General features: G+C 46.8%; 2 protein-coding genes across 3 annotated transcripts in view; one reads left to right on the plus strand and one right to left on the minus strand.

The window, feature by feature from the left end:
• Positions 1 to 10,919, plus strand: part of Cdh4 (cadherin 4) — a 470,314-nt gene extending 459,395 nt beyond the window's left edge. For both annotated transcript variants that reach the window (XM_036184660.1, XM_036184661.1), the window contains 4 exons: positions 708 to 941; positions 2,593 to 2,732; positions 3,468 to 3,632; positions 7,360 to 10,919. In XM_036184660.1, coding sequence (XP_036040553.1) covers positions 708 to 941; positions 2,593 to 2,732; positions 3,468 to 3,632; positions 7,360 to 7,566 — 746 coding nt within the window. In that variant the 3' untranslated portion in view covers positions 7,567 to 10,919. The remainder of the gene's footprint in view (positions 1 to 707; positions 942 to 2,592; positions 2,733 to 3,467; positions 3,633 to 7,359) is intronic.
• Positions 10,920 to 27,808: 16,889 nt separating this feature from the next.
• Taf4 (TATA-box binding protein associated factor 4) lies at positions 27,809 to 104,793 on the minus strand. The gene is made up of 15 exons (XM_036184423.1): positions 103,490 to 104,793; positions 59,190 to 59,350; positions 57,723 to 57,842; positions 54,872 to 54,991; positions 54,036 to 54,158; positions 52,010 to 52,099; positions 51,315 to 51,560; positions 49,328 to 49,475; positions 46,553 to 46,667; positions 44,760 to 44,929; positions 44,321 to 44,451; positions 43,383 to 43,508; positions 42,256 to 42,312; positions 41,701 to 41,820; positions 27,809 to 29,239 (listed from the first exon to the last, which is right to left on the minus strand). The coding sequence occupies exons 1-15, from the start codon at positions 104,721 to 104,723 to the stop codon at positions 29,072 to 29,074; spliced, it is 3,129 nt and encodes a 1,042-aa protein (XP_036040316.1). The 5' UTR covers positions 104,724 to 104,793; the 3' UTR covers positions 27,809 to 29,071.
• Between the last annotated feature and the right edge of the window lie 39,386 nt (positions 104,794 to 144,179).

Genomic DNA, 144,179 nt, shown 5'->3' on the forward strand with positions numbered 1-144,179 from the left:
TTCTTCATCCTACAGGTTGACTCTCTTTTTTTGATATGGTTGATGTTTTAGCTTTGTGTGTCAGTGTATTGTGCAGGTACACATATTGCTGACACATGTGTGTGCATGTACACAGGGGGTCATAGGCAGGCTCCACTATTGTTCTCGAGAGCTGTCCACCTTGCTTGTTCAGACAGAGCTTCTCTGGCTGACCAGCAAGCTGCAAAGATCTACCTGCTTCTGCCTCCCCAGTTCCAGGACTGTTAAGTATACAGTCCATGCCAGGCTTTTTACATGAATCCTGGGGGCTAAAACTCAGATAGATGCTCATGCTTGTGTGGCAAGAACTTCACCAATGGAACTATTTCCCCAACTCAGTGTCTTTAACTTAATGACATGGTGGTGGTGGTGGGTGTGTGTGTGTGTGTGTGCGTGCATGCATATGTGTACATATGTGTGCATAAAGTGTGTGCATACACATGTGTACTTCTGAGTATATGTATGTGCTGTGTCTGCATATATGTACATGTGTGTGCATGATGTATGTGCATGCACGTGTGTGTGTGTGTGTGTGTGTGTGTGTGAGTGTGAGAGAGAGAGAGAGAGAGAGAGAGAGAGAGAGAGAGAGAGAGAGAGTTTCATGCTACCAGACTCAGCAGCTACCTATGGAAGTCTTCCTTGGGAAGGAGAGCTGACCAATGACTCATTGTCACTGCTTGTCACTCCAGGTGACTATGCCCAGCTCAGTTTGCGCATTCTGTACCTGGAGGCCGGCGTGTATGATGTCCCCATCATTGTCACGGACTCTGGCAACCCTCCCCTGTTCAACACATCCATCATAAAAGTCAAGGTGTGCCCATGCGACGAGAATGGTGACTGCACCACCATCGGTGCAGTGGCTGCAGCCGGCCTGGGCACAGGCGCCATTGTGGCTATCCTCATCTGCATCGTGATCCTGCTAAGTGAGTATGGGCTTCATGGGTGCAGACGCTCTGTGTCCCACAGACAGCCAGGCCCGAATGAGATCCAAGCTGTGCCACAGCCACTTATTCAACAGATTCCTATCTCCTGGGGACCTCCCTGAAGTCCAACCAAACTAGTCTGTATGGGATAAAAAAGTAACATCTCCTCCCTTACCACTCTGATGGAGGGCCAACTCAACAGCTGCCCAAGTCTGGTCCATCACCGGACTCTGCCTTCCAAAGGCCCCTGAGACCCCAGGATGGCCCCTTCCTGGGCCTCCAATATCTGCAGGCCACTCTCAGGTGGACACTGAGGAAATGATAGTTCCCATCTGTTCACATCCCACCCAAGCCCTCAACACATGTCTCCTAATGGACCACTCAGATTATATATGTATCTTAGGAACAATCTCTAGCTGGAAATGGAGTGTGCTCATTGGCTCTGGTGGTGTCACATGCTCCAGTTGCTTCTTGCATTTCCCAGAGCCATGTGGATCCCTGAACAGGATTAAGGGCTATGGGAAATAAGAAGAATGCTTATTTTCTGATGTACCATCCTCTCACCTGGACAGTTGCCCTGGTCCACAGTAGCCCAGAACCGCAGTAGCAGTCATGGCAGAGTGTCAACAGCCCCTCTCCTAATGACACTGAGCTAAAGGGTCTCCACCATGTACAAGAAAAGACTAAAAATCAGGCATCAGGTCCCCACTTGGACCAGAATGAGCCACATCCAAGACCATTTCATCTCTCTTCTATTCCAGACCCAGGGTTCCCTCTAACTACATCTGGTTCCAAGGCCTTTGACCAGACAGTCAGGGTGGTGTCATCTTTATGTGGGATCAGAAACATCTGCACTGTAGGGGAGGTGACTCTGGAGCGGGGGTGGAGCCTGCATTCTCCTCTGAAGACACACAGGACAGGGATAGAGAATACAACAGTAGGCAGTACCCATGTGGAAGTGAGTGGACCTACCAGCCAGAGAGGGAGCCTGGGTCCCTCCCGCCTGCTGAGTGTACCAAGCTAGAGGCCCAAGTACAGACACCCCTGTGGCCCTATCAGAGAACAAGGCATACGGGGGCACATCCCTTCCCCCACAAACTCCTTCCACATGTCTCCTCAGGGAACGTATCAGAGACACCAGCTGCACAGCTGACTCTCTGGACACTTGATCTGGTGCAGAGTGGCTCAAGGTTTCTGGTTTCTGCTTAGCTGCTCACAGGTGGGAGCTCCCCCACTCTCTCTTCAGTTCCGTCTACAACATGGGCCACATCAAGAGGTCCCCTGGCCACCACCCTGTCCTATGTTTGAAAGAAATACTGTCACTTGCAGGGTTCTGGCCTCCAAGCTAGCTGCAATCTTTCTTATACCCATAACCCTACTGTAGGATGTAAGTATAGGGCATAACTGTGCACCTATAACCCCACTGTGAAGTGTAAGGACAGGGCATAGCTGTACACATATCTACCTGCCTATGTAGATGAACACAGAATAAACATGCATCCAACCATCACATGTTCATGATATGCCCGGGCATGCACATTTGTATACACAAAAAGTCATGCATGCACACAGATTTACACCTGCGCACATATATGCACAGACATGCCCACATATGCACACACTGCTCACAATGTGGCCCCTCCTCTCATAGCCATGGTCCTGTTGTTCGTTGTGTGGATGAAGCGGAGGGAAAAGGAACGACACACAAAGCAGCTGCTCATCGACCCTGAGGACGACGTGCGTGACAACATCCTAAAGTACGATGAAGAAGGTGGTGGCGAGGAGGACCAGGTGAGCCCCAGGTCCCAGCCTGCCTGCTACACCCCATGGGCTAGCAGGGCTCTGGGCCTTCAGCCTTGCATGTCCTATTTCCTATGGAAAGGTACTGTGTACTCCTTTCCAGAGGCACAGATCCAGGCACAGGCTGCAGTCTCTCCCCTGTGTGTGCTCAGACCTGGGCTGACTGTGCAGGCTCTGTCTGCATCCTCCCAGCAGACCTGTCCCTCTCCCATGCTCTTCTCTCTCCTGCCCCCACCCACCGCTGTCCTGTGTCCTAAAGGAAACAGACCAGAGTCTTCCGGGGACATCAACACCCACCTCCTGGACACTCCCAGTGGGGGGCTCTCTGATCAGGGTGGGTGGACTACACAGAGCTATCTGGTACAGCCAAGGAGGGCCCAGCCCTTTCCTATCAGCACTGAGAGTGCAAGGTGGCAGTCCAAGGCTGCTGATCTGCAGGCAGAAAGGTCACTTGCCAGGAGGGAGCTCCAGGCCTCTGCAAAGCAGCTGGCAGGCATAGACTCCATGGCTACCTGGAGGTCAGGCAGGACTTGGGCAAGCAGAGGTGGATAGTGTGGAAAGGCGGGCCATGGGGATGAAATGGGAGTTAAGTGTGCTTGGAGACTGGTACAGTGGCACCCTACGGGCAGGTGACAAAGCTGAACAAGGGTGTGATCAGGTTTTCCTGTTGCCCCACCTGTTGCCCTCCATTCCAGTTCCCCTGACTCACTTGGCCTCCATCCCCAGGACTATGACCTCAGCCAGCTACAGCAGCCGGAAGCCATGGAGCATGTGCTGAGCAAGGCCCCTGGTGTGCGGCGGGTAGATGAACGGCCAGTAGGTGCTGAGCCCCAGTACCCAGTCAGGCCTGTGGTACCCCACCCAGGCGATATTGGAGACTTCATCAATGAGGTATGAACCTTGGGAGGACCTGAGCAAGGAGTCTCTTTTAAAAGTAAAATCCTATCACACATACACACAAAGCTCTACAAGGTCTGAGGTGGTCAGACTGGGACTAGAGGCCAGGCCTGTTGTGTGGCCTTGAGCACATTAGCTGCTGACTTGGAACCTCTGAGGAGGTCTAAGGTTCTCCACTTTGAAGCTTAGCCCTCACCAGATGCTCAGTGGGAACTGGAGTCATTTGGGCCCCTGTGCCTGCACTAGGGTAGCAGGAGGAAGACCTGGTCTCAGGAGAAATGGCACAGGCATCAGTACAGCTCTTGGACACACTAAGCCAGTGCAGCTAGGAATGGCCTTCCCGCCCACACTGGAACCCTGGCACTCAAGCAAACTGACCTGCATGTCTCTACTCAGCCACCTCTAACCCCTGTCCCCATCACAACACAAAGGTGGTAACCCAAGCACCTCACAGAGCTGTTTCTTGGCCTTCAGCGTTTGGCTGTATTAAAGACCCAACAACAAGAGCTCCAAACCTAGAGAAGCTTGTTCTCTTACAGTTGAGCCGGGAAAGGCTGAGGCTGCATGGAACAGTACTCCCTGTCTCTTCAAAAGTCTTGGAAAGGAAACACAGGACAGCATGGCAGCATAGTTTCTATTTGGCAGTTGGGGGCAGGGCTCTGCAGAGGGAGGAAACTCGTCACCTGCCTCAGGCTGGAGTAGCTATAGGGCAGAAAGGAGGGTGAGGGGAAGAGAATGACAAGTTCCCTTTGGGGGCCTGTGGTTATCCATTGCTAAGAGTAACCAGGGAACAATGAGTTTTAAAATGTCAGGTGACCTCTCAAGGCCAGCCATCCTCAGGAGCAGTAACACTGGGAGTGAAGAATCTAGAAACACAAATTACTTTTGTGTCAGGAAATGTCATTGCTTAACCAAATGTGTGCCTGGCTAACACCTCTGTCCACCTTCTTCTGCAGTAAAGCAAACAGAAACAGTGAAAGTGGCTTCCTTGGGGTCCCATCTGGGACCCTACCTACCCACCAGCATGGAGGTGGGACGGGGTGGGTGTGGCTTTGAAATGGGGTCAGCAACACATAACCTCAGCCAGTGGCAGATTCTCTTACATGATAACCCAGGTTGCGAGTCAGCAAACATCCAGAAGTTTTCTCCAAGAACATTCACCAAGTTCCAAAGTTACCTGAAAGCCACTGTCTTAGGGATTTTATTGCTGTGAAGAGACACCATGACTACAGCAACTCTTATAAGAAAACATTTAATTGAGGTGGCTCACTTAAGTTTCAGAGATTCAGTTCATTATCATCATGGCAGGGAGGATGATGGCATGAAGGCAGACATGACACCAGAGTGGTAGCTGAGAGTCCTACATCATACAGGCAACAGGAAGTCAACTGAGACACATTGGGTGGTATTCTGAGCATCAGAAACCTCAAAGCCTGCCCCTCAGTGACACACTTCCTCTAACAAGGCCATTACTACTCCTAATAGTCCATTCCCTAGGAGATATATGGGTACCAATCACATTCAAACTACCACAGCCACTGATGCTCAGACAACATCATGAGTTTTTTAGCCCTGCAAAGCATGCCCTACCAACCCCCAACCTTCAGTCCACAGCCCATCTTTAAGTCACTCAGAAGAAATTACAGAGTAATGGCACAGATGATGAGAATATCATTCCCTTTCCAGGGCAGAGGTGGGCCGAAGCGGCACTCAGAACAGACAATGCATTTGGTACATGATGGAGAATTAGAAGGAATGAGTCCAAAAGAATGAAACCCCCAACTGGGGAATTAAAAATGAATAGTAAAATATCATGAAAAGAAAAAGAATGAAGAGTATTAAGGCTGAGGACCAGGCTCAGGAGTAGAATGCAGGCCTCAGAGCACAAGGGGCTAAGTTTGATTCCCCACTCTGCAGAGAATGGAACCATACAGTGAGATCAAGGCCTGGGCTCAATGAGACCATTTTTTAAAAATTGCAAGGAAGAAACTGAACACACAGTCCTGTCCCTTGTCCCACCTGACCCATATCCTCAACTCTGACCTAATGTTGCCCTATCCCTGACACTAACAAGCCCTAACCATAACCATAACCCTAGCCACATCTCAAGGCCTAATAGTGCCCCTAGCACAAATCATAATGCTAGCCATAACCCTAGCATATCCTTAGACCCAACCCTAACCCAACCCAACAGAAGCTTAGCCCTAAATATAGTCCCTGTGGAAACCCAGACTATTCCTAATCCTAGTTATGGTACAGACCATAACCACAATACCAGCTATAATATAATCGTGTCTATCACCCTAAAAACAAAATTAATCTTAAATATAGCCTAATAAAACACTAACTCTAACATAACCCTACCTAAAACCCAGACGTAATTGTAACCCTTATGCTACCCCTAACTCTAGTTTAGACACAGCCATAAACCTAAGATAAAAACTAACTCTAAACATGCCAAAAACCAAACTCAAACAGAGTGGTTCTCAAGCTTTGAGTCAAAACCCATTTTGGAGTCAGTCTTTTCACAGATGTTGCCTAAAACCATCAAAAAACGCAAGTATTTACCTTACAATTCATAACAGTAGGAAATGTACAGTTATGAAAAAGAAACAAATTAATATTATGATTGGGGGTCACCACAATATCTAACCCTAACCATAAATATAACCATACTCTAACCTATCCCTAACTATAACACTAACACTAGCCCTACCCTAACACTAAACCTAAACCTAACCATAATCTAGCATTAACTGTAATCCTAACCCTAACCTAGCCCTAACTGTACCACTAACCCTAACTATACCCTAACCATCCCCTAACCTAGCCCTAACTGTAACCCTAAACCTAACTATATCCTAACCTAGCCCTAACTATAACCATAACCCTAACACTAACCATAACCTTAACCTAGGCTTTCATTAAACCTACTCCTAATCTTAACCCCAACTCTAGCCCTAGCACCAGGCCAAACCATAGCTAATCTCATACTAACCATAGAATAGCTGTGACTCTAATCCAAAACCTATCTTTGTCTATCCTTAGCATCAACCTCTAAGCCTCACTTTGAGCCCTGACATTAATTCTAACCTGAACCCTAACCCTAATGCAAACCCTACCTTAACCCTAACAATAGTCCTAACCCTAAACTTAGTCTTAGCCCTAGTCCTGAGCTTAACCCTCCACCGAACCTTGTTCCAACCCTAACGCGTGGTGGGGCAGCACACTACACATGGCCCAGCCTCGAACCCAGCCCAGCCTCATTCCTGATGTAGCTGCCAGTGGCTTTGAGCTTCCTGCCCTACACTCCATGTCTTTTCTTTGGATTTACATATTTTATTTTATGTGTGTGAGTGCCTGCATATATGTCTGTGCACCAAGTGTGTACAGTGCTCACAGAGGTCAGAAGATGGGGTGAGCCCCTAGAACTGGAGTTACAGATGGCGGTGAGCTGCCATGTGATACACTGTAAGAGCAGCCAGTGCTCTTAACCACTGAGCCATCTCTCCAGCTCTTGTGTCTGCTCTTATAAACACACTTCCTTATTTGGTCCTTGGAAAACCTGCAAACAAACAAGCACATGCAGCAATTATTGAGTACCTACTGTATGCAGGATGCTGCCCTCCTTCCACCTGCTTGTGTGAGTCTCCTCTGTCTGTGGGATCATTGGGCTGACTGTACACACTCCACCCTAACTGTTCGTCTCTATGATCCCCAGGGACTCCGAGCTGCTGACAATGACCCCACGGCACCCCCTTATGACTCTCTGCTTGTCTTCGACTATGAAGGCAGTGGTTCTACCGCAGGCTCCGTCAGCTCCCTGAACTCCTCCAGCTCCGGGGACCAAGATTACGACTATTTGAATGACTGGGGGCCCCGGTTCAAGAAGCTGGCAGACATGTATGGGGGTGGCGAGGAGGACTAGCCAACCTCACCACTCCCACCAACATGAGAAGGGCAAGCAGCGGGACTGAGTGGAGGCGCCAGAGTTGTCCTGGTGTCAAAAGGTTCTTCCCCACTGCCATCCCCCCTCTGTGTGGAGCTGCGCAGTAAGGACATAAGCCGCCAAGCGCCCACCACCACTGCGGCATTTCAGTAGCCACGTACCGCGAAGGGAGAGCCAGAGGCACAGCCCTAACTTGAATTTCTTACAACAAAAGCACTGTTAAAACAAAAAAACAAAAGTGCCTTTTGGTACACATGACAGATTCTCTAACTCAGGAGTAACTGAAAGAAGAGACAGCCCAAGACCCCAGCTCTGCCCACCCTGCCCACAGCCCCTAATCCAATCTGGTCCCCTCTGAAGGCAACAGCAAGGAATGGGAGAGAATATGTCTTTTTTTTTTTTTTAAGTCTTTTATTAAGAAAAAGAAAGGGGATGACTTATTTGCAGAAATAGCATGGGGTCCAGCTCTCACAGCTTTTGTTGTGTGCAGTCCGTGTCTCCTGGGCTCTTTGGGCTCCCCAAGGCTGCTAAGTGTAGATCAGACTTTCTGGTGCCAAAAAGCACTGAGCTAGCCCAACGCATCAGCAGAGACACTTCTGTTTGGACTCGGCTTTCACCTGAACTTGTATCCTGCCCCTCAAGATACTGTAAATAGCTCGGGCAGATGTGATGCCGAGAGACCACCCCGGCGGTCCTCACCCCTGCACTTGGCCACTGCCATGTCCACCAGAAAGCCTCTCTGGACCAGCTGTCATCCCCAATACCACCGAGGTCCCCTTTTGTTTGGTCCAGGACAGCGTGTTGTCCAAGAAACCACAGGATCCTGCAGAACCCTGGCACCACCCTCCACTCTTCAGGATGAGACCCTGAGGGATCCTGTTGAAGGCACAGCAATCACAAGCACCCCTTAAAGGAACCCCAAATGCCCTCCATGTACTCCCCAGGCTGTGTAGATGGCAGAGATCAGCGCCTGGCCAGACTGAGGCAGCTGCTTGGCCTCCCTGGGCCCATCTAGCCCAAGCTGCTGCCTGGCCCCATGAACTGCTATGGATATCAGGACCTATTCCAAGTGGCCAGTGAGACGCTCTCACTGTGCCCATGTGGCCACAGATGCTCTGACTGGGACCCATGTTTCTGTTGTTCTCTGGATCTGGCATTGCACTTTCCATGGGTAGCTTGACAGAGGACAGACTGGGCAGGGTGACCACTTCTGTAGGACAGTGAATAGGCTATGTACAAGGACCTATGGGAGATGGCAATGCTGGCCTTTTCACTAGAGGGGAAAACAGGCCATCAGGGCCCAAAGGAGCACTGGGATGGGCAGGCACTGGAGGGGCACCCTGTGCCAAGTCAGATTCCTGGCTTACTCCAGGCAGTACGACAGGTTGAGAGTGCTGGTAGCTTGGTGTCTGAGTCTCCTTGGGGAGACAACAGAAGTCCCAGCATTGATGAAAAGTAAGTTCCTCCTAGATCCCCAGCCTATACCTGCTACTAGGGGCCAGGATGACTTTTAAAGGTCTGGGGGTACCCAGGAGATAGCATGCTCCCCAGCCAGAAGTCTCTAATTCAGGGCTCCTCGTGGTGTCAGGCTTTACACCATGGCTAGGTTCATCTCCTTTTCCAGACTGCTTTGGCCTCAAAGACGCACCTGAGTGAACTCATGGGCACCAAACTTATGGGTGTGACCCACTGGATGTCAGGGTTCCTTCCCAAACCAAACATGTCCCCACTCTAAACTCCTGGACTTGAGCTGAGCCATAAGTTCAGCTGTGTCCATTCTTATTCCTCATATGGCTGTCCTAGGAGGTAGGAGGGAGAGGGGCCTCTGTAGCTTCCTGGGAGTCCTCTTCCTTACAGCCAGCCAGGCCAACAGAGCTCACAGAAGGCCAGGGGTGGGAGTGGGGGCAGGGGGCAGGAGATAAGCTCTCCTATGCAAATTGCTCCCCAGGGGTCAGCAACCAATGAAGGTGGTACTGAGCTTGGCATGGCCACTGTTAGGATTGCTATGGATCAGGGCTGGGGGTATGAGAAGAATTTTCTGAGTTTGATTTTGGAAAACCCGAGAATCGTGAATGTTCTATTGGAAGTGTGCATATGATTGACACGGTAGTCATGGACTGTCTTCTGAAATCCCAAGGCTTTCTTGGAATCCTGGGATGGGAGGGACCAAATCTATCAGATATCTGGAGGAATGTCTCATCTGCCTCCACCTCCCCCAAACCTCCAACCAGGCCTCTGCCACTGCCAGGCCCCTGCAGGAACATCCATGGGGTTCCTAAAAGCTGAACAGCTTGCCCCTTTTACCCAACACCCCAATATGCCCCTGGAGCTAGAGAAAGATAGGGTTCCACGCATTCCCAGACTCATTTTGGAACTCTGTTCCAAGGCCAACAAGTTAGCATTAGCGGAGCATACAGTCAGTGTCAAATGTTTCTCTTCTGTAGCTTGTAGATACAATGCGTCTATGGTCAGGGCCCAGCCACACTAGGCTGGAGGCCAGTTCTGTGCAGTACGAGGATGTGGTTTAGTTCCTTTTGGAGAAACCTGCACTGCTTCGTAGCTTGGAAGAACACCTGGCCATAGTCAGCCTCAGTCACACTGACTCCCAGCCAGCAGCTTTTCTCTCTCTCTCTTTCAGCACATCCAAAGTGCTGGGCCTCCTACCACCAAAGTGTCGGGCCCTCAGAGATGCATCAGTTTTCCCAGAGTGAGTACTCAGTCCTTTGGGAATGACACCTGTGCTCTCGAAGGTGAACAGGAGAGGGAAAGTTTCTAGTTCCAAGCTAAAGGCAAAACCAAAACTCAAAGCAGAATCACCCTGCACAGAGTGCCAGGTGTGGCAGCTCACACCGCTTACTGATCAGGCTCTGCCACACCAGCCGGCCGGCAGAAACCACCTCCATATACACCTGGGACGCACCTTGCTTTCTCTTCCTCTCCTTTTTTTCATTATGATTTATTTTTTGCATGTTTATTTTTGAAAATGGACAAATGTGTAGCAGCCCGCATGACCGTGGTTGTTTTGGGAAAGATACTGGAGTATGATGTGTTCACACTGCAGCTCTGAGCATCCTGCGGTGAGACAGATGTTCCGACTTCTTTTGTAATCGTCAACAGCACAAATATTTTGTATTGTTGTTTGTATCATTTTGTACCGAAAAAAAAAAGGAAAAAAAAAAAAGGGAAAAGAGTCGATGTTTTCAACGTGTTTTTAGTGCCAGGAGGTCTTGGTTCCGAAGGGAACAGGAGCTTTGCAGAATTGTCGTGTCCTGGAGAGGAGTTGGGCGTTAGCACGCTGCTCCAAAGGAGTAAATAAAGTCCCCTTTTAAGTAGTCGGCCTCTGACGTGCTTGTGTTCATCCATGCCTTTCGGGATTCGACAGAATTCAGGGCCATGGGCAGGACCTGAGCACAGTCGGTGCCAGGTGTTGAGGCCTTGTCGCGCACAGTGGCTTGCTTGCTGGGTACCTGCTATGTTAAAACCTGGGCACGGTTCTAGGCTCCAGAAAAGAAGTAAAACCAGGCCCACCCCTTACACACCTGAGCCCATGTGTCCTATGTGTATTTTAAATTTTTTAGGTTATAAATAGAAGGCATAGTTCAAGTATGCTCATCAATAAGCACAAATTTATGATTCCACAGGCAGGCAGATTTAGATTGAGAGCGTTTTTGTTGTTGTTGTGTTTTTATGGGGCTGGGGATCAAATCCAGGACCTCTCATATGGTAGTTGAGGGCTCTGCCACTGCGTCATACCCCATGCTCTAAACTTAGAATTCTCACAGCCAATGTGTGGCACATAAGAGTGAACTGGGCTAGGCCTATGGCCTGCCCACCACTCTGCCTTCCTCCACTGGCTGATATGCAAGGAAGCTGGGGCCTGCACATGAATACACTAGTCTGCATGTGGCCCCTGTGCCCAAGTATTCCTGCCCCACAAACCCCTTGGAGTTTTGGACAGGTCCACTTTGTAAAAATAAAAATAAAAAAATTTTAAAGGAAGGATGTGGTGATATATCGTGTACCCTAATAAAGCTTTCCTAAAGATCAGAGGACAAAGCCAGTCACTAGATTAGACATAGAGGTCAGGCAGTGGTGGCACACACCCTTAATTCTCTCACTCAGGAGACAGAGATCCATCTGGATCTCTGTGAGTTCAAGGCTACACTGGGAACAGAGCCAGGCATGGTGACACACACCTTTAATCCCAGGAAGTGACGGCAGGGTATATAAGGTGTGAGGATACAGGAACTAAAGCAGTTCAGCTGAGACCCTTGCAGGTGAGGACTCAGAGGATTTCAGTCAGAGAATTCGTGGAGTTGTGAGGTAAGAGGTGTTGGCTGTGACTTGCTCTGCTTCTCTGATCTTTCAGCTTTTACCCCAATATCTGGTACCATGTTTTGTTTTTTTTTTTATTAAAAGACTATCTAAGATTCGAACAACAAAAGGAAAAGAACAAAGAAAGAAAACAAAGGTATCTTTAGGGGGAACTTGGGGACCAGGCTGAAAGTAATCTGTGATGTGAACACCAGGGTCCTGGAGCCCACAGAGAACTGAAGGATGACTGCATGGCCCCTTGGACCTGTGGATTCATTCCACTGTCATGGGGCACAGTCAAATCCGTTCTAGAGTCACACACACACACACACACACACACACACACACACACACACACGCCTCTATGCAAACACACACATGTGCATGCACACACCTGCTCACACGCACATGCAGTTGTGTACACACATGCACACAAATAGGCCCCAGCCACTGCATTTTCAGAGTGACCCATCCTAGCTACAACTGGCACCATCAGGAACCACAACCCAGAGCATCACTGGGAGCTGAATGCCTTGAGCGTCACCTTTGACCTCACCTGAGTCCTCTCTCCTCTGCCTTACTCCTCCAAGCCTGCTTCCAGGCCTCACTTCCTCTCAGCTGTGTTCACCACACTTTTCTCCCTCTACTCTTCCTGCGTTCCTTCTCACCCTTCTTCTGCCACCGCCTTGTCCCAGGCAGAACTCTGCCCACCTTTAGAGTTGCAGGCTTCCCTGTCCTGGGAACAGCAGGTGATGAGCACACATCATGCCAGTATCTCACTCTTATTACTGGAACCTTGGTGGCTGACATGCCCTGCTCTCTGTAGGCATGTGGTCAGCACCAGCCAGCTTCCTACCAGCTGAGGCTGTCACTCTTGGTCCCCGGAGGGCAACTTAGGGAGCCACATCCATGGCCTCATTCTCTGTAGCTTCCAGAGCTTTCCGGCATGATATTCTATGAATGGGGATGCTCTGACCATCTTGCCAGACTCCAGATCCATCCAAGGACTCCAGAGGCTGCCCTACTCCCGGGGGGTGTGGGCATGAGCAAGAACAGAGACAGGTCCACCCATATCAGGCTCCTCTGCTAGCCCCACAGAACCAGCCATGGAAGACTGGAGGCTGAAAGGGGAAGAGAAGCATGTGGTGGCCAGGCAAGGGTGGAGCCAGCAGAGGTTTCTGACAGCTTCTAGCTCTAAGTGACACACAAAGAGGTCTGTTCCCACACAGTACAGGGGCTTTTACCAAACATACTTCAGGCACTGGTCATCCACCTTCCACCGGGAAGACACAGTGTCACACCAGGAGACAAAGCAGGCACCAACATGAAAAGCACACAGTGACCCTGCCAGACACCAACCTGCCAGGTCTGCTCTTGGACCTGTCACCCGACAGAACTGTGAGAAGTTAGTTTCAAGCATTTGTTATAGCAACATAAAGACACCAGCACAGCACCGTGGACAGAACGCCATCTGCACTCACCAGCCTGCAGCCAGGGCACTATGTGGATGTCACACCCAGGAGACAAGCAAGTGTTCCAACAGCCAGTGTCCCTGTCTTGTCCAAGAACCAGATGCCTGGGCCATCATGGAGGACGCCTACACAAGTGTGCCTGCTGTTTGTTCCAGCCCTCGGCTAGCAGCCGTCTCAACACTCAGAGAGGTCTTTCTCCTCTCTTGTTCTTCTCTCTGTCTACCTTGTTTCTCTGCTAAGTGGTCAGCCTCTGTGTGTCCTTCGTTTGGTGTTTCTTTGTCCCCATAAGGGCCCCTGCTTACAGAAATATTCATGCCTAAGCCTGTCTCCTTGAAACAAGCAGTTATCCCTCCTTGGAACAAGCCAAGTGTCCCGGATCCCTGAAGACAAGATGCCCTCTTGGCTACCTAAGTGACATGTCTACATAGCTTTGCTCACCAGCTGCCCATGGGCCACCAGTAGCTACATCCAAAGGTGAAGGGCATTGTGGACTGGACCAGGGTTTCCCAGGAGAAATCTGCTTGGATGTGAACTCAACATTGTGGCCCAAGCTTCCTATGTGCATCAAACCTCAGAGTCTCCCTAACAATATCAGGAAAAGGCCGGTAGTCCTCGGCCTGGTCTTGGCTGTAAAGTGGGAAGGGCACAGGCCTCCACTCCAACTCTTCCTGGCTTGGTAAACCAGGGTTCAGCAATAGCAACCCCCACATGTAGCCAGGCCTTTTGCCAGCAGCTCAATAATGGTGAGACCTCGACCAGGACTTGTGTCACATGTTCCCACAGGAATTGCCTGATGCCCATAGGTGGCTCTCTTCTACCTCTGGCCCCTGACACCCCAGCCTTCCCAGCTAGAGTACCTTCTCAGCATCTTGCCATCTGGACCTCACTTTCCTGGGTAACATGGAACACTCCAAAGGCAGGGACAAGGTTCTCTCCTACCTGGCTCCCTGGAGCAGACTAAGCACCACTGAAGAAACACATGCAGCTTTCCCTAAGAGGCTCCTGGTAAGTACAAGCAAATTAAGACCAGCAGGTATTTGTTTCAGGGTGGTATCCTACAGCCTAGTTCCAAGAAGCACAGGTAGATCTGTAACTCAGGTTGTCCCAGAGCTCAGGCTCACCTGCTTCTCTCTTCCAGGCCATGTGGGTGTGCCTCTGATTCCCACAGTGGGAACCAGCACTGGCTTTGGGTTGCTCAAGCTTTCCAAGTGACCCAGTCATGTGCTCTCTCCCTGCTGGCCTAAGTCCCCACAGCAGCTCACACTTTCATAGCCTCCCAACTGTACCTTGCCACATGAACCCACAGAGGCTAGGCCCTGGCTGGGGAGAGAGCTCAGAGAGTCTGAGAAATCTGCCCCGCCAGGACCAGCTACTGGGTAATGACACCTCAAACTCAAGCCCCCAGGGTAAGTCTCTCCCTGAAAATACACCCTTCCTCGAAAAATGGCTCATTCTAGGTTCCTAGGGCAGAGAGCTCAGACCTGGACAGCCAACAGGCAACACCTTCCTCCACCTCAGGAAAAAGATCACTTCTGACCACACACAAATTTGCATTCACAATGACATGCATAACAACAACAAAACAAAAAATCACTCTTGCAGTTAATCACGGTGCAACTGATAATTGCAGGAACAATTAGCCATGCATTCATTTTGAGGGTGCTGAGCAGCTAATGACATTTACAGCTAGGCAACTGCTCTATCTGGGAAGGACGGGGCGCGGGGGGGGGGGGGGGGGGGAAGAGGCACACTACTACAACCAGCCTCCTGAGGTGCAGCCACAGCATGGAGATTGAGCTGGGGGGGGGGGGGTCTGCTGAGGATCCCCATCCCAGCTTCAAGGGAAAGAACATGTTGGCCTAGAGGCAGGGTCTGGCAAAATGACCTGTAAAGTCCAGCTTAGGCCTTTTTCTGGAAACCCAAAGGCTCTTAGATCTCTTCCTCAGACAGAAGTCTCTGTCCTCTTCTGCTACATATGTGGGAGACTCAGAGTCACCACTCCACAGGCCTGCCCTGGGCACAGGCCCCCTAACTGGTATTGACCTCAGAGACAGCCATGGACAGACTCAGCTGCAGTATGTGTGATGGAGGCCTGGTCCAGCCACCTCAGGGACTGCACACCCACTGATGTGCACACGTAAGCACACATATACACATGGAGGTCTGGTCCAGCCACCTCAGGGACTGCACACCCACTGATGTGCACACGTAAGCACACATATACACATGGAGGCCTGGTCCAGCCACCTCAGGGACTGCACACCCACTGACGTGCACATGTATACACACATATACACATGGAGGCCTGGTCCAGCCACCTCAGGGACTGCACACCCACTGATGTGCACACGTAAGCACACATATACACATGGAGGTCTGGTCCAGCCACCTCAGAGACTGCACACCCACTGACGTGCACATGTATACACACATATACACATGGAGGCCTGGTCCAGCCACCTCAGGGACTACACACCCACTGATGTGCACATGTACACACACATATACACATGGAGGCCTGGTCCAGCCACCTCAGGGACTGCATACCCACTGACGTGCACACATAAACACACATATACACATGGAGGCCTGGTCCAGCCACCTCAGAGACTGCACACCCACTGACATGCACATGTAAACACATATACACACACTCTGCTCTCCTCAACCTATCACAGGCCGTCAGGCACTATTTGAGATACTCTCATGGCTGAGAGGAACAGAGGGAGACACCAGGACCTCCATCTGAACAGCCGTTCTTTGCAGGGGCCCAGCTATGCCCAAGACATCTATGTGGGTCTGAGTCACACAGAGTCCTCTATGGGAAGACCCTCCATAGTCCTCGTTGAACAAAATTTCCACTATATTTTGAACATTACAAATTGAGATTTTTAAAGATCAATCTTTGAGGAGCTGAAGAGATGGCTCAGCAGTTAAGGGTACTTGTTGCTCTTGCACAGGACCAGGGTTCAATCCCCAGTATCCACAAGGTGGTGGCTCACAAACATCTGTAACTCTAGGTCCAAGCAATCTGACACCCCCTTCTGGTCTCCACAAGTACTGCACACATGTGGTACACAGACATACATGCAGAAAAAACACTCATGCACATTATTTCTGGGGAGGGTGGTTTCAAGACAGGGTTTCTTTGTGTAGCCCTGGCTGTCCTGGAACATACTCTGTAGGTCAGGCTGGTCTCAAACTCAGAGATCCATCTGCCTCTGCCTCCTGAATTCTGGAATTAAAGGTGTATGAAACCATCGCCTGGCTAAAATTTTTTAAAATATATTTTAAAAAAGAGATCAGTCCTTTAAACCTTATGATCCTTGTGTCTCAGTCCTCACATGTTTCTGGAAAAAAAAAAATCACAGAAATAGCTTTGAAGAAATGGCCTGTAGTAATTTGAATGTAATTGGCCCCCATAAGCTCATGGGGAGTGACACTATTAGGAGGTGTGGCTTTGCTGGAGTAGGTGTGGCCTTGTTGGAGAAAGCAAGTCATTATGGAGGGGAGGGCTTTGAGGTCTCATATGTACTCAAGCCACACCCAGTGTCTCAGTCCACTTCCTGTTGCCTGCCAAAATGTAGAACTCTCCCGCACGATGTCTGCCTGCATACCACTGTATCCCACCGTGATGATAATAGACTAAACCTCAGAACTGTAAGCCACCCCAATTAAATGTTTTCCTTTATAAGATTTGCTGTGGTTGTGACGTCTCTTCACGGCAATAGAAACTCTAAGACGTAGCCCCTTAAACCTGGCCGCTTTGGAGGTGTCTGGGGCCCAACTGCAAGAGTATGGCACTCACAGCATCTGGTCCTCACCCACCCCTCAGCATATGGTCACACCCACACTGCTGCAGCTGCACCTTGTCTTGCAGCCTTCCCCCTGCCCTAATGAGAGCAGAAGTGGACACTCAGAAAGATCTTCCATCCCATCGTGGCACAAGTGCATACCAGCTGGCTTGACTCAAAATGGCGTTAGCAGACTGGGCAGGGCTGAGGTGGTGTGGACACTCCTGGGTGGCCAAGGCCACTCTACACCCGCCTCTTGGTAACCACCCTGGAGCCCCATAGACAGCCGTGAAATACGATAAACACAGGGGGCATGGCCCCACACAGGCTGGTGATGTCCCTGCTGGTCACATGCCCATTCCTGGCTACACCTTGGCTGTTAGAGTCAAGAAGCCACTTGCAGTGCAGGGCAGAGACAACTACTTACTCAGTAGGAGACAACCCAGAGGAGGATGCTGACATCACCTTGCATGCACCTAAATGTCAGAGAAGAGGCCTTGACAGACCTGGGGGACAACTTGGAGTAATGTAAGGGCACAAAAATGGACACGTAGCCCCAGGGGCTGGGAACTACCCTGGCTTGTGCTCTTGCTTTTTAATTTTCTGGAACCGTTGCCATGGAAACTGAGAGGCCAGGAATCCAGAGCAGCTGAGGAGAAGGTGATGTAGGCACTGGCCAACATGGGCCTGGAAGTCTATCTGTGATCCTTCTTCCACTGTCCCAGTCCCTGTGACCATGACCAGCAACACAAAGGTCTCCTTGGTGACCCAAGGCCAGGAGAAAGCGACTGCCACCTTGTCTGAGCCACAGATACGGAAACACTTGCTAAGGATGAACACCAGCACCACCCCATTTGTGTGCTGTGGGGTTGCAGTGACCAAGCGCCATCACTGAGGCCAGCATCTGACCCAGGCCCTCCAGGGCCCTGCTCCGCTCTATACTGGCATACACCTCTGCTTCTGTCTTGTGAGTTACCTTTACAGTCTCCGCTCCTTCAGCTTCCTTCTCTCATGAGAACACTTGTCCATGGCCAGTCCAGAACACCCTTATTGAATTCCCCTCAGGGGCCTGCCCTGAGGAGATTTCTCCCAGAGTCCTGGGGAGGACACTAGGAAAGGCAGGGATAGTCCGAGGGAATGAATCTACGTCCACCAAGCTCTTCGGTCCATTTACTTTATTCCTCTGAGACAAAATTCTGTCTACACAGCTTCGGTTCTGTCCTCACACTCAGCTGCTCTCTGTCCCTCTCCTGTCCTCTCGTGGTTCTGAGTTCTGTCCATCTTGCCCTCATCTCGGTCTTCATTCCTCTCCACCTCTGCTCCTCCCTTCCCCTTCCCGTGACCTGTCTCAATACATACACAAACAGCAATACTCTCTGGTGTAGACGAATTTCTAAATGGGCTTAGTAAATAAACACAGAGCCAAATACAGAGGTGATAGCCAAAGAAATCAGAGCAATAGCCACAACTAGCTTTAGCTTACCATCAGCAGTAGCTTCCACAGAAAGAGAGCTTCTTCCCATCTAACCCATGTTTTTATTGCCTTCCTGTTCTGCCTTCTCATTGGCTCTTAGCCCAGCCACATGACTTCCTCGTCACTGCCTGTCTATATAGACCTCCAGGTCTCTATGGTTGGTACTGGGATTAAAGGTTCGTGTCACCACACTTGGCTGTGTCCTTGACCACACAGAGTCTCTGCCTGCCATGTGATCAGATTAAGGGCGTGTGCTACCATTGCCTGACTTCTGTTAATGGCTATTTGACCTCTGATCTCCAGGCAACTTTATTTATTAACATACAAATAAAATATCACCACACTCTGGCCCTGCCACTTTCTGGTCGGGTGGGATACATCTGCTCAGTGACTAGGAAACTTGCCTCATAGGTTGAATGCACCTGGTATCAAAAAGTCCTTTTGCCGTGAGTTAATTGTTGGAGGGGAAATCTAGGGGTGCCACTAAGGCCGTTTAAGAAAGGGGGATCTGATGATATCATCCCTGTGCTAATTTCCTGCGAGATTCCACCCTCCTGAATGCTGAAGGGAAGCTCCTTGTCTGTGTATCCAGCTTATTGGGCATTAACAGCTTAAAATGCAAGATTGTAAAACATCAGAAGCGGGGTTGGGGATTTAGCTCAGTGGTAGAGCACTGGCCTAGCAAGCACAAGGCTCGGGGTTTGATCCTCAGCTCCACAAAAAAAAAAAAAAAAATCAGAAGCGAACTTCTGCCCACCGGGGTTCTCCCATTGTGCTGTAAGCCTGTATTTAAGACCTCCCTCCTTCAATAAACGGCATTCGGCATTCAAAAAAGAAGGAGGAGGAGGAGGAGGAGGAGAAGGAGGAGGAGGAGGAGGAGGAGGGGAAGGGGGTCAAGATCATGATGGGGAAACCCACAGAGACAGCTGACCAGTACTAGTTGGAGCTCACTGACTCTGGACTGACAGCCCGGGAACATGCATGGGACCCAACTAGACTGGCTGAATGTGGGTGACAGTTGTGTGGCTTGATCTGTTTGTGGGGTCCCTGGCAGCAGGACCAGGACTTATCCCAGGTGCATGAACTGGCTTATTGGAGCCCATTCCCCGTGGTGGGATACCTTACTCAGCCTTGATACAATGGGGAGGGGCTAGGCTCTCCTTCAACTTGGTATACCAGACTTTGTTGACTACCATGGGAGGCCTTACCCATTCAGAGGAGTGGATGGAGGTAGAGTGGGGGGAGGTGAGGAGGCGGGAGAAGGGGAGGGAGGGGGAACTGGGGTTGGTATGTAAAATGGAAAAAAAATTTAATAAATAAATATATCTTTAAAAAAAGAAAGAAAGAAAGGGGGGTCTGAGCTTAATTTGCACAAGAACAATGCCATGTACCTAACGTCAGCCAGGCCTAGGCAGTGTCTCCCTATGGAATTTACCTTAATTCAGGAGACTAGCAGGTGGTGGTCTGGAATGCTATTTATGTCTGTCCTTGGGCCTTGGATGCTTTTGTCCAGAGCTGGCCCTGGCTTTGTATGTTTGCTAAAGGACATAAATACAGAAGGCAGACATCTGAATTCTAATGCTAAAAAGAAGCAGAAAGCCTGGAAGCAGGAAGCCTTGCCTGCCTGACTGTATCCAAACACCTTAGTTGTATATGCCCAAGGAATGATCAATCCACACTGTTAGAAGTTTTTAGGAGGGCTGGAGAGATGGCTCAGAAGTTAAGAGCACAGACTGCTCTTCCAGAGGTCCTGAGTTCAATTCCCAGCACCCACATAGTGGCTCACAACCATCTGTAATGAAATCTGATGCCCTCTTCTGTATATATAATAAACAAACAAATAAATAAATAAGTTCTTAGGAAAGAATCAATTGGGAAAGCAGCCATAGTGCACAAGAAAATCATTGCAGAAACTGGCTAATATATAATATATATATTAGCATCACCAAGATCACCAAGACTCCTTTAGGCTTGGCTTTTCCTCTGGAAGAGCCCTGCTTCTTCCAGGTATTAGCTTTTGTTATAGACTGAATTCCTGTTTCATATTCCTGTGGCCTGCAACATGCTCTCACTGAGCTCCTTCACCTGATTCCATCTGCAAAGTTCTTGTCTCTGAACAAGATCCAATTCACAGGCTTGGGGACCAGGACTTGACATCTTTAGGGATCATTTTTCAGCCAGCTGAAATCATCAACATTTTAAAAGTAATTAATTAATTAAAAACCATGGCCATCAAGATGACTAAGCAGGTAAAAATCTTGCTGTTCAAGCCTGAGTTTGGTCCCTAGAAGCCACATAGTAGAAGGAGAGAATGAATTCCACAGAGGTGTCCTCTGACCTCCACATGGGTGTCATGATACACACACACACACACAAATAACTAAAATATTAAGCAAGGTATTTTTAAATCCCGGGGCTGGGGAGATGGCTGGGTTGGTTAAGTACCTCTCCATACTGGGTTTACAAAGTATATGCCGCCACCTGGAGGTGGTGGCACATGCCTTTAATCCCAGCACCCAGGAGGCAGAGGCAGGCGGATCTCTGTGAGTTTGAGGCCAGCCTGGTCTACAGAGTGAGTTCCAGGATAGCTACACAGAGAAACCCTGTCTTGGAAAACCAAAGAACGTGTACACCATCATGATCTTTTCACATAGGTGCTCAGGATCAAAGCCAGGTCCTTGTGCTCACACAAGCACTTTATTTACCAACTGAGCCATCTCCTGAGCCTTCGGGCTTTTTTTTAAATTAATTTGTTGATATGGTTTACGCAAATCATGAAATAGACAAAATGATCAAAAACGTAAGAACTCAGGACTCCCATGTTGACATTAAACTGAAATAACAGGCATCTGGGCCTCCTGCCTCTCTTCTCTGCTGCCCGAGCTAAGGGCTCAGGACTGTGCTGTCCTGGGAAGGACCTGACTGGCTCTGGGTTGACTGCCTCAGTGGCATGAAGTGCTTGGATCACTTGGTTGGAAGCGGTAGGAGGTAAGTCCTTTTCCCCATTCTCTCTCTGGTCTGGCAGGCAGGAACCCAGCCTCCAGTTTCTCCTAAGATGACCCAGACACAAAAATGACAGCCTCAACCCTGTCCCACAGTATGTCTAGCTCAGGGACTTCGTGCTCACAGATAGAAGTCACCAAGCTGCCTCCAAGTCAAGGGTAAGGACTGGATCCCTCCCTTGGTAGGGAGCCTCAGAGTCATAAGACACTGGGTAGGCAGCAATACCAAGGACCCTAGTCTGCCCTTCCGGAGCCACAGGCCCACTCTTGGTTTCTCAAATTCAAACCTATGGCCAGGTGGTCCAGTGTCAACTCCCATGTACCAGGCTTCCCTAGCAGTCAGTGTCCCATGGGGTGAGACCTATCCATCATCTGCAGCCCTTTCCTTGCCATAGGTAGCCCTGAACTCTGGCCTTCTATCTGAGCCCATGGTTAATGAGGCATGCAGGGTCATGACACACACAGAAACAGTAGGCTGTAACCTCAATAAACCAGTGACTCACTTGGGCCAGTCATTCCAAAATGAAACTGTCAGATGGGGAGGCTTGTATCATACACATCCCAAGACCTCATAGCCACACTGGCTTCATTTACCACTTCAGCCTTCCAGGTCCATAGAAGCCATAGCCTCCAACTGACTGCAGGTGCTAGCCTTAGCCCCTAGCCTGCTGTGAGCCTGGGAAGGTTCAGGGCCTGGGGCTCTTGAAGGGCCTTGTGAGTCAGGGATGATTAGAGGCTCTGTCCAGGTAACAGGACAAGAGGTCTCTCAGGGTGTCCCCAGCATATACACCTGGCTGTTCTATAAACAGGTCAACTTGGTACACATTGTCTTGTCCAGAGAGCTACTTGTAACTGTTACTCACTGAATCACCTACTGCTACCTCTGAGACCCTCTCCACAGCCAAGGGCCTGTCCCTGCTCCCCATTTCCTACCACAGACAGCATAGATATGTGTGATGATCAAGATAGGTTCAAGACTCAAGGCTAACCTCACAGCACGGGGAGGGGAGGGGCACTACCCCTCACAGGGGACAGCTCATGACAATGACTTTTCAACCAAATGGGACTGTGTCCCTAAAGCTGCTCTGTGGCTTGCCCTGATCCAGCAATCACTGTAGTGACTTTTTCTCAAGACTGGCTCCCTCTTTTTTTATATTATTATTTTTATTTTACTTTATGTGTATAGGAGTTTGCCTGCATGTATGTCAGTGTACCACATGCTTGCCTGGTGCCCAGGGAGGCCAGAATAAGCCCCTGGAACTGGATTTACAGATGGTTGTGAGCTGGCTGGTGAGTGCTGGGAATTGAACCCAGGTCTTCTGAAAGAGCAGCCAATATTCTTAACTTTGGAGTCACCTCTCCATCCCCAAGACTGGCTCATCTTTGCTTTGCACTTTTCCAGTCAGCTGTATCTGAGATAGAATGTGCCTATAACAAAATTCACCAATTGTATTTTATTTACTGGATTTTTTTAGATTCTTTTATTTTATATGGATTAGTGTTTGTCTATATGTAAGTATATGTACTATGTGGTGCCTGGTGCCCATGGAGGTCAGTAGCAGGGCATCAGATTCCCTAGAACTAGATATGCTTGAATTTTATTGAGTTTAGGTTTCATCAAACTTGAAAAACAAAACAAAACCTCTTGGAGCTGGAGAGATGGCTCAATAGTTCAGAGTCTCATTCCCAGCCCTCAGGTCAGGACTGCTAGCATTAGGGAAATCAAACACCTCTGGCCTCCTCAGGCAGCTGCACTCACGTGCCCACACCAACACCAACACCCACACACACAGACACACACACCTACATACAGAAATACACACACAGACACACACATACACACACACACACACACACACACACACACACACACAGAGACACACACATACACACACACACACACACACACACACACACACACACCACACCACACCACGTAATTTCTAAAAAGGCATCCTCCACTGTAATCCATATTTCTGCTCCCCTCTTCTGGGAACTTCCAACCTCCACCTGGAGTTGTCTCCACATAGCCTGCTTTAGTCCAGCAAGGTGTTGTGTGTCATGTGATGTTTGTGGCTTTGTCTGCTCCCACCTGTCTTCCACAGCATCACATGTGAGGCAACTCCTTCCAGCCACTTCAGTTCTCAGCTGGGAAGGCTCTGTAGAAACACTTGCCTGTCTCTACCTACCTGTACCCAGCCTTCTCTCCACTTCTCTGACACTGAACAGTCTCAATGGCTGGATTTCTTCATGCACCACTATACCTGTCCCATTTCTAGGTCTGTTTCAACTAGCTGATTTTCTCTCCTCACTGCTGCTGTTTCTGTGTCTTTGAGTACCTGGGAATTTGGGCTGGTGATCAGACATTGTGACTTCTACCTTTTTAGGTATTAGATATCTCTGTGTCCCTGTACATGTTCTTTGGTGTTACTAAAGGACACTTCAGTTACCTGAACATCTTGATCCCTTTGGGAGCCTCTGAGCTTTATCAAGTACAAAAGGTTCCAATAGCTTCTGAGCTCTGAGCTCTTGTCTCCTCAATGGGGTTGGGGGTGGAAATAATGGCTAATCTTGCCAACTTTACAGGATGATCTAGGCAAACCTAGAAAACGAGCCTTTGGGCATGTCTGTGGACGGGGTTTCTAGGTCAGGTTAAAGTACCCAGATCTGCTCTAAATGCGGGTAGCACACCATCCATTCCATGTGCTGAACTGAACAAAAAGGAGAGAAGAAGCTGAGCCCTAGCATTTATGTCTGTTTCCTCACTGGATCCGGTGTGAACAGCTCTCTCTCTCTCTCTCTCTCTCTCTCTCTCTCTCTCTCTCTCTCTCTCTCTCTGTGTGTGTGTGTGTGTGTGTGTGTGTGTGTGTGTGTGCGCGCGCGCGCATGCTAAAAACGTGTGTAGAGGTCAGAGGCCAACTGTGAATCAGTTCTCTCATATTCCTCCAGGTGGATCCCAGGGATGGGACTCAGGACAGCAAGCATAGTGGCAAACACGTTTACCCACCAAGCCATCTTGTCTTCCCCAAGCTGCAGGATCTTACTCTTTTGTCAGGCACACATTTCTCCAAATCTGTAGTTTGCCTTATTTTCATGAGGATACCCTTTAAAAACACATTCTTAAAAGGAATTGTGTACCACTTTATTTTTAACCTGTCTCAATGATACAGCAATCTCAAGACATGAAGTAACATCTCACTTTTCAGAAATAATGGCACCGCTGTCTCCTCTGTTTTCACTGTTCGAATAGTTCATTACGGATCAGTAGGCGCCACAGATGGGCCAGACTAAGAAAGTCCGCGTACTCTTCCCTTCAAGAGAGCAACATGCATCTAATTAGCAAATGTCCTGTAGGCCACATAACCTGCAGTGGGCAGAGGTCTAGTGACCACAATCTGAGGGTCTGCTGCTGACCACCCCATCCCTATCATTGAACACACTACCCTAGCACCACAAGGTTTTCCCGATGCAGCAGGAGAGCAGGTCTTCTCGGCTATTCTAAACTCTCATCTCCATGTGAATTTCTGAATCCAGACTGCAGTTCTGTAAAAACCCACAGCACTGCTCCACCCAGGGCAGAGGTTCCCAGCCTTCCCAATGCTGTGACCCTTTAATACAGTTCCTCATGCTGTGGTGAGCCCAGACCATAAAATCATCTTGTTGCTACCTCATGAACTGTTATTTTGTTAGCTATGAATCATAATGTTAATATCCAATATGCAGTCCCCTGTAGGGTATCATGACTCACATATTAAGAACCACTGACCTAGGAGTGTAGTGGTATTGTGTTCCCCAAAATGTTGTGCATCCTAATAAACTTACCTGGGGTCAGAGACAGAACAGCCACAATATTAAACATAGAGGTTAAGCAGTGGTAGCACACGCCCTTAATCCTAGCATTCCAGAGGCAGAGATCTACCTGGATCTCTGTGTGTTCAAGGATACAGCCAAGCATGGTGACTCACACCTTTAATCCCAGGGAGTGATGGCAGAAAGATTTATAAGGCATGATGACCAAAAACTAGAAGCATTTTGGCTGGTTAAGCTTGTAAGCTTTTAGCACAGTTCAGCTGAGAGGCATCCAGTCTGAGGAAACAGGATCAGCTGAGGAATTGTCAAGGTGAGGTAGCTGTGGCTTATTCTGCTTCTCTGATTTTCCAGCATTCACCCCAATAACTGGCCTCAGGTTTGATTTTATTAATAAGACCATTTAAGATTGCTGCTATATAGGGGTTTGGATAGATCTCAAATCTGGCCTGAAGATCTTGTGATAGTGTTATCAACCTGACAACTCGATAATTACCTGGGAGACAGGTCCTAGGCATGCCTGTGGGTGACCACCTTGATTTCATTGGGACCCTACAGTGGGTGGCATCCATTCCATGTATTCCATAGGTGGATCCACAGTCTATTCTGGACTGTTAAGTGGAGAAGGGGAGCCAAGCAGTAGCAGGCATCCACTCTGTGCTGTGGAAGCTCATGACCATCTCGACTTCACACTGTGCCACCTTGGGTTCCTGCCGTGACGGGCTATACCTCTGAAGTGAGCCAGGATAAACCCTTTCTCCCTCATCTATCAGAGGCCCTGTCAGGGACAGGAAACTAATCTAATCTTACGTGGCCTTTATTAAATGCATTCTAGACATACTCTGCTTAGGTGCCACAGTTAACAGCATGTTCCCAAGTATTTGAACCATTTGTCTGTTTTCCCCTGGTGTGCAGAATTACAACCTGGCTGCAGGCCTCGAGCGTGACACTGAGTTCACAAACTGCCCCAGTCACACATCCATCCCTAAGATGCTTGCCTTTTCCCTGCCCCCAACCATGCCACCTTCAACTCTTACTTTGGACCTTCTCCCTCTCCAAATTTGGTCTACACTTTCTTGTCTCGTGCCCCACGTGTGGGAGTGGAGAACAGAAGTTGCTGTGTCCCCAACTTAACAAGGGACACGTATCACATTGCTTTCTAATCCTTGGCAAGGAAATAAATGGGACCTGGGACGACTCCTCTCATGCTGCTGGGGTAACAAGTGTGCTCATGAACCCAACTGTGGAAAAGCCTGGTGGCAATACCACCACTGCAGGATCATCACACCTGGGCACAGACCTAAGTATTCATTGTGGCTGTCCTGGAGGACCGGACACAGGAGGAAAAGCAAGAAAGTGAAAACAAAGTCAACTCCACTCACAGAAAGTCAGCATCCTTTACGTAGTCAAATGCTGGCCAGGAAGCCAAGAAACAAGAGTAGCGAGGCCACGGGAACCTTCCCACATGATTTCCCTGCCCTCATAGTATCATGCCTATGCCCTCAAGCTTCAGGTTCCAGTTTCACACTGTTTGACATTGTAGGCTCTGTGTGTTGCCTGTGTCTCCTCTCAAAGGTTATGGGGGCGTTCCAACCCCAGGACCTCAGATGTGCCTGCATTTGGAGATATCTTTGCTAAGGCAATCAAGCTAACTACACTGGTGTGCTGACAGAAAGCACAACAGACCCATGCTAGGAGCTGCTCAAAAGGGAAGGCAGAGAGAGGTGCTGCTGTTGCATGCCCAGGGCTACCACAGAAAACCTGGAAGCCGATCCCTTACCACCTGGACCTCAGGCCTCCAGATCCAACCAGGACCTGAGAATATTTGTCCACACCCCGGTCTGTGTCCATCATTACAGCTGCAGGAGATCAGGGCATCAATGATGTCAATGAATGTGGAGTGTTCAGGTAAATCTACCTACCTACCTGCCTGGGGGTGGGGTGGGGTGTGGTGGGGTGAATGTGACTTAACACCAGGAGGCTCACCCTGGGACCAGCTCAGTTACACCGACTCGACTTGGGTGGCTGAGAGGCGTGGCTCACTATGACCACCCCAAACAAACAGCAGTGACAGAGACTCCCCCCTCTCCACTGTTTACACCAGGTGAGACCACCTGGCCACCTGTAGCCAGGCTTGCTAGGCATACACCCCTGACCCCCACCCCAGATGCTCTACAGGGTAAGGCCTGGAATGTAAAAGGCACAGCTCTTCTGGTATCCTCTGGTGGACTGGACAGAGGACTGGCCCTACCTCCAGAAGGGACTGTCCTCACAGTTAAGCCCTGGTACAGTAGGACCAGAAAGGAGTCTTGGTAGCATTATCAGAGACTCAGAAATTGGAAAAACAAGCCCAACAAATACAGATAAATTTGTTTTTAATAAAGGAGTTAATTTTCTTTCAATCCTATATAAAACAATAGCAATTAAAAACTTCATTTTTGAAAGTAAAATATTTACATATGAACAAGTAACTGTGCAAAATTTACATGAAAAAATGGAAAGACAGGGATTTCCTAAAAGATAAAATGAAAGGTGTAACAGTTCTCAGGTGTTGGTAAAAAATACTGATCAGCGTTCAGTTCACACGTGCGAATTAAAGTCTAACATTGAGAATCCACACGGAGAAAGCCAAAGTATTTACAGTCATAAAAGTACTATCAATAGACAATTTAATACAATAACCTCTGAAAATATAAAGAACCAATTAGTATATTTGTAATAAAAAAATAGGTACAAAGAAGGGGCTTTGCTCTGGACGCCTGTAAGGTTGGCCACAGCTTGCATACAGTCTCTTAGCAAAATAATTATAGTTTACATAGCCATTTTATGTTATGTGCCAAAAATTATGTACAATTACTGACAAAATACACCAGCCATTTCCAACACTTGATCCACATGAGAAACAGTCTGTTGTTGATTTTTCTCAACTCTGATTATTTCATCTAAGTTTCACTCTGAGCTAAAACACAGTGCAAGTAAAATATATTTACGCTGGAAGTTCCATTTCCTTCCACTTTACAGCTTCCACACTGCAGCAGATAAAATGTACTTGTACAGGTGCTGCGCCCCGCCTCCACTAGCAGAAATGTGACCCTGCTTGGAGGTCGTCTTCCTGGGGAGTTTCATGTAGAAGGGAGGTAAGGGACAGGGTGGGCGTGGGGTGATAAATAGTCTAAAAATCAGTTTGCTTCGCCAACTGACTGCTACAACAACAGTAAAGTCAGTGAAATGAGGTCATCGGCTGTAGACGTACACCTAGTGGGTGAGTCAGAGTGAACTGAACCAAAACGCACACAGGATGAGCAACTGCTAATTATTTGCTAAGCGCTTCCTTCCGTCAGTCTTTAAATATGGCTTGTTTGGCAAGAAGGCCACTCAGTCGAGGATGAGCTCGGGTCAGCTGTCCTGTAAGAGCATCCACAGGCCTTTGTATTCTCTCTGCTGCAGACATGGTTTCTGCCGCACTGAAGAGCTGATTTAGAAACAGGAGTATAAAACTGCTCCATTGTAAAGAGGTGGCTGTTTTTAAACAATATCCCGTTTGCTTGTTACAAAAAGGCGTAATCTGCAAATATATAAAAAAGTCCGCAGGCATCCCATCAGAAACACCGGCTCATCCTGTTACTTAAGGAATGCTTTGTAGAGCAACAGTGAATGGCTTGTCTCACGCTCATTTTCTAAACAAAATATGAGGTCCCTGAGGTTGACCCGCGTGATTCTTTGCCGTGTGAACTGTCTGGGGGTTCCCACGCCGGAGCCGCCTGGGATCGCTGCGCCTGGGCCTGAGCCCTGGTGATTAGAAAGAAGAGACAGGTGCATTAGTGGCTGGAGAACATCTGGGGGGAGAGGGGCAAGATTCAAGTATTGCCTCAGTATCCCAAAGACCCTGGTTCTGAAGGAAACAGGCACAGCAGAGCCCCTCCCATGGTCCTAGGGCTAGAGCTGAGCTGCTGTTTCAGACCCAGCTAGGGCAGAGGCCCCATTCCCACTCTGTAACACACTCAGGATACCGCCCTCCAACGCCCCCAGAGCACTGGCCCTGGGTGGGAGGGAAGACAAAAGCAGTAGCTCTCCCATCCAGGGGCTCTGAGGCCCAAAAGGCTCAGGTGAGGGACCAAAAGCTCACACCTGATGCCACACCCGGGACCATGCCATCCCTGCTTGGCTGACAGAGGCACTAGGCCTGAATTCTTGAGCTGGGCGAGTCAACTGGAGAGGCCAACTGCTCAGTGGTCATGTCAGTGATCCACGGCCAAGGGAAGGGGGTCCCTGCTCCCCTGGCTGGGCCCTGTTGCAGACAGCCCCTGGGCCACCAGCTATCCAGCGAGCCGACCCCAGTTCCTTCCTGTTCAGAAATATGGGTGCACTATGGCTGGCTTTTGGCCACTAAGCAGAGGCATCCAGCAGTTTATCACATCAGTTTATCACTGCCTCCACCTGACCCCTGCTGGGCTCAAACCACAAGATCTCAATGGGCAGCTCTCCTCTTCTGCTCAGCAGAGAACCAGGTTTGTGTCCTGCTGGTTAAACTGCTCATGCATATTCAAGTATACATGCTGCAGTGGCGTCCTTACTGTACTTCCATGGTTGAAGCTTAAGAAACTGAAGTATCACATTCTACCCATGTAGCCACAGAGGCCCAGATGCCAGTACGTGGCAGTCACAGGAAGCTGGCAGGCAAGTTAGGTGAAAGTGTGCCTGTATGCTCTGGCCACAGTTTCTTCATGCACATGACAGTCCAACAAAAGATAGTGTACTTTTCCTCAGAAGCCAGGAAGCCACCACTGTCCATCTTTGGCCCCAGCCTCCACCATCATCTTGGTATCCACATCCTTTTGGGTGACAGTCTCCTTGGATTTTGTTGCCAGTGACAGCCCCCAAATAGTGTTTCATCATGAGACCAGTGGGGCCTCTTAAAGAGCCACAGCAAAAATGAGCAGTCAGTAGGAATGAAGAAAACAATCCATCTCCCCAAAGCTACCCGTGCCGCAGTTTGGGCCAGCAGGCACATGAGCTTCCTTCAAGGGGGTCTTGGTGATCTGGACAGGAGCTACATGCCAGTTTCTGGGAAGAAAGCCCATGAAGAAGGGTCTGCAACAGGAGCAGTAAAAGAAGGGGCCACATACAGAGATCGGCAGAGTCCACAGTCCTGGAGCGTGGTAGTATGTTGAAATCCAAAATGCTTCCCCGTTTCCGGATGTGAGTTCCATTCTTGTTGCATTCTCTATACCTGATCCAAATCTCCCTACTACAGACCCAAGAGAGAAACTCAGGCACTGATGGTGTTGTATCCAGGCCCACAGAGACCCTGCCTGGGCAGCAGGATGTATCAGTGGCCAGTGTCCAAGCTGTCCTTCACACCTCTACTTTCAGGTTCAAAACCAACACCAGGGCTGGGATGAGGAGAGCACTCATCTCAGGTACACTATTTAAGAAGTGCTAAAAGTTAGAAATGGAGACAAACAGGATCAAATTGGAGCCCCAAGCTTGCTGACGACCAAGTGTTGACACCGATGAGGCGCACACAGCTTCATGTAGTCACATTCAACATGGGCCTTCAGCCTGGTAGTACATCTGTCACTGCTGGACCCAATCAACCTGAGGAGTCGGCAGTCAGGTGACAATACAACACAAACTCTCATTTGTGTTCTAGAAGCCTTACAAGCAACAGGTGGGACTTGTGATATAAAACCACAAATGTGAGCTAGGGCACAGCACACTGAATGCTACACCCATTTCAGAGCAAGTACAGGGTTGGTCACAGCAAAGAAGAGCCAAACCTTCGGCCCCAGGACTGTGACCAGCTGGGCCTGAGAGAGAAGACTATGTGGCTATGGGAGTGCACACAGTCACCCAGCTGCGGAGTCTCAGAGGCCCTTGGGGAGGCTTAGTTGGGTGTCCAGGGAGGGTCATGGATGGAATGAATGTATTCCTGGCCACTGGGATTGAAGCTTCTGCTCAAAGCCCTATATAGGGACCCAGAGGAACAAAGCATGTTCCAGCACCACATAAAACCTGAAACCTTAACATGGTTAACTACAATTCAGAGAACTCTTTGAGTTTCAAGGGTGAGACTAGAGAGACAGACAGACAAACAGACACACACACACACACACAGACACACACACACACACACACACACACACACACGTTGGGCCTCCTGGCCTGTACTACTGTGACTGCCCATCTAGCCCCACCAAAGGCTGCTGAAAGGACTAAATAAGAGAGTGTATAACTTTGGCTAATGTGCTCTGTTAAGGCCAGCCTGTGAGTCTAACCTTGCTATCTAACTTGCTATATTAAGGCCAGCCTGCTATACACAGGGCCTGTGCAGCAAAAAGTAGTTCTGTGTCCCAAGGGAAGTGCTGGGCTCCCCAAGGTTGCAGGGTACAATGCTGCAATCTGATTCTTTTCTTCACCAGAGTCCCACTCCAGCAACATACTGGAGTTCTATACCCCAGAACAGTATGAGGGTTCCTGGAAGACCCTAAGACCACTGTCTCCTGGCCAGCTAGATGATGGCAAACAATTAGGTCAGAGGAGCATTTAGAAGAGCAGCCTACACCGTTCTACCTATCAATGGCCCAGTTCTGCTCTATCTTACAGATAGTGTCTCTGCCCTCACTTCTATGAACTGTCCCACATGAACCCTGCTCACCTGCAAAACATCTAACAACAGTAATAAACACCTGTGGTGATATTTTGAATAAATAAAATTTGCCTGAAGATCAGAAGACAGAACAAGCCATTGGATTAAACATAGAAGTTGGGCAGTGGTGGCACACACCTTTAATCCCAGTACTAGAAAGGTTGAGACAGGAAGTGACGGCTGGGCAGAGAAAGGAATATAAGGTGGGAGAAGACATGCTCTTTCAGGCTGAGGAGTTGGTGAGGTAAGAGGTGGTGGCTATGACTTGCTCTGCTTCTCTGATCTTCCAGCTTTCACCCTTGTATCTGGCTCTGGGTTTTTATTAAGACCAATTAGGATTCATGCATGCAAGAACTCCCTAAGAAATGACATCAATTCTCAGAGGCTCAGCACCAGGGCAGCCTGGCCACTTCCCCAGCACAAAGCTCTAATGAAACCCCTCAGAGAAACTGCCCCACACAAAGCCAGAGGTGTTAGAAGAGAGGATCCCACCTGTGGTGATATACTGTATATACCCTACTAAATTTGCCTGAAGATCAGAGAATAGAACAAACCCTAGATTAAACATAGAAGTCAGACAGTGGTGGTATACACCTTTAATCCCAGCACTAGGGAGGCAGAGATCCATTTGGATCTCTGTGAGTTCAAGGCTACCCTTGATTACATAAGACTGACTCAGTCTAGGAGAGAAAAAGAGCAAGGCAGTGGTGGCACACACCTTTAATCCCAGTACCTGAGATCTCACACCTTTGATTCCAGTATTTGGGAAGCACACACATCATTAATTCCAGCACTAGGAAGGAAGTGATGGCTGGGCAGAGAAAGATCTATAAGGTGGGAGGAGACAGGTTGACTTTTTCAGGTTGACTAGTACTAGAGGTAAGACATGGCTGTGGCTTGTTCCTTTGTGTCTCTGATCTTTCAGCATTTACTCCAATATCTGGTACTGGGTTTTTTATTATAAGACCTTTAGAAATTCGAATAATACCCACTCCTAGGACATGACCATACTCCCAACAAGGTTGCTCATGACAGGTAGAGACACACAGGAGACTGAGAACAGGAAGGAATCTAGGACATGTGCCCAAGTGGTCCAGACACAGGCCGTGAGAAGGATCCCTGTAAGATGCTTGTGTCCTCAGATGGCAAAACAGAACCTTCCACACATGAAGGGGAGGGGGAGGTGTGAGGTCTGCAAAATAAGCGTCCTCAGAGTCAATCGACACTGACAGGTCCTGAGCCATCACAAGACGTGATACAAGCTAGAGAGAGTTCCCAATACTGCCGGGAGAGGGTGCCATCACCCCACATTTGGGATGTAGAGCACAGCCACAGATTAATTCCTGGTCAAGCAGAGGGGATCAAGGGCAGCACTGTGCCTCTGAGCAATGAGCAACAGGCCCCAGAGGCTCAAAAATCAGAAGCAGTGATGTCACAGACAGCAGAGAGACAAAAGTCACCTCAGGAAGAAGAGGCCAACACGAACACACAATAAGGAGTGCTAAGCAAGTCCAAGAAAAGGAGAAAGAAAATCAGAACAGAAAGGGGAAATGGAGCAACAAGGGTCAGAAAAGGCAGTCATGAGAAGAAAGCTCTGGAACTACATAAACAGAAAGACCAAGGCTTGCAGCATAGCCAGCGCCCAGGGCACCATGGCAGTGACAACCAGTTCCCTTAAGTTATTTACCAAGGCAAGAGAGAGCATGGCACCTATGCCTTTAATCAAGGTACAACTCAGGGCAATGTGATCAGCCACCACTGGATGCCAGCAGTGAGAAGCATGGCTGAGTTGCTGGGGCTTACTTCTCTCTCTCTCTCTCTCTCTCTCTCTCTCTCTCTCTCTCTCTCTCTCTCTCTCATTCATACACACACACACACACACACACACACACACACACACAAACCTATGCAAGACACAGGTTCCGTGAACCTCTAGTGAACAGGGAACAGCCACCAGGAGGCCGACCTCACAGTGCAGGGGGGAAAGACAGGCAGAAAGTGTGACAAGACATCATTACATCAAAGAAACAATTACGAGACTACAGACATTTAAAACTGTTTAAGGACGAAAATAACCACAAGAACACAAACATAAACCTGCCTGAGCATCAACAACCTTCACAAAGAAGTCAGGTGTGGTAGTGAACACTTGTTATCCCAGCACTTGGGTGGTGAAATTTAAGATCAGCCCTGGCTATAGCCAAGTCACTGAACCCAAAAAACTGTAAAGGAACTGGGAATAGTGGTGCATGCCTTCAATCCCAGAACTTAGGAGGCAGAGGCAGGCAAGCTGTATGAGTTTGAGGCCAGCCTGGTCTACACAGTGATTTCTAGGACAGCCAGAGCTACACAGTGAGACCCTCTCTCAAAAAAACAAACAAACAAACAAAACAAAAAAACCACCACAATAATAATAATAAATAAAGGTAAAAGAAAAAAATTTTAAGAATGTATGTGTGGTGGTCTGAATGAAAACGGCCCCATAGGCCCGTAGGGAATGGCACCATTAGGAAGCGTGGCCCTGTTGGTAGGTGTGGCCTTATGGGAGAAAATGTATCACTGGGGGTGGACTTGGAGGTTTCAGATGCTCAAGCCAGATGTAGGACCCTTAGCTACTGGAGCGCCATGTCTGCCTGCATTCTGCGATGCTCCCAACCATGTTGAGAATGGACTAAACCTCTGAACTATATAAGGCTCAATTAGATGTTCTCCTTTATAAGAGTTGCCGTGGTCATGGTCTCTCTGCAGAGCAATAGAAACCCTGACTAAGACAGCATGTTAGGGAGCAATGGCTCAGTGGGTAAGATCACTTGCTGTGTAAGAATAATGATCAGGGGGGCTGGAGAGATGGCTCAGAAGTTAAGAGCATTGCTTGCTCTTCCAGAGGTCCTGAGTTCAATTCCCGGCAACCACATGGTGGCTCACAACCATCTATAATGAGATTCGGTGCCCTCTTCTGGCCTGCAGTCATACATGCTGTATACAAAATAAATAAATAAATCTTTAAAAAAATAAAATAAAAAGATCAGAGTTCAAGCTCTCAGAACCCATTTAAAAAGCCTCAGAGTGTGGAGCTAGGCACTAGTTAACCGCAGAGGCCAAGCAGTGGTGGCACACACCTTCAATCCCAGCACTTGGGAGGAAGCAGGAAGATCAGGAGTTCAAGGCCACCCTGGACTACACAAGATCCAGTCTAAAAGAGAAACAGAACCAGGCGGTGGAGGTTCATGCCTTTAATCCCAGCACTAGGGAGGTGGAGAGAGTAATATAAGGTGGGAGGAGACAGGTAATCACCCCTCCTTTTCGGTCTGAGGATTTGGTAGAAGTAAGAAGTCTCTAGTGGCTGGCTCCTTTACTTCTCTGACCAATTAGAATTGGTGTTGCACATGGCTGCAATTGGAGCACCAGAAACAGGTAGGCAGGTCGCAGGAAATTTCTGGACACTCAGCCAGCCCCACCAAAATAGCAAGTCTGGTTCCATCTCTGACCTCTACATACATGAAGTCATGTATACCAACACACTGATGTTCAAGGACCACACAGACACATGACACACACCAAAAACCAAAGCAACACAAAACAAAAATCCAAATCATAAAAGAACACAGCAATAAAAAGTGCACATAATTATATACAGGATTATGCGTAGAAACTAAACCTTCACTTGACTGTCAGGAAATGTTCCGTTTGAGTCAGGCAGTACACACCTGTAACCCAGCTCTAGGGAGGTGGAGCAGGACTGACCAGAGCTCTAGGCCAGCTCCAACTGCACACAAGCTTCATGACCAGCCTGGGTTACATGAGATGCTCTGTCAGTCCCTAACCCCACCCCAATTTATTTATCTGATATAAAGCCCAACAGCATGATACAGCCACACCCAAATCACAACACATCAGGAGGGCTCAAAGCAATAAGGACAGGACACCCAGGCTGATTAAAAGACTGCAGCAGGGAAAATTGTCCAGCCCAATGCAGCCCACTGACCTAAGCAGGAGTTTCCAATGCTTAGCTGCAACCTATATCATAGGTGTCACTGACAGCCACCTGCCTCCAATATGACACCCAAGCACTTCTACACCACAGCATATCTGTCACTGTGCACACTGCACTGCACAGTGCACACCAGAGAGACCTGTAACGAATTCCACACAGCTGACATAAAGACCAAGGGGACCTAATAGCCAGCACCAGGCCATGTTGCCAAGGGGCAAGGGTACCAGTGTCATGGTCCCCTTCCCAGAGGGAAGGAAAGATGATAAATGGGGGATGGACACAGGAAGGAACACAGAAGAGGCAGGCACTTCTTTGCATGCATATTCCTTTAAAAAGTTCTGACTCTTATGTTGGCAATGTTGTACCCAAAATAATGAGACTCAGCCAACATAGGCAATCTGACACAGGCGGAACCAGAGCACACATATTCTACTGAGCCACTGTGAGCTGTGCAGTGAGGGTGGCCCAGTGAAGCAGCAGAAAGGAGCCCCTGACAACTCAGAGAACTCAGATGCCACATGGACTTGCAAGGCTAAGCACACAGCACCTGTATGGATGTAGTTTTCTTCTTGCTCACAGGTATGCATGTTTCTCACAAGGCACAGCTACCCTGAAACTTTACTGCCATACCAGGACTAAGCAAACCAGCAGCTCAACTGGGACAATAAGTGTGATGGTATTGTGTTCCCCGAAATATTGTGCACCCTAATAAACTTATCTGGGGTCAGAGACAGGACAGCCACAATATTAAACATAGAGGATAGGCAGTGGTAGCACATGCCTTTAATCCTAGCATTCCAGAGACAGAGATCCCTCTGTTCAAGGATACAGCCAGGCATGGTGACACACGCCTTTAATTCCAAGAAGTGAGCCCTTAATCCCAGGGAGTGATGGTAGTAAGTATAAAGGTATATAAGGCGTGAAGACCAGAAACTAGAAGCATTTGGCTGGTTAAGCTTTTAGGCCTTTGAGCAACAACAGTTCAGCTGAGAGCCATTGGGATGAGGACACAGAAGCTTCCAGTCTGAGGAAACAGGATCAGCTGAGGAACTGGCGAGGTGAGGAAGCTGTGGCTTGTTCTGCTTCTCTGATCTTCCAGCATTAAGACTGTGCTACAGATAAGAATTGGGTCCCCAGAGGAAAAGGGAAGGTGGGAAGACAGGGTGGTAAGGATCCTGTGGCCTAGAGACAGATCCATGTCCTCAGCAGAATACAGAATGTTCTAGTGAGGGTGTGAGGTGAGAAGGGCTGGCAGCACCTACCCTGTGCCAAGCTCCTTCTAAACACTACCTCCAGCAAAAGAGCTGTGGTCCCTGAAAAGGGCCTGGTCATGCAGCTTACACCACTTTATGGTGTTTGAAGGCAAAGAATCTTGGGAAATGACAGGCCACCATAAAATGATCCAGAACCAGCCCAAGGAGCTCAAAATCATCAAAGCTGGATAAACAAGAAAAAACAAGTGACAGTGAGAAAGTACAACATGCAGAACAAAACGAGACCCACAGACACAGTAGCCAAGCCACGCAGCAACGAGGCATGAGAAGGAAGGTCAAGCTCTCATCAGCGATGTACTTGATAAAAAGTCAGACAGACAGACGAGGGACCACACTCAGGCCAGCAGCACACTGCAACAGATGCAGGTGAGAACAATGGGAAAACGTGGTGAGAACAGGAGCTCCAACAGGTACCAATGGTGACCTCACTGTGTCAAGCCTTGCAGACCCTTCAGTGAAGGCTCAGAATGTCAGCAGTAATGGGGCAGGGACAGACATAGGGACATAGGACTTTGTGACACTTCAGCCTGAGTGACAGAACCCAGCACCTGGTTATGAAAGAATGTATATGAACCCAAATCAGAACACTGTAATAAGAACTAACCAGCTCTGCGCAAGGCCCTTAGTTAAATGAGCCTTCATACTACAAACATCAGCATGGTAACAGTTAAAACAAGTTAAGATACTAAGGAAAACAAGCATGAACAAAATGAATCAGAATGAGCAAAACACAGAAACAAAATTTAGAAATAAAAGAAAGTTTCATTTGAAAATCAAAGACTAACCAGGCATGGTGGTGCACCCCTCTGATCCCAGCACTCGGCAGGCAGGAGCAAGCAGATCACTGTGAGTTAAGAGGCCAGCCTGGTCTACAGACAGAGTTCCAGAATGGCCAGGGCTACACAGAGAAACCTTGCCTTGAAAAACAAAACAAAACAAAACAAAAACAAAAATAAAAAATGAAGACTAAAAAAAACCCAAGGTGGGTTGTGGTGGCATATGCCTGTAATTTCCCAAACCTGATGGGAGTTGGGAGGACACGCATGAGTTTAGGGTCACAAAGCAAGTTCAAGTCCAGTCTAGGCTGTAAGAGCCGCTGTCTCAGACAAAATAAACAAATTCACAAGCACAGTTAAAGCAACAGAAGATGCCAAGGAGACATGTATGTATGTATGTATGTATGTATGTATGTATGTATGTATGTATGTATGTATGTGCGTGCACAGGCACATGTGTACAAGTCCTGTGCACACATGTATGCATTCAAGGCCAGAAGTTGATGGCTACCTTATTTGAGACAAGGTCTCTCTAACTAAGACACTGCTAAAAAGACAGACCTGAAACTGCCCACAGAAAGAACACCCACTCAGGAAAACCATCTAAGATGACAGTTTCTGTGGAGGAACATGCGAAGGACATGAAGGGAGATTACCATTCTGAGAGAACTCTGTACCTCTGTACCAGGGAAACCCAGCAGCAGGGCACTGAAGGCTGCTGCTCCTGGTAAGGCTGGGGAGCACTGCTCTGGGAACTACCACAAAGCCTCACTCAGACAGGTAAGGCAGGAGGACGGTGAGGAGGGTCACAGCACAGCACCATGTGTTGACAAGGTGAGGATAGCACACTGAAAACAGGCAAAGACAGGGACATCCACAGAAATACCTCCTGCCATCCACAGCCACGGCAACTGTTGGGGCAACATCATTCAGTTCTCTGGTAACTTTGGACAGTGAGAAAACACACACACACACACACACACACACACACACACACACACACACACACACACACACACGATACTGCAAACCTAGAAACACTTAAAGAGGCATGGGAGGCCACAAGAGGCAAGGGAGGCCACAGGTCTTGGCTGCACAGTGAAGGGAGCATCACAGACTTGAATTTCTTCAAGTTATGACTATCAGGATTCATCACTTCTGGAGCAGTCAGGGATTAGGAAGTTGAAGGAGGGGCCAGACACACAGGGGCTTCTCAAGCAATTGACAACATCCTAGTACCTCAACCTGGTGGTGGGTTACAGTGATTTACACCTTAGGATAATTCATCAGACCACAAAACACCCAGCAGAAAAAAAATTCATTAGCGTCTTTTAACTTCCCTAACAGCCTTCTGGAAGAATGCTGTTGCTAACCAAGTAAACTCGCTTTTTGGCCTCATTTCTGGTGTGGGTTTTGCAGGCTTGCACACTTGAACACCATACCCAGCTCCTTCAGGCTTGCCTGAGAAGTTGTGCACAGCATAACCCCCTGGGCTCCTACAGACAACCACTTCAGTCTTTATACCAGTCGGCATTCCGACTGAGGGCCAGGCATTATGTTTTCTTCTTATGAATCAGTCTGATTACACAGGTAGCTCAGACAACAGCTACCGAAGACCCCAGCCTAGATCTTCTTCCTACCTCACACCCAGAATTCTTACCTACCCTCAACTGAGAAGGATGTCTCTGAACCTCTAGGGTACTCCTCGCTCAAGCACAGTCTCCATATCAAAAGAACACTGCTCAGAGAGAATTACTGCTGGCATTATGGCTGCAGATAGTCAATAGTTCTTAGCAGAGACAGCATTGTCCTGCTCAAGTCACTACAGTGAGCTGTTCCAGAATCTGTCTGCACACCTCCACAAGGGGCACGATTGTCCAAGCACAGCAGACAGCAGCTGTGATGGGGATAAGGCAAATTGGGGAAAGAGGTCAGGTGGCACCACAAGGGTTCAGCTGAGTGTTAGACAAGACCCTCCGCAGAATTAAGGGTCACAGTTCATTAAGACTCATCCTAAAATAGCCAAAAGCCACACACAGACAGGGGTGTTGCTTTGTGTTGTGTTAGATTGGAAAACTGCCCCACTTTTCCATAGAGCCTTACTAACAGAGTAAACAGCAAATGAGCCACTGACTGAACTGGCTGCTAAAACAAGAGTCCAGCCCACATTCATCAAAGAAAAACCACCCAGAGACTCCTCATATCTGACCAGGATGCCCAGCACTCAGGTGATAGTCCCTAAATATGCAGTGAAACAGGAAAGTGGTCCATGACTGAGAGAGCAGTGAGGAGAAACTGAGGCTAGGAGGCAAGCTTCGATAGGAACGTTCAAAGACTTAGGAGGGGACTTCTGTGTCTTTCACTCACTAGACAGACACTTTCAAAGAGCCTACAGACCAATGGTTCTCAACTTTCCTAATACTGCAACCCTTCAATACAGTTCTTGATGTTATGGTGACCCTACCAACCACGAAATTATTTTATTGCTACTTCATAACTGTAATTGTGCCCACTGTTATGAATCATAAGTATCTGTGTGAGAACTGCACTAGACACTCTGAACTGCAACCCACATTAGTAAATGTGAACTGCACTGGAGCGTAAAACCAGAGGGGCTGGCACAATTCCCATCAGGCCAAGGAACATGAATGACCCAAACTGAAAGGCTGAGAGGAAAGCTACTGATGCCAGTGAACACAGGCCATCATAACACCGTCTAGTGCACATATAACTGGAGACAGGAACAGAAACACACCTAAAGAAACAACAGCCAAGGTGTTCCAAATGTACTCTTAAAGCACAGACCCACATGTGGATCTAAGCAGCTCAGCAAATGGAGCAGCCTGAACATCCAGAGACTTAACCTAACACAAAGAAAACTTCATAGAGAAAGGCCCAAAGAGTCACAGCAGTCACACAAGACAGATTACATACAGAGGCAAGGGGAGGGATTACAACAGGTCTACAGATAAAAGTGACAAAATACCCACAAACACCCTAGACTTTATTACCAGTGAACAAAGCTCACAGAGGAAGAGGAAGCAAACAGCAGCAGAGAGATGGACCAGAAACAAACACCAGCCCAGCAGCCTCGAAGCCACTGGGACCAGTGATGCACAGACCCTGGACCCTCTGTAGGAGAAAGGGCAGCAGTGATGACAACTGAGTATAGCTACAGAGAGCTGCTACTACTCTTCCTAAAATTCAAATGACAATTAATAGTTTAGAGGAAAAGTAACCATTAGGGTAAAAGATAGATACGCACACTTTGGGGTCTGGGAAACAGGTGGCAACTTCTCTAAGTCACACATCCTGCAGGTCGCCTCACACTGTTCTGAGTTCTGCCCCATGCTTTTCAAAAGTTGGTCTTAACCTCATCAGAGCCAACCAGGTGAGCACGCGTTTTAAGCTCATGTGATATGCATAAATAAGGTGACTTGAACATCAACTTTCAAATGCAAAACACACACCAGGAGCTTCTGCTGGCTATTGAAGAAGGGACTCTAAAGTACTCTCCCATGCCTTCCAGACCTCAGCCCCGTGTGCTGCTGCTGTACCTCTGCTCCCGATCCCGGCCCGGCACAGTCCACTTTCCTCTTTTTCCTGGGCCCGATCGCCGCCAATGCTGTGAGGTTGGCATCTCGCTGTCGCATCTGTGCCAGCTCCTGCTGCTGCATCTTCATGTCGGGAAGGAAACAAGAGCTAATGTTGCTTGAGAGCTCTCACTGCAAGTGCAGCAACAGCTATCAAGAGCTTTCTGAAGTTTCCTAAGTCACAGCTTCTCTAAAGTTGACTTTTTAAAACTAAGAACATGTCCATAACCAAAATTATTAAGACTTTCTTAAAAACAGAAGCTTACTTTAACATGCTCAAAGAATGAGAAGTGCAAGTTTAAGGGGCCTAACCCTCACAAAAGTTACCATGAAATCTCCTGGCAATGCCAGCTGCACAGAAAAGCCTGTGGTGGCACTGATCACCTGAGAGCTCTCAGGAGCAACAAACGCCCACATTCGGAACTCCAGGTTTTCTTAACTATTTATTCTCTTTTCTGCTGGGCGTCGAGCATGAACATGAGGTGCAAGTACACTGACGATAGAGACTGGGAAGCTCACCTCTTTTGCCTTCTGCTTCAACCTTAATTGCTCTGGGTCTTCTTGTCTGGACCGAGACTATTTTAGAAAGAGGGAAAAAAGGAAGAGTCATGCCTTGCAAGAGCATCACTGCTACCGTCTTCACCCTACAACAGCATCTAGCTAGATAAAGAATTCCTGCTAATTTTATAAATGTTTATATCCAAAAGATGAAAATTCAGCTTACACACCATGAAAAATGTCATCACTACCATCCAGATGTAATAATACAGAATCTTGGGCATATAGCTACCGTTTGTCATATGCCTCTGACTCAGTATAGTTGGAGAAAAGAGAGCCAACTCAGGACTTCCTGAGACCCTGGGCTCAGGGGCTAGCAAGGACTAGCATTCAGCTGCCATCCCTCTCACTGCACAAAAAGCTTGACACTGGAATTAATATCTCTAGATGATTCTAATAATGAATAAACAAGGTTCCTACATTGAGCTCTGAACGCTCCAGACTGAAGGGCAATGTGATCCCACAGCCACAGTCTGCAATGTTGAGAAGATAGGTGTCAGAGACCTCTTAAGAAAGCCTACACCATCAGGCATGGTGGTGCACACTTTTTTTGTTTGTTTGTTTGTTTGTTTTGTTTTTCGAGACAGGGTTTCTCTATGTAGCTTTGAGCCTTTCCTGGAACTCACTTGGTAGCCCAGGCTGGCCTCGAACTCACAGAGATCCGCCTGGCTCTGCCTCCTGAGTGCTGGGATTAAAGGCATGCACCACCACCACCCAGCAATGGTGTACACTTTTAATGCCAGCACTCGGGAGGCAGAGGCAGGGGGATCTCTGAGTTTGAGGCCAGCCTGGTCTACATAATGAGTTCCAGGTCAGCCAGGGCTACATGGTGAGAAAAAAGAAGTCAGTCAGTCAGTCAGTCCATATCTGTCATATCAAATTCCCAACCTCAAGTGCAGCCTCTAGCAGCTGAAGTACACCAGGGGAGCCAGGCTTCCCCCAACCGACACAGTCACAACACTCGTTCTTCCACACCAGCCAGAAAGAAACATGGTTTGAGCTCCAGGAACCCAATGTGCCTGGTGAGAGTCTCAGGAGAGGAGCGCTGCAAGCCTGAGCCCCAGGCCTGGGAGGAGTGTTTAACTTGCCTTTGCTGCACGCATCAAGATCTCCCTCTCCTGCTCATCTTTCCTCTGCTTTTCAATCTGATCAAGCTGTTCAAAGAATTTGAGCTGAGCCCGGACATCACTCGCTTGCTCATATCTGTCGTCATCCTACAAAAAATTAGCAGAAGCACTGTCCACATGAATCTGGAACCGCAATAAGCATGAACATGCCTTGCACAGCTGGACAGTCTGCACACAGCTCCCATGGGTGGTGGTGGCTGCTCACATCTCACTGCTTCAGGTCATACTCTCTCACAAGGAGGGGGAGGTCTCATTGAGTTACCAGGAGTCCCACAGGTTTCCAGTTTATACACGTTGATAATTTTTAAGGGACATTAAGTCCTTCTATGTAGAAGTGTTATTTTTGTTTGTGTTTTGGTGTTTTGGTTTTTCGAGACACGGTTTCTCTGTGTAGCCTTGGCTGTCCTGGACTTGCTTTGTAGACCAGGCTAGCCTCAAACTCACAGAGATCCACCAGCCTCTGCCTCTTGAGAACTGGGATTAAAGGCAAGTGCAACCACACCCAGCTTGTAGAAGTGTTTTTAAAGCTCACCATAAGCTACCCTCAAGACACAAACAGTGACTCCAGATGACATCTGTGTAGCTGCTCAAGACATACTTTGCCTGCAAATTCACTTCATAAACACCAGGCCACAGTTGGCTGAGAGCCTGCAGGTCTAGCTCATGTCTCAAGAAGGGCCAGCAGCAAGTGCTGGGCAATTTGGCTGGAATAAGAGTGGAAGTCTCCATCATTTTCTAAGCTGACAGGCTCACTTCCAAAGCAGGACCCCTGCAGTGACCGTGAGTGTGGCTGAGAGAGTGAGCACAGGGGCAACCAGGGCTCCCAGGCTTCCAGACAGCCCTAGATCAGGAGCTGAGAACAGGGACATTCTTCTCCCCAAGGAAAACAGCCCCATTACCTTATAAGAGAAGTTTTTCTGCTGAGCTGTTTCAGATATTTTTTCTACAAGATTCTGCAGCCTTTGCTGTGTGGCATGAGACACGTAACTCACTACATCTGGATGCAGTTCCGTGATGCCGTGCTTTTTACCTGCAGGCCATGCAGAAAAAGAGCACTTTATGGTACTTACCACACTGGCTTTTCTCACCCACTAGTTATTGCTTTGTACAATCAAGGGCAACCTAAGCAGTCATTGCCCACCCTTCCACTACCTGCCAACCACCAGTGGAGCTACCATGGATGAGTCCAAACCAAGGCAGAGGGCACGCTCACCTACAGCCCCCACACCCAGTGGAGCTACTGCAGAAGGACTGTGCTGAGTCTCATCAGGGTCACGGAGCACATCAGACATAGATGTGGACACTGAATCCTAGTGGCATCCTCAGGTACAAACATACCTATTTCCAGTATCCTCCTCTGCAAAGGTGCGGGGAGGAGGAAGGTGTCGTCTTTACAGGATCGAGTCAGTGTCCCCACCAACTCAGAGTTTGTGGCCAATATTCTTGCACTTTCTTCAGACAGGTTCACTCCAGCCATTGACGCAACATCATTGATGTCATCGTCATCCCTGGAGAGGAGAGGAACAGATTATTCTGTCGTACTAGGAAATCACAGCTCACTAAGGTGGTTCCAACTCAGTGGTGGCAAGCAAGTGGCAGGGAACTGCAGGAGGCACTGGGATCTCCCAGGTCTTGCACCCTCCTATTGTCTGATGGTGTGAGGTCAGGGCTAGACTGAGTCCACTGAGAGCTGTGTGCCTACAGTCCACACCATGTCCAGAGAAAACAAAATCCAAAACACCAGCTGTTGCTTTGAAGTCTCTATGTCACCTGAAAACCTCTTAGGAAAAAACAAGTCAGCCAGCATTAATTTCTTCTACCAGTCACAAGCTCTCGAAGGAGGTGGAGGAAGAACAAAACTCATGCTGAGCCAGCACAGGACACTTCCAGACAGGCACTTGCTTATGCTTCCTGTGAAGAGCCTCTGGATAGAAGACCTTCACAGAGCATAAGGACCTGTCAACATGTAACCACTGTCCCAGGACCATCCTCTTCAGTGGGGATATCTACATTCAGCAACAAGGCACCTCCAGTGTCCCTCACTGAACACCCCTCAGCCTGTCTTTGACACATGCCCTTGGCATGAAGTCGATCATAGGATGACAACAGAACCTTTGACTGGTATTCTGGAGGCATCCTGAAGCTGTGACCACATTCCACCTCCCTACTGCATACAAGTTAACCAGTAGTCCACTGCTGCTCAGGCTTGTGGTCCTGCCCTACTTGATGTTGTCCATCCACATGTCATATTTCAGCCTGGGCTATAGGAAGGAGCCCAACCCAACTCTCATGTCCTGACGTGATGAGACAGCCACAGCTCACCCTGTCTTCGCTTGTTCCTGCTCTACAGTCTGCTCTTCTCTGAAGAGCCCCACTGGCCTTAAACTGGAAAAAGGCTTCTAGAAGACAAGATATAAGTGGTGGGAATGAGTGTACCTAGGCTCTTCCAGCAGACCGACTAGGAGCCCTAGCCTCCACTGCAGTTCCTGGGCATGCCGCTCACGCCCAGCTGAGACCCAAGGCTGTCGCTAACTCTAGCTGACTCTGGCTGTCCTATCTCCAGCTCCCTTCCTCAACTATTAGCCACAGCACCTAGAGGTGTGTGGTACAGGCTTTTTTAATATATACACCTCACCTCTCCCCCCATCCACTCAAGTCACCTGTCCTGCTCTGCCTGGCTGCTCTTTAACCCACAGAGCTACTGTAGCTTCCAACTCCATCCAGCCCCATTTGATAACTTTGGGGACGAATAGTCTCCCTGAAATTCAAATACTCCCTATTGTTAAGTCACAGTGAAGGTCGTGCTATGGCCTCTGGTGCATCCACACAAGAATGTCAGGACATAACAATGTCCATGCAGGCTGTTCTATCCATCAAGAGTCAAAGTGAGCAGATAGGGTAGTGAGGGCATCTGTGTTACAAATGGTATTGACTTTGGTGTACTGTGTGGGTACCAGTCAGTCGACCTGATCTCCATTCCTGCGGAGGGCATGAAGCCTCCACTGCTGCGATGTGCAGTCAGAACCAAGTGGAAGCAACAGTCCTAAGGCTACCAGTGCCAAGGACCAGTAAGGAAGACCCAACCGTGAAGTGGACAGACAGAGCTCCCTCCCGTGCTCTCCCGTCCTTACCGAAAGGAGCCTCCCCCTGGCTCCTTGAGCTTGTTTTTCTGTGCAGCGGCTGCTTGTGCAGATACAGTAGAAAGGGCTTTGGTTCCAGGTAACACGGTGGGTTTCACCACAGGGACTGCAAAGCCAAAGACACAGTGGAGACCAGAGGCTGTTACCAGAGGTCTGACTCTGCTAGCTTTGTAGGAAACTCTCATCTCCTTACTTCTCATAATAACATTCTCAAAACCCTGAACCAATAGCTCGAAACTGCTATACACGTTTAAGTCTCAGGGTTGGAATGCTCACTGGTTACACACTTGTACTGCTCTTCAGAGGACCCAAGCTCAGCTCCCAGTACCCATATCAGACAGTTCACAACACCTGTGACTACCACTCTAGAATATCCAATGCCCTCTTCTTAGCTCTGTGGGTACACACACATGCATACAGTTTTAAAATAATAAAAATAAATCTTAAAAAAAAAGGTTTAAGTCAGGGCTGGTGAGATGATGGCTCAGTAGTTAAGAGCATTGACTGCTCTTCCAGAAGTCCTGAGTTCAATTCCCAGCACCCACATGGTGGCTCACAACCACCTATAATGAGATCTGATACCCTCTTCTGGCCTGTAAGGATACATGCAGGCAAACACTGTATACATAATAAATAAATAAATCTTAAAAAAAAAAAAAAAGTTTAAGTCACAATTGTTCTAAGTGCAGAGAATAAGAGACTATAGCATCTATCCTCTCCCCTCAAGGTTCGGGGATCATCCCAGAAGAAGGGGGGTGGAAGATTGCAAGAGTGAGAGATTGTGGAAGATTACTGGGAAAGTGTTTTCTAGACATGACAAGCCCCTTGCACATATAAACTCAGAGCAGCTGTAGCTGCATATACAACACCTGCTAAGATCAAGCCCATTAAAATTCCAGCATGGAAGGAGGGAGAGATGGCTCAGTAGTTAAGAGCACTTCCTCTTCCAGAGGACCCAGGTTCGATTCCTAGCACCCACTCAGTGGCTGACACCAGTTCCAGGGAACCCAACACCCTCTTCTGGCCTTTAAGGACACTAGGCATGCACATGGTACAGAGACACACATGAAGGCAAAACAACCATACACACGAAACAATAATAATAAAGCTTTTTTTTTTTTTTTTAAATTTTAATTCTAACATGGACTGGGAGGGGCTCCTAGCTGAGGAACTACTGGGACTTGATGGTGATTAGGGAGGAGGGCTCAGTTTTCTCCAAGGATGAGGCCCTGGGTAGATCACCCATGCCCCAATGGGTAGTCCTATATCCATGCACAGCACCAATATGACTCAGAGGTTTTAAAAAAAAACGTACATAAAAGTTGGGAGGAAGATGGGGGGGGGGGGTCTGGGAGGAACTGGGGGAGCTGGGGGAGCAAAAAGGTAAATTCTATCAAAACATGCTACATACATGTGTGAAACCTCAAATAAAAAGATAAGGAAGAATACATGCTTAAGCATGAGGGGAAAATAAGTATATCCAAAACACTGATCACTGTAGACCATCCACATCTGCCCTATCTGCAGCTCCTTTCCTCAACAGCATTAACTCCAGAGAAGGATGCACCTGTGAAATTCTCAAAGGATATAATTGACAACAAGGTTGAAGACAAAGGTTTTAAATGTAAATAACATTTAAACCCTAAGTTTAAAAGAAAAGGCTTAGTTGCACATTTCAAGCGTCTACTCTCCTGTATTTTCTCAAACTCTTTTTTGGGGAGAAGTAGAAAATAGGGTTTCTCTGTATAGCCCTGGCTGTCCTGGAACTTACTCTGTAGACCAGGCTGGTCTCAAACTCAGAGATCCATCTGTCTCTGCCTCCTGAATGCTGAGACTAGAGACATATAGCATCACCACTAAGCTCCTTCCAACTCTTAAGTACAGGAATGATTTCTGACAAAGAGACTCATAATAAGCAGATACATGGTAAGTACCTATAGTTTCAGCTAGGAGACTGAAGCAGGAGAATTACTGGGGCCCAGGAGTTTAGGGCCAGGGCAACACAGTGAGGCTGCCTTGGAAACAACGGGGAGGTTAGTACTTAATCTAAAGGCTAAGTTCAATGGAAAGGAACTGATACAGAATTACACTTCAGAATGAACTTTACTGGGAGGGGGCTGTGGCCAGGCCTTTAGAAAAGACAGAGCAATACACCATGGGCAGCAAAATGGGGTCTGGAAAAAGACCTTCCCTTCAAATCCGAAGGACAAAGTGGGTTTCTGGGGTTTTTATAGGTTTTTAGAGGGTGGGAACAGCGTTAATACCACACAACCTAGACTAGCCTATGTGCCTTGGGGAGATACTAGGGGTCCTGCAGCTTCAGACGGAGGCACTGCAAGGCCACTATTATACAGCATACTTCCTGTCAACTCTGGAAAAGAGGGGGTGGAGGTCAGAGAGGGAGGGAGACAGAGTGGGTAGTGAGAGCATACAGACCACTAGCACAAGGTGTGAGAGGGTGTGGCAGCTGCAGGAGGCATGGCCCGATTGCTAAAACGGGAGAAAGGCAGCTACAAGGTCTGTGACCTAATAGATACTATCAGTGGCAATTGTATATAATTCAGGCAATTTAAAAACCACGTTGACAAGGGCAATGGTTGCATGACCTTATAAATGAAGTTGCTGAGGGGTGTGAGTAAAATGATTTAATAGTGAGTTGTCTGTTACATGAACTGTATCACAATGATTAAATGAAATCAAGTACTACCCCACAAGTGGCCATTTCTAGGACTAGCCAGTCCTGGGTGGCAGCAGCCGGGGCCTCACCTGGCTGCAGCTGGTTCAGTTGGATCTGCTGTGGTGTGGTGAGCATGATCCGGTTGTGAGGCTGCCGCAATGCGACCATGGGTGTCTGCGTCAAGGTCACCTGCGGGGGCCGGATCAAGGCTCCAGGCTTCGGGGGCTGCTGGATCACCTGGGGCACAGCCAGCATAGTGCATGAGCGCACACACACGTGTGCGCGCACACACGCGCACACACACACACACACACACCCTAGGGACCACCACACTGACCCATGAAGCCAGCTAGTTGCTTCATCAGCCCTACCCCAACCTTGCCTTGCCAGAAGCTCCAGGAAAGTCAGATATTCACCTCATCCCAGGTCTAAAAGCCTGGCTCAACAAGCCTTACACAGCCTCAAAAGACTGAGACAAAGACACGATGGTGCCACACCAGGTCACAGCACAGCAGAGCAAGTACACGGAGCACGTGACACTTAGGACCTGACTGGATCCCAGGCACATCCTGGAGGGCTTCTGCCAAGCAAAACTGCTGAGCTCAGACCCCACAAGGAGCATGGGCCTCTCACAATCTGCCAGCAGAATCACACTGTGGTCACACTCAAATGATTTATTTCCATTTTAAATTTTCTATAGGATCAGGTGATTTTTCTATTGGACTGAAGGTGGATCTCCAAGTCCTGCCCTAAACTTGGTTCTCTGCCCAACACAGACTGTCCCTTCCATGGCTCCCTGAACCATGCTTAGATAAAGCACCCTTGGGCCAAGCCCCAAAACTTCAGAGCCTGCTCAGCTCTGCTGCCCGGCCTATTGCTCTGGGCTGTCAACAGGCTCCAAGAGTCCACATGGCCCTGGCTATGCTCTGGGCCTGCCTCAGGAAGCCCTTGACGGCCTGACCATAAATCCCCGGGCCAAGGATTTCTAGTAAGGTCTAGTTTTTGTAAAGGAGGCTTTTTGTGTAAGCAGTGTCTGCACAGGATCCTGAAGTCCTTCTAGCATCTGAACCCCAACTCTGCTTATTAAAAAAAAGTGGGGGGATGCTTTCAGTGGGTACCACAGGTCACAGGCCCTGATCCCCCACCTCCACGCCAAACTACTCGTGCCTGTGTGTATAGCTGAGGCAGATAGCTTTGTGTAAACCTGGGCCTGAGGCCAGAGGATCTCAGAACCCACTGAAGAAGGTGACTTTTCATGTGTTTGCATTTAGTAGTTTCTCAGTGGAAAGCCCAGCCTGAGCTGCTCATCCTGTTGTTTGAGCAACATGTTTTGCTGTAAAAACAGCTCTGGTGCAGGCCTCAACCTCAATCCCTTGCTCATTTTTAAGCTTCATTTAGAACAATTCTAACCCCCATGTCTTCCACTACCACCCAGAGCTGGGAATTATTAAACCTAAGACCTCATACATAAATGCCCTATAGCACTGTACTATACAGCCAGCTCCTTCTGAAGTTCGCCTCTCTAGGTGTGGTGAGCCTGTGCTGTTCGTGGCAGGTGGACACTCTGAATGCAATCACAGCAAGGAGCCATCCTGCCCCCATAAAAGAATCCAAACCAGACAAAGCCAGACCCACCTGACGACAGCCCTCAGCTCCCTGAGCATTAGCCAGACCGCACTACTCCTACCAGCTGGTTCTACCCCAAATGCAAAAGCCTACAGACCTCCTACCCTATCCCAATGGTTGGAACATTCAGGCACCACTCAAAGTCCAGAGACCATCCTCCTAAGAGGTTCACTAAACACAATGCGCTCCCCTACAGAAAACCCCAAAAACAAAGTAAGGGGTCTGCTAGTAAGCAAGCCACCAAGTTCACTTCATTCTCTGAAAAATATGATACAAAGTTGTGGGCTTCAACCTGCAGCTCACACTTTAATTACTTAAGAGAACAACCACACGCCTTTCTAGCAGGAGCTTTCTTGCCTGCTCTTTCCAGAAAGAGGCTCCGAGCCAGGCTGGTGAGTTAAGTGGCATGGCAGCTGGCAAGAGAACCATGCCAGGCTCGCGCCTTCATACCAGTGGTGTGGGCGGTGCCTGCTTGCCAACGCCAACCTGTGTGGGCTGCGTGAGGCTGATGACCGGGGGCTGGAGGGCGCTGGTCACCGAGGCAGCCGTTTTCCCAGCTGTGCGCTGCACCGAGCTGCTGAGCACCACAGCCGTGAGTGCAGTGGTGGCCTGCGAGGCAGGCGGCTGTTGCTGCTGGCTCTGCTGGATAAAGGCCGCGGAGTCTGGGGTCAGCTGTCTCAAGGCAGGTAAGCTCCTCTGGGGACAGACAGACATGTGCGATTAGGCACAGCTGGGGTACAAGCGCTTTACTGCCTTAAAAGTTCTGAAGCATAAACCTTCAAACAAGTCTTACACTAATACTTCTATAAGCATCTACAGCATCAAATACTAATGTCACCCAACTCCAACCACACTCACTAAACAGGACTTCCTTAGCAAAAACTGGCTAAAATGCATTTCAAAAACAAAATGCATCTCCAAGAGGCGCCAATACTGTCAGGGTCCCCAAGCTTATTCTGTAAGCAAACCCTTCCCCGCAGGGAGCACTGGTCCTACTTGTGAGTATGCCAGAGCTGCAACTGGGGGCTCAGCTATAAGAAAGCCTGTTCTGAACAGAAAACCTGGCACGCTATGCCTGCCAACTCAGGTGGCTGTGACATCCCACCTGACTGGACCACACTGCTGCAGCACAACCTGTCAATTACCTTCAGGAAAGGCACAAGGTAAGGTTGAGGTGAAGAGTTCAGTTCTCGATATAACCTGCTAGTGAAATCTTCTGCTTCAATTTTCCCATCCTGAAAAATAAACCACATTGGCACTGCTGTGACACATCTTCACACGACTTCATGGCACATGCTCAACCACAGCATCACACTGGACTGGCCCCTCTGACCGCAGAATGTGTCTAAACATGCTGCTCAATGTAACAGGTGCAGATCCCCAGGTGCACGAGTGTCTGGCATCCCCATGGACTCTGAGCATCAGCTGGTGAACAGGTCTCTAGCTGGCCAGTTACTGGCCACATTTCCACCCTCCCACAGGTTTCTCACTCAACGTGTTTTCACTCAGGACCCACCAGGCACCTACCCAGTGCCAGGCATTTTGCTAGGAAACAAACAAGCTGTGGTACAGAGTGCCAAGGGAAACACTTTGGCCCAGCCCAGTCAAGGAGTAGGGCACCTGTCAGGAGAGACTAGCACCCATACTTGGGCCTACATAGAACCAAAGGGGAAACCTTAGAGTCCACAAGCAAGGCACACATGGTTGTGTTAGACATTTGAGGACTTGATATGAAGGCTGGACAACCCTGTAAAATGGATGAGAACTAGAATAGTTTTCTGCATGGACTAGACACCTGATGTGGAACAGAGGACTAGCCATGCTATCATGAAGAGGGGCACTACAGACTACTGTAACATCCGTCCAGGGCTTACAAAACCTGGGGAAGACAGCAGCAGGCAGAGCAATGGTAGACTGTTGAGAACAGGGTTGTGGCAGCAATCTGTGTCCTGAGAGTAACAGAGGCATGTGAGTAACACAAGCTGGACTTCAAGCTGGCAGGGGAGGAGGGATGCCATCAGTGCTGCCGGAACACAGAGCATCAGCAGCCGGCCAGGCCGTGAGGAGCAGTCGCCCTCACCAGGCTCTAAGGAGGGCAGAAGTGGCCAAGGTGAAATACGAAGGCTGGTGACATTCTGAACCTGGGAATGGCATACACTACAGGCAGATGAACCCCAGTCTGACTGAGGTAAAGGCCAGAAGGGGAACTGTGAAACCCAAGGCCACAAAGAGTTGTGTAAGAATAAGCTAGGAGGCCCCAGAACCTGGTGAAAGAGTAGCGTCTTGTGGGCAGCTGGACACAGTTAAGGAGTAAATAGGACCAGCAGGTGGGGAAGGCAGCACTGGACAAGGATGGGCCTCACAGGCATCAGAGCAGTGTGAGCCACCCTGCCTGGCCTGCAAACGCCTGGGAGAGAAAAAGGATTAGGAGTGCAGGGCTCAACCAACGAACGCCAGCAGCAGAAAGCACAACGCTCTCAAAGATGCCTGTTCCCTAATCAAAGAAACTGAAAAGAAAGAAAACAGAGCAAGGACATAGGTGCTTTAGGTTAGGAGGAACAAAGTTCACTGCAGTGCAAGACAAGGAACCCAGTTCACATCCTGACTCCAGCAAGTTGCTAAAATAAAATATCCATGGGACAGAAAGACAGGAGAACCAGCCAGTGGCAGAGGCTAGTCCTGCACATCAGCAGCATAGGCCCCTTTTACGGACCAGCACCAAAATGCTCGAGGTGTAGCTGGGGCAGAGACTACCTGCCCACAAACTGAAGCTAAGGACCCTCCCTGTTTCCTTTAGTTTTAAGAGGAAGGAGAAGAGAAAGTGGGGTGCCACCTTAAGCAGCACTGGCTGTCACTGGCCATCACTGGCTATCAGGCACATGTTCTGTGACTCTCAAGCAAGGCAACTGCTGTTAAGGGGGTCCTGGAAGCCACTCTTAGTGTTGGCAGATGAGGTGACTCATCTAATTATAGTACGAAGGTTGGGGTACCAGCCCAGTCCTGAGAACACTCAAGCAAGCAAGCCACCTGCCCTGACAGTGCTCACACCTCTGTTCTCCAGGACCTTCCACAAGCTCTCATCTGCCCACCCAGGTCACCCTGGTAGCCTCAGCATGGGCTGCAGGTCACACACCATGCTCTGAGGCAGAGAGTTTCAACTGAGCTTCTTACCAGCAAGTTTTGTACTAATTCTTTCACATTAGCTGCTGTCTCTGTAGACTGTTTACCAGAGGAAGCCAGTTTTATTAATGTAGACAGAAAACTTTTACATTTCTTCACATTTTCCATAGTTTCCTGTATTAAAATAAAAAAAGGTATAGGTTATAGGAGATTTCATCACAGCATCTCACTGCAGTGAAATGTGTAGAGGTCTGAAAAACATGTAAACATAGCGTTTAAACTTCTTCCAAGAAACATGTTTCTTGCACAAGCCAGAAGCCTCTCAGAAGGGCAATCAGCCACACTGAGGGCCACCAAGCCTGCAACTCTCAACCTAGCAACCTCCTTCTAGGAAAGGATGTATCAACCAAGACAAAGCCCTAATTTCAGGAGCAAAGGCTGCTGCCTTAAATGTGCACAACAGACTAAGTCCCAAGTAGCTCCTGAAAATGGTTAAAAGTATTTGTCAAAGAACACACACACAAAAAAAGAAGTTGCAAAGTATGATATGGCCCCGGCTTGTCCAAAGCTCCAGGTTCATAAAGGAAAAGCAGTGGCGTGAAAGTGAAAGCAGACAGACACACTGATGCCCAGACCACAGGTGCTCAGCAGCCACATGTGCGTGGTTTCCACAGTTATCTGCGGGGTTCCAGATCCCAAGCAGGATACTCAGGGCCCCTCAGGTCACCCCATAAAGAGACTTGCATGGGTCCCCTCTATGCTGCCAGTGGTCCTGGTTGACTTGTGGGCGCTGAGACATTATCAAACCCCTTTGTACAGCAGTTCCATTTCCCCACTAGTACCAATGGGTTGGTTTTGTCCCTAAGGGTCCTGAAGGGAGTTCTTACCGTGGCAGCTGTGGAGGTGGTGCTGGCCCCGGGGACTGTTCGTTGAGGTGTCCCTGTCTGAACAGCTGTGGCAGTTCCGAGTGAGGCTGTCTGTGCAGAACCACCCAGAACCAGCTGAGGCTAGAAGAGTTCAAAACACAAGGTAAATGCATCTCTCAACAGCAGCAGAAGCCAGCAAAGTAAAACTGGGGAAGTAGGGCCCAAATGGCTGAGTGGCCGGCCACACTTCCTGCAGCACCTGAGGTGGCCAAGGGCACCCATGGCAGACCCACACTGAGGACTAGAGTGATGACAGGAGATGTATTTGCATCTCTAATAAAACCTTACAGACTTGAACCCATCACTTCACTGAGAATCTGTGTCAGTCTGACAGCATTACAGAGATAAGCACAGAAGATCAGATAAACCAATGACCTCCTGTCTCAGAAGCTACTCCTGATAGCACTGGCTAAAGAGTAGCTGTGACCAAGCATACAGCACCTCCTACAGGACCCACAACTCCCTGCACTAATGTCCTCTGCTTTCCAAATGTGAGCCTTGTCAAGAAGCCACAACAAGCTGAGGTACAGAGCTGGGTTGCTAGCACTACCACATCGACTGTGGAAAGGTGCTACTTGGCAAAACATAAGAACACTTGTGAAGCAAATGGGCACCTAGACTTCAAATGACTCAGACACTCCAAACCACTGGTCCTTAGTCCCACCCCACTCCTAAGATTTCTGCTTTTCTTGAATAATCATGACGAAATATTTACTGGTTTTTAAATCAGTGCCTTTCCAATTTATAAATCTAGCTGCCTACATTTCTCACTCTAGGTTTTTAAACACTGCCCCACCCCCCCACATCTGAAGGCAGAGAACAGTGTGACATCCCACACCCACCCCAAGGATAGATAGCTCTGGAGCAGCATGAGGCAAGTCTTCAGCTCCCTTAGAGCAAAGTCCTTGGAGTACTCCAACCACAGGTGCTTATGAGGATGCTGCACCAGCACTGACTCGCCTCTGGGTCTCTTCCCTGCCCCCCAAATTACCCTATAGCTGGAGATGGAGTCAGGGGTGATAAGTGTCTCCATGTCATATGCATGCTTTGTCCTTGTGACTGGAAACTACCAAATAAAGCATCATGTGAAGATAATGTGCAGGAACAAACCCAGAGGCTGACTCAACAAGCTAGGGGCAGACTCAGAACACAGGGACCCTTCTCACCAACTTTCTTTCACTTTTAAGATTTACTTCCCACCTGACTGCTATGGACCTCGGAATACAGCCCTCACCCTGACTAGAGACCCTATCTACCGACTTCAATGCATTTGTTCTCACTAAACATGACACACAGCTTACCATGAGCTTCACTACCTTCTAGAGCCCCTCCTCATCAGAAAAGCGGATACTTTAATCAGATGCAGAGAGCACTAGGAGTTCCTCTAAGGAAACCCCAGGTCTCCTAGACCCCAGCTCCTGAAACACACAGACGTCTCTGCTGGCTCACCACAACCTGGGACAGAACTACGCTGCAAGCTGTTCTTACTCCCCACAGCCACCAAAGAAAATGGAGCTGAGCTCCAAGAGAAAATATTTAGAAAGGTCCGTGTGTGGGGCTGCCCTGCAGCCCATCACCCAGCTCAGTCAGACTCCCACTGCGATGGAAGTGCAGCTTATGCAGGAACACAGCAATTTAAATCACATATAAGCGGGCACACCACCTAGGCACAGTGTGGCAAGCACTTCATAGAAGAACCCAGAGCCCTGCACAGTATGTCTGCTCACAAACGCAACATCAGGAGCCGTTGAGGCACTTTGCCCAAAGAGAGGGTTTCCCTAATCAAGTTGGCTTCCCCAGCCAAGGACATCTTCCATGGCCAAGTGTCTCTCTAACCAGATGTGTCTTCTGACTAGGAATGTCTTCCAATATAGCCAGCTCCATCTCTCCAATCATGTTATGTCTTCTCTAATCAGGTGTTACCTCCCTGACCAGCCCCTTCCTTAACTCATACCATCTACTTTGCCCTATGCAACAGAGGAGCCCCTGGATTGTAAGCTCCTCCCCTTGGCTAGAAGCTGCACATCAGGAGCATCAACCTGTATCGGTACAACCAGTATCTACAGGACACTCTCCCCCCACTACCCAGGCACTCAGGAGGCAGAGGCAAGAAGAGTATTCCAAGTGAGCCAGTGTGGTCCACACAGCAAATCCCAAACCAAATAGGGTTACCTCCTGAGACCTTAGCTCAAAAGACGAGAAGGAAGAGGAGGAGATAGAAGAAGGGAGAGAAGGAGAGAAAGAGAAAATGAAGGAAAAGAAAGATGATCATTTCTAGGGCTATGCTGTCATCACAGCAACGGGCCACAGGGGGGCAGTGTGGTCTGGAAGCCATGTGAAACTGGTATGGTCGGTCCCCTGCGAGGAAAGCAACATGGGGAGAACAGCCCACCCCACCCCACTCCAGCTCACCTACAAATATGCCCCAGGAAGGTAAGAGGACACCCTGCACACACAGCACCAGCACTGTCCATGAGCATGGAATGGGGCCACACAGCACAGACACAAACTCCTCACCACAGACTTTACTTCCTCAAAGATGCCCTGAGTCAAATATTAATGAGGTGACACTCCTAATTACACTTTATAATGAGCTTCTTGAATGCTGATAATGCTAATTTTTTTTTCTCTAAGGAAAAGTATGTAGGGTGCGTTCAGACACAGAAAAATCATTTTCTTCATTGAGCACGTGCATCCTCAAATTCAACCTGGTACCCATCAGAAAAAGTCCTAAAGCCCAATCTTTGCATGAAAGCAAAGGCATGCTTTGCCAGCGGGTAGCCTATTGATGCACCAAGCTGCATCCTCTTACCTGTACCCCAGGAGACCGCTGAAGGGTTGTAGTGGGCTGTACCGTCGTCTGGGCCTGAGACACCTGCTTAATTATAGTAGTTGGGGTCACCTGCCGTGCAATAATAGGTGTTCCTGGAGCCTGAAAAATAAGTTAGGAGTCATCTAAAATGAGCTACAGTAGGTCTCTGTCTGTCTGTCTGTCTGTCTGTCCGTCTGTCTCTCTCCTCTCTCTCTCTCACACACGCACGCACGCATGCACGCACGCACGCACACTCCTGAAGACATACTAGTGCACTCAAGGAACCCACAGCTTACTATAAAGAAATCATCCTAAGCCCAAAACTTTCTATTTCTAGCCAGAGAAAATAATGTACGATCAGAAACTTCACAGAAAATCCTAGAAGCAGACTTTATTAGTGAAGGCTACAAAACGCCATCTTTTAAAGCAGACACTGGAAACCCAGGGGTGGCACTGCTCTTAGAATAACACTGGCCTGCACAGAAAGTGAGGACACGCCAAGTCCTCCAAGCCACAGGCTGTACAAGGGCAAGGCAGGTGTCAACTAGGATGGAGACACCTCAAGTCCTGAGGTGGCTACAGAAGTTGTGTGAGAGGAGATGCAAAGATCTGATGGGGAAGTGCAGCGCACCACCACAGAGAACCTTCAACACAGTCCACATGCTTCCAACTCAGGAAACAACTGTACTGCAGGCCTCAAAAGAGGTGCTCTATGTTATTCCTATGGGGACCCTCTGCCTACCTTCAGTAAATACCACCCATCCACAGGACAGGGCACAACTCCAGAGGGAGTTCAGAGTTATCAGGATTACTCCCATCATCTCTTTAACTGCCAGGTATCTAGGGAAGGCACCGGAAAAAGGCAAGGCCACACAAAGCATACAACAGGGGTTACTGTGCTGGGGAAGTGGGGGCACTGCACACTGGGACAACACAGCTTGGCATCAAGCTCTGTGACTTCAAGGCTTGGGAGGTCTTCATTCTGCTCCACTACATACCCTTGGTACATCAAGCATCCTGTCTTCAAGACAGTCCCAGGACCTGTGCAGGACTACATCTACAGATTCTACATTACAGAAAAGACACTGGGACACACAGAACGGTGAACCCACTGGTAACAAGAGAAAGGCCAGGGCTCAGACAAGGGAGCTGACCCCAAACAGCATTTTATTTATACAGAGCGATATCCACAGCAGTCTACTGTAACCCAACTCAGTCAACAAGCTGAGCACTGGCCACAAGAGCTGGCTCCTCCAAGAGCAAATGGTCTCAGCTAGAAGAGAGCTATACCCGTCCTATACCCTACCTGATGGTTGGGTTTGAAAACACGTGCATGCCTCAGTGTCCACTCACACAGGACACACCTTCACTCGCACAATATCCCCAGTGTGCAAGGTGGGGAATGGGTGAGAGCCAGGCTGAGCTGCGGCTACCTCACACTAACCTACTCACCATGCATGCACTCACCTGCACGGTGGAGATCTGGACAGGTGGAGCACCTGTGGGGGTTGCAGGTCGGGGTGCCATGGTGCTCTGAGGCTGGGCCTGGGCATGGGCCTGCATCTGGGCCAGGGCTTGCTGAGGGATCATTAACAACTGCCCATTCTCACTCCGCACGAGGACCATTCCTGGGGGACAAATGATACTTGGCATCAGGAAGCACTCCCTACTCCAGCACAAGAAAGACACTGGCCAGGGGACTAATTACTACTGGAGGAATATATGAGCAGCTGCTGAGCAGCTGGCTCCTCAAGGGAGACAGAACTCAGGATGGTGGAGGACTGTCCAAACACACGAGAACCACAGTACATCTCCTTTCACAAGGAACCTAAGTGGTAAAGCCAAGTTCAATGGCCACAGCTTCAGTCCAGATGTGTGCCCTGCAGCCTCTTTAGATGTAGGTACCTAAGTACAATGCCTTGCCACTGCTTCTGCCTTGTCTACACTCACAAAGTGGCAGGTATCCCTCAGTGCAGGCTTCCAACACCCATGAGCCCATGTCCTGGGTGGCTACTCTGCACTTTCTCCACATTTCTCTGTCCAACACACTAAAGTGTGCTCACAGTGCTGGGGTCCTGGCTCTGAGTGCAGGACACCATCACCTCTACAGTCCACAGGCCAAGTCTCTCCAGCCTGATGCCTCAGAATGTCCAAACCAAACCAAAATGTGTAGTCCTCTATTCTTCATAGGAATACTGTGATCAGACATAGGGGCTGTGCTTTCCCCCAGGTAACCAGGATGCACAGAGGCACTGTCCACAGCAACAGGTCTCTCATCCATCCAAATTCTTGAAACTCTAGGAAAGCAAATTCTACCAGTCAAGTTTGACTAATTTTGGCTTCAAACCAGCAACCAATTGTATCCTAAGTTCTAGAAGCAACAGTAGCACTCTTGCCTTAAATGTAATGCCCACAATGGAGTTACAGCCACCCTCAGCCCAGCACAACAGGACAACAGTTCCAAAGTAACACACCACTGAGGAAAGGGATAAAGGGGAGGCGGGTATTGAGACTAAAATCTCCTATAAGCTATACACCCAGCAAACCCTGGGCTTTCCCTCTGTGAGGAATAAGTCAGAGCAATCACACAGGAAGAGTCTTTAATGCTGTCAAACTGAGTATATCCAAAACAGCAGCAAGGTCTTTTTGAACTCTGTAAAAATTGTTTGTTTGTTGTTGTTTGAGATAGGGTTTCTCTGTGTAGCTCTGGCTGTTCTGGAACTTGCTTTATAGACCAGGCTATCCTCAAACTCAGAGAGATCTGCCTGTCTCTGCCTCCCAAGTGCATGCTCCAACCACCACCTGGTGAACTCAGTAAATTCTTAATCCAGAAAACCCTGTTGTTGGTTAAAGAAATGAATGTCCCTCCAGAACTACCTCACACAAACACATCAGCACACTGGTGGTCAGTGTTTCTCTGTGGACCTAACAAGGTACAAGCAACATGTCTTGGAGGTTCTGTCTGACTACCCTTGTGGCCACTGTCACATATACCCAGTCACTGCAGAGTATGGTCCAGCCCAGCTGATGGAGCACAGGCCCCTTGTAGCATTCCTCAAGAGGCACTTTTTCCTTACTGATGCAGAACAGACTGAAGGAACTCTGTTTCCTTGGCTGACAGGGGATCTTCTGGTAAAGAGGATTTCAATGCCAACCTACCCTCATGCTTTCAAGCTCCTTTGACTGCTGGGTGTGAAGACCCAATATAGGCACTGTGGAGCCCAGTAGGCAAGGCCCCAGCCAGCCCACAGTGCTCACAGGCCCTGCCTCAGTTCCATCCCTGACCTCTGAGTAAATTCTTCATTAAAGCTAACATTACCCAGTTCCTCCAGCTGATCTGAGTGAGGAGGTTTTCAGTGTCACCAAGCAAATAACAGGTGACTGTCAAGGATCCTAGACACCTGGGACAGACCTAAACAGATAAATGTAGAAGTCCCACCCCCTCTTCAGAAAACATCTGCTTAACAATGTTACCAGAACATCCGATACCCACTGGATGGCCAGAAGACACTGAAGAAAGGAAAAGTAGAGACTTGGTAGGAAGGTGTGATCAAGTTGAGGGAGTCATTTCAGAAGCTCCAAGTGAAAGTAATCACTTAAGATAGCATGTCATGGATGGGGTCCCCTGGCACTAGCAGCAGATCTCTGCGATGTCAATAAAGAAGTGAGATGGTGTCCTTCAGACTACACAGGACTCCAACACCACTGATCACTTCAGGGAAGGAAGCCCAGAACTCACATTAAGCTGGCACAACTAGGAGCGCTACAGCAGACAACAGACCCAATGGGCCTGCCACCTGCAGCCACCTGGAAGGCAATACCCCAGCCACATCATTGCAACAGGAAGGAAAGCATTTCAGATGCTCTGTCTCAAACATGTATGCTCTCAAGAAATGCAATGACACCAGGACATGAACATGGGTTTGTACCCAAGGGAGATCTACAAAATGCCTCAGAAATCTCCAGAGACCACACTTCATCAGAGCATCAACACAACAGCCCAGAGTGCAGAGACAGGCCCATACAGATGGTCAGGAATCTGAATGAGCAAGGACAATGGGACAGGTACAGGCAAAAAACTTGGATCTACTGTCTACACACAAGACCAGCACTCCAGGAGAGAAGAGGACAACACCACTATTCTAGAAGTCATTCCAGAAGCATGGTCCCTAAAGGAACATGTGGGCAACTCACAAACCCGAACCTCCAGGTGCCTCTCTTCTACAGCTTAGAGGAAATGCTGGGCACCAACCAAGGGAACACAGACAGAGGGCTGGAGTACAAACACACACAGACTTACTGCCACATCTCAGCAAGAAAATTACAAGTAGGCAACAGATCCGAGCAGACAATTCCCAGAGATGAAAGACATAACCCATAGCAATAAATAAGCTCAGTGTCACAGGCCAACATGGGAAGTGCAAATTAAACCCACTACTACAGCTCAAGTGAAACCAAACATAACTGGTGATATGGGCAGAGAACTCCAGCAGCATGAGGTGGACCCCCTAAACGCCAAGCTACAATATTAGGAAATGACACACCATAATAGTGTACAGCCCTCTACTCCAGTCTACCTCAGAGACACTTGGACCTGAGCTAATTGAAGCAGTCTTATTTCTGACAGCCCAAAACTGGGATCAACAAAACACATCAACAGAGAGACAACATCTAAGATATCTACATAAAGGGAAAGTATTCAGAGATAAAGAAATGAGCTATGGGGGGTTGGGGATTTAGCTCAGTGGTAGAGTGGTTGCCTAGCAAGCGCAAGGCCCTGGGTTCGGTCCTCAGCTCCAGGGGGGAAAAAAGAAATGAGCTATGGAAACAATACAGGTGACCCTCAAATGATACACTCAATCAACGTAGCCAGGAAAAGGTCCACACTATATACACTTCTATGTTTCAGGACCCAACTCCATGTGACAGAAAGCTGACAAATGTGTAAAGGCTTGAGAATGAGGGAACAGCAGACATGTTCAGGTGATAGGAGGTTCACTATATCCTGACTGGTGGTAACTTCAGGGATGTGTGTGTCAGTCTAGCAAACTGCACTGAAAACATGATATTGTTGTATGTCAACAGCACCTCCATAAAGATCTAGGCACACACAAGCAAGCACACATTCGTGGGGCACGCACACACACCAAGAACCAGCAAAGGTCTAAAGATAAGGCGCAGTCTTGATTAGCATGTTCAGTCACTGCTGTGGAACAATCTTTTTTGTACACTATGAATATGTATTACTCTCACTGACTAACAAAGAGCTCACTGGCCTATAGCTGGGCAAGAGGAGGTTAGGCGGGAAAACCAGGCTAAGAGGATGCTGGATGAAGAAGGGCTGAGTCTGGAGTCACCAGCAGATGCAGGGAGAAGCAAGGTGAGCATGCCTTACTAAGAAAAGGTATTAAGCCACATGGCAGAGCATAGATAAGAAATATGGGTTAATTTAGATGTAAGAGTTAGCTAGTAACAAGCCTGAGCTACTGGTTGAGCAATTACAATTAATATTAAGATTCTGAATGGTTATTTGGGAAGCGGCTGCCAGGACAGGAAAATGTCCACCAACAAATGATGCCCAACATGGAGCATACATCCACATAAGACCTAACAAAGCTTATAAAAGGTTAGAAGCACACAAAAATGAAGCCAAACTCAGCTTCCTAGTCTCATGTCTCTCATATATAGGCCACACTATAGACATCTCCTAGTAGCTGCCAGCAGGTCATGATCTAAGGAGCTAAGCCACATGGCGAGTTCCCACAGTCTCTCACACGGGTGTTAGTACAGAGGCATCTCTCAGACCCTGCTATTGGGCTTAAGCTGCCAGTGTAAGCTCTGCCAGCACACTGCATGGCGGGTTTACAGTTGCTCGTGCAGATAGAAAAGGATTATAGATACACAGTAGAGACAGATTCAAATGAAAAAAACCTCTGAACAGGTCACAGTGTGTTTTAAAATGTACAAAGGCTTAGGAGAGAGAAGAGAAAGAGTATATACAGACTTAGATTTTAAATATAGTTTTAAAATAGCAAAGTTCTTAAAAAGGGAGTAAAGTGTAGTAGGTAGCTGTTCCAGCTTTGACTTGGAAGTACTACCTCCAGTGAGGCTTCTGGTAACTGCCACACCTACCTATGACCTGCCCCTGAGGCAGGGCCCAGAGGGGAGCCCTTAAGACCTGAGATCCAGATGTGCAGGCACTCTTGGTTCTTGGTGATCCTGGACGCTGAATGGCAGACCAAGTGGAGTTCTCCAGAGAACCCAGCTGGACTGCACCTCACCTCTCCCAGATCCTGTAACCAACCCTTTACTAAATGTTACCCCCCAAAATAAATCTCCCTTTTTAACTACATGGAGTTGCCTTAATAAATCCTCCAAGAAGAAAGTAATATATTAAAAAAAAAAAAAAAAAAAAAGCACGTAAAGATGGAAAATACATAGAGTCTGGATACTCTATGTTATTGTGTTGTCTTTGAAATTTTTAACTGCCGAGGAAGGAGCAATGGCTGCTAAGAGACACTGAATTAAAGCTGCTAGATTAAACCAACCTATATATTTTTAAAATATCTTTATTTCAAAATGTAAATCAAAATGTATGTTGCTTTGGAGAAGAGGTTAAGCTTTTGTTTCTACAGGAAATGAGAGGCTGGGGAATCCATCCCAGGTTAAAAAAGATCAGATTTGATTGAGGAAGATCCCTGAAATCCTGGCTACACACATAAAGAAGTAAACCTAAAAAAAAAAAACTACAAGACACATGGTGTATATTTTACCTGCTCAAACATAAAGCCAAAAAAAAAAAAAAAAAATCATCTTTGGCTGACTTATGTACAAGGCAGTCTATACTTGCATGAACATAGATACATATGTTACCTTTAAAAGTTTATGTATTTTCAGAGCAAGGGAATCAGACACCAATAAAAACGGATGGCTCAGGTGATCCAGCATCCAAAACAGCTTCAAGGTTACTGGCTGAGATGGTCCAGCCTCACAGACTACTCCAGCTGGGACTTCATTATTATCTAATTTTCTCAAGGTTCCCCCAAAGATAACAGTGCCCACAAACAACAGGAAGTAGTCAACAGAACCACGCCCAAATTCCCAAAATATTGGTTATAGATGTTTGTTATCATTTAAGGGGAGTGGTTACAAGTTGCTATTGGTCATTTTTTTTAAAAAAACTGAACAAATGAGGTATATAGATCTCTTTCTAAAGGAAAAAAAAGGGATATGATATAGAAATGACATCCTATGATATAGGACAAAAGGGTAGCTTATTGAATCTACTTTAATCCAAAAAACAACTATTAATCTCAAAATCTTTTATATTGGTATGGATTTTGGTATATATACAAATTTAAAGTTAATTTTGTTATATGTATGTTTCTACTCTTGTTTAGGATATTGTTTATGCAGCTCACTTAAAATGCATTATATAAATATAATGAAATACAGATTAATAGTCATCTATAATAGTCAAAATTAGTCATGTTAGGTATGTTTTCAAGCTATAAACAAATATATTTAGGTAGATGGTCTTCAAACACTTCAAAGACCTACAAGATATAGCATTTAAAATGTTTTTTTTAATTTATTTATTTATTATATATCCCTGCAGGCCAGAAGGAGGCACCAGATCTCATTACAAGTGGCTGTGAGCCACCATGTGGTTGCTGGGAATTGAACTCAGGACCTCTGGAAGAGCAGTTGGTGCTCTTTACCACAGAGCCATCTCTCCAGCCCTTAAAATGTTTTAATAACAAAAAACTTTTCATGACAGTGAGTCATGTCTGCTCCTGGCAGCACCAATTTACTTCAAAGGAAGATAATGGGCATTGAAGAAACTCCATATGAAATTTGCTTTCCTTATGGCAAAAGCTAGCCATTTGGGCAAAAAAACTTTCTGACAGTATACTGTACAAACTGGACCAGCAGGGTGCAAAAGAACGTATCTGCCAAACTTTGCCAAGACAAGGTAGGTCAGTTCTTCAAAATTCAATGCTTCTCAAAAATGTCTGTCAGATAAACTAGGTCTGTAGGCCAAAGTTGGATGCCCCAATGTTACAGAAGAACCTAGAGTGACTGTCCAGGCAGCCAGATGTCCTTGTTGTTAGATAACATTTCACCCTTCTGGGGTCTTTGACAGAATTGAAGACTAGAGAGTCATAGTTACAGTTTTCCTTATTTATAACATAAGGTAAATTAAGCATAAAACTTTAGACTCACAAAGATAAAATAAATAGTAAAATATTTTCTCTAATTTTGCCAAATACAAATAGATTATAGTTATTGTAACTGCAATTCTTACTTGATAACTTTTTGTTGTATATAGTTTTATTATGTTAAAGTTAAAACCTTCCTTTTTAATTAGACAAAAAGAGAGAAATGCTGTGGAACAATCTTTTTGTACACTATGAATATGTATTACTCTCATTGGCTAATAAAGAGCTCACTGGCCTATAGCTGGGCAGGAGGAGGTTAGGCGGGAAAACCAGACTAAGAGGATTCTGGGATGAAGAAGAGCAGAGTCTGGAGTCACCAGCAGATGCAAGGAGAAGCAAGATGAGCATGCCTTACTGAGAAAAGGGACAAGCCACGTGGCAGAGCATAAATAAGAAATATGGGTTAATATAAATGTAAGAGCTAACTAGTAACAAGCCTGAGCTACTGGCCGAGCATTCACAATTGTTATTAAAGAGTAATTATTTGGGAAGCAGCTGCCAGGACAGGAAAACTTCCGCTTACAAGTCACCATAACACACACACACACACACACACACACACACACACACACACACCCAAAAAAAAAACAAGCCATGAGTGTTACCTCATGCTTCCTTCACACATGGTAACTGGAAGCTTAGCCTGCTGCTGGCAGTATAAGGGACTACACTTTCCAGGCTCCTTTAAATAGCACCTCTTGTAGTACAGCTCAGACAGTAAGCAGTCCTGGGAGGATGCTCAGAACCTCAGCATCAGACTGTAAGTCAAAATGCAAAATAGCACTAGAGTGCTTTGATGGACAGAGACCCCAGAAATGTCACAGGAGGAAGTGTGGTCAAGCCTAAGAGTATGCCATATAGGACACAACCTTAGAGGGCCCTGCTTCAACTCCCAGCAAGCACAGAGCTCACAAGAAATCTCTGTGTCCTGCATATGCCTCTTCCCTTCAGAGAGCTGTTAACTAGAGCCCAGGAAGGCCTTTGTGTCTTTCCAGCCTGCACTCTCCCCAGGCATTGGTTCTGGGACCACCTGAGAACTGACAAGCAGTTATAGGCAGTCTGCTCACTCAGGATTCCCTATCAAACCCCATTCCACAGATGTGCCAGGACCACCATAGAGTGAGTAACTGAATAGCAACCAGTGGGGGTTTACTGATGCTTTTTTATTCATCAGTTTGTGTACAAGACAGCACAGAAAAAACACCACAACAAGGAAAAACAATGCACATAAACACAAGCTAAAGCTCACAGGTCCTCTTTCCCCTCTCAGGGAAAAGAGTCTGGTGGTCAGTGTAGATAGATTCCACTGTCCCGTGTACAAACCTGGAAGTGGGGTGGAGAGGAATCCAGCTTTGTGCTTCACAAGTATGTGACAGAACCCCACAAGAAAACACTGCAGCTAAACAAGCCCCTCACTGTCACTGCCTCAGCTTTCAAACTCATCCCAAAATATACTCTGCCACAGATCTTCCTGTCACTGGGGACGTACTGTCCGGGCTCTTCCTACCTCTCTTGCAGCTCTTCTATTACTCTACAGGCTGCTTTCCTGGTCACTCATCCTGAACCCCAAGTCTAGGTCCTGAACACCACTTCCACTCTGCTCATGAGAATTCTCCCCAGCCCTCACTTCCCACTGAAACCACCCACCTCATCCCCAGCTTACCCACTTCAGAGCTGCTCCAAGTTCCTTTGCCCCTCCTTTCCATACCCCACCATCACACAACCTGCCAGTTTCCACTCCAGCTTCCTCACCTGCCTGAGCTGTAACTGCCTGTCACCTAAGTCGGGAGCAAGTCTCCAATACCTCCCTCCCACTGCAGGACTGAGCTCCAGTTGCTGAGAGCTGAGATGAACTTATGACTCCTTTCCCACTGGCAGCCTCCAAGCATCGGGAGCAGCCTCTACACACTCACTCATAGAACCTCTCAAGTCCCTTCTAGCTGCCGAGCAGAGAGGTTTTCCTACACAGCAGCAGCAGGCTCTGCTGCAGACAGTTCCTCACAGACACTAGCTAATGCCTGCCCTCCTCCAAATCAGCTCCCTGGGGACAGGAGTTAGAATCTACAGAAGCTTTGCGCACTTCTGTTCATCTACATTTCTCCTCCTTCCAGCACAAATCCTAACCATGGGAAATGTCTCGTTTATCTCTTTTCAGAGCAGAATAAATATAGTTAACAATAAATGGTTTCTTGCATTGCCTACCCTCCCATCTCTTTCCCCCCCCCCCCCCCCAAAAAAAAAAAAAACACCAATACCATCTTTACAAAAATCTAAATTCCTGAGCTGGGCTGCAGGTAAGAATGTACCTAGCATGTATGAAACCCTGGGTTTCATTCCCCAGCACCACATAACCTGTAATCCCAGCACACAGGAGGTGGGCAGGAGATTAGAAGTGTAAGTTATCTTCAGCTACATAGCTAGTTAGAGGCCGGTCCCAGATTTATGAGACCCTGATTCAAAAAAGGGGAAAGGGGGAGAGGATGATGACACTGAGCTGCTGTGTGTAAGTGAGTGAGTGTGTGTGTGTGTGTGTGTGTGTGTGTGTGTGTGTGTTAGGGAAAGGGCAGCACTTCTACACACCTAGTTGGGAGTGGCCCTCCTGGAAGTGCCCATGTACTATGTCCTGCATCTTCTAAGCCACAAAATTGGCCAGGGGTTGGTGGGTAGGTCACTGTCACTTCTCCCCAGCATACCCATGACTAAAGCTGAAGTGCCCTCGGATCTGGGGTAGGCACCCATAGCTCCAGACAAGGGACTGCTCCACAAGAGGAGCTAGCTAAATAAGATCACTCCCTCCCACTGCAGGACTGAGCTCCAGTTGCTGAGAGCTGAGATGAACTTATGACTCCTTTCCCACTGGCAGCCTCCAAGCATCGGGCCCACAGCACTGTGGCCCAGTCTCCATACTAGGGTTCCCTAAACCTAAATGTACCCTTCAAAACATTAGCCCCTAAATTCTCTTTAACTTTAAATAGCTAACAGACATTGATGAGATGACTTTCAGAAGTTAATATGTGTATTTTCACAAGCAGGAATGTGCATGTAAGTAGTATGCAGGGCTTGACTACAAACTGTAACCTAATGTCCTTCAGAGTCTGGTTCCCACCAACACCTGCCCAGTTCAAAGTGGCATCCTCTGTGCCAGCTTACCCTAGCACATCTTGCAGGCCTCTATATGTACATTATGGTTGTGAGGCTTGGTGTTCTTGTGGGACTCCTAACAGTTGACACTTTTGCCTGCTTTTCCCTCCTACTGGGTTGTCTAGTCCAGCCTTAATGAGGGGAGGTGCCTAGTCTTATTGCAACTTGATAGGCCATGTTTGGTCGATATCCCCAAGAGGCCTGCCCTTTTCTGAAGGGAATAGGAAGAGGAATGGGTGGGGGGAGGGGGAGACTAGGATGAGATTTGGGAGAGGAACCAAGGTTGGGATGTAATATATGAGAAAATTAAAAAGGAAAAAAAAACAAAAACAAAAACAAGTAACATCTTCCCCCTACAGACAGCTGCATATTCAGGACTAAGGCATTAAGTATTTCACCTGATCTTGAACAATATTTAACAAAAGCACAGGCTTGTATTCTCAAATGCCAAGCCCATCAGCTACAGATCAACAGTGGCTCACTGTCCTGTTAAGAGCTGTTGGGTCTAGGGAAAGAACGGTCGTTCTTCCTTTCTACGTAAAATAAAGATTTCGAAGCAAACACTGCCTTGCTTTGTAGAGACAAACCAGGCTGAAATGAGCTAGTTTGGAGCACTAGGGAACAAGAGAGCAGCAGAACAGCAGAAGCCTGACTGGTAATCCCTGACTGACCCAGGCCCCACTAGGAAGGCTGGCTATCTGAGAATCCCTCAACCTCAGGTGCACTTCCCGCAGGCTCTCACCTAATTCCCATCCCCATCCACACTCTGCCTTCCTCTGCCCCTTCCACACATTGTGGGAGAGGTGAGCAAGAAGACTCAGGCACAACTCTGGGCCTCAAAGAGCTGACAGTTTCAATAGATGAGTGAGAGAGAAGGGCCAGCCTGGAGCCCAGACAAGAAGCTCAGAGCCATGGAGAATGGGCACCTAAAGCAGCCCAACATCAAGTGTCAGGAGCTGGCCAGTTAGAGGAAAGGACTGAACTAAGAAGACCGCAGACAGTTCAAGGAGCTACATGAGGGTCCAAGTGAGACCTCCACACATGAACAGGGTTGGGACATGATGGCAGCAGACATCTCAAGACCCAGCACTGGGAAGGCTGAGGCAGGAAAACATGATGAAGTTGAGGCCAGCCTAGAATGTGCAATAAGATGCTGTCTCACAACAAAACAGACACTGGTGACAGGGCACCAGCCCGACAGCTGCCAAATGGCATCTAGCCTCCCACATGTGCCAGTTAGGACAGGAAACACACCACTCTAAGTCAAACCCCACAGCCTGTTCACATCAGAGTCCATGCTAACTGAGACCTGCTTCAATGTGCAGACATAGAATTCAAAAGCCTTACAGCGGTAGGATGTACCCTTGTGGCTCAGTGGGGACAGGTTCTACACTTCCTAGACCTGGCAGCATCCATTCTGGCTTTTCCTTCACCTCTTCTCAGACAGTGCTCAACTAAACAGAGCAGAACTGTTTTTGTATTCAAGGAGTTGTTTCAAAACTCAGCCCTAGGCCAGCCTGCAAGCAGGAAGGTCAACCAGGAAAGGCAAAGGCTAGAAGAAGCCAAGTGGTCAAAGCCAGCCACCCTGGCTGACACAGTCCCATTCTGACAGTAGATGATAACACCAAAGACTTCTATTATCTGAAAGCTCAAGCCGCCCCTCCACCACATCTGCTGAAGTGCGCACATGCACGTACACGTACACACACACACACACACACACACACACACACACACACACACACACACCTGGGGCTCACTGGCCGGCCAGCCTAGCCAAATCTGTGAATTTTAAGTTCAGTGTGACCCTGTCTCAAAAAATAAAATGGAAAGCAACTGAGGAAGACACCCAACATTTACCTACAGGTGCACACACATCTGCACATGTGTTTGTACACACAAAATAGCCTACTTTGTGCCTGGTAGTGGTGATGCATGTTGTTAATCCCACTGCTGGGGAGGCAAAGGCAGGTAAATCTCTGTGAGTTCAAGGGCAGACTGGTCTACAAAGCAAGCTCCAGGACAGCCAGGTCTACACAGAGAAACTCTGTCTCAAATAAATGAATGAATGAATGAATGAATGAATGAAAGAAAGAAAGAAAGAAAGAAAGAATGAATGAATAATATAACCCACTTCCCTAAGCTAGCTGATAATCATAACTGTCAACTTTAAAAGCTGGCTAAAGAGTACTAGGTAACCTACAAAAGCAACACAAGGACAGTCAAGATGCTCTGTGCTACTAACAAGCAAGAAAAGCAAATTAAAATGAGATGGTGGCCAGGAGTGGTGGCGTACGCCTTTAGTCCCAGCACTCGGGAGGCAGAGGCAAGCAGATCTGAGTTCGAGGCCAGCCTGGTTTACAGAGTGAGTTCTAACCTACCATGCTAATAAAAACTTCATTTAATTTCTAGCATCCATTGCTGGCAATGAATGGGTACAGACCACACATAAAATAAAGTATAATAATGTTCATCTTCTAACCTAGTGACTTATGCTCACTTCTTTACAACAGAGACACCTACCCCATGCATAACACCAACAACTGTCTCCACTCATAACCATCTCATGGGAAAGAGTGACTATGTGCACACTGAATCTCATTTAAGACATGAGTAGAGTGACATTTAAACCGTCTCACATAGCAGGGCTTCCACTGACAGAATGATCACCTTTTGCAGTCATGGAATTCATACTTGGGCTTTATATGTTTGTGCAGTTTACATCTCCTTGAAACCACATAAAGGTCATCATTTATTTTTATTTATTTATTTTTTTTTTGAGACAAGGTCTCCCTGTGTATCCCTAGCTGGCCTGGAATTCACTGCATGTAGACCAGGCTGGCCTCAAACTCACAAAGATCTGCTTGCCTATGTGTACCAAGTGCTGGGATTACAGGTGTGTGTCACTGCATGGCTAGCTAGTATTTAAAGTGGACAATAAAGACAGGCACGGTGACACACACATTCCAAGCTCAAGGACAGCCAGGGCTACATAGTAAGGCCCTGTTCCAAAACAAAATGAAACAAATTTGTGCTAGAGGGGAGCTATGCACCCCACTCTTCTTCCTCTCAACCACACCGTGCCCCCTGCATAGCCTATGGCTGCCCTCTTCACTGCATACCATCAAGGAACCTGTGGTTTTCACTCCCACCTGGCTTCTCTTCCACTACATCGGCTACTTGACCTTGCAAGTGCCTGGAGAGAATGAAGAACCATCTATTTCAAGTGTCCAAGGGTGGCCATACCAGCAAAATGGGCCACATAGCCCTGCTCCAAGTGCCAAGAAATCTGCAGCTCTAAGTGTTTCCCGGACTGCACTGACTTTCTGGAAGCCACGGAAAGACATAACAGTGTCCATACCAGATGTAGAAAGACCCAGTAACCAAGAGCCAGGTTCTCCCTTCCCCTAGGGTCCCACACAGAACTCACTTGGGAGTGGCCTTGGCCAGGTACCTGATCTGGCCAAATTCTCAGACTTCATCACACTCTCTACTTCCTCGTGTGTAATTAATTCACTAGTCAGGCCTCATCTATACTTACTATTTACAACACAGGACCCTCATCCCAGGCACCACCACTACTTCTGGCCTGCAATCTGCACAAATAGGCTATGCTTGGCAGGCTGAGTCCACGGGACCACCTCTACAAGACTTTGCAAGAGTATTCCAGCTTATCCTGTATCCATGATGCTCAGGAAGGACTCTGTCTGCCAGGGTGCCCACACTGCTACAGAATCTATCTTAGCTCCTGTTCTTTCCTCTGAAGAGTCAGAACTCATCCAGTTGGCATTCTGGCTGTCCTTGATGGGCACTGACAGAAGCTAGAGATCATGAGGTAAGTAAGGCATTTCTTACTCCTTATTTTCCCTTTCCTCTGACTTTCTTATTAACTTTAACTTCTGGTATTGTATTTCTATTACTCATTTTGCATTCTGACTAAAGCAAGAAGTGTGTGAATAAAAATAAGAATTAAAGCCTCAAAGAACTCGGCCAGAATACTCAGGTGCACAGCACAGGAGCAGTGCCTCAGAGCCACCTCTGTTGGGGCTTAGAAACAGAAAAGGGGCAAAGTCCTAGCTGCTCCCCACGTCGGCAGAAAGAGAACACCTACATTAGTCTCCGCTGCATTCTTCTCTGTTCTTCTAGTAGCCACTGTATCACTTAGGATTTAACACATCTTGATATGCCTTACCTGCAATGTAAAGAAACCACTCAAACTGACACACTTTGGATGGCACTCACACACCAGTCAAAGGGCTTCTTATGGAAGGACTAATGAGTGACAGCCTCTTAGGTCCCTAGGCTACTTCAGCTCAGTAACTTCTGCCCTCTGACAGCTCAGATCATCTTCAGCTACAGCCTCCAGATAAAGAGGTACACGGGGCTAGGATGCATCTCAGTGGTAAAACACTTTCCTATCTCCAGCACTAGAGACAAAAAGGTCTTCTAAATGGAGAGGCATAGTATCTCTGCCCTTCTGCATGTTGAGCTTTTTAAAGGAGCGTCTACCCAAAGAGGCTAGAAAGGGGGAAAGCAATCTGAGTGTCAATGGCAAGGACGATAAAAACAAAGACAGTGCCATCTGCACAGGAATGGACTGGCACCAGGTAGTGCCAGGGCCTGGACCCATGTTCTGCTGGTGGAAAAAAAAAATGTCTTACACTAGTGCTATGTCCATGCCACTGACAAAGAAAGGAGGTCAGGTGTGAGTAAAATGCATTTGAAACCACATGCAGTCAAACTGCAACTCTCCAAACTTGACTACCTGGCAACCTCACTTAACAAAACATGATGGGAAGAAGACAGCCATGGGCTCTCCCATCATCTGACAGTCAGTACAAACATTGATGCATGCTGTGAGCTGCCTCACATACTCATTGGATAACTGCCAGGTACTACCTTACACACTTACAAAGTACTCACCATGTGCTACCACACACACATATCCACACCTGCTCTGTGCCACCCTGCACACTCAATGCCAGTCTCCATCAACCATCAGAAATTCACATGCGTGAGACAGACTCTTCTAAAGTTTCCACTGTACTCAACCAATGTGGCTGGCCAACCAGTGTCATGGATCACATCTCCTCTGTCTGTATCAAGGACAGCCACTCTGTAGACTAAGGAGCTGTTCAGACCTCTCATGAAGGCCCACAAGCTGATGGGTAGACTCAGCTATTAGGAGGGTGAGAAGCAACCAGACAAAGATGAAGCCAAGGGCTTACCAGAAGGGCAGCTTGGAAGTAACATGGGGACCAAAGAGGCACAAAATCCCCATCCCACCCCCACTAATCCAAGCCACAGCCTCAGCTCCAGTGGTCTCCTGAAGCAAAAAAAGAAACTGACCCACAGAGATGGGAATGTGGGGTAAGGCTAAAGGACAGCACACCAGAGGTGGGTAGAAGAACGTGGCACTCACAAGGGCACTATTAGACTGTAAAGAAACACAAAGGAACCCAATGAAACCCAATAACTACTCATGACAAACAAAAAAACATTCCCTTGTCCCCCCACACCAACCCACATCCCCAAAAGGCTCTAAAATATTAGCAATGATTCAGTAAAGTGTTTGCCACACAGGCATCTAGTTTAGGATTCCCAGCACCTATGTTAAATGACAGTGTCTTAGTTAGATGTCCATTGTGATAAAACGCCATGACCAAAAGCAACTTGGAGAGAAACTGGTTTACTTCAGCTTATAATATCACTGAGGGAAGTCAGGGCAAGAATTCAAGGCAGGAACTTGGAGGCAGGAACTGAAGAGGCCATGGAGGAGTGGCTTAGCCTACTTACTTACACAGCCCAGGACCAAATGCCTAGGGGTGGCAACACTCACAATGGGCTGGGTCCTCCTACATCCATCACTTATTGGGAAGGCTTGCCTCTAGACCAGTCTTGTGGGGGAATTTTCTCAATCAAGGTTCCCTCTTCCTAAATGACTTTTAACTTGTATTAAGTTGACAAAAAACTAAGCAGGACAGCAGTCGTGGCAGTATGCATCTGTAATCCCAGAGGAATTAGAGACCTGAAGCTTGCTAGCCAGTCTTTCTAGTTCAATCTGTGAGCTCCAGGGTTAGCCAGAGACCTTGTCTCAAAATCAAGTAAAATGCACAACAGAAGAACAACCATTATCAACCTCTGACTTCTTGCACACATGTGGCATGTGCATTTATACACACACATATCTCAAAAAAGAAAATCAGCAATGTGTAAACCCAGAACTCAGAGGCTGAAGCAAGAGGACTCCTAAGAGTTCAAGCTAGCATGGGCTGAATAAACAAAAGTTACAGAGCATCCTAGACTACACTACAGAGGAGGGCCTGTGTCAAACAAACCAACCAACCCACACACATCAGAAACAAGGATTGGTTATGTTTCTCAGCAGGGTAAGAGTTCTTGCCTAATATACACAAGCCCCTTCCCTGTCAGAAAGAAAAAAGTCTGAATTAGAGAATACAATTGCTATGGATATTGCTCTGTATAAATAAAATGCTGTTTGGCCAGTGGTCAGGCAGGAAGTATAGGAGGGACAAGAGAGAAGAGAATGCTGGGAGGTGAAAGGCTGGGGCAGAGAGACACCGCCAGCCACCACCATGACAAGGAAGATGTAAGGTAATGGTAAGCCACAAGCCACGTGGCAAAGTATAGATTAATAGAAATGGGTTAATTTCAGATAGAAGAAGTAGATAACTAGAAGCCTGCCAAAGCCATGCAGTTTCTAAATAATATAAGCGTCTGTGTGTTTATTTTATAAGTGGGTTGTTGGACTAACAGGGCTTGGCAGGGGCTGGAGAGAAGGTCTCCAACTACAAATGGCGCCCAACGTGTTGGCAAGAGTTTCCACCTAAAACCTGACAGAAAAGATTCTAAAACGGAGCTAAAAATAGCTTCCTAGTTGTCTCTCTCAAGTTAGTGGCAGTCTGCCGGTTTGAGCTACTATGGAGGGTTCCTGGCATGTGTGTCTGACCTGCAGTGTGGCTGGAATGAGGAGTCTACAAGTGACACTTTACTCTGATGCATGGTAGATTTAGCCTTTGCTGGTTTAAAAAAAAAAAAAAAAAAAGTGGTTCTGGGCTATGCACTGCTTTGATAGAACTGCTTCTGATAGTTGATGGTACACAATGCTCCAGACCCAGAGCTGGCAGTAAACTGTACCACCGCCACTTTGGAAAGCTGAGGTGGGCGGAGCCAGCAGCCACAGCGGTGTTTCAGTCTTACAAAGATGGATATTACACAGAGAATCTGGTTTATGTTGTCTTTGGGATTTTTAACTGCAGAAAAAGATTTGATTGTAAAAGCTGTTGAGTTAAACAAATATGTAAATTTTAAAGGTACCTTGACTTCAAAATTTGGATATAAGGATATGTTGCTTTGGAAAAGAGTCTCTGCTTTTGTTTCCATAGAAAGCCAGAAGCTATGGATTTGTTCCAGATTAAAATACATCAGGTTTGATCAGCCAAGACCACCTTAAGGTCTCCAATGACACCATGGCCCAGATATCCAACATCCAGAATGGTTTCCATAGAAAGCAAGAGGTTATGGATTTGTTCCAGATTAAGATACATCAGGTTTGACCAGCCAAGACCCCCTGAAAGGTCTCCGATCACACCATGCCCAGATGATCCAACATCCAAAATGGTGTCAAGGCAACTGGCTCAAAAGATTTACCCTCATGGACTACTCCATAATCCTAAAATTTTCTTTATGTCCCATAGGATGCAGCGCCCTCCTCCAGCAGGAAGTAGTAAGAAAAACTACGCCCAAATATACCAAGCTGGCTTTGGAGATGGAATTGGCTCACTCCTTCTCTAAACCCAGGCATATTGCTAAAAGAAAAGGTTAAGAGATTCTTGTGTCCCAAGTCAGAAGAGCCCTCTGGTGTGGAACAGAGAAAAATCAATATTTTTATTTAAATCGGGTTGATTATAAATGTGATCTCTTTCTAAAGAAGAAAAGGGGATATGATATAGATATAATAGGATAAAAGGGGAGATTAATGAACTTACTTTTAAAGAGCAACAACTTGTTTAAAATGTTTTACATTGGTATGGATTTTAGTCTATTGATACAAACTTAAAGTTAATTTTGTTATACTGTGTATATATTTCTACTCTTGTTTAAGGTATTATGTCTGTATAGCTTATTTAAATTTGTAATGGATAATTAAAAAGATTAATAATTAGTCATCTATGATAATCATACTTGTAGCCATGTTAGTTAAGTCTTCTAGGTATACATAGAGATATTTCAGATAGACAGGTAATCTTCAAATACTTCAAAGACCTACAGAATATGGCATTTAAAATATTTTAAAAATTTAGACTTTCTGGACAATGAGACATGTCTGCTCATGGCAGCACCAATTTACTTCAGAGAGGAGGATAGGCATCGAAGACACTTCATATGGAGTTTATCTTCACCTTGGCAAAAATAGCCATTTGGGCAAGAAACTGTTCTTGTCTGGACTGCTTGATCAACTGGACATGCAGGACCCATAGAAAGGTGACCACTGGACTTTGCTTGACAAAATGGTCCTTCAGGCTCCTGCTTCACAGAGGAAACTGCCAGACATTCTACAGGACACTGAGAGAAGTGACCGAGAGACTCTAGCCCTGTGGGCTGAAGACAAATGCCCCAACTTTACAAAGGAACATTAGGTGACTGTCCAGGCTGCCAGCTCTCTCTGTCTACCCTGCAAGACTCCCGAAAGTTGCTTGTATACTTCTCCTGTTTCTCAGGTAATATTATATCCTTCTGAGGTCTTTGATGTGGTTGAAGACTAGATAGTTATAATTTCCTCAGTTATGATAAAAGATAAGTTAGATATAAAACCTTAGACTCACAAATATAGGATAGATAGAATATTTTGTTTAATTTTGCCAAAACAAATAGACTAGATATTGTAACTATAATTCTTGCTTGATAATTGTTTTGTTATACGTAATTTTACTATGTAAAAGTTAAAACCTTCCTTTAAAAAAAAAAAAAAGAAAAGGGGAAGTGCTGTGGATATCACTCTGTATAAATAAAATGCTGTTTGGCCAGTGGCCAGGCAGAAAGTATAGGCAGGACAAGAGAGAGGAGAATTCTGGGAGATGGAAGGCTAGGGCAGAGAGATACTGCCAGCCACCGCCATGACAAGGAAGATATAAGGTAATGGTAAGCCACGAGCCACGTGGCAAAGTATAGATTAATAGAAATGGGTTAATTTAAGATAGAAGCAGATAACAAGAAGCCTGCCATGGCCATACAGTTTCTAAATAATATAAGCGTCTGTGTGTTCGTTTTATAAGTGGGTTGTTGGACTAACAGGGCTTGGCGGGGGCTGGAGAGAAGGCTCCAACTACATACAATTGAGGGTATGGAAAATACTATTAAAGGCTGAAGGGTATAGCTTGGTGGTAGAGCACTTGCCTGGCACACATGGGGCCCTGGATTCAATTCCCACCACTGGGGGGGGGGGGGTGTTAACACTAAGGAAGCCATAAACTTGACAGTGCTCCAGAATAAAACTTAGCAAAATATATGCAAGATTAATCTGGAAGTATAAAACTTATTTGGAAGACATTGCACGAGATCTATATTGAGTGACTGCCCATGCTTACTCACAGACAGGTTGGCAACATTGTTCAATGGGTGGTTTATTCCTCCAAACTGTCCAGTTCATACACAAAATTCCAACTGTTCAGTCCTTTAAGGAGTTATCTCTAAAGCCCAAGGGCAGGAGGAGCAAATAATGGACCTAACACCAACCTTAGGCAATATGCAGCCAATACAGAACTTTGCCCCTTAAGAACAAGCTGACAGTCAGGCAGTGGTGGCACATGCATTTAATCCCAGCACTCAGGAGTCAGAGGCAGGCGGACCTCTGTGAGTTCGAGGCCAGTCTGGTCTACAAAGCAAGTTCCAAGACAGCCAGGGCTATTACACAGAGAAACCCTGTCTGAAACAAAACAGAGAACAATCTGCCATGAGTGGACAGACAAGTAAAGGGAGCACTCAGAGCCAGATGCACCTCCACAACAAAGAGAAGAGCACAGGAGGAAGGCGGGTCAGGACAACACACTGCACCTCGAAGCATGCAACCTGAGACCCAACACAGAAAACACGACTCCAACTCCAGAAAGACTGAAGGCTTAAAAGTAGAAGCAAAAACTAAAATCTTGCCGGGCGGTGGTGGCACACACCTTTAATCCCAGCACTCGGGAGGCAGAGTCAGGCAGATGTCTGTGAGTTGGAGGCCAGCCTGGGCTACCAAGTGAGCTCCAGGAAAGGCTACACAAAGAAACCCTGTCTCAAAAAACAACACAAAAAAAAAAAAAAAAAACCTAAAATCTTGTAGAAAACACAGAAGATCCCCATGACCTTGGGCATTAGAAAGAACTTACAGATCTCTCCAAAAAGTGTTTACCACAGGGGAAAGATTGGTAAATTCAAAAACATTAAAATCAGGAATGCCTGTTCATCAGAAAAATATAACAAGAAATGTGAGGGAAATGACATGGTGGCATGCATCCTTAATCATTGCATGAGGGAGGTAGACAGGAAGATCAGAAAGTTCAAGGTCATGGTTAGCTCCATTATGAGTTCAAGACCATCAGGGCTAAGGAAGACCCAAGGAAAGATGGAAGAAAGGAATGGAAGGTGTGGAGGGGGTGGTGGTTTGAATGAATGAATGAATGAGTGGGTGGGTGGGTAAGTGGATCAGACATAAGCTGAAGACAGAATAACCAGGCAGAAATGAAGAAATTGTTTGAAAACCAAGCAGAAAGATACAAGCCACTTCCCAGAAGGACTCCCACAAGCAGCAGGAAATTGAAGAACTCCGAAGTCTGGCTATGCTCTAAGTGCTGAGAGGAGGGAGGCCACAGACTGAAACAACTGGCACCATTCACATGAACCGCAGGCAAAAACCCTGAGAGACAGAAAGAGACAAGCCAACAGCTCCTAGACTCACACACAAGAGGTCAGAAGTCATAGGTCAGTCACTTCATGACCAGGTGGGGTTTGAAACAGAGAGCACCATGGTTTAGTTTCAAATTTAAATGAACACAGCTCACCACAAAGCAGACGAAAAACGAAAAGTCATTCTGACAAACTCTACTTTACCCAGTTAAGGGAAGACCTGCCACTCGGCAAACAAATAGAAAACGACCACAGAGCCTGACTCTCAAGGTGACGTGTTAGAAGGTAACCAGGTCACAGGCTGGAGCCTCATGAATAAGATTCAAGTTCTTAAAAGAACCCCTGGTCCTCTTCTTCAAACCAAACCAGGAGACAGTGAAAAGGTCCTGTGCACCAGGCAGTGGGCCCTCAACACACACACCATCTGCTGGAACCCTGGTCTCAGAGTTCCAGAGCCCATGACGCAAAGGTAAGTCTGTTGCTGATAAGCCTCCCACCCTTGCCCGTGGTGTTTTTTATCACAGCAGACCAAATAGCCTACAAGTGGAATAGCTGAGGAATAATGAGAAAGGGGTGCCACAAGAGAATTAGAGCAAAGACTGGCCAGAAATGATGCTAAAGAGTCCTGTGACCAGTCCCTGCCATGCTGAAGGTGCTAGCCAGAGCAGCAAAGTGAAAACAGGAATGGATAGAATGGAGCCTCTATCACCACAATGTGCTGGTCTCTAAAGAAAAACTAAAACTCTACAAAGTAAAGATGTAAAAAATTAACAAACAGGCTGGGAAAAATGGCTGCAGAGCACCTGGGTTCTATTCCCAGAAGCCACATCAGACAGCTCACAGCTGTCTATAACTCCATTCCAAGTGATCCAATGCCCTCTTCTGGCTTCAGTGGGCACCAGCTACAAAGTGGTGCACAAACATGTATGCAGGCAAAACACTCATACATATAAAATAAAAATAACTTTAGAAAAAAATTAACAAATGATTTCTAAAAGGGCACAGTATAGAAGATGGTTTTAAAAGTGATGTTTCTAAGTATTAGAAACAAATAACTAGATATTGACATTTTTAAAAAGTACTGTGTATACTGCATAAAGTATGAATACATAAATAGATTAAACAAAATGTTAAGAAACACTGAAAACTACAGAAGAATGCTGAGAGAGATTTGTTTCATTTTCACTTGTGATACAGTCCAGGCTGACCTCAAACTTGTTATGTAACCCAGTAGAGCCACGCTTGGCCTTTGTAAGACCCAAATAGATGGAGATAAGTGTTCGTGAAGATCCATGCTCATGGATCAGAAGATTCAATATTAAGATACTAATTATCATCAAACTGATCTAAAGGTGCAACTGAGCCCTGAGCAATCTATCAGAAGACGAATTTGCAAAAACCAATTAGTTTTAAAACTTACATGGGGGCAAAGAACCAGAATAGCCCCACACAGTCTTAGAAAAGCAGAGCAATGAGGGCGCAGGGTCCTGGAAAGAAGTATCCCCCTCAGCTGGGCAGTAGTGGTGCACAGCTTTAATCCCAGCACTCAGGAGGCAGATGCAGGAAGATCTGAGTTCAAGGCCAGCCTGGTCTACAAAGTGAGTTCCAGGATAGCCATGACAGTTGCACAGAGAAACCCTGTCTCGAGAAAACAAAACAAAACTAAAAGTATCCCCCTCTGTAGGGGGCCATCAACTGGAGGAAGCCATTCTCCACACATCCGGCTGGAAGCAGACATACTATGCAGAAAGTGCAACCCAACCTTACAACTCTAACAAAATTCTTTCAAACCAGATCCTGGGAAAGCCAAAAGACATTATAAAAGAAAACTCAAAAGAAATCTGTACTTTGAATTAGGCACAAACTGCTAAGATATAACCAACTTGGAAAGAAGAAATCAGGAAACTGGATGGAAACATATACTCTGAGGCATATGTGAAGTACAGAGGAAATACAGGCTAAGAGGAAGTACTGCTTAAAAAATAAATAAATAAAAATAAAAAAATTTAAAAAAAAAAAAAACATTTTACCTGACAAGACTTGGTTTATAGTACATCTGAAAGACTCTTACTAAATCCAACAAGCACATTTTTAAAAACAGAGGCCAAAGCTTTGAACCAATATTCCACAAAAGATTTGTATGTGTCAAGCACATGAAAATATACCCCATGCCTCAGTCATTACATGCCCACTGGGGCCTGACATCAGAGGGCCTTTCCAATCTCTCACAAGGATGAGAAGGTCTAGCCACACCCAGCTGGGAGAGGTCCAGATCTCCTCCAACAACCGAGGCCTCTTAAATGGCTAAATATGCACTCCTTAACGCACTCCTGATTCTTCTCCAGGTGGCAGCCCAAGAAAAGGAGACCATGTCTACTAAAAGATCTACAGGGAATGTTCTTGAGAGAAGAAAGCTAGATATGATGGCCAATCTTGGTTGGAAACTTGACCACATCTGGAATCAACTAAAACCCAAGCAGCTGGGCAAACCTATGAGGGATTTCCTTGATTAGCTCATTTGAGGTGAGAAAACCCACTCCTTCTGGTGGCAGCCTACATAAAAGGGCATGGAAAAAGGAAGCTTTTGTGTTTGCCTGCTTGTACTCACCCTCACTGGCAAGTTCTTCTACCCTGTTGCTGAGGCACTCCTTCCCTGGTATTAGAACCTACTTCTTCAGGATTCCAACACCAAAGATCAGCAGCTCTCTAGGAATTACCTGGGACCCCAGCACCAGACTAGGACTGCTAAGACAGCCAGCATCATGGACTGAACAACACATGGGTTCTTGGCCTGTCCATCAGGAGACAGTCTATAAACCACTCATATATGTGTGTGTGTGTGTAAATATATATTACATAAATATATATATTACATTTCATATATATATATACATGTTTCATTTTATCAGTCCTGTTCCTCTAGGGAACCACGACCAACACACTAAAACTATATACACATTCACTGACTGACGGGCAGGTAAAGAGCTGTGGTCCCCAGGACACCAACATAAGGGATCAACTATTGGCACTCACACCAACTGGGAAAAACTCAAGGTCTTGTCAGAAGTGGAAGACAAATGCTGTATGTCCACTCCTATGTGGACCAGGAAGGCCAACACAGTCTCAAAGGCAGCCAGGGGAAGAAAAGCTGCTCACCGTAGCAGTAAGGTGACCTGAGGCCACAGTCACTTCCCTACCTGCAACTGAGTTCATTACAACTCAGAGAACCATACACTTAAAATAGTGTCCCTGAATATCATTATGCCTCAATTAAAAAAAAGAATGATTTGGGGCTGGAGAGATGGCTCAGCGATTAAGAATACTGGCTGTTCTTCCAGAGTTCCTGAGTTCAATTCCCAGCAATCACATGGTGGCTCACAGCCATCTGTAATGAGATCTGGCACCCTCTTCTGACCTGCAGGCACACATGCAGGCAAAACACTGTATACATAATGAAATAAATCTTTAAAAAAAAAAAAAAAAGAATGACTTTAAAACAATAAGAGGCTACTCCACTGTGGGAAGAGCTGAGGTAGAAAGCAGGTGAGGATGTGGAGTTATGGACTCAGATAGATACACAGATGTCCTAGGAATTACCAAGATGGATCAGAAACTCCATAAGACTTGCCAGTCTACTCCCAGTGTTACCTTAGAGGAAAGAATGGCTTTGAATACAAGCTTCAGACACAAATGTTTCTAGAAGTTTAGTTCATAACAGCCAAATGCTAGATAGAAGCAACTCCGAAGCCCTCCTCACTGTTGAATGGACAGACAGCACATATCTGCACATGGAAAGCTACTCAGTACACACAACAGCAAGCTACCAACAATACATAGAGTGAAGAGAGCAGACAAGGTCACTCGTTCTGTAGGATCGTCTGCCTGAGCTCAGCCTGAGAATGGCAAGCTGCTAAGGGTGGCAGCTGAGGTCCAGCATGAAGGATGGGCAGTGGAGGGGCTTGGACCATGAGAAACTTTGTGTCTTGACTGGTCAGTGGTTATACAGACACTTGTTTCTCAAAATAATCTGTATGTCTGAAATGAGGGCATGATGTGTGTAAAGTACGACCCTCAAAAAAATTTTATGTTTACATGCCTGTATTTAAAGGGGAACCTCAGCCTGGGGGACACAGCTCAATGGTAGAATACTTACCTATCACACACATGGCCTTAGGTTCCATCATCAGCATTAAAAAGAAAGCCAGGCTGGACCATGCCTTTTAATCCTGGCACTTAGAAGGAAGAGGCAGGTGCATGTCTGTGAGTTCAAGGCCAGCCTGGTCTACTACATATCAAGTTCTAGGGCAGCCAGAAATAACAAAGTAAGACTCTGTCTCAAAATAAAAGGCATCTAGCTGGTGCAGTAGCACATATCTACAGACCCAGCACTCAGGAAACTGAGACAGGAGAATTATGAGTTTTAAGGCCTGCCTGGGCTACAAAGCAAGACCTTACACACCCCTACCCCCTAAACTCCCAGGTACCATGTCACCTGCCCACAAGTACAGAGCGGCTGTCCTAGTTTGGCTTCTGTTGCTATGACAAAATATTGACAAAAACCAGCTAAAGAGAGAGAAGGATTTATGTGGCTTACATATACCAGGTCACACTCCATCACTGGGGGAAGTCAGAGCAAAAAACTCAAAGCAGGAATGAGACAGGATGTGAAGCAGAGACCATGGAAAAACAATGCTTACTAGCTTGTTCTCCATGGCCTAGTCAGTCTGCTTCTTAACATAAGCAAGGACTACCTACCCCAGGTAGCAATGCCCACAGTGGGCTGGGTTCTCCCATTATCAATCATTAATCAAAAAAAAAAAAAAAGTTCCACAAACTTGTCTATTAGCCAATCTGATTGCAGTAACTCTTCAAGTGAGGTCCCCTCTTCCCAGATGACTAGTTTTTGCTAAGTTGACAAAACTAACCAGCATGGTGACTGAACAGGAAGACAGAAAGGAGGGACCCACCACCACCCACACTTCTGCCAAAGAAAGACCACCACGCTGCCTGGAAGGACATCATGGCCACTCTCAGATTCACCCAGGCAGAACTAGCCGACTTACTACACACTTATTACAGAGGAAAATGTACTGTGTTTTTGAACTATTTCCTTCTGAAATTATGTCTTAAGTTTTAGTGCCTGAATTATACAGAAAGACATCACGACTGAAAGCAATTTTTTTCTAAGTGTATTAGATATAAATTTTTATAGTATCACGATTAAAAGAAAATGTCAGGGCTAGAGAAATGTCTCAACAGTTAAGAGTACTGGCTGCCCTTCCAGAGGACACTGGTTCTAGGATAACTCCAGTTCCAGAGAATCCAAGGCCCTCTTCTGGGCATCCCAGGGCACTGCATACATGTGGTGCACAGTCATACATGCAGACAAAATACTCATGTACAAAGAGCAAAAATAAGCAAATCTTAAGAAGAGCAAGAATGTTGACAAAAATGATCTCTAAACTGTAACTATTAAGAAAAACATCGAGGTACAAGTCAGTTTATTTGGTATCAGGAAGACAGAGAAAGAACACAAAACTAGGCACCATGGGGCACATCTGCAATTCCAGCAGAAGCAGAGAGTTCAAAGCCAGCCTGAGCTACAGAGCAAGATCCCTTCTCAAAAATAAAATTAAAGCAAACAAAAAAGAGTAAATGGTTGCACATTTGCACATGTTTGTGTGCATTGTGTATGCAGGCAGGTGCATATACACTTGCTTGTTTTTACAAAGAAACACTAAGGGGTGGCTTGGAAATTACCAAAAATACGCTGGGTGGTGGTGGCGGCAGCAGCGGCGCACGCCTTTAATCCCAGCACTCAGGAGGCAGGTGGATCTCTGTGAGTTCAAGGCCAACCTGGTATCCAAAGCAAGTTCCAGGAAAGGCGCAAAGCTACACAGAGAAACCCTGTCTCAAAAACCAAAAAAAAAAAAAAAAAAAAAAACCAAAAAACAAAAACAAAACAAAGAAAAGAAAAAGAAATTTTTATTTTACCAAAAATAAAAATAAATACTCATCCTGGGGAGCAAGAAAGAGATGAAGGGGCAGAGATCAAAGTGCGTCTCAGAAACTCCCTTCTGCCCCATGTGTTTTACAAATCTAGTACATAAAATGAGAACAAACAACGAATAAATTAAAATTGAAATCAAGCCAAACTAAATCAGACTAACATTGGTGCATCAGACTAGACACAGCATGCAGAAGACAGGGGGCCTCTGATACACATCCTCAAGACCTGCAAAGAAGCCTCACCTAGTCTGGCTCTGTCATAAGAACTTCAGAGCCTCACATGCGTGTGTCTAATAAGTTAAGTCAGATAAGTACATACATGGACCGCGTCAAATCCAGGGCTTCTTGTGTAAAAGAAGATGGGACAATTCAAAAGGACCTCTGGTAGAGGCTGCATGTCCAAAACCTAAATAGGCAATGCTGGACTGCATGCAACTGATCTGCATTTCCCTGCCACATCACCACTGTACATAGGTGCTACAGCCTCCTAGAGACCAACACCCCAGCCTCTAGACTCCTCTGCAGAGCGCGCACACACACACACACACACACACACACACACACACACACACACACACACTCTGCTTCCAAGTGTGAGCTATGTAGAAATCATATAATAGCCACTATTGGAACCAGGGAGGCCAAGGAGAAATCAAACCTGAGTGTGAAAGACAAACACTTCTGCTAGATGAAACAAAGATGGAAACCTGCTAATCCATGTAACTCCTCTCCACAACAAGACTCCTTCAACTCTTCAAAGCACACAACACTATCCTTGTAAAAACAAGGACAAAATCCACAGACAGCATCAGCCCAACAGCAATGGATGAGGCTATTTCAATTGAGCCCTAAGCTGCTGGCCCAACCTTAGCCCCGTGGCACCCTACTCTCACAGGCAGCAGGTTGCTGAGATTCTACCCAAATAGATGAGATCCCCAAACATGGTTCCAGATGCAAACACCTCTCCTGATCTTGCAATAGTACACAGCACCAAGGAGGAAAAGACAGCACCGTGAACTTTCCTGCAACTTCACTGAAATACAGCTCATAAAAATAAAACTCACCATCTTAAGGGTATAATCTAATGATGTAGGAAAGAATGTGCAGCAATGGACCATCAGATTGTAGACACTGCCATATACTACAAATGTTCCAGAGCCACATTGCAACCTCCCTGCTCTAAACAACCACTTCCACCACAGTTTATTTTAGATTTTGTTGTTTGAGGGACAGGGTTTACAGTGTTAAGAACTGAACCCAGAGCTGGCACATGCCAACCAAAAAGCTACCACTGAACTACACCAGTCCCCAGGTTCAGCTTTTTCTAGAATCCCATACAAACAGAATCCCATAATGCAATGTCTGGTTTATCTTACAGAGTACTTTTAGGCCACTCATGCAGCTGCATTTGTCAGAACATGGTCCCTGGTGCTGCTGGGTACAGGCCCACTCATTCTTACATGAGTGGCACAAGAAGTGAAGTATGGTGATAAGCACTAACCCCACTTATTTCCACAGGAATCACACATAGAGTAAACTGTTGGGTATGGTAAACAGGCACTCAGTCCTCACCTTTATTCTCCTGATCTCTAACACTGTGCAGGACCTGGGATCACCACTACACATGTGCTAGATAGGATGATGAAAATGTCTCTGCACTTACTTTTGCATAAGAGCCGCTTTTCACCATCACACTAAACCATAGGAGCCCTTTGTAAAGCGCTCTAACCTATGCACCCACCTTGCTTTCTTTTCATTTTGAAGTCAAACTTACTGATCTTTCCCATTTCTGATGTTACTTTGTCCTAAGGCCGTTCCTCAGCTCAGAAGACACAGCAGTACTTTCCTGCATATTCCTAAGAGTCTCCATGTGCCCCTGAGGTCCACACCACCCTCTGCACTGCATCCTTCCAAGTGCATCCTTCTAGAAACCTCTTCCTCTGGGAATATAACCAAGGTCTACCTCAAAGGCACTAGGAGGGGGGAGGCCAGCTAACCCTTGAGGGAGAAGGCTCACTGTACTTCCTCCTTCAGTCCAAATAGGAAGGTCACACTCAGGTGTCCTGCACTACAGGGCCAACTCTAGCAGAAAGGACACTTACCCAAGACAATGACAGGCAGGCCCTCTGTCCTCCAACAACTCACAGCTCCTGCCACAAACCAAAGGTGCTTCAGTCCACTTGTGAACAACCAGGCTCTGCCATGTTAAATAAAGGTCGTCCTGGTTTCCACATGTGCAGAACACCAAATTTCAGTTACACCAAAATGGCACAATCACAGAAGCCAACAACCGATTTTATAAGTACCTGAAATTCCTCTGAGAACAGAAAGACAGAGGGGGCTCCACTGGTGATTGTGCTCCAAGGGAGTCTCTCATCAAGGGCTGCTTCAGGCCCCCTTCCTCCCAGGTTCACTGCCCCCACCAACACACAAAGTGTCTGTGCTCACCAGGAGCTGTAACTTGAGAGGGTTTCATCCAACTGCAAATCGCCTCTGCTGGCCATCGGTGACCGAAGCACCCTGCAGTGCCCGGGTCCAGAGCACCTTCCTCAGCTGTGCTCCTTACCTGAGCAGCTCAGCACCTGCTTGCCTCAGCACCAACAGAAAGGTTCGGATGTGGCACAAAATTACTTTCAAACCCCTGGGCTCATGCACAGCTCCTCATGAACTTTAGATGTGCTTGCCAATGTCCTAGAAACCTTTCTCGTATGGCTAGGAGAGGGCTTGGACAGGACCCTGCCTATGAAACTGAGCCCCTGTGGCCCTGTAAGACAAACCCACTGAGGTGCCACCAACAGACCCCTCCAACATTAGCCCTGAACCCGACCACTCCCCCGACAAGACCCTGCTTCTCCCACAGAGGCCCATCCACTCTGGCGAGACCTGCTCTAGGATGTCATCTTCCAAGGTCTTTATTTGGAAGCCACATCCCATTTAAGGACACCTCTCTCCTGTATCACACAGTTTTCAGGCTTACTGTGGGACCACTCCTGGCTCCACACCCCCTCACCTAACAGTCAGCACCATCCAAAGACCCCCATTTTGTACTGTGGCATCTCCATACACAATGTCCTATACACCATCTTCCGTGACTGCCATCAACCACCTGAGAAATGAATCTGAACATCTATCTGCCTTGTGGGCAATAGTGGCTTCCTGGGCATTCTCTGCCCTCACCAGCAAGGCAAGACCACTAGAGCCTCCTCCTTTCTCCTCTGTGGCGTCAGAACTGTTCTACTGTACCTCCCGCACATGTCCAAGGATTTTAAATGCTCCTGCATGTACCCTCCTCAGTCTTTCACTGTGCCTGCACAATTTTTAACTACAGCCCAACATCACAACTTTCCCGTAAACCTATGTGGCTCCATTTGAGGGCTACAGCCATCGACCTCCACATCACCAAAAGTGGAATGTTGCTTAGTCAGCCACTTGCCCATCTGCCCACAGCCACCTCATGTGTTCTGTCCAGTCACCTGAGTACAACTTACCCACTGAGAAGACACAGCTGAGCCCTTATGTCACATGAAGACTGGGTTGCACCCTGAGTGTGGTCACAAACATAAAGTAACTTCAAAAGGAAACCACACACTCATTTGCTCATTTGGTGGCAGTGCGCAGCAGCAATCACAACGGACCTCTGTGAGCTGTCCGTGGTCCTCCTAGAGTCACCCATTCTCCCAGCTGTGTTCCCTTCCTGCCATATGCCATGTCATGTACTCCAGTGCCAGTGACCTAGACCTCACAGGTCCCACAGAGCCCTCTTACTGCTAACCTGAGCTTCTCAGTCCCGTCTTGGTCCTGCCTCTTGTCTTCCCAGCAGGCAATTCTGCAATCCTTCCCACTGTACCATGAAACCTTTCTAGTACAGGAAGGAGAACCCTGAAGGAAGGACCCAAGAGAGCAGGTTGGGAGGATCCAGATCCAGGAAGGAGTATCTAGGTGAAGAGAATCAAGCAGGGAAGACCCAGAGGAAGGATTCAGGTGGGGAGGATCTCAGCTAGATGACTCAGGCTGGGGGAGAAAACATCAGAACAAGTAACAGACATTTGAGAATAAGAGACTTCTCTGGAGCCAGGGAGAAGAGTCTCAAAAAAGAGGAACCGCCATGGAGACCATGCCAGAAATGAGCAAGCCAGAGCACTGGTACCCTCTCCACACACAGCCACATATCATCCTCACATCCTCCATGGGGGCCATGGAGAGTAGCTGGAGGAGGAAGCATGGTGGCTGACCTATTAAGAGGCCTTTCCTAGGCTCTTTAAGGGCCCTGGCTGTGTGTCCATGACAAGACAAGGTGGTCTGGCCCGTCCTTCCCACGACACCCCAGCTGGCATGTGTCCAGCTCAGCTAACCTGTGCCCTCCTTTCACACTTACAAAAGCTCCTGGTGGGTGAGAAACTGTCCAGCCTAAGGCTGATACTACAGGGTTCCTCTGTAGATGCCTGTCAGTCACTCTCAAGAATACTCCTGCTGTGCCAGGCAGTGGTGGCCTGTAATCCCAGCATTCGGGAGGCAAAGCCCGGTGGATCTCTGTGAGTTCAAGGCCAGCCTGATCTACAGAGTGAGATCCAAGACAGGTACCAAAGCTACACAGAGAAACCCTGTCTCAAAAAAACAAAAAACAAACAAACAAAGAATACTCCTGCTAAGAACTCTTGAACCTATTGGCCTGGAACCAAGACACAGACACTGGCCCCACAAAGCCACAGGATAGAGGCCCAAATCTTAGTAGTCAGGGGCCCCCCAGTGTTCAAGAAGTTCTTCTGTGCTGAAAAGCACATCTACAACGAGACAGTCCAAGCTGGACTACCTACCAAGCAACTTCCACCACTGTGCCAGTGACTATGCCGAACATCTGACTGCCCTGGCTCTATCACTATCTGGCTCAGTCTTCCTGTACACACACTTAGTGATCACTACAGCCACAAGAACAGTACTCACATGAGGAGTCTGGCTGGCTCTCCACTCCACACCCTCATACCTGATCACCTCAGATATCACACATTAGAAAGATGAGACCACTGGGCGGTGATGGCACACACCTTTAAACTCGGCACTTAGGAGGCAGAAGCAGGTGTATGTCTGTGAATTTGAGGCCAGCCTGGTCTACAAAGTGAGTTCTAGGACAGCCAGGGCAACACAGAGCAACTCTGTCTTAAAACCTCACCCCCCCCCCCCCCCCCCACCAAAAAAAAAAATCAGCATCTTTTGGAAAACCCTGCCCCTGCACTAATTCACCTGGTATCTGGATATTCAAAACCTGCACTCCCAGCAGTAAATAAACAGTCTGTTCTCAGCAGGGCCACCTTTGCTGCTGGACAGAAACAACTAGACACATAAAAGACAATTTGACAATACCCAAGCTACGAGGCTGCCACTCTGCCATACTTACCCATCACTCATCACACAGCAAAGCCCACAGACAAAAACACAAATGGCCATGACAGAAGAAACTGTGGTATCCACATACAGGAGACATCACACGGCCATGGAGACTATAGCCAGTGAGACATCAACAAAAGCAAAGCTCTGGCAATAAGCAGACCAGCCACAGGAGTCTCCCAAAGCCACTGGTAAGAGAGAACTCTACAATACCAACATAAGATGAAGTACCCATGACTAGGAATGTCCTGAAGGGCAGGCCAGGACAAGAAGTGCAATGCATGGTCACCTGGTGTGCTGGCTCAGGTGTGGCTTCCTACAGGATAGCAGGCAGGTTCTGATTCGAGTGTGAAATGACATCAATGAAAGCCAGCCAGGCAAATAACAGGAACTGTAAGCAACTCAGAGCTACACATTTGAGATCCAAAAGCACATACCTCATGCTCTATACCACATCGTAGAGACTGAATCCCACCTGGGACATCTCAGCCACATGGGACCTCACACCAGATGCTGAAGGTGTAAGAGCTCATGGGTACTCTTGCTCAGCAAGACCAGTACTGAGCCAACAGGATGCCCCAGTAGTGTGGGCTTGCTTGAGCAATGCACATGTGGGCATAGTACCCCACAGGGACTCTGCTCAGCTGGGCCTCGTAGCCCATAGTGATAAACAGACCCAGGGACAGTGAGGGAAGCGCAAAGCTCTGCCGTGGGAAAAGGTCTTGGCTGTCACCCACAAAGCTGACCTCAGGGTCAGGCTGCTCAGACAATCTAACTTTTACTCCAAAGGCAGCATAGAACTCTCAGAGCTTCCTCGTGGACCCGGCACCTGACAGAGAAAGAATACCTTATGCTCAAAGAGCATCTAAAGGGCTGTCCCAACAGTGGGGAGGGAGACACAAGGGGGAGACACTGATACCTGTAATCGCACACTGTCACCAGGCCTGGAACTGTACCTGCCAAGGCTGCTGCACAATCACCTACCAGTGCTGAGGCAGCTAGAACCAGGGCATCAACAAAGCAGGCCACCAAAGAGAAACTGTTAAAAGTCACAGCAAGAGCTCCAGGTCTCCTCAAGAAAACTAGAGGAAGATGACGGAGCAGTGTGAGTGACCTCATGCCCATCACCCTGGAAGTGCTGCCTGTGACAAGTCTGCACATCAGCAGGTACAACACTGTTCACAGAAACCACCACAACAAGTGGGACCACAGCCTGCCTATGCCAACACGAGGACACCTTTTTTGTCTTTTTCAGGCCCCTGCCAGGGAATGAAACCAGGGCCTTGCACACACAAGGCAGAGGCCCAAAAGCTGTGCCCTAGCCCTCTTTTTGCTTTGCATTTTCAGTCAGGGTCTCATCCTGAACCTCCTGCTACAGCTCAGACTGGCCTTGAACTTGTGATCCTTCCACATCAGCCTTCCAAGTAGTTGGGATTACAGACTGTGCCACCAAGCCTGCTCCAAGTGCATTTCTGTCACCTGAGAATAGTGTTCATACAAGTCCCAGTACTACACATGTCCCATGCACAACAGATGCACATCATGATCACAGGTAGACAAGAAAAGGTAGAACCCTTCTTTCTCAGGGTGGTCTTCCCAGCCCAGGAACCAGGTCTGGGGTGAGAAAGTCATAGGACAATGGTGCCAGGATTCTGGGGGAAATCATGCTGGAAGCTAGGGTTCTCAAAGCCACGATGCTGAGATAGCACGAACCCCAACCAAGCCTCAGGGACCCAACAGAGTTGAGTGTGGCCTACAACACATCCCCCAAATCAAAGAGATGGCCATCTCTCTCTTCAGCTCTAGGCGAAGACCCTCAAACGGCTCCCAGACAGTGATTTACAAACATTGTGGCAACAGAGCCATAGCACAGGATCCAGGAGGGAAAAGTTAAACTACTTCCTGTCCTAGAGCCAGTTTAGACTGGTAAGGCCACTGCACCAGGAGACAGAGGTCAGAGGTCAGAGGCCAGAGGCCAAGAGATGCAAGAAACCATATAGTATAATGAGCTCCTGGTGAGGAATTCCCTACTGCTCCTCACAGGACCAGAGCCTTACTAAAGGCTCACACACTAAAGCTTCACACACACCCTATGAACAAGTCCCTCAGTGCTAAATTCATCCTGAAGTGGCACCAAAGTGGTCCCACCCACTTGTCAGAAGCTGCAGAGAAACTCTGTGGAGTGTCCTGTATGGAATGCAGCTGACAAAGTGCCTCAGGGAGGAGAGGATAGAGTCTATTAGTAAACTGCTCTTCAGTCCTTAAGAGTTCTGCTCCTCACATGCAGCCCACACAGGACACCTGGGAAATGGAGTCCAAAATATCATGATGCTGTGGAGAAAGGCATCCTGGGAAATGAAGCCCATATCTACTGATGCTCTAGAGAAATGCATCCTGGGTAATAGCGTCCAAATGTAGTGACATTGTAGTTCCGCCTCCAACACAGCGAATCTGAAATTGTTGCTGAGCCTTACCACACCATTCCTCTTGCCTGCTTAGCCACATCCAAGGACCTGCTCCTTGTCCCTCAAACCTCCCTTTCCCTTCTCATTGCACAGGTTCAACTCCCCAACATTCTTTGCAGTTAGAAACAGCCAATTACCAAATTTTCCTAGCTAGAAGAATTAGGCAAAGAGAACTGTGTCACTTCTGGGACAAGACCTGTGGACAAAGGGAAGCCTCTGCCCACTGCCTGCTGCCCTTTCAGCTGGCAGGGCTACGATAACTTACAGCAAGCACAGGCATTGGCCAGGAGGCATCAGCTAAAGGTAGGAGCTCAAGTCAAAAGAACCTTGTGGAATTGAGCCCACCAGGGCCCTCACAGAATGGCACAAGTCAAAGCCACAGAACACACTCTCAGTCTGCACCAAACAGGCTCCCTAACCCCTTAGACACAGTGAGCACTTTCCCCAAGCAGACATTACCGTATGTTCCCTATAGAAGCCCACTTCTTGCACACACGTGTAAAACACACAAGCAGACTTCAAAGTAAGCCACACGCAGGCCCCCAAGAGCTGCCAACACATTGAAGTACCAAGTCTCCTTGAAGTGGCCATGGGTCCCTGGCAGACCATTTTCCTGCTTACTCACTACCTTCACAGTGGGAAGATTGCTATTATGGGACTTTCAAGGCTCAGTCAGGCCACAGACTCAAAGTCTACACAACAGCACACAGCATGGAGGCTGAGGCAACAGACACACCTGGCAGCGTGGCTGGGCCTGAGCCCCACGTACAGTATTGCAGAGCCCAGTCATGGGGACAAACACCAAGCACTGGTCCCCATACCAAACTAGGTCCCAGCAGGTGGCTACACTGTCTTCTTTCCTGAGAGTTGGTGGTTCTTCACTCCTGCCAGAAGGCCTTCCTCCAAGACACTGCCAGGCTTGAGGGACTCCACAGCCCATTCCAGGAGCAGGCCATTGCCTCCAAGTGGAGGGCATGCCTGGAAGGAGGAGCCCACAGCTCTTCCAGCCATGACCATAAGGACCATCAAATACTCTGATTTTCAAATCCTTACTTTATTATTAACTCTTGCTTTATTACTATCCAATGTTCCCACCCAGAAATAACGCATCAAACCCATACCCCAAGCCCTGCACAACTCCACTCAGAGGGCATACACCAGAGCATGACCACCATATCAGACTCACTGACAAGGCCTTCTAACTAATCCCCAGAGTTGAGGCCACGAGCAAGCCCCATTAATGTCCACATCATACCACACCTCTGCCCTGCCTCTGCCCCAGCCCCCAGCACCTTTGTATTCCACAGCTCATGGACACAAAAGTGACCACAAACTCAATTTTGATTCTGTCACTGCCCCGCATAAACCCTCAATGGCTGGCTCCCAGGTGAGAAAAACCTCAATCCCCAGACCAAACAAACACAGCCTTGCCTCCTACTACCCCTCTCGCCACACCCCTGCCCCTGCCCCTGCCCCACAGTCTTTCCCTGGACAGACTATGTATGGCTGGCCCTTCTCTTCACTCAGGCTTCCCAGGAAGGCCCTCCCTGCCTAACATCCCCCCCGCCCCTCAGCCATAGACACACATCACAGCCAGAAATATCTTCTGAAATCCCTGTCAACTACCTGGCCCCACACAGGAGCCATGCCAGAAGAGCAGGGATCTTTGGCTGTGAGACTCCAAGGTAGGCCCTTGGCATCCAGCTCAGCATACTCTCTGCTCCTCATGTATTTTTAAATGCAGTTCTGCAAAGTGAGCCATAAGTAAAATCACCCAGACTGCCCTGGCACCATCCACGCTAACAAGACCCATACCAGTTGAGTCAGAGACATACCATCAAAACACAACTATGTAAATCCTATATGATGTTACTGATTCCCAAGAAGTTATATTTTGACGATGATTATAAAAGTGTAAACTGCCCTGGCCCCCTGCAAAGCATTTTGTATCAAGACCTAGAAGATGTTCAACCCATGAGATGCTCAGGTGTATGTGAAGACCTCCAAGTAAGGGTGGGCAAGGGGACTTCAGCACAGGGTCTTCATAGACTGAGTGCAGGGCCAGGAGAACACAGAAAACAGGCAGGACAAGGCTACCCACACACTCAGCAGGGTCAGGGGGTAGCTCTAACTTTATGAAAATCAGAAATACCAAAAGAAAAGGCAGAAATGGTCAGCCCTGACAGCAAAGTCTGGGCAAGGGGCAATGGCAAGAGACTTCATTTTCTTCCCATTACTTTCAAAACTTCCTATAGTAAATACAAGCCTATAGTCTGAAAAAGCAGGCTGGAAAATACTAGTGACCCACAACATCACACTGGGGGTAAAACAAACAGCCCGATATGGTGATACACACCCATCACCACAGCACTTGGGAAGCTAAGGCAAGAAGACTGCAAGCTCCCAGACAGCCTGGGCTACATGGAAAGACCCTGTCAAAAAAAGTCAGCCAGGACGGCTTTTCTTTAAACACCTTTCAAATAACTCCCACAATGCTGAGGAGCCAGGACTCTTATCATTTCACAAGGTTCATCTGGGCACTAAGTGGGCTCACCCCGGGACTGCTGAACTTCCTCTCCAGAAGGCCGACGGGTGGATTATAGGAACAACCATGAAGTCAGGCCTTCCCTGCGGGCTGGAGCATAACTCAGTTGGTGAGTGTTTGCTGCACAAGGTGAGGATCTGAGTCACGCTCTAGCACCCACATAAAAGACAGCTGTGCATGCACTTGTAATCCTGGCACTAGATAGCAACAGCAGGAGTTCAGGGTTTTGCCGGCCAACCAATCCATCCTACTTGCTGAGTTCCAGTCAGCACTTGAGAAACGCCTCCCAAAATGACCTCTGGCCTCTACACCAAGGTATGAGAATGGAAGCGAGAGCACACACACACTCACAGAGTAGGGACGGGTTAATTTAAAAGCAAGGGGATGAGATGGTTCAGTCAGTAAAATGCTTGCTGTGTGAACACAGAGACCTGAGTTAAATCCAAAGCACTCCAGTACAAATCGGGCATGGCAGCTCCAGCTGCACCCAGAGCTGGTGAGAACCCCTGAGCTTTGTTGGTCTGCTAGTCTGGCCAAATTAGCAAGCTCTAGGTTCAGTGAGAAACTTCGCCATTTTTAGGGGGAGGGGACGTATAAACATGCAAACAAACAAATATACACAGAGGGGAAAAAAGACTCCTGAGTCATTGTCCGGATGTATTTTACCACAGAAAGCAAAAGAACTAGACTCTCTTTCCCTCCCTCCTTCAGTGTCTATGAAAGACCACCAACCAAAAACCCTTCACCCCTGCCAGCACCTTCTCCAAAATGTTCTGCCAGATCAAGAGATGCTCAACCTCTGCCTTCTAGCTGCTCTGGGCCACACACCCCAGCTTTAGCCCTGCAGGATGCTCTGGGCAGCAGCCCTCAAAAGGGAGGGCTCAGCTCTTCAGGCTGCTCATCCACTCAGCATCAACTTAGACCTCGGACCCTCAAACCCCTTCACAGCCACAGAGCAGACTCACTACTAAGATCTCTTTCTAAAGCCTGACACCCAGTCTATCACAAGAAGTCCCTCCAAAGCAGTGATTCCAGCTGGATGTTGTGGGTACACTACTCCCTTCAAAAGTCTGGTGGCCAGCACTTGGGAGTCAGACACAGGCAGATCTCTGTGAGTCCGAGGCAAACAAGTTCCAGGGCAGCCAGAGCTACACAGAGAAAGCTTGTCTCGAAAACAAACAAACAAAAGTCTAGGAACCAAAGAAACCAGGTAAGTATCATCCTCAGAGCCACCCTACCACACACAGAGAAAGAGACCGAACACACACACACACACACACACACACACACACACACACACAATGCATTCCCTCAAAAACCACAGGAAGGGGTTATAGAGATGGTTCAGCGAGTAAAAGCACTTGCTATGCTAAGCAAGCCCAGCACCCCAAGTTTGATCCCCCAATCGCACAGCAAAGTAGGAAGGGCAGATATGACTATACACTAGCATCTATTCTTCACATGTGTGCTGATATATTGTGGTGATATACTGTGTACCCTAATAAAATTTACCTGACGATCAGAAACCAGAACAAACTACTAGATGAAACATGGAGACCAGGCAGTGGTGGCACACACCTTTAATCATAGCACTTGGGAGGCAGAGATCTGTCTGGATTTCTGTGAGTCCCAAAGCCACCCTGGACTACATGAGATTGACTCAGTCTAGGAGAGAAACAGAGCCAGGCAGTGGTGGCGCACACCTTTAACCCCAGCACTGGGAAGTGATGGCTGGGCGGAGAAAGGTATATAAGGGGTGAGGAGACAAGAACTAAAGGTTTTTCGGCAGAGGCATCCCTTTCAGCTAGAGGCTTGTTCAGGCTGAAGAGTCCTAGAGGTAAGACGTGGTTTGTTCCTTTATCTCTCTGATCTTTCAGTATATACCCCAATATTTGGCTCCAGGGTTTGTTTTTTTTGTTTGTTTGTTTGTTTTTGTTTTTGTTTTTTAATTAAAAGACCATTTAGCAATTTGTGTTACAGTAGCACATGCACCCACACATACCATAGTACAAACACAATAATAACATTTTTAAAGCTTCAGGAAAGAAGTTCTTCCTAGCTTCACAGACTCTCAGAGTGGCAAAAGGGCCCAAGCTCCCAGCAGCTCCTCCTGTCCAAGGTTCCTACCAGACTTGAGCATGGAGCAAGCAGCAGGGCTGCATCTAGCTCTGTGGCCCCCATATAGCAACACCAAGGTGCTTGGGCCAGCAGAGTGACCAAAGAACAGGGCAGGGGTGGATCCTAATTGGGCAATCTTATTGCCTACAGATTAAGCTTTAAACCCTTGGTGCAAATAAATATTCAAAAGAATATAAAAACCAAAGCTTTCACAGCCCTACCATAAAATATAAAACTCCTAATTCTTAGACACAACCTTGCAGTGTCTGACCTGTCTTGCAGGAGGAGCAACATTACCAAGCAAGATGCTCTAAGAGAACTGGCCAAACTGTGTTCACACCAACACCTAGGTAACCCTGGCCCCAGCAGCAGGTACAAAGCTGCCAGCTCCATAGTACCCAGACCTCCTATGAAAAGGCCCACCCTTTTTCTGAACAAATTTGTAGTTGTACTGCCAGCAGAGGCCTGGTTAAAGGACTGTCAGTGAGAGTCCTAAACAGCAGCTGAATCCCAGGCCAGGCAAGCAGAGGTCCATGGAGGAGCTAAGTCGCTTCTTCAAGCTCCACAAACTGCCTCAGACTTCAGGAAGTTTCTACAGAGCTTTACATCTTTGCTTCAACATTGCAAAAACAACTATTACGATTTGATCAGCTCAGATATGACCTACTATTTATAAAAGCTGTTTCCAAATTTATAACATAAATGGAGGAAAGTGCACATTTAACACAGAGGCAGACTTTGAAAACATCCCCAGAGCACCCTGACTTCCATTTTTCACCTCAAAGGTGCTCAAGTCCCACTACCCACTAAGCCACTCCATTCAGGGCAGAGTAAGGTAAGGTGGGCATGCTTCTGATCCAATGGCATCTCTGGTGCAATTGTGAAGAGGTTTAAGAGGCAACTTCCTCCAGCATTCCCAGTGGCCTGGCTTCCTTCAGGATCATTCACATCTCTACCCAGGCCAGGAGTTCCTTTTCCTAGCAGCCCTAGAATACAGGGCTCTGCCTAAAAGTGGAAGGGCAAGTACCTGGAAAAGAATAAGCCAAGTATGGTGGCATACAGTAGTATTCAGGCAGCTGGGACAGAAGGACCTCAAGTTCAAGGCCAACATGCATTGTAGAATGAGTCCCAGACAATCTAGTAAGAAACCCTGCCTCATGAAGAGTTGGTAAGATGGTTATCCCCAAGCTCAGAGCCTTCTCCTAAATATAACATGAAGTTAGAGACCACCATCCTAAGTGTTCACAGGCTCCTGTAGATGCCCGTCATCCATCCCATTACCACAATGCCCAAAGATGATAATGACAGGCCAGTAGTGAATTGGACAGAGAAGGAAACACACACCCCTAGTCTTCCAAGGTGCAGAGGAGCTGCCTGAGTGCTTCTTGAAGCATAGCTGCTCCACACTATCCTTCATGGTTACCAAAATGTTCCTCTTCCTCCTCCTCCTCTTCCCCCAGATCCTCCAGCAAACTAGGTTTGGCCTAAAACAAGCCCCCTGGTGAGGTCCTCTCTACAGGTGGCATGTGGATAAGTGGGTGGTGGCCACCCCAGCATGGTCCACCAGTGATAATCACTGAGAGCAAGACAGCTCTGCCCCAAACTTCTTGTCCACCTGGATAAAAATTTTCACTTGAATAAAACTAACCTTAAAAAGACTTTGCACTTCTACAGCAACATCCTTGAAACAAGGAAAGGATCAGGGAACTAGATATAAAGAACAGCTGTGCCCATGTCTCATTCTCATAGAATTTCCTCTTCACAAAGCAGTCAAGTCACTTTAGTCAGACAAACTGAAGATCCATAAGACAAACAGCAACTGTGACCTCAAGTAAGAAAAGCTAAAACTCCAAGAATGTCCCTTTTGGTTGCTGTTGCCAAAGTTGGCATTCAGAACTCCAGTTCCATAACTCCATGGGCAGCTCTCCACCCTCTGTGAGAGCTTGAGAATCAGCCCATCAATTCAGGAAAGCTTAAGTGCAGGCAGCCAGCAGCAGGCTTCCCCTTCTCCACTAACCAACAACCCACCACGTGTGGGAACCAGCACCCGACACCTGCCCTTGCCAGAGCCACAGCATCCAGGCCAGTAGAAGGAATGTTCTCTCCTGGACCAAGAACCCACGCTTTAGCCAAGTTCCAGAGCAACCTCAGAGCAAATGCAATACAGAGGTACAATGAACAGACACACACAAGGAAAATGTTAATTTGCTATGTCAAAAAATAGCCTGCAGGACAGCATCCTCGACCCAGATCTTTCACAGACACCAAAGCACACACTAATTCTGAGGTCCTCTCACCTGCTCCTTCTCCAACTGTAACCACCGTGTGACTTGCCTCTATCCTGAGGTGTGCACCAGCCAACCAGCACTCTTGGGAGCTCTCTAAACCTCTCTCACTATGCATCAAGCTTAGACTCTGACACTGGCAAACCAGCAAATCACAGCCACAGTAACATTCCAGTCCCTTTAAAAACCCATTCTGACAAGGAAGATCGGGCCTCAGTGTGTTAAAAACAAGCTCAACATGCTTATTAGAAGTTCCTGCTGAAGCCAGGCATCTGGTGGCACACGCCTTTAATCCCAGCACTGAGGCAAAGGCAGGCAGATCTCTGTGAGTTCGAGGCCAGCCTGGTCTACAGAGCGAGATCCAGGACAGCCACCAAAACTACACAGAGAAACCCTGTCTCAAAAAACCAAAAAGAAAAGAAGAAGAAGGAGGAGGAGGAGGAGGAAGAGGTAGAAGAAGAAGAAGAAGAAGAAGAAGAAGAAGAAGAGGTAGAAAAAGAAGTAGTAGTAGTAGTAGTAGTAGTAGTAGTAGTAGTAGTAGTTGTTCCCGCTGAACTGTGAAGATGAAACTTGACCTCAAAGACCTCAGGTTGAAACCTGTGTCCCTCCCCTCTCCCAGCATGACCTCTATCAAGAGGGCACTGGGAGGGACTCAGCCCCTTTCACACTCCATTCAACTGCCAATGGCATGCTATTCCACTTGACACCTATGTGTAGCTTTGAAACCTGCCCTCCCATCTCTCCACTTCACCATGTAAGGCTGCTATTGACTAAACAGGAGCTTTATTATAACTTATTTTCACTTTTTAAAATTTATTTTATTATGAAAGATGTCAGAGCAGAAGGAACATCAGTTAGGAAAAGACTGATCACTCAGTTACAGGTCCAAACTAGAATGCTTGTGTCCTCTAACTGTGGCTCCCTGTCCTGTTTAGAGTGGACTTGGCTTCCTAGCACTGGTGGTAGTTTTAACCACCAAACATTAGTTTAGCTTTGGGTGTTTTTAAACTAAGGGTAATCAATCAGCATTCCTTATCAAAAGATCAACAGAAGCCAGAGGGTGCAGAAGATGGGTATGAGCCTTCTCTTTTCCGGAAAGCATGCAGCAGCTTTGAAGCAGAGCTCTGGGTGTTTGCCACCCAGGTGTCAACAGGCGCTCTCTACTCTCCAACACAAGCATGGAGACTGACGCAGAGAAGTGCAAATAATGGGCACCTTTACATTTTTTCCCCAAGGAGTTACCTTCTGCTCAAACACACCAACCCTGAACCTGACCTGGAAGAAACCAAGGTAGTTGTGATGGACACAGTAGCAAATGCCCTTTTCAAATAACATCTTCCTTCTCCCAGGGAGAAGGGCTTCACTTATACATCGCTCAAAAGCAAAGGAATCAGGGTAAGCCAAGATAGCTATGGAAGGATGCCATGGGCACCTGACCATGCCAGCTTTCCTGATAAAAGGGCAGCGTGGGGACATCCTTGTCATGGGGAAGGCACTGTTGAAGAACCCCTGAAAAGGACTCCTATACAAAGATACAAAGTACAAACAAAGTATGGCATTTCACATAATGGATTACAACCACAAACTGCCTCTTAAACTATAAACATCAGCCATATTTTCCACCCAAAGGTCAGAATGAACATTATGAACAAGACCTTCATTCACACACCTTGTAGCAAACCCCAAATCTGTGGCAAGGGACAATTGAAGCCCCAGGTCCTATGTCAGAGCTATTCCTCAAGAACATGGGAGCCCCTGCAACCTCAGAAACACTTCGAGGTCCCATATCTCTGCGGACCTGTGATAAGCCTTCCTGATCCTCACAGACTTCCACAACAAAACTCGATTCTGAAGACGCTGCACCTCTTTCAAAGTGACCCAAAGCACTTTTCACGAAACAGGAGAGGACACAGCAGCGGCAGCACGTTTTCTAATTCTCTACTACCTGCCACCGCGGCGGGCGGCGCTGCTACTACCGCTGCACATGTCACTGTGTAACACAGGAGGAGCGCTCAGGGCTCGCTTCGCTCCAGCCCAGGGTTCAGTGGGAACACTCCTGCAGAGGATTCCCAAACAAAAGCAGTCTGCAAGCTGGGCAGGGAGCCACTCATCGAACCCATGGGGCCCTGAGGAATCGGAAAGCCAGAGTGTATGGAACCTGCAAACGCTGAGACAGTTTCTGTGCCTGAGCACCCACATCACCATGATCGCCAGCATCTGCAGACCCCTGCGCACTGAGCGTCCTGCTGACCTCCAGGGATGGCAACAACAAAAGCACCCAGAGCCCGGTTATAACCACTAAACCACTCTCTGCTCCTAGCATGGAGTCCCCAGCCAGCCTCCCTGGCAGCAAAGGAAGCCCATGCCTTCCACCCAGACTTCATCAGCCTGCCCCGGAGGAGTTCACCCTCTCTTGACCTCACCTGAGGGAGGACAGAGAGAGGTCCCTCTGCCACACGGTAGTAGCCCACGGCACCCCCGAGGAAACAGGGCAGCAGAGTTCCCCGAGGGCTTTGGGCACTCCAGCACTGGGAAGCCCTCAAGACTGGCAGGTCACCTGGGCAGAGGCCGCCCCTCGGCCTCGCAAGCCAGCCGGCTAGGGCACGGCCCCAGGACGCAGCCCAGAACTTCCTGGAACGACTGGGCCGCCAGATACACCCGCCCTCGCCTCCCGCCGCGCGCTGCCACTCACCTGGGGGCAGCTGGAAGTTCTGGATGTTGGTCGGGTTCTGCGGCGGCTGCGGCAGGCGCGGGGCCAGTACGGTGGGCGTCAGCGTGGCCCGGATAGCGCCGGTGGTGGCCGCCGGCGTCCGAGGCAGGCTGGGGGTCGCCGCGGCCGCGCCCTTTGCCAGCCCCGCGGGGGTCCCGGGCGCAGGCACCGGCAGCGCGCCCGGCATGGCGGGCCCGAGCAGCACGCCACCCGCCGCGCCCCCGCCCGCGACCCCCGCCGCCGCCGCCGCCGCCGCCGCCGGCCCGGTCCCGGGCACGGGCACGGGCTTGGGCGCCTCGGCCTTGGCCCCCAGCGCGCCCGCGCCCGGCTGGCCCAGCCCCGCGGCGCCCCCGGAGGCCGTGGCGGGGGCAGGAGCGGCCCCGTTCTGCGCGGCGGCGGCGGCGGCGGCGGCGGCGGCGGGTGACACGGGGGGCGCGGGCGCGGCGGGGTGCCCAGGCGGCCGGGCTGGCGCGGCGGGCGCTGGGGGCGCGGGCGGCGGGGGCGCGGCGGGCGCGGGCGCGGCGGGAGGCGAGGGCGCGGCGGGCGCGGGCGCGGGGGCCGCCTGGATGACAGAGCCGGCGGCGGGCGGCGGCGCGGGCCCGTTGTTGACCGGGCTGACAGCAGGTGCGGCGTGCGGCGCGGTGGGCGGCGCGGCGCTCCCATTCAAAGTTTGCGCGGCGCCGGGGCCGGGCGGGCCAGGCGGGCCGGGTTTGGAGGCGCCGGGGCCGGCGGGCGAGGCGGCGGTGGCGGGATCGGGCCCCGCGGCGGCGGCGGCGGCGGCGGCGGCGGTGGCGGCGGCGGCCGGGCAGGGCCCCGCGCTGGCCTCGGGCGGCGGCCTCAGCTTGGCGGGCGCCGGCGCGGGCCCTGCGGGGACAAGCAAGCGGCGCGGTGAGCTGGAGCCCGGGTGCCGCGGGCCCCCACCCGCCGGCCGCGCTCTACCTGCGGGGGGCGGCTCCGGCGCCGCTGCGGGCGCGCCCTCGGCGGAGGCGGCCGGCCCTGCGCCCGCGGCTCCGGCCGGGCTGCCGCTCACAACATGGTTCCCGAGCGCGCCGGCGGCCGCGGCCCGCAGCTCGGGCGTGCGCGGCGCGAGGTGGTGGTGGTGGGCCGCGCTGGCCGCCAGCTGCGACTCGAGCGAGCCCACCAGATCGCTCACCACTTTCTCGTCCACCTCGCTGTTGAAGAAGACCTCGTCCAGCAGATCCGAGCCCGCCGCCATCTTTCCTCCTCGCCGCCGCCGCCGCCGCCGCTCGGCCGAGCGCGCCTGGGCAGGAGGAGGTTCCAGCGGGGCGCGGGGCGGGCGGGGGGCGGGGCGCGGGGCGGGCGGGGGCGCGGCGCGCGGGGCGGGGGAGGGGCGGTGTACTGCGCAGGCGCCCTGGCACGCACCGCCCCCGCCCGCGCCCCTGTGGCCTCTGATTGGCTACGGCCGGCTCTTAAAAGACGCGGCCAATGGCTGCGAGCGCCAGAGGCCGGGGAGCAGGCGAGCGGCTGGGTGTCGGTCGACTTCTCCAGCGCGGGTGGGAATGGCTGTGAGTCCCGGAGAGCAGGCAGCGGCGAAGTCCCTGGGTGGGTCGCGGCGGGCGGCTGCGGGGCTCGCCCTTTGTCTGCGCCGCTCCAAAATGGCTGCGGCCAGGGCGAGCGGGCGGCGGCAGCAGCGCGGTGCTCCCGAGGCCCGGGCGAGCGGTCAGCGAGGAGCAGGAGTCCTGGCACGAAGGCGCTTTCGGGGCGGCTAGAGGTGTGCGGAGGACGCCGCGGGCGCGAGGGTCTGCTCCTGTGACTTATGGCTGTGGGTACGAGGACGGTGAGCACCCCGGGCGAAGCTGGACATCCGGAAGCAGATTTGTTATGTATTTACTTTTTTGGAGGGGGAGGGGGTAATAAATCCTCTCAACTGATTTTGCGAGCACTTTGTGGGAGGTCGTGTTATGAGAGTTTCCAGAGGGTTTCTTCTGTTCCTTTTCTTTGAAAAGGCCGAGAAACAAATTTCAGATGGCAAAGCTCCTTGTTGGAACCTCACTGAAAGCTCTCAGGGTCATCGCCACTTCTGAGGAGACTTGCGGCACAGATCCAGCACTGTGGATGAGGGGCTTGACGTGGCGAATGATTTTTTTTTTCTTTCCCGACTTAAAAGACTCTTCCACCAGTATGCACCTGTAATCCCAGCTCTTGGAAGATGAAGGACAAGAAATTCAACCTGTGTTAGATGTTTATTTGGAGGCCAGCCTGGGGCCTCATGAGGCCCTATTTCTGAAAGATGGGATGAGGACTCTTCTCTGAAAAACAGAACATGGCTGAGCCCGTGTGCTGACCCTGTCCTAACCTCTTAAACTAAATGGCTTATTGATAACTATAGTACAGACCCCTCCCCTCCTCACCCCACCCCACCTCTTGTCCAAGCATCAGTGTAACTAAGGAACTGTGCACACTGAACCCCAAGAATGGGGCACCCACTTGCAAAAAGTGTGTTGGGGGATCCTAGCAGAACTTCTGTTCTAAACATTAGCCCCCAAGTTGGGAAAGCCGTAAAAAGAAGCAAACAATGAGGAGCAGGTTGGGTGCTACAAGCAAATGTGGGCTTGTGTGCCCTCTCCAAGGAGTACCTGAGCTTGGCTTTGGCTTGGCACCAGAGCAGAAGTTTAAAGTTGTAAATAAAACCTAAGAGTCTTCTTGTGGCACAGGAGAGCATACTCAGGGCCAATAGCATGCACGGGGAGTGCAGTACCACTGAGCGGCATGCTCCCAGCCCCAAATCGGAACTTTTAAATGTTGATGACTGGTTAGAAGATTTTAAAGTAGATGAAACCATCAGCAGGTTCTTTCTAGTCCCACTGATATGCTGGTTAATAAGAACTACCAGCCAGGTGTACAGCAATCTGCACCCCAAAACCCTTAGAGGGGAGCAAAACAATGGATGCCTATAAAAAAGTCTGGAGCTCCCATCAAGGGCCTGTGTGACTGGCGCTTCCGCTGCCACACCCCTACACTGCATGCCCATTACTGCCATAGTTCTAAGCTCTTTCATGAGGGTAAGCACAGTCAGCCTCCTACTGCGCCTAAGCATCTGCTGACAGCACAGCCGCTGGGCTGCACCTAAGTTGCAGGTATAGGGTTAAGGTGCCCACAACACCTTAATTCTTTGCTGAAGGGTCCAATGCTAGAACCACAGCTCAGGCAGCTGTTTTCCAGAGCACTGCCCCTAAGACTGACGTGAATGGAGGTGAAAACCATGTGTCTCCTCCTCGCCTCCAAATGTCAACCTCTTAACCTTTGTCACTCTGGAGACTAAAGGACAACCATTCTTTCATTGTCTCCATTGGCACATTGCCCAAGGCCATTACAACTTCTGCAGTTTGAAGCTAACAATCCCAGAGCTAGCCTTAAAAGAGAAATGGAAGATTCATTAAGACAAATAAAGTTATAAAACACATTGAGTTGGAGGTGTGGGGTTCAGTCTGTAGAGTGCATGAGTGGCATGCCCAGGCCCTGGGTTTCATCCAGTTTATGGCACTTCATAAACTAGGTGTGGTAGTACATACTTGTAATCTCAGCACTTGAGCGGTGGAAACAGAATCACAAATTCAAGGTCAGGCTCTGCCGTTCAGAAAGCTCTGGCCAGCCTTGGCTACCAGAGACCTTGTTTTTTAGCTTTGTTTTGTTTTTCAAGACAGGGTTTATCTTTATCACCCTAGCTGTTGTGGAACTCACAGACATCTGCCTGCCTCTGCCTCCCAAGTGCTGGAATTAAAGGTGAATGCAACCACCACTCAGTGAGACCTTGTTTTTAAAAAAATAAAAAGAAACCACCGTGCTTAAATACGGAAGAATGTGACCAGTGAGTGACAGAATCGGAATCAGCACACCATGATGCTAATGAACAGGGATGCAGGCATAAAAAAGGCAGATTCCCAAGCCAGTAGCTTTTTAAACTTTTAAATATATTTCCAACCAAAGTAGAGACATTCAGTTAAATATGAGACTAAATAACCAAAAGCTACAACGTCTGTGCTGTTCCAGCTGTGAACGACACAGCACTGTGTCACCCATGCTTGTACTGTCTGCCTGAAATCATTGCCATAAAATACGCGTGCTTGAGTGCGTGTGTGCATGTGTGACTGCAGGGACATGCATGTAGAGGCAGAGGACAACTTTCGGGAGTCAGGGTCTCTCCAACATAGGTCCCAGATATCAAATTCATATAAGGCTAATATGGCAAGTACTTTTACCTGCTTAGCCATCTCACTAGCCCCATAAGATGTTAAAAAAAAAAAAAAATAGGCACAGTGCTGGGCTAAGGAGATGGCTCATTTGGTAAAGTTATAAGGATATGAGTTAGATCCCAGCATCCACATGAAAAGGCTGAGTGTATCAGCATGCTTCTGTAATCCTAGCTATGGGGAGGTAGAGACAACAATATTCCTGGGTCTCACTGGCCCAGATAGTGTAGTAAAATACCCTGTCTCAAAAAATAATGATTGAAGCCAGGCGGTGGTGGTACATGTCTTTAATCCTAGCACTTCGGAGGCAGAGGCAGGTGGATCTCTGTGAGTTCGAGGCCAGCCTGGTCTACAGAATGAGTTCCAGGACAGGCTCCAAAGCTACACAGAGAAACCCTGTCTTGAAAAAAATAATAATAATAATGATTGAGGAATATATACCTGCATACCTGACGTTGACCTCTAACCTCCATGAATGCACACAAACACACACACACACACACACACACACACACACACACACACACACACGCCTAGATGGCAGCTGGAGGCCTCTAGCTGGTCCCTCTTTCTGGGTGACTGTCAAGCCAACCTATCCTTGGTTGTGCAGACTCAAAGGGATGTGCCCCTCAAATAGAACCACAGCCAGGGAACTGGATCCTGACCACAAACAGCTGTGTAGATACAGGTGCATGTATTTCTCAGTGTATGTCTGAACAACAGATATATTAGCCTATGGTTCTAAAGACAAAGGCTGAAATTTGGCATGGGTAGGGTTGTATTCCTGGGGCCTACAAAAGATGGGCCTTCCTTGCTACCTCCAGCTACTGCTGGCTCTGAGGCATCCTTGCCTTGTGGTAGCATCAGTCATCTCTGGCCTCACCCAGCTGTGGTCTCTCTATTTTTTTAGTTTTAAGACAGTGTCCTGTATTGCCCTGCTAGCCTTGTGCCTGGGCTCATTCGATCCTTATCAGCCTTTCACATAGCTGGCACTTCTCATCATAGAATGACACCAGTCCCAGGACTTGGACCTGCCTAAATCCAAGAAGATTTTGAGAGGTCTTTAACCCATTACATCTGCAAAGGTTTCTCCTCCAGTACATTCACTTGTGTTCTGGGTGGATGTGAACTGGAGGAAGGGTCATTATTTAGCCCCCTATACCAGTGTGTCCGTATAAGGAGATAAAGCCTTGAAAAAGCCAGATGCACTTATTGGCCTGTCCATCTCTCATGCCTTGACAGAACCTGAGGCATCTGGAATAGGACACAGCATTGTGGCTTGAAGAGTCTGAAACAGTTCTCTCCCTGCCCTGCAAGACTCCTTTGTGTAGGACCAGGCTTTGGTGGCCAGCAGTCTCAGGAGTGTTCTCTATGAGGCAGGGAAGGAGCTGAAGTTAGAAGCTTAGTCCGTGGCCTGGGTCTCACTCTTGGTAAGGTCAGAGAGCCAAGTGCTGGACCCTGAGGTTGCTGGGCACTGGCAGCACTCTGTTCTCCTGCTGAGGTCAGCCATCCTTCTGTCCACATGTCATACACAGATGGATGGACATCATGGGTCTGATGCCTGGCTCTGCCCTCCCCCTTTGAAACAGACCCAGGTCTCCAGAGCCAGCTGTCTGCAGAACTCTAGAATGACTCATGGACAGCAGTCTCTTGGCTGACTCCCACAAAAGACTAACTATAGCTGTGTGACCGGGTTTATAGTTCAGCTCAGAGGAGCTCACTCAGAGTGCGTGAGGGAGCCCATCCTGGCAGCATGCCTGCAACAGCCTTCCTCAGAGTCTCCACCTCCCTTGAGTGACACAGCATCAGAATTACTTCCCAGGGAACAGCCAGCAATATCTCCTCATCCTGGAAGACACAGTGTTGCTCTGATCCATCATGTGGCTCCTTAGGGTTTCTCATACGGGTTAATTCCTGATACAGCTTCCCCGTCATTCAGCTCACATGTCCAGTTTATAAAATCCAGACTCAATGTGGAACAGGGTATAGTGGTATACACATGTGATCCCAGCACTTCAGAGGTGAGGGTAGAGATTGACAACCAAACCTCAACTCAGGTCCCTGAAATATGCCATTACATATTGAATAATAACATATTAAAGGCTTAATGGCCTACATGGCAATACTGAGGAGTGCCAAGAACTATTGAGATGCTTAGGTCACTAGGGATGCACCCTAAAAAGAGGGTGGGCCCTGGCACTGTGTTCTTGTTAGCTGCTTTCTCTCCTTACTGATGGAAACGCCTAAGTGAGGAAACACTGATTCTGGCTCACAGTTTTCGGGGATACGGTCCAGCACGGGAGAGAAGGCATGGCAGAAGAGAAGCAGATGGCTTTCAGTAGCAGGAGCCTGAGACTATTTGTTCACATCTGGGAGCATCAGGAAACCCACAAGACAGGAAGCAGGGCCTGACTGCCATACTTCAAGGCCCATCTTCTGAGCATGCCACCTCATAGAGCTAAATTCCACCTCCTAAAGGTGCCACAACTTCCCAAAACAGCACCAGCTGGGGACCAAGTATTCAAATGGTTGACCACTTAGAATATGAAATGCAAGCTGGGCAGAGGTGGCACATGCCTTTAATCCCAGCACTCAGGAGGCAGAGGCATGTTTAGTTCAAGGCCAGCCTGGTCTACACAGTGAGTTCCAGGACAGCCAGAGCTACACAGAGAAACCCTGTCTTGGAAAAAAAAAAAAAGAATGTGAAATTCCCCCACGACATGGGCTACATAAGACTATTTCAAAAACAAAAACACTTTAAAAATATTTTTGCTGTGCCTGTGTGTATATGACATAAGTAAGGAATACATGCCTGCCATAGCATGTGTGCCAACAAGGGGACATGTGGAGTCGGCTCTCCTTTCACCTTCATGTGGGTCCTGAGGATTGAATTGAACTCAGTTCCCCATGCTTACATGGAAAGCCCCTTTACCCACTGAGCCATTTCACAAAGGTTGACACAGGAAGATGGTGAGTTTGAAGCTAGCCTGGGCTATTAGAAAAATAAAATAACACCATTTATATAAGAGTAACAAAAACAGATGCCTCAGGGCTGGAGGGACGCCTCAGTGGTTGAGAGCACTGGCTGCTCTTGCAGAGGACCTGGGTTCCATGCTCAGCACCCAACTGATGTCTCACAACCACCTGTAACTCCTGATCCAAAGGATTCAACATGCTTCTAGCCTCTGTGGGCACCAGGCATGGACATGGTACAGAGACATACATGTTGTAGTGTGTTACTTTAGTTGCATTTGTTTAACTCTGTGAAGCTGTGTTACTGTGCCTGTCCAAAACACCCGATGGTCTAATAAAGAACTGAACGGCCAGTAGCAAGGGGGAGAGAGATAGACATGGCTGGCAGGCAGAGAGGATAAATGGAAGGAGAAATATAAATAGAGGAGAGATAAAGAAGCAGCCAGAGAAGGAGGAGGACTTCAGGGCCAGTCACCCAGCTACACAGCAAGTCACGGAGTAAGAGTAAGATTTACAGAAGTAAGAGAACCGTAAAAGCCCAGAGGCAAAAAACTAAGCCAAGCTAAGGCCGGGCATTCATAATTAAGAATTAGCCTCTGTGTGTGATTTATTTGGGAACTAGGTAGCAGGCCCCCCAAAAGAGTAAAAAAAAAAAAAACAAAAACAAAAAACACATACATACAGAGAGTCACACATAAAATAAAAACAAATACCTCAATATGAAACTAATGAAAACACAAGACCCGTAATCAGATAACTGTGACACAGAAGTGAGACAAGTTGAGGAAGAGTCGGGAGATGGCATGGTGAATAAAAAGTGCTACTGTGCAGGCTTGTGAACTAGAATTCAGGTCTCCAGAGCCTGTGTAAAAGCCAGGCAGGTGTGGCAACCACCTGTAATCCCAGCACTCAGGAGGTTAACCAGACCAGCTGGAGTGGTTGAGCTCTGGGTTCCTCAAGACACACTGCCTCAGTGAGTAAAGTGGGAAGCAGCAGAGGGAAACATGAGACATCAACTTCAGGCCTGCACACACATGCAAACATTTGCACTGCACACAGAAGAGATACCTAGAGGAACATACCAAATTACAGAGCGAGAAGTCTTGACTTGGTAAAAATCTCATTTCTCCTCAGTATCAGCTACAGACTTGGTATAAAATTAAGTTTAAACCCCAAGTGTTTTTTTTTTTCTTTTTCAATCATTGATCACAAAAGTTGACAAGTTGGCTTGTGTTTCTCATATGGCAAAACTAATTCTTCCTCGGGTCACACCTCAAACTGGGCAAAATGATAGAGCAACATTTGCCTGGTGCTCCAGAGCATGACCTCAGGTGTGGGTTCTGGAAAGGAGCCAACACAGGAAGGAGGAAAGGTGCCAAGTGAGTCCCTAAGGTCAAAGCATGGTCCAGGCAGTGTGGGCAGAAAAAACTCTAAAAGGACCTGAAGTCTTCCTGGCCAAAGAGCTGGATGTCAGGAAGGTTCAGGGCATCCTAGAAAAGAAAAGCTTGGGAAGTGGGGATCAGAACTGGGCTCCAGAGTGCTGCCTCCGTACCCAGTTCAACTGGGCAGGTTCCAAACAGCGTCGCTAAGAATGAGACAACTGGAGGGAGACATGAACAGCTGTCCAAGCGACAGATGGGCAGTTAGGTCCCAGTCCCCCAAGTCAGTCATCTACTAACAAAACTCAACACTGTTAACAGAAGAGAATCCCAAGTAGTACAAATTGTCACAATGTCCAGGATAGAACTCCAAAAGAACAGCATCAAAATAATATTATCCTAAGGCCAAACAGTGGTGGCACACTCCTTTAATCCCAGCACTCAGAAGGCAGAGACTAGTGGATCTCTGAGCTCAAGGCCAGTCTAATCTACAGAGAGTCCAGGACAGCCAGGACTATGTAGAGAAACCCTGTCTCAGATACATAGATAGATGGATGGATAGATGGATGGATGGATGGATGGATGGATGGATGGATGGATGGATGGATGGATGGATGGATGGATGAATGAATGAATAAAAAGTATCCATTCTCAAGAAAAGCAAGGTGGAGGCTTACAAAACAGCTGCAGGCCATGGAATTGGCTCAAGCAGTAAAATGTTTGACTTGCATGAGGGCAAGATTTGACCCCAGCAACCATGTTCAAAAAGATTAAAGTTTAAAAACCCGTAAGCGCTGGAGAGATGGCTCAGAGGTTAAGAGCACTGGCTGCTTTTCCAGAGGTCCTGAGTTCAATTCCCAGCACATGGTGGCTCACAACCATCTCTAGTGGGATCTGATGCCCTCTTCTGGCACAAAGTTGTCCATGCAGATAGAGCACTCATATACATAAATAAATAAATCTTTAAAAAAAAAGAAAAAGAAAAAGAAAAATTACTAAAGGAAAAAAAAAAACACAAAAACAAGCTAGACATAGTGGTATACACCTTTCATCCCAGCACCCAGAGACAAAAGTAGATGTATCACTATGAGTTTGAGGCCAGCCTGGTCTACATAGTTAAATTTTATCTCAAATAATTTTTCAATTACTAAAAAAAAAAAAAAAAGAAAAAGAAAAAAAGAAAAAACAATTTGTAATCCAGTGCTGGGGAATTGGAGAAAGACAGACCCTTGGTACTCACAGACCAGTCAGCCTAGCTTAATGTTTTCTAGATGAGCAAAAAGACTCTGCCTTAGAAAAAGAAAAAGTCAGAAAGAGCTCAGTAGGTGAAAGTGCAAGCTGAAGAGTCTGGGTTCGCATCCTAGCACCCATGTGGAAAGCCAGGCACTGCCCCATGCACACCTGTAGCTTCAGAGCTGTGAGGGACGTGGATGAAGAGATAATGAGGGCTTGATGCTGTCAGACTAGCTCCAGATTTAGTGACAGATCCCATTCCAAACAGGAAGTCCTCCTCTGGCCTCTGCACACCTGCACATACAAATGTGCACATCACATTCAAACATGCATGCACACAAAAGCAAAGAAATTGTCCTGAAAAATGCCCGGAAGTTGTTCTCTGGCCTGCATATGTATACACACACACATATATGAACATGCACCCCTACACACACATACATACTATTAAAAAATATATATTTTTAAAAGGTAGACAGTACCTGAGGAACACCTGAGGTTGTCCCCTGGCCATCACACACCCCTGCACATATATGAACGCAGGTGCATGCACAAAGAATATTGAATTATAAAGCAACTGCTAGGCCAGTTAATATCTGGCATAAAGGAAAATATGCTTTCAACCTGTGAGTGGATTTTAAATTCACAACATAACTAGAAACTATAAGTGTATATTCTGGAACTGAGACAGAAAAAACTCAGTGAATGGGCCAATTAGTGAACTCATCTAATCTGAAAAGAAGAGCTGAGGAAGAGCAGGGTAATGTGACAATGTCTGTGTACATTGCTGGAATTACAAAGAGAGAAGGAGGACTAGGAAAAAGCCCTGGAAGGAATAGTGGCCGGAATTCTTCTTAGTGAGAGACACTTATATTTTTACAGAATTCTCTGAACTCTCACAAAAATAAACTCAAGGAAACTGGAGTTAGGTGCACCTGGTCCTGGCAAGTGCCAGGGCAGCCAGGGCAGCGCAGTGAGGCCTGCCTCAAAAGAACAAAAACAGAATATCGGAAAGATGCCTGTCAACCAATTTTAGTGTATCAGACCTTTTTTTTTTTTTTTAAGATTTATTTATTTATTCTGTATACAGTATTCTGCCTGCATGTATCCCTGCTGACCAGAGGAAAGCACCAGATCTCATTTCAGGTGGTTGTCAGCTACCATGTGGTTGCTGGGAATTGAACTCAGGACCTTTGGAAGGTCAGACGGTGCTTTTAACCGCTGAGCCATCTCTCCAGCCCATATCAGACCCTTTTAAGAATGAGAGTAAGGCTGGTGAGATAGCTCAAAGGTTAAGAGCACTGACTGCTCTTCCAGAGGTCCTGAGTTCAATTCCCAGCAACCACATGATGGCTCACAACCATCTGTAATGAGATCTGTTGCCCTCTTCTGGCCTACAATCATACTTGCTGTGTACATAATAAATAAATCTTTAAAAAAAAAAAAGAAATAAAGAAAAGAATGGGTGTAGTCAGGTAGCCAGGCAGTGGCGATGCACACACCTTTAATCCTAGCACTCAGGAGGTGGAGGCAGGTAGATCTCTGAGTTAGAGGCCAGCCTGGTCTACAGAGTGAGTTCCAGGACAGCCAGGGCTACACAGAGAAACCTTGTCAATAATAATAATAATAATAATAATAATAATAATAATAGTAATAGTAATAGTAATAGTAATAGTAAAGCTGGACCTGCTGGCACAGACCTGTAATCCCAGCTACTAGGCAGGCTCAGGCAGGGAGGCCATAAATTCAAGCCAGAGCAACTTAGTAAGACTGTCTCAAAATAAAAGGCAAGAATGGGGCTGTGAATATAGCTTAGAAGCATGGCACTCTATGGTGCTAATCAAGTGTGTGTGAAGCCCATCCCCAATACTGAAAAAAGGAACGAGGGTAAGTCAAAACATTTCTTGTAAAATTAAGAGAATTCACCACCAGCAGACCCCAAAATACTATAGGAAACTGTTCAGACTGAAAGAGGATTCCAGTTACAAATTTGATAACCAGGGGAAAAAAATTAAAAGCCTCAGAAATGCTAAATATCAGAATAAGCAAAAAAAAATATGCTTTTACTCTTCATTTCTTTGAAATATGTAGGCCTTTTTAAAGCAAAATGGCAGCAGTGAAAAGTGGCAATTTTAGTGTAATGATACAATATAATAAAAGGTGGTCCTATAATACTGCAATGCTCAGGCCTGTGACGAGCAGCCACAGATGGCAATGGGCATCAGTTCACATGTCAGCAGCATTTTGGGGAGACAGCCCACACACTGGTCAGCAGCCTTAGGAACATCCCCTTGAGTAAAGCTAGATTCTCGACTGCCTGTGCAGAAAAGAATTTCAGGACCAGACGGAGTAAAACAAAGTTTATTTATATATATATATAATCAGTTAGGGTTATTATTGCTGTGATAAAACACCATGACCAAAAGCAACTTGGGGAGAAAAGGGTTTATTTCACTCACAGTTCCATAGAACTGTTCACCATCAAAAGCAGTGAGGGCAGGAACTCACACAGGGCAGGATCCCGGAGGCAGGAGCTGATGCAGAGACCATGGAGGGGCGCTGCTTACTGCTTTGATCCCCATGAATTGCTCGGCCTGCTTTCTTTTTTCTTTTTTTTAAATATATGTAAGATCTTTATTGACAGATAATTCGCATAGTATACACTTTTCCTGTTTGCACAATTTGATAGACTTTAGTCCATCATCTTCATAGGCCCATGACACCATCACCACTTCCTGTTTTAGAACATCGCTGTCTTCAATTTCTTTCTTTCCTTTTTTTTTTCTTTTTTAATGCCGTGTGCCATTTATTGAAGGAGGGAAGAGGTCTTAAATACAGGCTTACAGGACAATGGGAGAGCCCTGGAGGGCAGAAGTTTGCTTCCGATGTTTTATAATCTTGCATCTAAGCTGTTAATGCCCAATATGCAGGATACACAGACAAGGAGCTTCCCTTAAGCATTCAGGAGGGTGGAATCTCACAGGGAATTAGCATAGGAGGATATCAAGGTCAAAGTTAGCAAGCAAGGCAACAGTTACCCAAAACAGGGGCCAGGACCCTACAGGTCCCCACCTTTTACTAAAATGAATTTCTGACTTAAGTTGCGTGGGACATCAGCAGGTCACCTTACCCATCATGGAGACACCTGTCCAGGCCACACAGGTGCTCTGTCTTAGGCTGGTGAGAGCCCCCCAGGCATTACCTGTCTCAGCCTGCTTTCTTATAGAACTCAGGACCAACAGCCCAGGTATGGCACCACCCACCATGAGCTGGACCCTCCCCCATTGATGACTAATGGAGAAAATGCCTTACAGCTGGATCTCAAGGAGGCATTTCTTCAACTGAGGCTCCTTCCTCTCTGATGACTCCAGCTTGTGTCAAGTTGGCACACACAACCAGCCAGTACTATATATGCAGGCATGTGTGCATGCATGCTACCTTGGGCAATGGATTTAATTTACAACAAAGTTAAAAGGTCAATCAAAGTTTAAAACTTTAGTAAAATTTATCTGGGTGGTGGTGGTGCATGTCTTTAATCCCAGCATCAGAAAGCAGAGGCAGATCTCTGTGAGTTCAAGGCCAGCCTCCTCCACAAAGTGAGTTCCAGGGCAGCCAGGACAGTTACACAGAGAAACCCTGCCTTCAAGAAAAAACAAACAAACAAACAAACCTTTAGTAAAACTTAAAAATGGAGGCAGTCTGAGGAATTATCTCAACAGTTAAGAGCACTGGCTACTCTTGCAGAGGACTCAGATTCAATTCTCAGCATCCATGTGGTAATTTACAACTATCTTTAACTCCAGTCCTAGGGCATCTAATGCCCTCTTCTGACTTTCTTGGGCACCAGTCACACATGTTGTACACGTACAAACAAAACACTCATACACATAAAATAATAAAATAAATAAATCTAAATTTTTAAATGAATGAGCTGGTTTGCTTATAATCTCTTAAAGAATGGAGGGGGGGCTGTCAAGAACATCAGTGAGTAAAGCTGCCCACCACAGAGGTGGATGACTGGAGTTCCATCCTGGGAACCCACAAGGTGGAAAAGATCCCACAAGATGTCCTGGGACCTTCACATGTGCACACACACACACAACACACATACTCAGAGGGGTGGGTAATAAAGGTTTTTAAGTTTGTTTTGGGAACTGAAGAGAGACAGCTCAGCAGTAAAAAGCACAGTCTGCTCTTGCAGAGAAGCAGAATTCAGTTTCCAGCACCCAAGTTGGGTGAGTAGCTCACAAATCCTATAACTCCAGCTCAGAGGCTTTAACACCCTCTTCTGGGTAACTGCTCACACATGCACATGCACAAATAGAAATAAAATAGAATGTTTAAAATATTTTTGTAAGGTGGTTTTATGAGGCATGTTGCTTAAATTTAGGGACTAGGGAGATTTAGCAGTTAACCTGAAGGACACACACGTTATGACCCCATGCAAACAGTTTGTTCTGGACATCTTTGAGATGTCTCTAGGACAAGCACTATGTCTGCAATCAATTTTGAGAGTACCAGCTATGTTGAAATTGCTTGGCTCTCAGACAGCAGGAAATGGGAGCTGGGTCACAGGGTAAGGGGGCTTCTTTCAGTTTTCACATTGACTTTATATTTTGGTCTTTCTATGCTGTCTCACATCCACCTTCAAACTGTGTGGCAGTCTTTTTTAATCTGTGTTTGTGTGTGCTTGCATGCATGTGTGCACTTATTTCATGGCATCTGTGTGGAAGTTGGGACAATCTCAGGGTCTGTCTTCCCCTTCCACCTTCTTTGTTTGTTTGCTGCTGTGTGTGAGGGTCTCTTCTCTTACCTCTGGAGCACTGGGGTTGCAGATACATACATTACCAAATCTGACCTTACATGGGTTGTGGAGATCCAAACTTAGGTCCTCATGCTTACATGTTTTAGATACTTAGCCATTTTGCAGACCCTTTTATGCTTGTCAGGTTCTAATAAAGCCATTTAATTGTTCATATGTAGTCCAGCAATTCTACCCTACCTATGCCCAAGAGACTTGCATTTTTCACATCCCAGACTCACAGTGCTATTCCTGATAGCCACACACTGGGAACAGCACTGATGTCTGCCAGCAGTAAAGCCTGTGAGGAGACAGTCTGCTCACCCTGTGACGAGTGGTATCCTTCTTGTGAATGCAGTTTCCAGTGTGGCTATAGTGTGTTAAATGAAAGTCAGTGTTGGTTGCAGCTCTTGTGTGCATATAGACTTTCTGAGTTGGGAAGCCAAGAATAAACTCATTTTGTAGAAATCAGAAACCTGAGCCTAGAGATGAAATTGGCCTTTGCCCTCTAGAAAATGGAAGACTATGAGCCAAACCAAAATTTCTGAACTCTCAGCCCAGAAGCTGCTCTCCTTAGAGGTGTATGTGTGTCAGTGGGCAAAGTGCCTACTTGCACAACTACAAGGTCCTGAGTTTGAATCCTCAGCACCTACATAAAAGCCAGTGCTGCACCCTGCCCCCACACCCATTTGCCCGAGACCCCAGCCACTTCCTGTGATTCAGAGACCAGCCCCTAGCTCCCATCCACCCCAGAACTCCCATCTGGACCAGAGGTGAGTGCCTGGGGTTATAGTTAGAGAGGCAACCGCCCTTGGGTCCCACCCCTGGGCACAGCAGGGCCAATCAGCAGGCCCTGTGGGAAGGTTCCCCTTTTCCAAGACCGTGGGCAGACCCTGGAGTCTCCACACCCTGCCCCCACACCCATTTGCACGAGACCCCAGCCACTTCCTGAGACTCAGAGACCAGCCCCCAGCTCCCATCCGCCCCAGAACTCCCATCTGAACCAGAGAGACCCTCTGGTGGACACTACAACCTCAACGCCTTGCCTCCACACACATCTGCTGGAGACCCCAGCCACTTCCAGAGACTTAGAGACCAGTATCCAGCATTCCATCCTACCCCAGAACTCCAATCTGGAACAGAGAGTCCCCAGCTACCATCTGCCCTGGAACTCCCATCTGGACAAGAGGAGCTCCCATCTGGATAAGATAAGGAGACCCCAGGGACTTCCTGAGACTCAGAGTCCAGCCCTCCCCTACCCCTCCTATCCGGCCAGCACTCTCATCTGGACCAGAGCTCCCATCTGTCCCAGAGCTTCCATCTGGACCAGAGAGAGGCTCCCTAAATCTGTCAGCTCTGTCTGGACCAAGTACACTGATAAGACTAAGAAAGAACCCACGAGGAGATGGGCAGATGCCAAGGCAGAAGTACATACAACAAAATAAAGAGAAATACAGCATCACCAGAACCTAGCCCTTCTCCAACAGCTAGACCTGAACATCACGGAATGGAAGAAGAAGAAAACAACCTTATAAGTAACATCATGAAGAGGCTAGAACCTTATATAGAAGAAATGAAAAATAAAGTGGAGGAACAGACAAACAAAAAATGGGAAGAACGCTATAAAAAAAACTAGAGGAAAGGACAATTAAAGCAGAAGAAAACAATAAGTCCTTGAAAGAAAATCATGAAAAAGCAAGGGAGACACTCCAAGACCTGAAGAGGGAAATCGAAAAAATGAAGAAGACACTAGCAGAAGGAATGCTAGAAACAGAAAATCTGAGTAAACAAACAGGAACTTCAGATGCAAGTATAACCAACAGAATGCAAGAGATGGAAGAAAGGGTCTCTGGTGTTGAAGATATGGTAGAAGAAATAGATTCATCAGTCAAAGAAAACACTAAAACCAACAAAGTCATGACCCAAAATGTCCGAGAAATTTGGGACACCATGAAAAGACCAAACCTACAAATAATAGGGATAGAGGAAGGAGAAGAATACCAACTCAAAGGCACAGAAAATATATTTAACAAGATAATAGAAGAAAACTTTCCCAACTTAAAGAACAAAATGCCTATGAAGATTCAAGAAGCCTAGAGAACACCAAACAGAAGTCCCCTCACCACATAATAATTAAACAACTAAACGTACAGAAAAAAGAAAGAATATTAAGGGCAGCAAAGGAAAAAGGCCAAGTGACTTATAAAGGCAAACCCATCAGAATAACACCCGATTTCTCAATGGAGACTTTGAAAGCCAGAAGGACCTGGACAGATATAATGCAGACACTAAGAGACTATGGATGCCAGCCTAGACTAATATACCCAGCAAAACTTTCAATCATCATAGATGGAGTGAACAAGACCTTCCAAGACAAAACCAGATTTAAACAATACTTATCCACAAACCCAGCCCTACAGAAAGCACTAGAAGGAAAATTCCAACCTAAGGAAGGCAGATAAACCCATGAAAACACAGGCAATAGATAACACCACAGCAGTAAACCCCAAAGAAGAGAAGTACACACACACTACCACCAAAAAATAAAAATAATAACAGGAACGAACAATCACTGGTTGTAGTTGGAGAGTTTCTCTCCAGGTGCCACTAAGCCCTGTTAGTCCAACAACCCACTTGTAAAATAAATACACAGACATTTATATTATTTAAACTGTTTGGCCATTAGCTCAGGCCTACCATTATCTAGCTCTTACTCTTATATTTAGCCCATTTCTATTAATCTATACTTTGCCACGTGGCTCGTGGCTTACCGATACCTTATTTCTTTCTTGTCATGGCGGAGGCTGGCAGTATCTCCCTCTCCACCTTCCACTTCCCAGAATTTTCTTCTCTGCTTGTCCCACCTATACTTCCTGCCTGGCTACTGGCCAATCAGCATTTTATTTATACAGAGTGATATCCACAGCAACTGGTCATTAATATCCCTTAATATCAATGGACTTAATTCACCTATAAAAAGACACAGACTAACAGAATGGATACGAAAACAGGACCCATCTTTCTGCTGCATATAAGAAACACACCTCAAATTCAAAGACAGAGACCTCCTAAGAATAAAAGGCTGGGAAATGACTTTCCAATCAAATGGTCTTAAGAAGCAAGCTGGTGTAGCCATCCTAATATCCAGCAAAATAGACTTCAAACTAAAATCAATCAAAAGAGATGATGAAGGACATTACATACTCATCGCAGGGAAGATCCACCAAGATGAAGTCTCAATTCTGAACATTTATGCCCCAAACACAAGGGTACCCACATATGTAAAAGAAACATTACTAAAGCTTAAATCACATATAAAACCCCACACATTAATAATGGGAGACTTCAACACCCAACTTTCACCTCTGGACAGATCAGCCAAATTGAAACTTAACAGAGACATAATGATCTTAACTGATGTTATGGCTCAAATGGACTTAATCGATATCTACAGAACATTCCACACAAACAAAAAAGAATATACCTTCTTCTCAGCACCCCATGGACCCTTCTCTAAAATCGACCACAAAGCAAATCTCAACAGATACAAAACAATTGGAATAACCTCCTGTGTTCTATCAGACCACATGGTTTAAAGTTAGATTTCAAGAACAACAACAACAAAAAACCTACAGAAATCCTACAATCTCATGGAAACTGAATAATGCTCAATTGAATCACCAATGGGTTAAGGATGAAATAAAGAAAGAAATTAAAGACTTCCTAGAGATCAATGAAAATTAATACACCACATACCCAAACTTATGGGACACTATGAAAGCAGTGCTAAGAGGGAAATTCATAGCACTAAATGCCCACATAAAGAAGCTGGAGAAATCTCACGCTAGTGACTTGAAAGCACACCTGAAAGTCCTTGAACAGGAAGAAGCAAAGTCTCCCAGGAGGAACAGTCACCAGGAAATTATCAAATTGAGAGCTGAAATCAATAAAATAGAAATAAAGAGAACAATACACAGGATTAATGAAACAAAGAGTTAGTTCTTTGAGAAGATCAATAACATAGACAAGCCCTTATCCAAACTAACCAAAAGACAGAGAGAGAGCATCGAAATTAACAAAATCAGAAATGAAAAGGGGGACATAACAACAGACAATGAGGAAATCCAGAGAATCATCAGGTCATACTTCAAAAACCTCTACTCCACAAAACTGGAAAATCTAAAAGAAATGGATAATTTTCTGTATAGGTACCACATACCTAAGTTAAATCAAGACCAGATAAACCATTTAAATAGTCCAATAACCCCTAAGGAAATAGAATCAGTCATTAAAAGTCTCCCAACCAAAAGAAGCCCAGGACCAGATGGTTTCACTCCAGAATTCTACCAGATCTTCAAAGAAGACTTAATACCAATACTCTTTAAATTGTTCCACACAATAGAAGCAGAAGGAATATTACCAAACTCCTTCTACAAGGCTACAATTGCCCTGATTCCTAAACCAAACAAAGATGCAACAAAGAAAGAGAACTACAGACTGATCTCCCTCATGAACATTGATGCAAAAATACTCAATATAATTCTGGCGAACAGACTCCAAGAACATATCAAAACAATTATCCACTATGATCAACTAGGCTTCATCCCAGGGATGCAAGGGTGGTTCAACATACGAAAGTCCGTCAATGTAATACACCATATAAACAAACTCAAAGAAAAAAACCACATGATAATCTCACTAGATGCAGAAAAGGCATTTGACAAAATCCAACACCCCTTCATGATAAAGGTCTTGGAGCGATCAGGAATACAGGGAACATACCTAAACATAATAAAGGCAATCTACAGCAAGCCAACAGCCAACATCAAATTAAATGGATAGAAACTCAAAACAATACCACTAAAATCAGGAACAAGGCAAGGCTGTCCCCTCTCCCCATTCTTATTCAATATAATACTTGAAGTTCTAGCCAGAGCTATAAGACAACATAAGGAGATTAAGGGGATACAAATTGAAAAGGAAGAAGTCAAGCTTTCCCTATTTGCAGGTGACATGATAGTATACATGAGTGACCCCAAAAATTCAACCAAGGAACTGATACAGCTAATAAAAACCCTCAGCAACATTTCAGGATACAAGATCAACTCAAAAAAATCAGTAGCCCTCCTATATACAATAGACAAACAGGCTGAGAAGGAAATCAGAGATACATCACCCTTTACAATAGCCACAAATGATATAAAATAGCTTGGGGTTACTCTAACTAAGCATGTGAAGGACCTATATGACAAGAACTTTAAGTCCCTGAAAAAAGAAATTGAAGAAGATGTCAGAAAATGGAAAGACCTCCCATGCTCATGGATAGGCAGGATTAACATAGTAAAAATGGCAATCTTACCAAAAGCAATCTACAGATTCAACGCAATCCCCATCAAATTACCAACACAATTCTTCACAGATCTGGAAAGAATAATACTCAACTTCATATGGAAAAACAAAAAACCCAGGATAGCCAAAAGAATCCTGTACAATAAAAAAACCTCTGGAGGCATCACGATCCCCAACCTCAAATTCTACTATAGAGCTACCATAATAAAAACAGCTTGGTACTGGCATAAAAACTGATATGTGGACCAATGGAATAGAATTGAAGACCCTGACATTAACCCGCACACCTATGAACATATAATTTTTGACAAAAAAGCCAAAAATGTACAAGAGAAAAAAGAAAGCAAATGGTGCTGTCATAACTGGATGTCAATGTGTAGAAGGCTGCAAATAGATCCATATCTGTCACCGTGCACAAAACTTAAGTCCAAGTGGATCAAAGACCTCAACATAAATCCAGTTACTCTGAACCTGATAGAAGAGAAAGTAGGAAGTACTCTTGAACGCATTGGCACTGGAGATCACTTTCTAAATATAACACCAGTAGCACAGACACTGAGAGAAACAATCAATCAATGGGACCTGTTGAAACTGAGAAGCTTTTGTAGAGCAAAGGAAACAGTCAACAAGACAAGGCGACAGCATACAGAATGGGAAAAGGTCTTCACCAACCCCACATCTAACAGAGGGCTGATATCCAGAATATATAAAGAACTCAAGAAATTAGACATCAAAATGCCCAACAGTCCAATTAAGAAATGGGCTATAGAACTAAACAGAATTCTCCACAGAGGAAGTTCAAATGGCTGAGAGACATTTAAGGAATTGCTCAACATCCCTAATTATCTGGGAAATGCAAATCAAAACGACTCTGAGATACCACCTTACACCTGTCAGAGTGGCTAAGATCAAAAACACAGAAGACAGCTTATGCTGGAGAGGATGTGGAGCAAGGGGAACTCTCCTCCACTGCTGGTGGGAATGCAAGCTTGTACAGCCACTTTGGAAATCAATATGGCGCTTCCTTAGAAAATTGGGAATCCATCTCCCCCAAGACGCAGCTGTAGCACTCTTGGGCATATACCCAAGGAATGCTCAATCATACCACAAGGGCATTTGCTCAGCTATGTTCATATCAGCAGTGTTTGTAATAGCCAGAACCTGGAAACAACCTAGATGCCCTGCAACTGAAGAATGGATAAAGAAAATATGGTACATATACACAATGGAGTATTACTCAGCAGAGAAAAACAATGTCATCATGAGGTTTGCAGGCAAATGGATGGATCTAGAGAAAATCATCCTAAGTGAGGTAACCCAGACTCAGAAGGACAAACATGGTGTGTACTCACTCATAGGAGGATGCTAGAGGTAAAACAAAGATGACTAAACTGCTACACAACTCCAGGGAGGCTACCTAGAAAACGGGACCCTAGGAAAGACACAGGGATCACCTAATGACAGAGAAATGGATGAGATCTACATGAACAACCTGGACGACAGTGGGAGTAATGAAGGGCAAAGTTTGAGGGAAAGAAAGCTTAGGGGAGCAGGAGATCCCAGCTGGATCAAGAACAGAAAGGGAGAACAAGGAATAACAGACCATGATAAATGAAGACCACATGAGAACAGGAATAGGCAGAGTGCTGGAGAAGTCCCCAGAAATCCACAATGATATATCCTCTGTAGACTGCTGGCAATGGTCGAGAGAAAGCCCGATCTGACCTAGTCTGGTGATCAGATGGCCAAACCTGGAACTCTCATCCAATAACTGATGGAAGTGGATGCAGAGATCCTCAGCCAGGCCCCAGGTGGAGCTCCAGGTGTCCAATTGTCGAGAAAGAGGAGGGACTATAAGAGCGTGAATTGTTGAGACCAAGATTGGAAAAAGCACAGGGACAAATAGCCAAATGAATGGAAGCACATGAATTATGCACCAAAGGCTGTAGAGCCCCCAGCTGGAGCAGGCCCTCTGGATAAGTGAGACAACTGAATAGCTTGAACTGTTTGGGAGGCATCCAGGCTGTGGGACCGGGATCTGTCCTTAGTGCATGAGCTGGCTGTTTGGAACCTTGGGCTTACACAGGGACACTTTGCTCAGCCTGGAAGGAGGGCACTGGACCTGCCTGTATTGAATCCACCAGGTTTAAATGAATCCCCAGGGGAGTCTTGGCCCTGGAGGACATGGGAATGGAGGGGAAGGGAGGGGGGGAAGGTGGGAGTGGGGGAGGGAAGGGAGAGGACAGGGTAACCCATGACTGATGTGTAAAATTAAAACACAAATAAAAAAAAAAAGAAAAAGAAAAAAAAAAAGCCAGTGCTGGATAGTGGGTAGAGTCAGACCGATACCGGGGCTCAGTGGCAATCCAGATTCAGTGAGAAGCACTGTCTCAAAAAAGAAGGTAGTGCCAGGTGGTGGTGGCGTACACCTTTAATGCCAGCACTTGGAAGGCAGAGGTAGGCTGATCTATGTGAGTTCAAGACCAGCCTGGTCTACAGAGTAAGATCCAGGAAAGGTGCAAAGCTACACAGAGAAACCCTGTCTCCAAAAGAAGGAGGAGGAGGAGGAGGAGGAGGAGGAGGAGGAGGAGGAGGAGGAGGAGGAGGAGGAGGAGAAGGAGGAAAAGAAGGTAGAGGGCTGGAGAGATGATTCAGTGGTTCAACTTACTGCTCTGGCAGACAACCCAAGTTCAGTTTCCATCACCCATGTCAAATGACTCACAATTACCTGTAACTCTATCTCCAGGGGAATCTGACTGACACTCTCTTCTGGACTCTTTAGACACCTGCACATACATGCACATACACAGAGAAACACATACACACATAACTAAAAATTAAGAGAATCTTTAAAATAGAGTGTACACACAAGTGAATGCTGTTCAGCATTATGAAGGAAGGATAGAAATTCTGTCAGTGTGGCAACCTGGGTGAGCCTGTAGAGTGTCATGATAGGTGACAATAAGCCAAGCAGAAAAGGACAAAGCCACACTTAAATGTGGAATCTAAAGGAAACCAAGATGGTAAATGTGGACAGTGGAGGATTACCAGCCATTGGGAGTGAGAGCAAGGGGCCCAGAGCAGAAAAGGACATCCATCTCGGCGGGAGGGCTAAGTTCTGGCGACCTGCTGCCAGGATGGTGACCATAGTGATGAGCAAAACACGGTAAAGCCAGGCATGGACTCCATACCTATGATCCCAGCACTGAGGCGGCTGAAGATGGGGGGGGGTCACCTTGAGCTTTGGACCTGCCTCAACTGCATAGCCAGACCTCGTCTCAAAACAGTCAACTGGAATAAAATGTGTTGCTGTTATCCGAACTGCTGAAGGCTGGAATTTAAATGTTTCTACCTGTAATGGTTGATCTTGGTTGGAAACTTGACCACATCTGGAATCAACAAAAACCCAAGCAGCTGGGCAAACCTGTGAGAGTTTTCTTGATTGGCTCATTTGAGGTGAGAAAACCCACCCTAAATCTGGGCTAATCCTTCCGGTGGCAGCCTACATAAAAGGGCTTGGAAGAAGGAAGCTTTTGTGTTTGCCTGCTCGTACTCACCCTCACTGGCAAGTTCTTCTACCCTGTTGCTGAGGCACTCCTTCCCTGGTATTAGAACCTACTTCTTCAGGATTCCAACACCAAAGATCAGCAGCTCTCTAGGAATTACCTGGTACTGCTAAGACAGCCAGAATCATGGACTGAACAACACATGGGTTCTTGGCCTGTGCATCAGGAGACAGCTATTGTTGGACAACCCTGACCATAGAAAGCCAGTCCAGTAAATCATATATGTATGAATATATATATATATATATATATATATATATATATATATATAATCTGTGTATATTATACACACATTCATTCTACCAATCCTGTTCCTTTAGAGAACCCTAATACATATAACCACAAAGATGGCAAGTATATGAGGTGATAGTTTGGCTAATTAACCTTATTCAATCATTCTATGACCTCCTAAGAGCATATAATTACTATTTATCAATTAAAAATATAATACCAGAATTTAAATATTTTAGATGGTCAGAACTTTTGTGCTTTTTAAAAGTGTGTAAGAGCTGGGGGATCAAATGTGGGGCTTCATCCATCTAATGGCTCTACCACTGAGTTGAACTGCCAACTTGAAGATGGTAAACTTTATGTATATTTTATCACAATATTGTATTGTGAAGGACTGTGTATGGGTGTTGTATGTGCATTATGTGGGTGTGACTGCATATGCACCCCTGTGCCCATGCATGTTGAGGCCTAAGGTCAACTAAAAGTGCCTATCCTTGATCATTTTCTACCTTTATTTTTTAAATATTTACTTTATATTATGTATACAAGTGTTTTGCCTGCATGGGTATCTGTGTACCATGTGCATGCCTGGTGCCTGTAGAGGTAGGGAAAAGGTATTGGAACCCAGGAAATAGAGTTGTGGACAGTTGTGAGCTGCCATGTGGGTGCTGGGAATCAACCTGGGCCCTCTACAAGAACAAGTGTTCTTAACCACTGAACCATCTTTCCAAGCCCTCCACCTTTAATTAATGTATTTATTTATTTAGAGACAGTGTCCCACTAAACCTGATTCTTAGCTCATTGAGTTGGGTAGGATGGCTGCCTAGTGAGCTTCTGTGACCTAACTTCTCCACCCACCCCAAAACTGGGGTTACAGATACTAGTCACCATGCCAGGCTCTTAAGTCAGTTCTGGGGATCCTTTCTTGCTTCTCATGCTTACATGACAGGCATGTTACCCACTGGGCCATCACCCCAGCCCCAATTTTAGCAGTTAAAAAAAAAAAAGAAAAGAAAATAGCACTCCAGCCAGGGAAGCAGGTAGGCTAACTGCAGACCTTCACCTCTCCCTCAGCTCCTCCAAAACCAACCCCCAAGTCTTTTCCCAGCTCAGGCCACCTGCTGCAGCCTCCCTTCCCACCACCACCCCCTCTCCAGTGGATCATACAGATGTTTCCCTCCTAACTCCCCCACATTTGTTGCTTTATCCCAGCCTTCAACTCCATCAGGCACTTCTGGGACCCCACCAGGCCATTCCAGCCAGGAAAGCAGGTAGGCTAAGTGCAGATCTTCATGTATCCCCCTTCTCCAAATTTGATCCCCCAGTCTCACCCCATCTCTGTTACAGATCAGATGCTTCAGCCTCTCCTCACTTTCTGCCCCCACTACCAAGGGACTAAGCAGATCCTAGTGGATCAGTCTGATTCCCTCCCTTCTGTGGACACCCTCAGATGTCCCCAATCCCATCTCTATTCCCAAGTGTCAGCTCCCAATATCTAGAAACACATTTTACATGGAACTCCCTGTGGCCATACTTATTAGGATCCCAGAAGAATTTCCTACCAAGCAACATACAGTCATCACACTTTCCTAAGAACCAGAGAGGGCAACAAAAACCAAGGAATAAAAAAAAAAACAAAAACCCACCCAGCCAAGAGAAGACCAGATATCAGCACCTAGAATTATATTCATCCCAAACCCAGATACCTAGATGCCAGTGTAAAAACCCAATCAATAATAGCCAGGAAAATATGCCTCTTCTAGAGCCCAGCAACCCTACCACAGCAGACCCTGGGTATTCCAATATAGCTGAAGCACACAAAGACACACACACACACACACACACACACACACACACACACACACTCACACACACAACCTTAAAATAGCCTTTATAAATATGATAGAGGTCCTTAAAGAGGAGATGAATAAATTCCTCAAAGGAGTCTATGAAAACACAAACAAGCAGTGGAAGGAAATGAGTGTAACGGTTGAAGACCTGAAAGTCAAAATAGAGCCAGTAAAGAAAACTCAAACTGAGGGAAATCTGGAAGTGAGACATTTAGGGACTCAACAGGACCCTCAGAGGCAAGCCTCTCAAAAAGAATATAAGAGGTGGAAGAGGGAAGCCCAGGCATTGAAGACCAATAGAAAAAATGGATACTTTGATCAAAGAAAATGTTAAATCAAAAAAAAAAAAATCCTGGCACAAAACATCCAGGAAATCTGGGACACCATGAAAAGACAAAATCTAAGACTAAGAGGAAAGAGAAGAAACCCACGTCAAAGGCACAGAAAGTATTTTCAACAAAATCATAGATGAAAATTTCTCCAACCTAAAGAAGAAGATGCCTATCACAAGGTACAAGCAGCATACAGAACACCAAATAAATGGACCAGAAAAGGAAGTACCCTCAGCACATAAAAATGAAAACAGTAAACTTATAGAAGAAAAAAAGAATCTTAAAAACTGCAAGAGAATAAGAACAAGTAATTCATAAAGGCAGACCTATTAGAATAACAACCTGACTTCTCAATAGAGACTAAAGGTCAGAAGGGCCTGGACAGATGTTCTCCAGACTTTAAGAGACCACAGATGCCAGCCTAGGCTACTATACACACCAAAACTATCAATCACAATATGCTGTTTGGAAGGACTAGCCTTCAGCAGCTCAGAACTTGAGGGGATCCATGGAGTCAGTGGACTAATCACTCAATTGACTTTTCTATCTGAGGAAGTAAAATTTAATTCTATGGGGCCAGCAGAAAAGGGAAATGCACACACACACCTCCAACATGTCAGGATCTCACCTAGAGTGCCGATGAACTGCAGGCCCTCAGCAGGTCAGAGAAACTGAAGAGGAGATGCAGAGTAGGCAAACTACTGGACATACAGACACATGAGGACTTCTAGGGTCAAAGCTTAGTTCTTCTTCATTTTATTATTCCTTCTGTCCTTGTTCTACTCTGTTCTTTTTCCATTCTAGTCTTCTGCCCTGATGTTTGCTTTCTCACTACTTCCTGATGTCTTCCTTCTCACTACTTCCTGATGTCTTCCTTCTCACTACTTCCTGATGTCTTCCTTCTCCTCTACTTCCTGATGACTTCCTTCTCTCTTCTTTATTTTTTCCCTTACAGCTTATATATCCCAGCAGAATCTTCAAGTAATATAAAAATTACAGTGTGGTTACATTTTTAAGTGAATACAAGTAAAAAACAACAACATGATTCCCATTTCTCTGCCATGATTAAACATTTTATGTATTATAAGTGAAAAACAAATTATCTCTCAAAATCCACATACAGTTGAACATTTATCTTTTAGACTTTTCATAGATCAGGGCCTTTCAGTCATAACCATTCACATAGGGAGTAGTTTTTATAATTGCCAGAAAAACAAGCTACTGGTTTCACTTTTCATATTTTAGTGTCCTGTCCAATTATCTTAACTAAGCATCCAATTCTTTGTTTTTTAGTTACATGAAGTCAATTGTTTAAAGTTCTGTTTTAGCTATGGTGCACACTAAAACCCATGAACACATTTCCCAAGTTAAAAAGAACTTGAGTTAACTCCTGGGACTTGATCGTTTCCCTTAATTATTAACTTAAACCACAGTCTATATGGCTTCTCAAGAGAAACTCTTAAGTCCTAGCTGCATGACACTTCCTTGATGCTATTTTCTCCCCTCTGCAGACTCTGCTTTATCAGGGGGAAGGGACAACACTATATCCTATCTTTACCTGTATTAATTTTCCCACTAAACTAACCTCTATAATAATCCCTTACTATATTTGTTAAAAACCCTTAATAATCTTAACCTCTGAGCCATCTCTCCAGCCCTATAATTATGAGCCACCATGTGGTTGCTGGGAATTTGGGGTTAGGGATTTAGCTCAGTGGTAGAGTGCTTGCCTAGCAAGCACAAGGCCCTGGGTTCAGTCCTCAGCTCTGGGGAAAAAAAAATCTTAATAACCAAATTCTATAAACTAACACTATTATTATATAAAATCATTACTTCTACTAAACAGTACAGCTTAAGAGGAAATCATCTTCATAATAATCCACAGGTAAAAATGTCCAGTAGAATGGGATATTTCCATGAGATAATCATACAACATTAAAGGCAGTGGGGATCCCCCACATCCATGCACACACCATGCTAGGCACCAAAGAAAAATGGCAGTGGCAAACATGTAAAGGCACAGCAGTAGCAAGAGACATTCTGGAGCTGCAGCCCTCCAGGCCTTGCCTTTCTGAGATTCACCCATCAGTGCCTTGCCTTCTGGTGAGCCAATCTCCTGAAGCTCAGGTGTCCCCTGCTGCTCCTCTGACATGGCCACCGACAACAATAGATGGAGAAAATAAGACATTCTGTGATAAAGCCAAATTTAAGCAATATCTATGTATAGAAGACAGTAGAAAGAAAACTCCAGGGGCTGGAGAGACAGCTCAGAGGTTAACAGCACTGGCTGCTCTTCAGAGATCCTGAGTTCAATTCCCAGAAACCTATGGTAGCTCACAACTATTTATAATGATATCTGATACTCTCTTCTGGCATAAAGTCATACATGCAGATAGACCACTCATATACATAAAATAAATAAATAAATCTTAAATAAATAAAAGAAACTCCAACCACACCCAAAAAACACAAAGAATAAATAATCATAAATCAGCAAAAAGAGGGGAAGGACACACACACACACACACACACACACACACACACAGAACAGAAATCAATAAACACTGATCATTGATATTTCTCAATACCAATGGTCTCTCCCCAATTTGAAAAACAAACAAACAAAAGACACAGATTAACTGAATGGATGTGAAAACAGGATCTATCCCTTGTGCTGCATCCAGGAAACACACCTTAACATTGAGGATAGACATCACCTTAGGGATAGAAGAAAAAAAGTAATTCAAGAAAATGGACCTAAGAAGCAAGCTGGTATAGCCATTTTTGTTTTGTTTTGTTTTGTTTTATTTTGTTGAGATAGGTTTCTCTGTGTAACCCTGGATGTCCTGGAACTTGCTCTGTAGACTAGGCTGGCCTCAAACTCAGAGATCTACATGCCTCTGACACCCAAGTGCTGGGATCAAAGGCATGAACCATCACTACCTTGTTAGGTGTAGCAATTTTAATATCTGACAAAATAGACTTTGAATCAAAACTAATCAAAAGAGATAGGGAAGGACACTGTAGTAGTTTGAAAGAAAATGCGTCCCCCCAAATGGAGTGGCACTATTGGGAGGTGTGGCTTTGTTGAAGTAGATACAGCCTTTTCGGAGTAAGTGTGCCACCGTGGAGGTAGGTTTTAAAGTCTCATAATTGCTCAAGCCATGCCCAGTATTTCATACCACTTACTGTTGCCTGTAAGTTAAGATGAAGAACATTCTGCTACTTCTCCATCACCATGTCTGCCTGCACACCACCATGTCACACCATGGTGATAATGGACTAAACCTCTGAAAATGTAAGCCACTCCAATTAAATGTTTTTCCTTTATAAGAGTAGCCATGTTCATGGTGTCTCTTCACAACAAGAAACCCTAACTAAGACAGATACTATATACTCATGAGTGGAAAAATCCACCAAGAGGACATTTTGATTCTTTTGTTTGCTTGTTTGTTTGTTTGGTTGGTTGGTTGGTTTAATCCCAAGTGCTAGGATTAAAGGTGTATGCCACCACCACCTGTCATTTCAATTCTTAACACAGGGGCACTCAGATTCATAAAAGAAACACTAGGGGCTGGAGATATGGCTCAGAGGTTAAGAGCACTGACTGCTCTTCCAGAGGTCCTGAGTTCAATTCCCAGCAACCACATGGTGGCTCACAACCATCTGTAATGAGATCTGGCACCCTCTTTTGTATACATAATAAATAAATAAATCTTAAATCACATATTGACTCTCACACACACACTGATAGTGGGTGTAGCAGGAGAGTTTCTCTCCCGCTCCCGCCAAGCCCTGGAAGTCCTGCAGCCCACTTATAAAATAAACACACAGACTCTTATATTATTTAAACTGTTTGGACTAATGGCTCAGGCTTCTAGCTATCTAGTTCTTACATCTTAAATTAACCCATTTCTATACATCTATACCTTGCCACATGGCTCATGGTTTACCAGTATCTTACATGTTGGTATATGGCAGCAGCTGGCAGTATCTCCTGACTCAGCCTTCCTGTTCCCAGAACTCTCTTCTCTCTTGTCCCACCTATACTTCCTACCTGGCCACTGGCCAATCAGAACTTTATTTACACAGAGTGATATCCACAGCACTTCTCCTTTTCTTTTTTTTTAAAAGAAGGTTTTAACTTTTACATAGTAAAATTACATATAATGAAACAATTATCAAGCAAGAGTTACAGTTACAATATCTAGTCTATTTGTATTTGGCAAAATTAAAGAAAATGTCCTATCTATCCTGTATTTGTGAGTCTAAGGTTTCATATCTAACTTATCTTTTATCATAACTAAGGAAAATTATAACTATCTAATCTTCAACTACATCAAAGACCTCAGAAGGATATAATATTACCTGAGAAACAGGAGGAGGATGCAAGCAACTTTTGGGAGTCTTGCTAGAGTAGACAGAGACAGCTGGCAGCCTGGACAGTCATCCAAAGTTCCTTTGTAAAGTTGGGGCATCTGTCTTCAGCCCACAGATCTAGAATCTCTCAGTCACTTCTCTCTGTGTCCTGTAGAATGTCTGGCAGTTTCCTCTGCAAAGCAGGAACCTGAAGGACCATTTTGTCAAGCAAAGTTCAGTGGTCACCTTTCTATGGGTCCTGCATGTCCAGTCGATCAAGCAGTCTAGGCAAGAACAGTTTCTTGACCAAATGGCTATTTTTGCCAAGAAGAAGATAAACTCCATATAGAGTGTCTTCAATGCCCATCCTCCTCTCTGAAGTAAATCGGTGTTGCCAGACATTTCTCCTTGTCCAGAAAGTCTAAATTTTTAAAACATTTTAAATGCCATATTCTGTAGGTCTTTGAAGTGTTTGAAGATTTACCTACCTAATTGAATTATATCTATGTATACCTAGAAAACAACATGACTATAAGTTTGACTATCATAGAAGACTAATTATTAATTTGTATTTCTTAATTATCCATTACAATCTAAATGAGTTACATAAACATAATACCTCAAACAAAAATAGAAATATATATACAGTATAACAAAATTAAGTGCTGTAGGATGTTCTGTATGTTAAATGAGTTGCTCTGATTGGTTAATAAATAAAACTATGATTGGCCAGTAGCCAGGCATGAAGTATAGGTGGGATAAGGAGAGAGGAGAATTCTGGGAAGTGGAAGGCTGAGGCAGAGAGATGCTGCCAGCCGCCACCATGACAAGCGAGATGTAAGGTACCGGTAAGCAGGCTGGGGATTTAGCTCAGTGGTAGAGAGCTTGCTAGGCAAGTGCAAGGTCCTGGGTTTGGTCCTCAGCTCCGACAAAAAAAAAAAAAAAAGTACCAGTAAGCCACGAGCCACATGGCAAAGTATAGACTAATAGAAATGGGTTAATTAAAGATATAAGAACAGTTACCAAGAAGCCTGCCATGGCCATACAGTTTGTAAGCAATATAAGTCTCTGTGTGTTTACTTGGTTGGGTCTTAGCAGCTGCGGGACTGGCAAGTGAGAGAGATTTGTCCTGACCATGGGCCAGGCAGGAAAACTCTAGCTACAATTAAGTTTAAACTTGTATCAATAAACTAAAATCCATAGCAATGTAAAACATTTTAAACAAGTTGCTCTTTATCTTATCATTTTCTATACTGTCCCCTTTTGTTCTTTAGAAAGAGATTGTATTTATAATCAACCTGTTTTAAATAAAAATATTTGTTTTTCTCTGTCCCACACCAGAGGGCTCTCCTGATATGAGACACAAGAATCTTTCAATCTTTTTTTTTTTTTTGGCAATATACTTGGGATTAGAGAAGGAGTGAGCCAATTCCATCTCCAAAGCCAGCTTGGTATATTTAGAAATTTGGGCATAGCTTTTTTTTTTTTTACTACTTCCTGCTGGAGGGGGGTGCTGTATCTTATGGGGACACAAAGAAAATTTTAGGATTATGGAGTAGTCTGTGAGGGTGTATTGTCTGAGCCAGTTGCCTTGAAATCATTCTGGATGTTAGATCATCTGGGCTATGGTGTCATCAGAGACTTTTCAGGGGGCTTTTCAGGCTGTTCAAACCTGTTGTATCTTAATCTGGAACAAATCCATAGCCTCTGGCTTTCTGTGGAAACAAAAGCAGAGCCTCCTTTCCAAAGCAACATATCCTTACATCCAAATTTTGAATTCAAGATACCTTTAAAACATACATATTGGCTTAACTAAACAGCTCTTATAATCAAATGTTTTTCTGCAATTGAAAATCCCAAAGACAACACAATCCAGATTCTCTGTGTAATACCCATCTTTACGTGGCTTATTTTCTAAACTACCTTTACTGTTTCTTTAAAGACTTTATTTTTTAAAATTACCTATTTCTTTTTTTTTTTTTAAGCTGAGGATCAAACCCAGGGCCTTGTGCTTGCTAAATTCCCAACCCCCATTTCTTTATATAACTGCATATATTTCTTTTTCTCTCTCTTCCAAGCTACCGTACATTTTTATACTCATTGTAAAGCATTTAAAGTCTTGTTCCATCTGAATCTGTCTTATTGTGAATTGTTTTAAACTGCAACATTACTAGGGCTAAAAGAGCAGCTTTGGCTAGTGGCTCTGTCCACCTCAGCTTCCTAACATGGTGGTGGTATGTTTACCGCCATCTCTGGGAGGCATCAACTCTTAGAAACAGTGGGTCTAGGCTTCTATCAAAGCAGTGTGTAGCCCAGAAACCTCTTTTTTTTTCTTTTTTTGTACTAGCAAAGACTAAATCCACCATGCAGCATAATGTGCCACTTGTAGACGCCTCATTCCCAACATATTGCTGGTCTAGCCTGCACACCAGGAACCGGCCATAGTAGCTCAAACCCACAGGCTGTTGCTGACTTGAGAGAGACAACAAGGAAGCTGTTTTTAGCTCTATTTTAGAGTCTTTTTTCTCAGGTTTTAGATGGAAACTCTTGCCAACCCATTGGGCGCCATTTTTAGCTGGAGAGTTTCTCTACAGCTCCCACCAAGCCCCAGCAGTCCATCAGCCCACTTACAAAATAAACACACAGACTCTTATATTATTTAAACTGTTTGGCCTAATGGCTCAGGCTTCTTGTTATCTAGTTCTTCCATCTTAAATTAACCCATTTCTATAAATACATTGACACATGGCTCGTGGCTTACTAGTATCTTACATGTTGGTACTCATGGCTGTGGCTGGCAGCATCTCCTGTCTCAGCCTTCCTATTCCCAGAATTCTCTTCTCTGCTTGTGCCACCTATACTTCCTGCCTGGCTACTGACCAATCAGCATTTTATTTATAGAGTGATATCCACAGCAAGTGGGAGACTTCACTATCTCAGTCTCACCAATCACCAGGTCATCCAGACAAAAACTAAACAGAGGAGTGCTGGAGCTAACTGACCTCATAAGCCAAATGGACCTAACGGATATTTATAGAACATTTTACCCAAATATAAAAGAATGTATTTTCTTCTCAGTCCCTCAAAGGACTTTCTCCCAAATTGACTACATACTCAGACACAAGGAAAGTCTCAATATATAGAAGAAAATTGAAATAACACCCTGCATCCTATCTGACCACCACACATTAAGGCCGGATGTCACAACAGAAAGCTTACAAACTTACAGAAACTGAACAACTTATTACTGAATGAAAAATGGATCAAGACAGAAACTGAAGACTTCCTAGAACTGAATGAAAATTAATACACAATATACCCAAACTTATGAGACACAATGAAGAGGCAAGTTCAGTGAGGCAAATTCATAGCACTAAATACCTACATAAAAAAATTGGAGGCCACGCATAGTGGCATACCCCTTTAATCCCAGCACTCACTCAGGAAGCAAAGTAGATATATGTTTGTGAGTTAGGGACAAGTCTGGTCTACATAGTTCCAGAACAGTAAGAGCTACATAGTGAGACATTGTCTCAAAAAGAACCAAAAGAGAAGAAAATTTAGAAAGATGTCTTACTAGTAACTTAACAGCACATCTGAAAGCTCTAGAACAAAAAGAAGAAGTCACACCTAAAAATAATAGACAGCAAGAAATAAACTCAGGGGGTTGGGGATTTAGCTCAGTGGTAGAGCGCTTACATAGCAAGCGCAGGGCCCTGGGATTGATCCTCAGCTAAAAAAAAAAAAAAAAAAAAAAAAATCAGAGATTTATTCATAAGTGGATTCTAGATATAAAGCAAAGAATAATCAGACTGCAACCCACAGAACCAGGGAGGCTACATAGCAGGGAGGACCCTAGGATAACTGTGGCTTATAATAAGTTTTGGTTTTATTCAATCACTGGGAAAGCCTCAGTGAAACATTTCACTATTAGGATAAGAATTTATACTGTATCAAGCTGATAATAGAAAAATAAATAAATAAACAAATTTTTAAAAAATTAGAAAAGCTGGGTGCTGCCTTTAACCCCAGCACTCGGGAGGCAGAGGTAGGTGGATCTTACTGAGTCCGAGGCCAGCTTGGTCTGCAAAGCAAGTTCCAGGACAGCCAGGATTGTTGCACAGAGAAACCTTGTCTCAAAAAAACAAAAAGAAAAAAGGGGAAAAAATTAGATATGAAAAGGGAGACATAACAACAGACACCATAGAAACCCAATGAATCATAAGTGTAGGGTTCTCTCCCTCTCACCAATGACTCAGTGGGGGAGTGGTCTCTACTGCAAAGTTGGTCAATGTACCAAAACCTGAAGAGAAAACTTTCTGTAAGGAGTATGGCAAGTGCCAGGAGCATCTGCCTCATGAAGTGTCCCAGTTTGAGAAGGGCCATAACCACCGATCATCCAAGGAAAATGAGGCTACAGTCGAAAGCAGAATAGCTATGGTAGGCTGGGAGACAAAGCTAATTTTTGAAGAAAAAAAAAAAAGCCCAAAACTACAGAGAAGATAGTGTCTAGGCTTGAGTGTGGAGCCCAACTGCTGACCCCAGAGGATGCCGGCCTTCACAGCATTTTGGAGTGTGGGAAACTAGAAGAAAAGGGACTAAGTGACCTAGTTCTAAAGCTTTCGTGCTGTCTTAGGGGAACGCTGAGGCAGCAGAGAAATTACATGTTAGAAAATAGAATTAGTATTAGTCATTTAAAAAAACTTGGGAGTGCTCAGCAGTTAAGAGCACTGGCTAGTCTTCCAGAAGACCTGAGTTTAGTTCCCAGCACCCACATGGCAGCACAAAACTGCCTGTAACTCTACCTCCAGGGGATTCAACACCCTCACACAGACATGCATGAGGTAAAATACCAATGTATATAAAATAAAAAATACATTATTTAAAATAAAAAAAGAATCTTGGAAAGTAGGCATGATGTCACAAGCCTTTAAAATCAAATTTGGGAGACAGAGGCAGAGGCAGGCAGATCTACACAGTAAGACCTTGCCTATAAAAAAAAAAAGGCTTGAAATGAGATCATCATCCTTTATAAGAAAGTGGAGCCAGGCAGTGGTGGCGCACGCCTGTAATCCCAGCACTTGGGAGGCAGAGGCAGGCGGATCTCTGTGAGTTCGAGGCCAGCCTGGGCTACCAAGCGAGTTCCAGGAAAGGTGCAAAGCTACACAGGGAAACCCTGTCTCGGAAAGAAAAAAAAGAAAAGAAAAAGAAAGTGCGGGGTGATTAACAGGAACTTCAAGGGGGAGGGGGGACACTGGGAATAGATTCTCCTTCAAAGCTTTGAGAATGAATCAACCCCCATGGAGAATAATTTTCATTTTTGCTTCATGTTGAAAATTTACTAATAAATACAAAAGCCATGTAAGCACATAAACATATAAATAAACATTGACTGTTGGCTGGCATTTCTTGGGCACCTCTTCAAATTCTGATGGCCACACCTTAGATTCTGGAGATAAATGCAGATGTCAGTCAGTTTCCCACATCTGCAGCCTCTAGCTCTGCTGCCACCATCCCCTACCCTGATCCTCAGACCCACCCAACACAAGACCAGAATGTGACACTCAGGCCCCTACCAGAGGATGGTGTCTTTTTGGCCAATGGAAGCTGGGAGTGAAGGGATAACACTTCAGTCTGGACTTATTAGATTAAGATTCAGTCTACGATTTGAACAAACACTTCAATCTCTCTAGCTGGTGGGCAATTCAGCAGTTCACCCAGGCTCTCCCATCTTCTCTGTCCATTCTGTCATTCCTTAGCTAACACACTCACACATGAGCTTGTAATTCTGGCTCAAGACCTGATCTCTGGAGAGCCATGACTAATAAGTACTAAATTAGTTCTTATTTTACTTGTAGGGGTGTTTTGCCTGCATGTATGTGTGTGCCTGGTGCCCTCGAAGGCAGAAGAGGGCGTGGAATCTCCTGGAGCTTGAGTTATAGGCAGTTGTGAGCTGTCAGGTGAGTGCTGGGTATTGAACCCCTGACCTCTGGAAGAATAAACAGTGATCTTAACTGCTGAGCCATTTCTCTAGCCCTCCCTCAGATTTCTTTATATCTGGGCTACCACCAGGTGATGCTCTCTCTGGGAGAGGGTTTTCCCCCTTGATTAATCCTTCCAGAAATTACCTTCTCATATTCTTATTTCTTTTCTGTTGCTGTGATTAAACGCTCTAACCAAAAGCACCTTAAAGGAGGAAAGGGCTTATATGTGGCTTACACTTCCAGGTCACAGTCCAGGGGAGGAAAGGGCTTATGTGGCTTACACTTCCAGGTCACAGTCCAGGGGAGGAAAGGGCTTATGTGGCTTACACTTCCAGGTCACAGTCCATCATTGAGGAAAGTCAGGCAAGGATTCAAACTTGAAACAGGAGGAATGCTGCTTGCTGGCTTACTCACAAGCTCACAGCAAGCTTTCTTGTTAAACCAGGACCATCTGACTGAGGATTGATGCTGCCCACATTGGACTAGTCTCTCCTGCATCAACTCAGACAATCCCACAGGCCACTCTGATCTAGAGAATTCTTCAACTGCAGCTTTCCTTCTCAGAAGACTGGAGCTGTGTGGGAAATGTAAATAGATGTACTGACTTCTCATCAAATGGTTAAATAAGATGAAACTCAATCCAAAAATTTGTGAAGAAGCCACTAGGCAGAAATTCTAATTCCCCCAGGGTCAGCACTTCTTGAAATCAAAATATATGTTCCTTTAATTTCTTCATAGAAACTGTGCTTCTATTAGGCAATCACATAAGAATATGAGTTTAGCTTTGAACACTCAGAATGGGACACAGGACCCCTCTCAGGAATAAAAACCCAGACATGCCTCTTGGGTGTGCTTGCTTGATGAAGCATGGCTATACACCCTTCTGCAGAAACGAAACTTGCCTTACTGATACTTTGAATTGGTCATTTTCTTGAGACCCCAGACCCATTTCTTATAGCTGTGTCAAGTTGACAGTTAAACATCTGCCCTCTAAGAGCTGTGTCTGTTGGCCGATCCCAAACTCAATCAAGATAACAACCAAGATTAACCATCATAGGGTTCTTCGGAATAGACAAGAGACTTAGCAGCAGGGGTGCAGCCTGAACAAAGCATCCTTGGATGATTTCTTCACTGTGTGAATGTCATCAGATGCACAGGTTATATATGCATATGTTGTAGCATATTGCTTCCAGGACTATTGTAAACCAATGACATGGAGCTAATTCATGATACCACAAGACATGTCACACACAGATACATGAGGCTACTGCCCATAGCTCACTGCCACAAGCTATTTGTAGTATTTAGTTTTAGAAGAAGGGGTTCACACTAGTGATAAAATGGACAGTACAGTAAATTCGTAAACCAGTAACTATGTTTATAATCATTATCAAGCACTATGTTCTGTGCCTAATCATACATTGTGCTTTAGTAGGTAGCATAAAAGGTTTATCTGTACCACCACAGATATGTGAAGGGTGCACTGCCCTGTGATGGTTATGATGCCACTAGGCATCAGGAGTTTCCCATCTCCACTATAATCTTTTGGCACTTCCACTGTCCATACAGCCCACCACCTAGCAAAGTATCCTTGTGCCCAGTTAGCTGTAGACATAATGAGGTAGTGGCTTGCATGATTATGGACACTAAGCCCCATGAGCTGCCATCTGCAAGCTAGGAATTTAGCCTTGTTGTCCAGTCAATTCCAAAGGCTGAGCATACAGAGTGAGAACCACTGACACGACACCATGAATTGTGGTCCCAGAGTAGATGTTAGAAGATATTGTGGTGTGGTGGTATTGTGTTCCCCAAAATATTGTGCACCCTAATAAATTTACCTGGAGTCAGAGACAGAACAGCCACAATATTAAACATGAGGATAGGCAGTGGTAGCACATGCCTTTAATCCTAGCATTCCAGAGACAGAGATCCATCTGTTCAAGGATACAGCCAAGCATGGTGACTCACGCCTTTAGTCCCAGGAAGTGATGTCAGAAAGCAGAAAGGTATATAAGGTGTTTGGACCGGGAACTAGAGCTGGTTAGGCATTTGGCTAGTTAAGCTTTTAGGCTTTGAGCAGCACAGTTCAGCTGAGATTCACTCTGGATGAGGACTCAGAGGCTTCCAGCCTGATGAAACAGCATCAGCTGAGGAACTGGTGAGGTGAGGTAGCTGTGGCTTGTTCTGTTTCTTTGATCTTCCAGCATTCACCCCAATAACTGGCCTCAAGTTTGCTTTTATTAATAAAAAACTTTTAAGACTCCTGCTACATTATGGTAAGAATATGATGAGGCAGAAAGAAAAAAGTGGAAACAAATTTGTGGTTTCACTCAGCTCTGGACATTTCCCAAGTGCCTCTTTCAAAAAATGAAGGATCTTGGGCGGTGGTCGTGCATGCCTTTAATCCCAGCACTCGGGAGGCAGAGGCAGGCGGATCTCTGTGAGTTCGAGGCCAGCCTGGTCTACAGAGCGAGATCCAGGACAGGCACCAAAACTACACAGAGAAACCCTGAAAAAAAAAAAAAAAAAAGATCTCGAGGTCTCGAGGTGGCTCAGCAAGGAGGACAGGGGGCTCAGCCTGTGGAGCCAGAAAACATGACCGTGTCAGTCATCTTGGCTTCCAGAATATTCAGGGCATCTGGAGTAAGTTCAGGGTCAAATGGGACAGGAGAGCTGGGTAAAAAACATAAAAGAAGATCTGGAGAGATGTCTCAGAGGTTAAGAGCACTGCTTGCTCTTCAAAGGTCCTGAGTTCAATTCCCAGCAACTACATGGTGGCTCACAACCATCTGTAATGAGATCTGGTGCTCTCTTCTGGACTGCAGAAATATATGCAAATAGAATACTGTATACATAATAAATGAATAAAAAATTAAAGAATTCAAAAGGGATTGGTAGGAGAAACTGAGGCTGGGGTGTAAAATAGATTTTTTTTTTTTGAGCTGAGGACCGAACCCAGGGCCTTGAGCTTGCTAGGCAAGCACTCTACCACTGAGCTAAATCCCCAACCCTAGATTTTTTTTTTTAATATACCAGCTGGATGGTGGAATCCCAGCACTCGGGAGGCAGAGCCAGGCGGATCTCTGTGAGTTCAAGGCCAGCCTGGTCTACAGAGCGAGATCCAGGACAGCCAGGGCTACACAGAGAAACCCTGTCTTGAAAAAAAGAATTCCAGAGGGTCTGGGCATGCACTCAGTTGAGTACTAATCTAGTGTCTGCAAAGCTCTGAGTTTAATCCCTACTGTCACCAAGCCTGGTGGCACACATGTAGTCTCAGAATTTAGGAGACAGAAGTTCAAAGTCATCTTCGACATTTCGGCAAACACTTTACTGATAAGCAATCTCTTTAGCCCTTCATTAGAATCTTCTTGATGAGCCACACTGAATGTCCAGAGCCTTGATGTTGGGTGGGTAGAGAGGGGCCTGGGGTGCCCAGGTGGGGCTGCTTTGCCAACAAGTGGGTAGCCAACCTCTCTGAGAAGGAGGAGGGTGGGACCCAGTGGGGAGGGCCATCCCTGAAAAAGCACAGGAAGAAAAGAGGCAGGAGTAGCAGCAAATATACACCATGGCAGTGGGAGTGAGGAGAGCCCAAGGGGTCATGTTTTTGAAGGAATCTCCCACTCCCACCCACACTGGAATCCAAATGGGGCAGAGGCCAGGTAAATATCATGTGATACAAACAAAAACAGGGATAGAGCCTGCCTGTGGATGGGTCCACACAGTTAGAATAGGGTTCTGGATACATGTAGAAAGTCGGGCACTGATATTTCCTGGCCACAGGAAAAGCTGATCGAGACAGTTCAGGGTCTTTCTCCTTGTATGGTTCCCCTGTGTGCCAACCATAAGTAAATGAGAAGTCTGCATCCTGGGAGCTGCAGGGGATAACTGCCCACAGGAGAAATCCTCAGCAAATGTCCCAGGGCCATGCCAGGGCTGGGCACTGTGTCCCAGAGAGATCCAAGCAGGACTACAGATGGGGCAGCCAGCAAGGAGAGGAAAAGCATGCTTGGGCACCCACTCCCTCCCCAGAGTCGGGCTTAAGGGGCTTAGCATCCTGGAGGTCACTGGTAACCTTGACGGCTATATCTGTCTTAGTAGAAGCCTGCTTTGCTGAATAGAGGCAGGTGGGTAGTAAGGGAAGAGAGCAGTGTGGCCCCTGGAGGAGTGTTGCTGCAAAAGGAATCAGAGAAATGAGGCAAGTTAGCCAGGGAGCTTTGGGGAAGCATCAGAGCAGGCAACATCACAGAGTGACTGTGGAGAGGGAGAGCCAGCAGGGCTAGAGGGAGGACGCATGCATGGTGGGAAAAGAGGCAGAGACTGAGGGGAAGGGCTTGGCCTCAGACGGGTGCCAGTCAATACAAGAAATGATGTCACCACATATCTAGGTGGGCTCCTCACTATGTG

Source organism: Onychomys torridus, chromosome 4 (assembly GCF_903995425.1).
Source record: "Onychomys torridus chromosome 4, mOncTor1.1, whole genome shotgun sequence".
Classification (NCBI taxonomy): domain Eukaryota; kingdom Metazoa; phylum Chordata; class Mammalia; order Rodentia; family Cricetidae; genus Onychomys; species Onychomys torridus.

Bases quoted from the DNA above. Each gene is read 5' to 3' on its own strand.
- Taf4 (XM_036184423.1), bottom strand. From the start codon at position 104,723: ATGGCGGCGGGCTCGGATCTGCTGGACGAGGTCTTCTTCAACAGCGAG. The intron at 57,843-59,189 runs GTGAGTGCATGC...CTTATTTTTCAG, and splicing joins TCCAGATCTCCACCGTGCAG to GCTCCAGGAACACCTATTAT. The intron at 54,992-57,722 runs GTAAGAGGATGC...GAACTCTTCTAG, and splicing joins AGCGGTCTCCTGGGGTACAG to CCTCAGCTGGTTCTGGGTGG.